The 118997-nt window shown below is 47.4% G+C and overlaps 2 protein-coding genes and 1 non-coding gene across 5 annotated transcripts; all 3 read left to right on the top strand.

Moving 5' to 3' along the window:
- The first annotated feature begins 7002 nt into the window (after positions 1–7002).
- Atox1 (antioxidant 1 copper chaperone) lies at positions 7003–20253 on the top strand. Of its 2 annotated transcripts, none has more exons than XM_027427452.2 (4): positions 7003–7160; positions 13513–13588; positions 16729–16863; positions 20125–20253. In XM_027427452.2, exons 1-3 carry the CDS (start codon positions 7155–7157, stop codon positions 16851–16853), a joined length of 207 nt encoding a protein of 68 aa, XP_027283253.1. In that variant the 5' UTR covers positions 7003–7154; the 3' UTR covers positions 16854–16863; positions 20125–20253. The 2 variants fall into 2 exon arrangements, with proteins under 2 accessions (XP_027283253.1, XP_027283251.1); XM_027427450.2 differs by lacking the exon at positions 7003–7160 and adding an exon at positions 7207–7478.
- Positions 20254–45644: 25391 nt separating this feature from the next.
- On the top strand, positions 45645–68284 carry Sparc (secreted protein acidic and cysteine rich). 2 transcript variants are annotated; one of them, XM_027427454.2, is made up of 10 exons: positions 45645–45794; positions 54833–54902; positions 57004–57075; positions 57703–57790; positions 58981–59102; positions 61284–61404; positions 63524–63657; positions 64158–64306; positions 66483–66631; positions 67194–68284. In XM_027427454.2, the coding sequence occupies exons 2-10, from the start codon at positions 54846–54848 to the stop codon at positions 67220–67222; spliced, it is 921 nt and encodes a 306-aa protein (XP_027283255.1). In that variant the 5' UTR covers positions 45645–45794; positions 54833–54845; the 3' UTR covers positions 67223–68284. The 2 variants fall into 2 exon arrangements, with proteins under 2 accessions (XP_027283255.1, XP_027283254.1); XM_027427453.2 differs by having other exon boundaries at positions 57001–57075.
- Positions 56569–56671, top strand: LOC113836871. Its single transcript, XR_003487393.1, has one exon. It is a non-coding gene; the product is annotated as a U6 spliceosomal RNA (small nuclear RNA).
- Positions 68285–118997: the final 50713 nt, after the last annotated feature.

Here is a 118997-nt window from a genome sequence, read left to right as displayed (position 1 = left end):
TTTTTCCGTATGCGTTTCGGTAGAGCCCTCATTGCTGACTCTTAACCATTAGTCAGCACGAATGCAGTGGCCACAGAGGAGAGCGAAACTGGCTCGGCCAGGGGACCCCAAAGCATCCCGTGCGGCAGCCTCGCTGGGAACGCACGTGTTCCCTGGTGGCTTCCCAGCAGGTGGTGCACAAGTGGCCCGTGGACGTTTTCAGGAGGTTTTTCCTTCTCATGATTGCAGAGACAAGATCCCTACCCCGGTCACCCTCAGGCCTGTGTGCGCCATGGGGTGCATCACCACCAGCCATTGTCACATGCTTTTCTAATTGAAATGGGAACTTATCCTACTCTTAGGCAGACACGCCTAAAGTTCCCGCACAAACGCTCCAGGGACTAAGCAGCGCCTTCTGCTGTCCGTAACTCGAGGGTTTTGCGAGTCCTCTGTTTGGCCACCAAGAGCAGTTTGTTTGTTTGTTTGTTTGTTTGTTTGTTTTTCGTAACTCGAGGGTTTTGCGAGTCCTCTGTTTGGCCACCAAGAGCAGTTTGTTTGTTTGTTTGTTTGTTTGTTTGTTTGTTTGTTTTTCGAGACAGGGTTTCTCTGTGTAACAGTCCTGGCTCTCCTGGAACTTCCTTTATAGACCAAGCTGGCCTTGAACTCAGAGATCCGCCTGCCTGTGCCTTCCAAGTGATGGGATTAAAAGCCTGCACCACCACTGCCAGGCTGAGCATTTTAAAGACCTGTGGTCCGAATTCTAGGTACAGATAGAACCCTGGTTTGCGTTCCCTGGGATCCCTGGAGGTGGAGGCAAGGAGAGAATTTCAGGTCATCCTGGGCTACGTCCGAGGCCAGCATGGGTGACATGAAACCCTGAAAACAAGTTAACTTGGGTTCATTTGAGTTTTGTTGTTGTTGTTATTGTTGTTTGATTGGTTTTGTTTTTTGTTAGTTTGATTTTAGGATTTTTTGAGACAGGGTCTTCTCTTGTAGCCAATGCTGATCTGGATTTACCTTGTAGCCTAGGCTGACCTTGAACTCACCTACTCCTGCCCTAACCGCCTTAATACTGGAACACAGATGTTAAAGTGTTACCGGTGTATTTCAGAAAAGAAAACACGTGTACAGTCCTCTAGCACAAAGGAAAGACTCAGAGACAGCCCAGTCCAGGCTGGAAGGAAAAGGGAACCATGCAGAGCCTGGAGCGGTGGAAGCCAAAAGTCTCTAGCGCTCCGCCAGGACCAGGTAGCCGGCCATCTTCTGCCGTGACTCAGCGGGAGGTTTCAGGGTGCCTGTCTACTGGCAGCGGCTTGAGCCTCCAGTGAGAACCAGCTTAAGGGCTGCAAGCACCCAGCCCTAAAGAGGTGTGGGCATTTCTGAATTGAGAATTCTCTAGGATCACTTATCCCATTAGCCCACCCAAGAAATCAGAGGAAAAAAAAATTATATATATATAATATATATATATAATTTTTTTTTCTCCTCACTTCGTAGCCCTTGCTGGCCTGGGACTCACAAAGAAGATCCTCCTGATTTCTGCCTCTGTGGTGGGATTAAAGCAGTATACCACCACAGCCAGGCAGAGACAGGCAGATCCATGAGTTCCAGGATAGCCAGGACTGTTTGTTACACTGAGAAATTCTGTCTTGAAAACCATGAGAGAGAGAGAGAGAGAGTGAGGGAGGGAGGGAGGAGAGGGAGAGGGAGGAAGGAAGGAAGGATATGTAAAGATACATATCTTTCTATTGTTTGAGAATTGGATACATGCATATGAAGTGTTTTGATCAAGGTCGCCCTATCCCCTCTCCTCCAATTTCATAGGATATTTTGGTTTTTAATTTTTTGCTGTTGTTTTTCCCACTAGGTACACTTAGTGCTGCCTGTATGTGAATGGGTGTAGGGCCATCTACCATTGTAGCCACTCTGGTGGGACCTACCTGAAGAAAACTGACTCTCCCTCTCCTATGGCCATCAGTTGACAATAGTTCCTCAGCTAAGGATAGGACTTTGTGCTGGGACTTTGACTTGAACTTTCCCAGGTCTTGTGCATGCTGTCCCTGTCTTTGTGGGTTCATATATGCAGATGGCCTGTTGTGTCCTGAGCCATCTACTCTCTCTCTCTGCCTCTTAGAATCTTTTTGCCTCCTATTCTGCAAAGAACCCTGAACCTCAAAGGTGTGTAGGCAATAATGACATCCATTTAGGGCTGAGAACGCCAGTCTCTTATTCTAGTGCATTGACCAAACTATTAATCTCTGTGTTAATCACTATCCAATGCAAAAAGAACTTCTCTGCAAGAATTAAAAGATTCACTAATCCAAGTATGGCGTACAGGGCTGACTGAGGTCTTCTCTGTAAACAAAGGCTTACTACAGTAACCTTTAGGGTAGCCGTTTGTAATGGAGATAGAAGATGAAGCCTAAGATATTGGTGAAGGCCTGGAATACCACTCCCAGAGGATGAGACAGGAATACCGTCTCAAGTTCAAAGCCAACCTGGGCTTTATAAGGAGAGTACCTCAAAAAAGATAGAAAGAACAGGCCATGGTGGCACATGCCTTTAATCCCAGCACTCAGGAGGCAGAGGCAGGTAGATATCTGTGAGTTCAAGGCCAGCCTGGTCTGTTCCAGGACAGACTCCAAAACCCTGTCTCCAAAAACAAGAGAGAGAGAGAACAACTCTACCCAAACATCTGGCTACATAAAGAATCAGACATAATAACACAGTAACCGACACAATAGCACAATCTCCACTTCCAAGAGACAGTCACCAAACCATCCAGAAGATGAGGGCAAGTCAACAGGTAATACCCATAGAGCTGTTCAAGAGAAAGTGAGCAAAGAGGAAGAATGGGAACCTTATGCTGGGCATGAGGCTCCCATAGAAACACTGGACACCCTGGGTGGTCCAGGTTCATCCATACTTGTGTCTTTTCACTGTGCTTGCACTGGTGAGATTGAATTTAAGCCACAAGAAACAGTTAATGATTACTGATAGTGGGATGAACTTTGTCCCAGTGGAGAAGGCAGGCTTAGTTTTCATTCTGCACCCTTTTTTTTTTGTTGTTGTTGTTTAATTTGTTATTGCTGTTGTTTTGTTTGAGTCAGAATCAAACAGACTGGCCTTTAACTTCTCTGGGCCTCCTGTCTCCACCTTCCAAATGCTAGGATGACAGGTATGTATTGAAGGAACCAGCTTCCCTTTTGGCAGCCATAACGGTCCAACATGTGCTTCTATGACCTTGTCCTAGAAACTAGAAAGTCAGATGCCTGTCTCGTGACAAGGAACCAACCGGAAGTTAGCTGGTGGCGCTATGCTTTACGACCCTGGGTGTGCTTTACGGACAAGCCCACAGCAATGACGTAGAGAGCATAGCAACCACTCTGGGAGGGCCTATGGGCCATAACAACCAGTTGACCAATCAACACAGGGCAAGCCCTCCAAGCCTGGAAGCACATCAATCGTGAGCCTGTGCGTACCCCTAGACACTCCCCTTACGCTGCCCTATAAGATCTTTTGGGAGACCCTAGGAGCGGTCTTTGCTAGCCATCCGCCATGGTGGGTGGTTGAAAGACCTGAGCTAACATGGGGTTAGCTCGTTAAATTACAATAAAGCCTCGTGCAGTTTGCAGCAAGCTCTCGAATCCGCCTGGTGATTGGGGTGACCGCGAACGTGGCCTGGGACCCTGAATTCTTGAGTTTTCGGGGGTCTAACAGTGTCACCATTCTCAATTTGTGGGTGTGCACATGTCCTGGCCTGACTGAGGAGGTCAGAGGACAGTGGGACAGTAACTAGTTGTTCTGTCCTTCCACTATTTGGGGCCTGGAGAACAAACTCAGATTGTTACCATTACCTGGACCTTTTGGGCCCAGGGCAACTTAGTACACACCTGCTGCTTGGCTACACTGCTGCCAAGCCAAGGCTCAGTGGAGACCAACCAGAAAGTAGGCCTGAAATTTCAATTTACCCTGGGGTAACACCTGACTCCAAGGGAGATCACAAGCTGGGACTACCTGGGCACTACCCAGGATCGGACCATACAATGGATAGGATCACCTGAAGTCCCTTAGCCTAAGCACACACCTTTAGATAAATGTAACCAATCAGGGTCATGAACCCTGAAAATCTTCTCACCCCCAATCTCTACTATGATGAAAAACCTACCACACCTGGGCTGGGAACTCTCTGTTCTCAACTGCTGTGTAGAACAGATGGAGAGTCCAAACTTGAACTTAAATAAAGGCTCTTTGCTTTTACATACTGGGTTTGGTCTGCTCTTTAGCTCTTGGAGGACTTCGTGATCTGGGCATAACAGGGCCCATGATATAAAGGTCTTTTTGTTGTTTTCAGACAAGATCTCACCATGTAGCCTTGGCTGACTAGAACTTGATATGTAGAGCAGACTGGTGTTGAATTCAGAGCTCCACCTGCCTCTGCCTCCTGAGTGCTGGGGTTAAAGTGTGTATATTCACTTTGGGCCTGGGATTAGGCATTTGAAACCATCTTGAGCTACAGAGTAAGACCTCCTCTCAATAAAAAAGAAAGAAAAGGAAGGAAGGAAGGAAGGAAGGAAGGAAGGAAGGAAGGAAAAGAAAAATTAGTAAAATAAACCAGGCCAGCAAGAGTTTTTGTTTTTTGTTTTTTGTTTTTTTTTTTTTTTCCAGCAAGAGTTTTTTCACAGTCTAATGACCAGAGTTGGATTCCAGGAAACAACCTCCTGAGAGATCCATTCATGAAAGCTGCCTTCAGGTCTCCAAACACATGATATGACATACAAATGTGGAAACTCACACCTACAAAATAAACAAGTGTAATCTTTAAATAAAGTAAAGCAGTGGTGGTGTGTGCCTTTAATCTCAGGTCAGCAGATCTCTGGAGTTCGAGGCCAGCCTAGTCTACTGAGTGAGTTCCAGGACAGTCATAGCTACATAGTGAAACCCTGTCTTGAAAAAAAAAATCGGATCAATAAACATAAACCCTCTCCCTTTTTTTGAGAGACAGCCTGGATGCAATGTATGTGGTGTTATTGCAACACTAACTAGAAACACCTGCATGCTTATCAGGCAGAGGGGCAAGTAACAGGAAGTCTCACGGCAGTAGGTGAAATAAAGATGGCATCACTTCTCCCAGAATAAATCTGGGGCCACCTGTGCTTGACACTGGCTCTGTGGCTTTTGCGTCAGCCTCTGTGACATTTCTGTCCTGGACAGACAGATGGAGGTTCTTGTTCTCTAGAAGTCAAGAGTCCAGTTGGGGAGAAGAGCAGAGAGTGGTATTAGTTCCCTTGTAAGGGATGCAGGTGTTTTTCCAGTAGCCTCCCAGCCAGACTTCTAAGCCAGGACCCAGGCACTCTGCATTCAGCGGGTCACGGCTGTGCCCTTCCTAATAAGGCTTTGAGCTCAGTTTGGGACTGGCGTGCAGGGGACAGGACCTACTTCTTGGACACCATGTCTCAGCTTTCTGGATGGTGGAATCTTACATCCACCACACTTTTGTATCTGGGGTGGAGGGGGCGGTGCTTCGGATGTGGTATTAGGTAGGCTGACCTTGAAGTTCCTGCACTCCCCCTGCTTCCAATTCCCAAGTGATGAGATTACAGGTGCTCACCCTGCCCAGTCTGCTATATTCTTAGTTATTTTAGTTCATTTGATTTAAGACAGGTTCTTGGGTAGCTCAGACTGGTCTCCAATTCATGATTCCCTTGACTCTCAGCCACCACCCCCCCAATCCACCTATTCTTTGATTCTTAGGCTTTTTCCTGTTAGCCAACTTCTCATAACTTCTGTGTACAATAAATTGCCTGGTTTTCTGACTGAACCCATCTTGATACACAGAATGACAAGTTGCCTACTTAGTTTAGGGATCTTCTCTTAACCTTCTGCTCAAGGAACATAAATGGCTGGTGGTGGAGATCAATCTAGGCCATCAGTAGTCATCTAGTGGCTCCTGCTGGCACTGCTGAGAAAACCCATCTTCAAGGGTATTGGATTACCCATGTAGTAACTCAACTAACCATGGCAGCCATAATTGCATGGGAATAACACTTGCATTCTCACAGGTTTTTTTGTTTTTCTTTAGGATAGGAGTGCTGGTTAGATTTTTGTAAACTTAACACAAGCTAGAGTCATCTTGAAAAAGGGACTGTAATTGAAAAATTGGTTTCATCCAATTGGCCTATAGGAAGGGGGAGGGGAGGAAGTTTCTCCCTCCAGAGTGCTGAGAATAAAGGCCCCAGCTACCTTGAACTCCGGATCCTCCCGCCTCAGCTTTTTCTGTTGTTTTAATTTTTCCTTGGCTTTTGGCTTTGTTTTTAAGATGGTTTCTCTGTACAGCCCTGGCTATCCTGGAACTCACTCTGTAGACCAGGTTGGACTTGAACTCAAGAGACCCTCATGTCTTTGACTCTGGAATGCTGGGATTGAAGGTGTGTGCCACCACAACCAACTCTGCCTCAGTTTTTCAAGTGCTGGGATTACAGGCGTGTACCTATATGCCTAGTGTCTTAAAAGAAATGGATTTCTTTTATTTTTCCTAATGTTTTTCAGGATAAGGTCTCATGAATTCCATGAAGGCCTTGAACTCTGCAGCCCAGGGTCCTGAACCAGGAACCCTTCTTTTCTGAGCCTCTCTCTAGTAGCTGGAACAACAGGCCTGCAGCCCTAGGCTAGCCCACTCTAGTGTAGCAAGGAATGCCGGGATCCATCCTTTCTAGGAGTCTTGATCTTGCATTCCCAGTGAAGAGCGCAGTTTCACGTCCTAAGATCTCATGTGACAACTTCGGGCAAGTCTCAAAACAGTCCAGTCCCTCCGGCCCCTCCGGAGGGCCAGTGACTAAGCTTCAAAGAGGCGGGGCCTAATAATATATTGAGACTAGAAAGAGGCGGGAACTAAGTGGAGGCCAGCCCAGGGGGCGGGGCCAGGCTGTAATTCAGCCGAAAGGGACGGGAACTAAGCAGAGCCTCCCTCAGGGGCGGAGCCTTGCCATAGCTGAACCCGGAAGGGGCGGGGAGTAGGCGGAGCCCAGTCCTAGGGCGGGGCCTAACAGTAGGCTGGGTCGGCTTGAAAGTGGGGCTTCCAGGAACGCTCTCCGGAAGCGCCGCATTGCTGCCCCGGGAGAGGCGTTCCAGTCGTAGTCGCTGCCGCCGCCTTCCCAGCCTGTGCCGCGTCAGTCATGCCGGTAAGTGGCCTTGCCGCTCCACCCGTGCGAACCGTTTTCTCCGGCCCGATGCACCGCTGCCCGACCAGACGCTGCTATTAGGGCGCGTGCCATGGCCGGAGCTGCAGTCATGCTTTAGTTTACTCTCCCTCCGCACTCGCCCTCCAGCTTCGCGACCCTCGGGAAACCTGTAGAGAGAACTGTATTGCAGAATATAGGCCTCAAGATCGCTCTAGAGAGTCAAGGAGCAGCCCCAATCTTCCCTGCACGATGGAGAAACTGAAACCGGGAGGTAGGGCAGAGAACCCGCATCGGGACGCCGGTACCTGCCCTTTCCAGGTGCATGCCCCTGCCGCCGAGCTAGTAGGTTTTCAAAGAAGTAGGTCTCTCCACCTCCCCTGCCCACACTGGCCTGCTTCCACTTCAGCCCTGGGCAACCCTGAACCGAAAGGATACTTTCCTCCTTTCCAGCCAGGAGTTCCCAAAGCTCGGAGCAGAGTTTCCAGAGCCAAGAGCAGCGCTTACCTTGCCTTTGAAATCACCCACTCCTGTGCATGGTGGTTTCTAGCCTCATAGCCTCATTGCTTATTAATAAAGGCCTTTGGAACATTACACAAGATAAGAAAAAGCCCAGTGTTTGTTGGAGAGTATTTATTGGGCGCTAGTTGGGCGCTAGGTAGATAGGATCCAGGATGAAGCCAGATCACCTGGGAAGTGCTGGGCAAAACCAGTTGTACTGCTTGCCTTTGAGCTCTGATCTGTGTTGAGTTCCTGAGATAATGGTTAGGGCCTTGGAGTCGGGAGCATTTTTCTCCTGGTGCCTCTGAACCCAGTGGGCATATTTTAGCGGGCTTATCGTCTGTGAGTGAACCAGAGGCTCCCACCTGATGCAGACTTAAACATCTCAGGTGGCACTTGTGGTTCTTACCCTTTGTCTTGAGAGACTTTTCCTCAGATCGCACAAAGCACAAACAAAAGACTTGATAAAGTCCATCCTACCAGTCAAGCCAGTCTGTCCTGCAGTGTGAGGCTCATTCATAACCCTGGGATCCCAGAGTCAAGGCTGCCAGGCTCTCCTGGGGAGAGCAGTGAAGAAAATAACTTGCAGACCCCTCTATTCTGTGTCTGCCTCTGGGGACTTTCATTGGAGTGAGGCATATAGTAGACACCTTAGCTCAAGACCAACAACTAAAGGTATCTTTCAAGTGCCGCCTCCAGTCTAGCCAGGGGAATGAGTTTTACCAAAGGTGGTTTGCATGCCAAAGCTTAACCCAGTCTATGCCCTATGGCTTGCCAGCTGGGCAACTTCAGGCAAGATGTTCTGTCTCTCTGTGTGTGCCTTCCATCTCCTCATCCATAAAATAGGGATTGGAAACTGACCTTGCAGGGCTGTGTTTGGTATTAACTAGAATGATGTCATCAAAATATCTAACACAACTAGTGACCCATCCGGTCCCCAAGGAGTGGTGTACCTCCTGTGTAGATGTAGGACAGGCTTCCACCCCATTTTAACGTGGACCTCAGTGGTTAAAAGTTAGAGTTTTGTGTACTCTGTCCAACCCAGGCCCTGTTACTCATGAGCTGCATCTCCCTGAGTCAGTACCCAACCTCCAAGCTTCAGCTTTCTCATCTCTTGGGAATAGGAAGAGTTTCCTGGCTTATGGAAGCATTGTAGCTATCAAACAAGACAGTGTACAAGGTGTTTAGAAGAAGGCCTGGCACATCAGAGATAATTAGATATTAGTAATCAGGAATCCAGACACCAGTGTCCAAAGACACAATGTTCTCTAGAAGAACTTCTCCTCTTCCATTCCCACTGTTCCAGTTCTAGAGGGTCTGTTAAAGAATTGTACCACTTACCGGCTCTCTGAAGTAATACTGTATGTAATAATACATAATACATAATACAGCGTGTTGCCGTAGAACATTAATATATACGTCAGAGGATCCATTTTGCTTGTTTTCTGTTACAGCATCTCACACTGTAACTCAGGTTGGCCTATAAGTGAATATGTAGCCCAACTGATCCTTGTAGCAATCCTCCTACGTAGGCCTCCCAAGTGTTAATTTGGGGCCTGTGTATGCTCTGCCATTCTTCCATGACCCTTTTGTAAGAGGCACTGGGGAGACATCCAGGGATGGAGCAGGTCTTGAGATAGTCCTGTGAAGACTGGATCACCCTATCCATTAGGCAGAACTTTCTGTCATCCTCAGGTGTAAACTGCAGAGTTTGTAGGCAGAGGTGTAGGGAGTTCTGAGTTGGAGTGGAGTGTTGGCCTCCTGTGAGCTGCCCACCCCCCCACCTCTGTACTGTGAAAGACTTCCTTGTTAGGGTCTTCAGTTTGGAGCTCAGATAACTGTTGACTTTAGATCCCTGAGCAGCAATTACTTATCTTCTGAAACCCCCTTCAGAGATTCTTCTCAGAGTCAGTTTGTGGAGGATGGGCTGTTATAAAACCAACAAGATTTCCCTGGAGCAAAGAAAGCCTCTCTAGGGCTCCTGCCTTTGCACCCATGGCCTCATCACCTTAGTGACCTCCCAGCAAGAGGAAATGAATAGTTCTGTTTTCAAGCTAGGAAAATACTGCAGAAAGGAGTTTGAGGGTGGTAGGATGGGTCAGCTGATAAGGATATTTGTAGCAAGCCTGATAGCCTCTGACATCCACACTTACTCAATGGCACACACTCACACATGCAAATAAGTGGATAAGTATAGTATACTTATTATCTTTTAGGTTTATTTGTGTGAGCGAGAGTGCATGCGCACCATTTATGTGCAGAGATAGAAGAGCTTCAGATTCCCTGGAGTTGGAGATACAGGTGGTTGTAGTTCAGGGAACCAAACTCAGAACTTCTGGGAAAGTACAAGTAGTCTTAACTACTGAGCTGTCTCTCTAGCCCTATTTATTATTTGAAATGAAATATTTTTTATTATTTATTTAAAAATTAGTTGTTTTGTTATTGGGGGGGTGGGGAGATTGAGACAGGGTTTCTCTGTGTAGCCCTGGTTGTCCTGGAACTCACTCTGTAGACCTCTGGCCTCGAACTCAGAGGTCCGCCTGCCTCTGCCTCCTGAGTACTGGGATTGAAGGCATGCACCTGGCTTTTATTTGCTTGCTTGTTTAGGTTTTTCCGGGCAGGGTTTTTCTGTAGCTTTGGAGACTGTTATGGAGCTCGCTCAGTAGACCAGGCTGGCCTCGAACTCACAAAGATCTAACTGTCTCTGCCTCCCGAGTGCTAGGACTAAAGGCATGCACTGCCTAGTTCCTGCTTTTTTTTTTTTAATTATATGTATATGTGTTTGTCTGTGTGGGTATGTGTACATAAGTGTAGGTGCCTGTGGAGTCCAGAAAAAAGCATCAGATCCCCTGGAGTTAAGAGTTACAGGCTGTTGTGAACCTGATAATGTAGATGCTGGGATTCAAACTTAGGTCCTTTGGAAAAGCAGTATGTGTTCTTAACTGCTGAGCCATCTCTCCAGCCCCCAAATGTAATTTTCAATATCATGTGCTTGTAGCAAGTGTAGCCTAGTTTATTTGGTAGTGCTGGAGATTGAGCCTAGGGCCTTAGGTCATGGCAGGCAAGCTTTATACCACTGAGCTACAATCCTTCAGAAGGTAATAGTGCTAGCTGCTCTTGCAGAGGAGCCAAGTCCAATTCCTGTCACCACAGAGCAGCTCACAGCTACCTCTAATCCAGTTCCAGGGGATGCTACATATCTGAGTTCAGGGAAGTCCTGGTGTGCACAAACTCATGAAGGTACACACATATACACATAAAAAGAATGAGTAAATTTTTTTTTTTTTTTTAAGAAGTATGCTGGATACAGCGGTGCATGACTTTAATCCCATCACTCAAGAGGCAGAGGCTGGCAGATCTGTGTAAGTTTGTGGCCAGCCTGGTCTACATATAGGGAGTTTCAGACCAGCCAGAACCTGATGCCACAAGTGGTGTGTGCCCAAACATGGTGCATTAAAAACATTGCATGAAATTACCTTCAGTCTGTATGTATAAATATGATTTGTGTTTAGACTCTTCCCATTCCCAAGATATCTCATTATGTGTATGCAAATATCCTCTAATTAGGGACATTTCTGCTCCCAAGCACTCAGGTAAGGGATGCTCAGCCTGTCTTAGAGCAATTTTGATGAGCTTCATGGAGAAAGGTGGGCACTGAATTTGAGTATGTTGTTGGGCACTTGTTTATACAGTACTTGGGATTCTGAGGCAGGAAAATCGTTTAAGGCCCAGGGTGGACTGCATAGTGAGTTCCAGGCTAGCCTGGTCTACATTAATGAGATCTTGTTCTCAAAGCAGCACCTACCAAAAAAACAAAACAAAACACCACCAAAAGAAGGGAGAGATAGTCGTTGTTTTGTTATTGTTTGCAGTGCTATTACTGGTGGTTGGGGTCTGGGCTGGGTGTTTATATTTTTTAGCATCTCATTCAAAGAATTAAAATGAATTAAAGGTGTGTTCCACCACCACCCAGCTAGTGCAAGTGATTTTAATCATATGCATACCCAATTATGCATAGGCATAGGTGGCAAATAAGGAATTCTCTCTAAAATTTCACTTTGAGGACAACTTGCTTCATTTTCCATGCACTCCAAAACAGTCTAAGCCTGATCAGTCCCTTGCTAGTAGATTCCGGATGGTGGTTTAGGATGTTTGAATGGAAATGGGAAAATTGGGGATTGCTGAGGGGAGTAACTTATTTCCAATGCTTAAAGCAAGTGTGGGGGTCAGTCTTGGGTTGCTAACAGGTTGCTAGGTTCATGGTCAAGAGACAGGTGTGTATAGTCCAAGCCATTCCTTATGCTTGGCTGTCTCAGTACTGGGAAGTAAATCCCAGGGCCTTGCACATGCCAGGCAAGCAATATACCACTGAATTACATTCCCATGGCCTGAGGAAAAAATTACATTGTTTTTCAAAAGGAAGAGAGAAATGGAAGAAAGTAATTACTTTCACCTAGAGGCACCTAGTCCCATGATCTTATTGACTATCTATTGTCCTTTAGTTATCCATTGTCCTTTAATACTTATCCCCAAACCTAGAGTCAGGACCTGGGAGTGGCTAAGCAGAGTGACTAGGCTTGGCTTAGGGTCTCAGGGAACAACAGTGTAGTCCAGAAGCTTGCCCAGGCTGTTGTACTCCTTGACTTTGACCTTGGAGACTTTGTTCCTCACCAGATGGACCAAGGGTTGAATAGTAAAGTGTCTTTAGTATGGCAGCTAGCTTGTTCCAGAGTGGCCCAAGAAGGGAGCAGGGCAGAAGCTGATATTGTGACCAGCTTAGTCACATAACGGTACTCCAGCCTTATGTTGAATACACACAGGCTTACACTTCGATGTTATAGAATGAACTCTCAAGGGCATAAATACAAGGAGGCAGAGAAGATGGAGTGGAGGTCACGGTGGAGCTGGCTGCCATGTCAAACCCTGTGTTTGTCCCATTCTCCAGCATGGAGAAGGGACTGGTACCTCATGAGTTAAGCTACTGAGGTCATACAACTTGCAAGTGTTGGAGCCCAGATGTTGTCATTTCCAGTTATTGTGAAGGAAGGGATTATTGGCACAGTTCTTCTCTGAAAAAACCAAAGGCCCAGAAGTTGTCCGGTGATCATGTTGGTCATCCACTCACTCCCCTGTGCCTGGTGCTGTTCCCAGTATTTGGGGTGCAACAGTGAATATTTGTACTTGAACAGAAGCATAGTCTTGTGTACCCTTGCCTGCCTTGACTTGTTAGATATCATGGTGATCCAGGACCTCAGGAACCTGGGATTCCCTTATGTCTGCCTCCAGTGTGCTGGGGACCCTGGGAAATCCTTCTGCTACCTTTGAGCATGAGGTACTTGAATCAGAGCAGTGGTGGCCACATACCTGAGTAACCTGCCTGCTGGCATAATCGATGTCCCCATCCAGGCTGCTGAGCAGACCTACAGCCTGTGTAGAGTCCCTGGTGACTCCAATGTAGAAAATAATGTTCTGATATGGAAACAGGTCCCAGATTAGTTCTGCTGGGAGTGGGGTAACCTGTGGCTGAGTCCCCTGGTCCTGAGGCGAAGCCCACAGCTCACTCATGAAGCAGTAACATTGTGGGAGGATGGGAAAAGAGCTTCTCCCACAGACCTGGATCTGTTCATCCTATACCAGACCTTGCAAAAGGTATCGTAGAGATTGTCTCTGTTGGTACAGCCTGTGACATACAGAAACCCTGCATCCCCCCCTCTTATCTGTTGACTAGACTGGGATCACAGACAGACTTCCAGTGAGACTGTGCCCATTCTCTGCTCCCTGCCAGCCCCTGACTAGCCCTCAGACAATGTATGGGTCACTGCAGCGCCTGGCTCATAATCTCCCTTTCTTGCAGAAGCACGAGTTTTCCGTGGATATGAGCTGTGAAGGATGTGCTGAAGCCGTCTCCCGAGTCCTCAACAAGCTGGGAGGTGAGCATCTGTCCGTTGGAGAGAGGATGGGGAGATGGTTACATGGGAGTTATGTTCAGATACATGAGGCCTACAAGGATTGACTGCTGGTCAGCTGGTACTGAAGTGTGTGGAGGGCCTAGTGCTCACGTTGGCCTCTGCTCAGTGGCTTATGTGGAGATGTCTTGTACCTCACTGCAGCCACTTCAAGTTTCTTTCGTTCACTACACTCCTCCCCTCCTAGTTTATTCTTTCTTTCTTTCTTTATTTTTTAAGACAAAGCCTTGCTAAGTAGGCCTGGCTGTCCTGGAATACACACCATATAGATTAGGCTGCTTCTAAATTTGTGATAACCTGCCTCTGCCTTCTAAATGCTGGAATTACAGACATGTGCCACTGTGCCACCATATGTTTACAACTCCATTTTGTTCATTTTTTCACTCCTCCCCCTCCATCTCCGCTCCTCCCTCTCCCCTCCCTCTTCAGGGTCTCTGTAGAGCCCAGGCTGGTCATGAACTCCACCATCCAACCTCTGCTTGAGATGCAGGCACATACCACCAATGAGCAGTGGCTGTCTTCCTTTTATGAAGGCAGGAACTATTCAGAGAGTTCAATGACTTGACTGGATTCACAGAGCCAGCAGGGCAGAACTGGGATCTGGCTTTACAGCATCCAGCTCCAGAGTCCTTGAGGTGGTGGTTAGTACGTTGGTGATCTCTAGTGTGATATTTGGATTAACAACAGCCAGGCAGGGAGATGCTTTCCAGTAAACCAGAAGTCCAGGAGGATCAAAAGTTTAAGGCCAGCCTGAACAATTTAGGGAGAACTTATCTCAAAGTAAAAATGACCACAGGAGGGAGGGGGTATAGCTCAGAAGTCAAGTGCTTGCATAGCAAGTGTGACATTCTAGATCTAATCCACAGTACTACAATAAAATAAAAATAATAAGTTTAAGCCAGGCATTGCATTGGTGGTACATGCCTTTAATCCCAGCACTCAGGAGGCAGAGGCAGGCAGATCTCTGAGTTTGAGGCCAGCCTGGTCTACAGAGTGAGTTCTAGGACAGGCTCCAAAACAATACAGAGAAACCCTGTCTCGAAAAACCAAACCAAACAAAATAATAATACTAACAAGTTTATAAAAGCAAAGCAAAGTTGGGTGTGGCAGCTCACATCTGTAATCCCAGCAATTGGGAGACAAACTAGGCATTGCCTGGACTACAGAGTGGTACCCTATCTCTACAGATCATAAATAAAACCTAGGTAACAATACCACTGCATGTTGAGACTGCCCACATATCGTCAGTCCACAGAGTGGGACTTTACGAGGTGGAGAGGGGTTGATGACATCAGTGCCCAAGGGGAAGGGCCTTGCCCAAGTCCCACATTGAGAGTGAGTCAGTGACACAGTGAGTCGTCTGAGCTTTGTAAGCTAGAATATCTCCTTTTATGTTTTGTTTTTGTTTTTAAGACAGGGTCTCCCATTGTAGTCCTGGCTAGCCTAGAACTCACTATGAATACCCCAGAGTAGGCTTCAAACTGTTTCATAGGTGTGTCCAGGCAGGCTTGGGTGCACTGACTATAGAATGGTAACAGCATTGGGCAGGCAGAACTGATCCCCTGTCCTTGGAAAGATTAAGTCCATGAGCAGATGCAGAGACCCACACACTGGGAAGACTGGGGAGCTGTTAAAAAACAAGGGACAAAACCGGGCCTGTCATCACAGGAAACCGAGACAGGAAAATCATAAGCTCGGGCCTCCCTGATGTGTAGATCAAGTTCAAGGCTACGCTGGGTAACTTAGACTGCCTTAAAATAAAAAGTATAAAAAAGGCCTGGGGCTGAAACTCAGAGTGTTTGCTTGGCATGTTTGATTCCCTGGGTACCAGTAGTACAAAAACAGGGGGGAAACGGTTGTAGGGGAGGACGGGTCTTCAGTGGTAGGATACACATGTGAGACCCGAAGGGAGAGGGGGCAGGGTGTACAAGCACTTGATGACTCAGTGGGTAAGGGTGTTTGCTGCCAAACTTGTTTTAACTCCCAGGACCCATATGGAAGGAGAGTGCTGTCTCCAAGTTGTCCTCTGACCTTAACACATGCGTTTTTGTTTTGTTTTCTTTTTTTTTTCTCACACTCACACACATGCATACACTCAACACATGCTCTCATTTATGCTCACACTCACACACACTCACCCTCTCACATGCTCACACATGCTCATATACAGATTCTTTCACATACTTGCTAACAGATTCACACATGCTCTCACTAAAATAAATGTAACAAGAATTTGAAAGAAAGGGGCTGGAGAAAGAGTTGAGCACTTGTTGCCCTTGCAAAAGATCCTGGTTCAATTCTCAGCACCATATGGAGGCTCACAACCATCTGTAACTCTAGTTCCAGGGGATCCAAGGGATCCAATGCTCTCTTCTGACCTCCATGAGTACCACACATATGTGGTACACAGATACACATGCAAGGAAAACACACACACACACACACACACACACACACACACACACACACACACACATATGTAAATCTGGGGCTGGAGAAATGGCTCCATGGTTAAGAGCATGTTCTTCTCTTGCAGAGGACCTAGCACCTACATCTCATGGCTCACAACCACTCACAACTCCAGATCCCATAACCTCTGCCCTTTAGGGCACCAGCACTCTTGAACATGCCCACACAGAGAGCCATACACATATACATAGTTAAAAAATCATTTCAAATAAAATTATAAAGAAAGGGAGGGAGGTGGGCTCTGTATTTCTGAATTGGAAGGATAGCTTGAGCACAGGAAAGTGAGGTAGCGATGGCAGGTTTTGGGGTGGGAGAGCTGGATGGGAGGAGGGAAGGAAAGGGAGAAAAGAGAAAAGAACTCAGGGCTGAGAAATAGCTTAGTAGTGGAGTGCTTGCTTGATGCTTGGGGTCTTGAGTTCAATCCCTTACACACAGAGAAGAGCCTGTAGCAGAGCCTGCCTGCCTGCCTGCCTGCCTGCCATGCTCACAGTGCCTGAAACAGAAAGAGCTTGCTGCTGCCTGGCTCCAGAAGGGCCTGGTGTTACAGGGATAATTAAGGAGGATGACCTCTTTCTTCCAGTGAGTGGAAGGGTCCTGCTTCCCCCTCCCACATCCCAGTTTCCTTCTTCCTGTAGGAGTGCAGTTCAACATTGACTTGCCCAACAAGAAGGTCTGCATTGAGTCTGAGCACAACCCGGACACCCTGCTGGCAACCCTCAACAAAACAGGGAAAACCGTCTCCTACCTTGGCCCCAAGTAGCCAGGACCTGGTGAGTCCCTCTGGATGTGCTGAAGGGGTAGGTGGGTGAGGCTCCAGCCTTTCTTGCACAAGCCTGTTGCTTCTCCAGGGGTTCCGTGGGTTGCAAATCCCTCATCTGAAATGCTTGGGCCCAGAAGCATTTCAGATTGCAATTTCTCTGGGTTTGGAATCTTCACCTAAACTCACCCATAGGGCATCCATAATAGGAAAACTCTAAATATTTTTGCCATCCAGTTGTCACTCAGGAAGTTCTCATTTTGGAACACACTGAAATTTGGGTTTCTGGATTCGAGGTGTTCAGCCCACTACCCCCCTATGGAAGGGTCACAAGTACATCATTATTGTCCAGTACAAACCAGAAGCTCAGGCGTCTTGGTGGCCACCAGTGAATAGACAGAGCTCCCATGTTATATCCCCAGGGTCCCTTTTGGGACTTGAGGGGCACCTTGCCTGGTCAGCAGGGTCTAAGTTTAGAGTATCTGACCTTCTTGGAATGGTGAGCCTCTTGCTTTGGTGAAGTGACTTCCCCTTCACAGTTGATGCCTGTGTTCTGAGTCTTGTACTCCTGTACAAGAGTTCATACTCAGGTGGGGTATTGATGGAGCAAACCTTTAAACCCAGCACTTGGGAGGTAGAGGCAGGCAGATCTCTGTGAGTTCAAGGCCAGCCTGGTCTAAAGAGCTAGTTCCAGGACAGCTTCCAAAGCTACACAGAAATCCTGTCTCAAAAACCAAAAAAAAAAAAAAAAAGTTCATGCTTACCCTGCCCTTTCCTTCGGCTTGGAGCTGGCTGCCCCTCTAGCCCAGCCTAGTGCAGAGTCAGTGACCCATCTAAGCTGACTTCCTTCCGCTTTACGGGTCCCAGGGAGGCAGGAAATGGCCCTGTGCCAGTGCCCTTCCCTCAAGAAGCATGACAGACCTCACCTGGCCACCCAACAGTCCTTCCCACTGTACCCAGCAGTCCTCCTTCCCTCTGCATTGCATCTGACCCATGAATTATGATGGCCACCTCTTTGGTGGTTTGTATCCTCTCTGGAACTGAGAAAAATGAGACCTGGTGAAGGGACATGACCTGACCAGAGCCCAGGCAGAGGCTGGTATGAGCTAGGCCTCCTGTGTGAGCATTCTCAAGTGATGGATAGAATATCACTGACCCTACAAGTGACTCATGAGAGCCCTTGGCAGGGGCCAGCTGTAATCACCTGGGGGTAGGAGGGTCCCCTTTGAGTATTGCCTCCCTCTTCCTCAAATGTGAGCATTTGAAACCCAAGCCATGTGTTCTGTGTTACATGGTGACATCCAGCAAATCAAAAGACATGGATGAGCAAGTTAACAGGAGGCTAAAGCAGGAGAGGAGGAACAAGAAGCCAAGGCTAATGTGGGTTACACAGAGACACCCTGTCTAAAAAAAAAAAAAAAAATTAAATAATAATAATAATAATAATAATAATGCCAGAAAGAGGGTTTAGCAGGTGAAGGTACCTGCTGCCAAGCCTGACAGCCTGAATTCCATCTCCAGGACCCACATGGTAGAGAGAACTGAATCTCTCAGGTTGTCTTCTGATTGCCACACATTCAACGCATGTGCGCAGATACACTAAGCTTAGACAGACAGACAGGAGCCATTGTTCCCCATGCCTCTTTAGTTCCTGGATTTGCTTCATGACCCAGGAACAACCAATGTGAACAGCAAGCAGTCTAGGGTTCAGGTGCCAACTCTATTCTCAGTCCAGGCATTTTTTATTTGCCTGAGACTTGATCTGTGAAGTGAGTGAACCCCTCCACTCTGTCCCACTGCCTTTTTGGGTCCCAGTGCAGCCTCTTTAAGGTTTGTCTTCTCTGGGATGATGACACCAGCAGTTTCTTCCATGCTTCAGACCTGCACATCCAGCATGGTCCCTGCATCCCTGGGTTTTGTGGACCAGGTGAGGGTGGACCACTGACTTCTGTCTCTTTCAAACAACCCTATTGTGTGTCGGACCTCCATGTATAGTTTTTCTTTGTTTGGGTTTAGTTTGTTTTATTTTTGAAAAATCATTTTTTGAAGCAGGGCCTCATTGTGTAGCACAGGCCATCTGGAATTTGCAACAATTCTGCCCTGGCCCCTCAAATGCTGTGATTCCTGGCGTGAGCCCCCATACCCAGCTTCTCCATATAAGATTGTATTTGAGGGCCAAGAAGATGGCCCATCAGGTAAAGACACCTGTGTGCAAACCTGGTGACCAGAGTTTGATCTCTAGAACCCACGTAAAGGTGGAAGGCGAGAGCAAACTCGTCCTCTGACCTCTACACCCACACAACACCCACACACACCACACTAATGAAAATGTTCTGTTTAATTTTGAAAAAAAAAAAAAAAACAAAGATTCTATTTGATAAGCATGATCTCTGTGGGGAAGGACTGGAAGGAAGAGTGGTCGTGTCAGCCTGCAGTTTGGACACATAGTCTAGACACAGAAACTCTTGCACATACAGTAGCCCCTGCTGACAGCAGTGTGACACTTCCAGCTTCACTTTGTGGCTTTTGTTATCAAGGTGAAAATGGAGTTGACATGATATAGTTAGCTGTGATTGTGGGTGCCATTCATTAACACTGTGTGCATTCACAGCGGAGCAGTCACACTGTGGTACCTCCTTCAGAACATTTTCATTATCTGAGGAAAACACCTCATGTCTGTCAAGCAGTGGTTGTCCATCACCCTCACTGCTTCCTCTGATGCCAGTCTGCTGCTTGCCACTCTGGGCTAGCCTGGAGACTTTCTACAAAAGGAATCCTACAGTGTATTTGTTTGCCTGCTTATTTGAAATAGAGTAGCCTAGGCTATCCCTGAACCAAAGATTTACTGAAAATGATCTTGAATTTCTGACCATCCTGTCTTCACCTCCCCAGGCTGGAATTACAGGCATGTATCACCATCATTATGCTTATTTTTGTTGTGCTATCGTTCTTGTTTTAAGGTTTCATGTAGCTCAGGCTAGCCTTGAGCTTCTACCTCCCCAGTGTTGGTATTACAGAAATCTGCCATCAAGCTCAGTTCTGACTTTTTATGGTGGGAGGTGTCAAACATGTTTAAGCACTATATATAGGGGTCAGCTCCTGCTCCTCACCCAGACCCAGAGTTAGCAGATCTAGTTACTTTGTAGCCTACAAAGTTTCACCTGGGCATACACTGATCACCATGGGCAGTACAGAGAGGAATCCTGAGATTGAGGTGCTATGTTTCCTATTCACAGTAGGTGGTGCCATTGATCTAATTTTCCCTCTCTCCTAGGCTGTTGATCTGGTCTCCTGGCAGATTTGGAACACCAACTTCTGTCCAGCTCAGCCATGCCCAGACAGACTCTCCCTTGCGGGCTCCCTGCCAGCTTCCTTGCAATAAAGTCAAGCTGCATTTGTTGAAGAAGTGTCTATTGCGTGTTCTTGGTACTGCTGGCTCACCTACAAGCTGCTGTTGTGTTTGCCTATGTTTCTAGAACCTCCCACTGGCAGTCAGGTGCCCATCTCTTGTCCACTCTCTGCTGTGTGATCTTGAGCAGCCCACTGCCCTCTTTGGGCCTTTCTGTAATGGGAATATCATTAGACCAGATCAATGATTTTCTTTCTTCTCACTACATAGACTCCATATTTGAAAAGCTATTAAGTGACTTGCATTTAAGAAATGAAACTCTGAAACAGTTAGATGGGAAGCTGCTGAAAAAAGGCTGCCCCAGCAGGGTTCAGCTCTAGTAACTCCTAGCTGGTCTACTTAACCTCTCAGCACTCAAAGCCTGAGAGAAAACCACACTTTTGGCAAATGATTGTGATGGTTGTGACAAAATGAACAAATTAGTGTGAACTATTTGGAGTAGAGAAATCCTCCGGCAAGCATCCACTACTTACTTTTATGTATTTCATGGATGGAGGCATGGCAACCCCTTAAAGGGCAGTGCCTTTACAGAGCTGCTTGGTGAAGCAAAGGACTGTTCTGGTTTGTGTAGCTTTAAGAAAAACAGGGAGGTATTACTGTTCCCTGCTGTGAGGCAGGGAACCAGAGAGATGCCAAGATGGACCCCAAGACCATGCAGGACACACTTGGTGTCTGATATGTCCTTGAATATTCTAGACAAATTTCAGAACATGGGGAGAATTGATCTGAACAAAGTCATTGCCTCATGACCTAGACCTGGGTGGGGGAGCTGGAAAAAGGAAACCACACCTCACAAAAGACGTGGCATCTTTTTGCCAAGCTACACTGACCAGAATTCCAGTAACTTAAGCCAGAAGAAAACCAAGTGGCTTTCTTCAAGTGACCATTGTGCATAGGCAGGTTTGTAACATGTTTGTTTCACTTGCTTTTATAAGACAGGGCATCACTGTGGCCTGGAACTCAGAAGCACCTCTGCCTCCCAAGTGCTTGGATTAATGACATGTACCACCATGCCCAAACCTTAAGATTTATTTATGAGTATGTATGTATCTTTGAGTGTGTGTAGGTACCTGAGGACACCAGAAGAGGACATTAGATCTCTTGGAGATAAAGGCAGTTGTGAGATCCCTAAGGTGGGTAAAGGAAGCTAAATGTGAATACCCTGGCATTTACTGGGCACTCAATTCTGCTGGACCTGGAACAAGATTAGCTCAGTCCTTAGCCAGCCATGACCTTGGACTAGTCAGTTAATCTCTCCTGTGGAAAGTTTTTTCATCTGGACAATCACAATGCTTTCACTCTAGGGAGCTTGGTAGCCAGAACCAAGACATCCTTTCACTCCTTAGCAGAGGCACTAGCCTAATGTGCTGAAACACAACCATGATACAGCACTCCCACAGTGAAGACAAAGGATCTGAGTGCAGGGCAGGCCTCAGATACAGAGTTTAAGGCTGCCTACCAAGTGTCAGGCCTTTGTGGTCCCTTAGGGCCCAAGGGCCTCTTCTTCCCAAGCCTCCTGTAGGTGTTTTTTAACCACTAGATGGCAGTATGCCTTGGATTTGGTCATCCTGAAGGACAAAATTAAGGAAGCACTGATCCCAACTAGAACAGAAGAGGCAAAGATCCCTCCAAGGAGTCCCTAGCCCTAAGATGCACCCCTATCTCAAGCCTGGTGTGTTTCCAATGAACTAGGCAGCCTGGACCAGCTCACCTCAAAACGGAACCCAAGTTTAATATCTTGTGTCTTCCTCAATTGTCATTTGAGACAGGGTCTCTACTGAACCTGGAGCTTGACAACTCCAGCTAGAGTGTCTAGCCAGTGATCGTCCACCTTGCTACCTTTCGTTTGGTTTGGATTTTTTTTTTTTTTTTTGAGACATGATGTTGCTGTGCAGATGGTCTCAACATATCCCCAGTTGCTGTTTTTTAAGATTTATTTTTTTAAGTGGGTGTATATGTGTTTCGGTCTGTTTGTCTGTGGATATGTGCCTTGAGTGCAGGTCACCTTAGAAGCCAGAGGCATTGGATCCCCTGGAGTTGGAGTTACAGGCAGTTGTGAGCCACCTGATGTGGGTACTGGGGATTGAACTCAAGTCCTTTGAAAGAGCAATGTGATCCCTTTAACCACTGAGCCATCTCTAGCCCCTGTTTATTGTGTTTTTGAGACATAGTCAAGGAGCACACTAAGTGGTCAAAGATGGCCTTAAATTTATGGACCTCCTGTCCCACGTGCTGGAATTGCAAGCATGCCCCACCATGCCTGGCTTATGCAATGCTGGGGATCAAACCTAGAACTTTGTGCATTCCAACCTAACCCCAGCCTTAGTGCAGGTTCCAATTTTTCAAAACTGCTCACTGTTGCCACCAAGTTTTCCCAAGGGCATAGGGAGACTCCTGTAGAATAGACCTCTGAGTCTGGAGAGAGAGTTCAGGGGTTAAGAGCACTGCTCTTCCAGAGGTCCTGAGTTCAATTCCCAGCACCCAACCACATGGTGGCTCACAACTATCTCTAGTAGTATCTGATGCCCTCTTCTGCCATAAAGGTGTACATGCAGATGGAGCACTATATGTGTGTGTGTGTGTGTGTGTGTATATAATGAAAAAAATCTTTTAAAAATATAGACTAGACCCTTCCAATCTGATGCACACACAACATGCAAGGCAAAGCAAACCACCAAACCAGGGCCTTGCACATGCAAGACAAGCACTACCACTAAACTGCTTCCCTAGCCCTGTTTGTGCATATGTATGTATTGCTTATATGTGTAGTTAAGCATGCCTGTGAGAGCATGAGGTCAGAGGAGGGGGGTCAAGTATCCTGCTGTATCACTCTATGCTTTTTCTCTTGTGACAGAGCTAAAATCTCACTGATTTTAGAGCTAGGCCGGCAGCCAGCAAGCCTAAACTACCCTGTCTGCACCTCCCATAGCACTAAGGATACAGCTGCATGCAACCATACCTGGCTTTTTATATGAGTGCTGGGATTCTAACTCAGGTTCTCCTGCTTGTGCAGCAAGCACCCTTACCCATGGAACCATCTCTCCAGCCCCGAATGTTTGCTTTTTAAGGAAGAATCTCACTGTAGCTCAGGTTGGCCTCCCAATTCAAGATTCTTTTGTCTCATCCTCCTGTGCTGGGATTATAGATGTGTGCCACTGCACCCAGCTTCGATTCAGTTTTATGGATTGGCTTTCCACCTGCAGCCAGTGTGTTTTGGACTTCAGCATTCACATTCTTCTCCTGCTACTGGGAGGTTGTGGCCCGTGGAAGGTGATGGTTTCTCCTGTGAAATTGTTTCCTCATCTGTATTGCTCATCATGGCTCCTGGGACAGTGAGGATTACCCATGATTCTTCATAATGTCAGTTCTACAAGGAGAGCATTGTCTTTCAGTTGGAAAACTAAAGGTTGATAATGAGGGGAGGGAGAGAGAGAGAGAATGAAGAGAATGAAAAAAAAAAAAAAAACAGTGGAGACTGGAGGGTTGTGCCTGTGCCATGTGGGAGGGGATCAGTCATTTGGGCCACCACCCTCTTCATGACATCTTTAATTAGTGCCCATCTCTTACACAGCCCAAGTCTGTTATTTCTTGGGAGTGTCCATCAGGGCTGCTTTTAGAATTTTGTGTTTTTGGTAGCTATGTCCACTTAGTTTATATAAATGAATCAAGATTACTTAATCTGTTGGCTTAAACTTTATCTGCGTGTGTGTGTGTATGTGTGTGTGTGTGTGTGTGTGTGTGTGTGTGTGTGTGTGTGTGTGTGTCCTGCTCTGGACAGCTTGGGAGAGGCTCCTGTGTAAAGTCCACCCTTTCCTTCAGCCTTCCTCATGCCTAGGGCTAGTGAATTGCAGCACATGGGGCATTAACCTAGCTCTTCCCAGTGGTGGTGCCACAGGGGGAGTCCTTCCTTTCTCCTCTCTGCCACCCTCTCTAGCTTCTGTCCCCATAAATACCATTCCCCATAAACATCCCAGATCAAACAACCTTGTATTAATGGAGCCTCTGGCCAATATTTTCTTTCTCGGTGCCATTACTTGTTTGTGACAGGATCTCAAGTACTCCAAGCTGGCTTTGAATTTGCTTTATAGCTAAAGATAACCTTGAACTCCTGATCTCTGCATCTTCACCTCCTGATTGCTGGAATTACATGTTTGTGCCACCATGCCCAGTCTCCTGGATGCCTGTTTAATAAAGGAAGCTGAGAAAAGGTGGGAGAGGCCAAGGGGGACTGGACCACACCTATCCTACCCCAGTTTGCAGGATCTGGATGTGGCTGGGTGAGAACACACAGAACCCAGGGAATTGGAGGACACTCAAGAAGGGGTCATAGTGGGGGTTCCCTGTCTATCTCATCTGGCACTGTGGTTACAGGTGGAGCAGATAACCCCCAAAAGTCCCCAGCTTTGTAGGTATTCTACCAAACCAGCTTCTGGGTTCCATACTTGAGAGCACATTCGCACATCTTTCTACTGCAAGATCATTGACATCCCACTCTGGGCCTGCCTCCTCCTCTGCCCTTAGTCCAGGCTCAATCTGGAAATAGCCCTCCCAGAGGCAGCTGTTTGTGGTCACATGACTACCATTTTACCTAAACAGAAGCTGTGGTCCTCATGCATGCCCAGTAATTAGAGGGCCACAAAGCCGGAGATGGCAAGGGACAGCAGGAAGGAGAGGTTGGAAGACTAGGAGATGAGCAGCCTGAAGCCCGTAGAGTGCCACACCCCTCTGTGGGACCAAGACCCTCCCAATGCCACCTCAGCTTCTGCCTCTGCTGCAGGCCCAACCTCCTGTGGTGGCAAGTGCTTCAGGCCTTCTGGACCTGGACAGAGCTGCACTGAACCAGTAGCTTCCCCAGTCTGCCTTCTTGCTCTCCCAGTTCCTACTGGGGTACATGCTACCTCTTCTCATTGATGTTCTGGCAGTTTGACACTGGATCTCATGTAGCTCAGGCTGGCCTAGAATTTCTGATCCTTCTGCCTCCATGTCCTGAGTATTTGGGATCGAAGGCATGCATCATCATGCCCAGTTTATACAGTACTGGAGGTGAAACCCAGAAATTCATGCATGCTGGCACTTCAAGCACTCTGACAGCTGAGCCGCACCCCCAGCCCTCACTCCCCACACTTCATGTTTCTTCTTTTTCCTTAAAGCAGTGTCTCATTACACAGCCCACCCTGGGCTTCAACTCCAGATCCCCCTGCTCTCAACACCCTAGTCCCAGATTACCACATCATCAGCTCAGCTCATTTGTCACTTTCTCATTTTCCAGTTTTGAAGACTAGTAAGCTATCTCACTAGCGGGGCTGGCTAACATTTTTCCTGGATTACACTGGAGCTGGGGGAGGGCAAACACCCTCTTTACTTTACTGTCTGGGAGGAGCCTCTTGCGTCCTGCTTCCTGGCACTGGCCATGTTACCTGAGGACACGGAGATTGACTGTACCGCTTTCCTCCCATGTAAAATGATTGTTTTTCTCGTTCTGTGTTCAGCTCTCAGGAAGGAAAGTCGCCTGTCCAGCATCACTTAAGGGGGTGGGGACTGAGAAATAAGTTCCTTTTCCCCAGGGTGGGGGCAGGAAAAGGCATTATTTGAAAAGCTCCAGTTAGGCCTTTCATGTTTGAGTGGCTAGATGGCGTTGCATTGTGATTTGTCTTACCAGCCAGCCAGTCTAGCACAGTCAGTGAGATCCAGTGTCAATGAGTGACCAGGTCTCAAAAACTATGTGGGATGCTGGCCATGGTGGTGCATACCTTCATCCCAGAACTTAAGAGGGTGAAGATAAGAGAGTGAGGCCAGCCTGGACTGTGAGTAGGAAACACAAATGAACATGGAGCTGGAGAGATGGCTCAGTGGCTACGAATATACTGCTCTTGTAGAAGATCTGAGTCAGTTCCCAGCACCCCTTCGGGAGGCTCACAATGGCCTGTAACTCCAGCTCCAAAGGATTTGACACCTCTGGCCACCTCAGGCACCTACACATATGTGCACGTACATACTCACATAGTTAAAACTAAAAATAAATCTGAAAAACAAGCAAACACCCCTAAAGCACACAACTGGTTCACTTACACTTGTGGCTATTACACTGGCTTATTAACATGGTCTAAAATTAACAACCCTCTACCGATTCTTTCCTGAGTAAAGTACCAGGCTGTGGGTGGTGGCACACACCTTTAATCCCAGCACTGGGAGGTGGGGGAGGCTGGGGATCTCTGTGAATTCAAGGCCAGCCTGATCTACAGAGTGAGTTCTAGGCCCACTGGGAATACATAGTGAGACCCTATTAGAAAAAAAAATTAAAATATAAAGTTGGGATTGCTATTAAAGGTGACAGGGTGGCACTCATCTCTTTGCTTGAGATTTTCTCAAATTTAGCATTTAATGTCCCAAGACTTTATATCTCAAGAAACCTTTGAGTTTGGAATAAAACAAGATGTTCTGTCGCCACATTTAACTATGGAATAAACATTTGAGGAGCGTAATAAAAAGTGGTCAGATCTAACAACCCAAGCAGTGATCTTTGCCTTTGCTCCAAAATGGAACTAGGAAGCAAATATTATCCATAGAAAATGGAGAATTTTTCCCCCAGAACATTTGCTGTTATTGTTGGGATATGACTCAGGCCTTGAGGTAACTGAACAGTAATATTCAGTCGTGTAACTTCACCATCATTTTATTTAACCTGGTCCCCACAGATGGAAATTTACTTTCTTTCCAATATTTGGCCATAATTACCAAATCTGACATAAACTTCCGTATTTATCTGTTCTGTAAACTGGCAAACTCAGGGTAATAATTTGTTTTGAAAACAAAGTTTTCCTACTAAAAACTTCAGGTGGACCAAGGATGAGTTAACATAGGTTCCCAGCCAAGGCCCTGGGAAAGCAGCCCAGATGAGGGGAGAGGCATCCTGGGGTGCAGGAGGGAGAAAAGGCCTCCTGCTGTGGCTCCCAGACTGGAGAGGGTTGTTTATCAAGGCGGTTGGGAGAGGAGCAGGCAAGACAGAGGGGTCCAGTGCTGGCTGGGCACAACACAGAGACTGGGCCCATTCAGTCAGGCTCTAAAAGGAGCAAGGAAAGGCAGGAAAAACAAGTCCAGACACACACTGGGTGGCTGCTGGCTGGCCCAGCCTCTTGGTACACTAAGTCCATCCGATGCCAGGCAATGGGACCCAGCCAGCTCTTCCCCGGGAATCCACCCCAGACTGGGTAGGTCTCAGTCAGCTCCACAGCTTCACAGTTACTTCCTAAGGCTATAAGGAGAGTTTGGGGTAGTTTAGTACTTTTCCAGAAAGATGGTCATTCTGGGCCAGGAAGGTGATTTTCCAACCATTTCTGCACTGTGCATGTGTGGATACATCCTTACCTACTTCAGGAGTGGCAGGACCCTGTCCATCTGTTCTGGGTAGAGTGGTGTTGGTGTGAAACAAGGCCTCAGTGTCAAATAGAAAAAAAAAAAAATTGAGAAATGTCAGGCCTGCCAAAATCAAGCAGAACTGTAATGCTGGGCCTGGTGGCCCATGCCTATAATCCCAGCACTTGGGAGACAGAGACAGGAGGATCAAAAGCTCAAAATCATCCTAGTTCCAGGCAAGTTCAAGGCCAGCTTGGGCCACATAAGATCCTGTCCCCCTCCCCCTACCAAAAATCTAGAATTGTGGGAGATTCTTATAAGGTTTCTAAATGGAAGTTCAAGGAAGAAACTAAGGCAGATTAAGACTAATATAAACCAGACAGTGGTGGCAACACCTTTAAACCCCTCACTCAGGAGGTAGAGGCAGATGGATCTCTGAGTTTGAGGGCAGCCTGGTCAACTAAGCAAGTTCCAGGACAGCCAAGGCTACACAAAGAAACACTGTGTCGAAACAATAACAACAAAATTAGAAAAGTTATTAATACCATAGACAATGTGGATGAGGTTTGGAAGCAAGTTCAAGCCCACAAAGCTAACTAGGGGCAGGGGAGGGGATGGTGTCTCTTCATAAACGTTTCAGAGCATCTCATACCATTCAATTAATTAGTAGTCCATAGTATTCGTTTGTTTTTAGATTGTCTCCAACTCCTAGGCACCAAGAGACAATAGATGGGTTGGGCCCTTTAGTTAATGTGTGTCTGTTTTACAGGACAGATGGGTGTCTCACCTTGTAGCCCCTGAGTGGTTAGTGTAAACTTCCTTTGGAAACCTGAGGATTACAGACTCAGGGCCATAGCAGGGTGCCTGTGATGAGGCCAGCAAGAGAAAGAGGCCTCAGTAGCTCCTAATGCAAACCCAACAACTAAACACACCAAAGGCCCAACTTCATCAAGTATGGTGGTGCATGCCTGTATTCCCAGCATGCAGAGCAGCATTCAGGGCAGTACACAGGACAGAAACATAGGGGCAAAAGCAAGTTCAAAACCAGAAAGCCAGCCTGAGCTGCATGAGACCCTGATTAAAAGGACAACAGCAACACACACACACAAACACACACACACACACACACACACACACACACACACACACACTCACACACATGCATGCCCATGAAGGAAAGAAGGAAGAAGGGAGGGAGGAAGAGAGGAAGAAAGGAAGAAAGCATTAAACAAAATTGTTTACTGGCAGAACTCTCAGAACCTTCAGTCAGCTGCTTATATGAACAAATATGTATTTGAGACTTTTCAAAAAAGGAAACAAAGTGGGTACCACTTGCCCAATGTCTAGTCCTTGGATCCTTCACAGAACACATAGTAATAAGGTCTGGCCTTGAACATCCAAGGATCTGACACAGGGAACCTCATGGAACCTGGCCAATGAGAGGTCTGAAGGCTGCAGCAACTGCACTGGCACATCTGCCTGGTCTTTGACAAGCTGAAGTAACTAACTGGCTTTCATGGGCATGAAGCACTCTCCTGAACAGAGCCAGGGCAGCCAGTGGAGCAGCTGTGGCAGGAGAACCCAAGTTCTCTCCCACCTTCCCTGCAGTATCACTCCTTACCACAGTGATCTCTGAGTGTCCATGTGTGGCAGGCTTGGTGCATGTGATGTGAGAGGTATCCCCAATCCCATGCTGGCTTTGTAGAGACCTGAAAGAAAGACTCTCTATCAGTCTGCACCCCACTAGCTACAGTGACTGGCCTCTGCCAAAGCTGATGGCCAGAGCTTGACAGCCAGCCATTTCCCTCTGAGATCAGTGTGGAAAAAGGCAGGGTTGATGGTGGCTAAGGTCGTAGGGCCCTATGTTGGAGCTAGGTTTGCAAGGCTTTCCTGGGGTCAATGGACAAGGCAAGTACTTCCTATCTTCACCCCTTCTCTTGAGGTCCATTGAAAATTGAAACATGAAGGTCTCAGAGGAAACTTTGGCCCCAGATTGTTGGTTGCTCTTCAGAACACATTGTCCTGTGAACATTTATACAAGGTCTCATAGAACATGCATACATTTAATTAGTCAATTAAAAAAAAGGCCTGGTCAAGAGTATAGGTCATTTATAGAGCAGTTGCCTAGCATATATGAGAGACTGGGTTTGATCCCTAGCAAGACACACACACACACACACACACACACACACACACAGAGAGAGAGAGAGAGAGAGAGAGACAGAGACAGAGACAGAGACAGAGACAGAGACAGAGAGAGAGAGAGAGCTGGCTCCACTCTGTGTAATCTTTGTTTGCTATCTGGGTAAGGCAGCACAGGCCTGTATACAGCACTCAGGAGACTGTAGCAAGAAAATCCCAAGTCCAAAGCCAGATTGAGCTACACAGTGAAAAGGGTCAGGGAGGGGGTCAGAGCAGAAAGGGGAATAAATCCTTTTCTTTCTGTGAGCTTCATTTTCTTTGTGAAATGGGAGAGTCAGACTATTTACTTCTTTGTCAGCTCTATGATCTGAGGAAGCTATCTATAGTCAAAGTCTTAACCAGCATTACACATACAGCAGATAAAAGTGGCTTTGGCCAAAGTTCTGTCTTTCACTTTTGTGTGTAGTGTATATATGTGTGCACATGTGTACAGTGCATGTAGAGGCCGGAGGTTAACATTTGATGAGGTGTCTTCCTCAGTCTCTCTCAATCTTGTCTATTTTTATTTTTTTGAGACAGTATCTCATTATGTAGTCTTGGATGGTGTGGAACTTGCTAGGTAGACCAGGCTGGCCTTGACTGTATGCCGGGATTAAAGGCATACACCACCAAGGCCAAGTCTACCTTCATTTTTGAGACAGATCTCTCTCTGAACCTAGAGCTCCCTTGTCCATCTAAACTGTCTGGTCATCAAGCCCCAGGGGTTTTCCTATCTCTACCTACCCAGAGCTGTGATTATAGCTGCACATTGCCACGTGTGGCTTTCTACACTGGTGCTGGGGATCTGCACTCACTCAGTCTTCACCTTATGTGGCAAACTCTTGACCCAATGAACCGTCTCCCAGGCCAAGCACAGTGCTCTTATGGGAAAGTTATTTCATGGTAATAAGGCAGTGTTTGCTATCCAGCCTGATTGGAGAAGTGTGTCTGCAGAATTTTTGTTTGTTTGTTTGTTTGTGTTTGTTTTTGTTTTTTCGAGACAGGGTTTCTCTGTGGCTTTGGAGGCTATCCTGGAATTCGCTCTGTAGACCAGGTTGGCCTCGGAACTCACAGAGATCCTCTTGCCTCTGCCTCCCAAGTGCTGGGATTAAAGGTGTGCACCACCAACACCAGTCTATTTTTCTTTTTTTTAATGTTTCATTAAGGACTGGAGGGATGGCTCAGTGGTTAAGAGCACTTACTGCTCTTCCAAAGAACCTGGGTTGGATTACTCAGCCCCCACAATGGTGACTCACACCAGCAGGCTTTCCTCTAATCTCTACTCCTGTGTAAACGACATGTGCATTCTCCTCACCAGTATTAAATCAATGTACTAAAAGCATTAAAGGAGATCTAAGTAATAATTCACAGAAACCAGCTGGCTCTCCCCAGGAAAAAGAGAAGACTGGAGAGATTGGGAATCCTAACAGAAAGCTGTCTTCCCATGCCTGGGAGGCGGTAGAGCCGACCAGAGCTACTATGAAACAGGAGAGCCCCCCCCCCAACTCCCCCTGAACAGTTATTATTTTTGTGACCCAGAGAGCAACCCCAGGCATGGCTTCAGTTGTTTCAGGATCCAGAACAAGTTTTCTGGCTCCTCTTCAAGACTGTCTCCTCTTTCCACTTTATAGCCTGGTGGTGCTCCTCTTCATCCCCAGGGTGACTCTTCCCTCCACACACAAGGCTCATCCTCTTGTCGCTGACTCACTTGTCCTCACAGAGCCAAAAAATAAGTATGTAGTTGACTGTGCTAGAACATGCATTTGGGAGCAGGAGGCAGGAAGATCAGGAGTTCAAAGTCAGCCTTGGCTGCATGAGTGAGGCCATCTTGGGCTACATAAGTCCCCGGGCAGGGGCAGAAATGGGGAAAGGGAGAGAAGAGAGATAGAAACAAAGAGGGAGGTTGACTGGATTTCTTCTATTGAAAATACAAAACCCAAGCTTGTGGAGTGATCGATCCGAAGTCAGCAAGGCCAAGGCAGCCAGACCAGAGCGAGGAGAAGGGATCAGGGAGAAGAGAGGGCCTCCACATGTTCCTGGTCACTTTAGACTTCCCCTCACCACGCCTCCACGGGCGTATCCCGGGACAGGTGGCTACTAGGAGGCGGGGCTACAGTGTCTCCCTACACAAGCTCCTGCCAAAGTAAGTAAAAAAGATACTAATGGGTCCATCCTTAAGAAAATACAGCAGTCTTTTGTCAAGATCAAATTAAAAGCCAGGTCTAATTCCTAATCTTTTCTAGGGTGATATTCTTTTCAAAAAATTGTAAAATATTGCCGGGTGGTGGTGGTGCTCGTCTTTAATCCCAGCACTCGGGAGGTAGAGGCAGACGGATCTCTGTGAGTTCAAGACCAGCCTGGTCTACAAGAGCTAGTTCCAGGACAGTCTCCAAAGCCACAGAGAAACACTATCTCAACCACCACCACCACCACCCCCGCCCCGCCGCAAAAAAAAATTGTAAAATATATATTTTTGTTCTATGTGTATGAGTGTTAAGCCTGCATGTATGTGGACCTCATGCATGCAATGCCTGGGGAGGTCAGAAGAGAGCATCAGATCCCCTGGACCTGGAGCTATAAACAGTTGTGAGCCTAATGTGGGTGCTGAGAACCCAACCCCAGTCTTCAGCAAGAGCAGCCAGTCTCTTAACTGCTGAGCCATCTTCTCAGCCACACCAGTTATTTTTAAAGAATATACCATAAGGGGCAAAAGAGATGTCTTAGAAGTTAAGAGCACCAGCTGCTTTTCCGGAGGACCTGGGTTTGATTCCCAGCACCCAAATGGCAGCTCACAACCATCTGTAACTACCGTTCTAGGAGAGTCAGTGCCCTCTTCTGTCCACTTCAAGCACTGTACACATGGGATGCACTTACATATGTGTATGTTAACCGCTCATACACATAAAATGAAAATAAATATTTAAAAAATAATTGTGATACCATTTCTTTCTTTTTTGGGAAGGGTTGGGGTTTTTGTTGTTGGTTTTTGTTTTTGTTTTTGTTTTTGTTTGAGACAGGGTTTCTGTGTATAGCTCTGGCTGTCCTGAAACTCACTCTGTAGACCAACCTGGCCTCTAACTCAGACATCCACCTGCTTCTGTCTCCCAAGTGCTAGGATTAAAGGCATGCGCCATCACTGCCCCACAGTTAGTATTTCTTAAACTTTCAAATCTTGTTACCTATAGGACTTTATTAAATTATTGTAACAAAGCAAATGTAGTAAGAATTTCTTTCTGTCTTACTCTTGCCCTGTTTTTAGGATACTGCTATGTAGCTCAGGCTGGCCTGGAACTAGCGATTCACCTGTACTCCACACCACTGCTCTTCCCTGCCCTGCTAAGCCATCGATTCACAAGCATGGCCCCTGTGCTGCTTAGTTTTTGTCAACTAGACATGAGCTAGTCACCTGGGAAGAGAGAACATCAGCTGAGGAATTGCCTCCACCAGTTCGGCCCGTGGGCAGTTTCTTGCTTAATGACTGGTGTGAGAGGGCCTAGTTTACTGCCAGCAGTGTCACTTCTGGGCAGATGGTCCTGGCCTGTATAAGAAGACAGGCTGAGCAAGCCATGAAGAACAAATCAGTAAGCAGGATCCTCCATGGCCTCTTCTTCAGGTCCTGCCTCCAGATTCTTGCCTTGCCTTCCCTCAATGATGGACTATTACTTGGAAGTGTAAGGTAAACACTTTTTTCCCAGGTTGCATTTGGCCAGTTGTTTTATCACAGCAACAGAAAGGCAAACTAGAACAACTGCCATGCCCAGCCCCATAATGTAAAGTCTTGATTGGAGACCAATCCCAATCAAATAAGGCTAACAATGGTGCAGATTCTGGAAGAGGGTAGCAGAGAAAAGTCAGTAGATAAAAGATAATTGTGTCTTTGTGATGGGTGCTATGCAGATAGTGGCTCCAGGTAGGAGAATAGAGGAGATATGTGGGGAAGGGCTGGATACTGGTGACTCTTTCCAAGATTAGGAGGAGTAAAGGTTAGAGGGTACGGGGCCTACGTGTCGAGATCCTTTCTCAACAATACAACATGTTAGCTGAGCAGGATGAGAAGAGGAAGGGGTAGATTGTCTGTGAAGACCTAGTTAGAGTGGCAGGTGGAATCAAGGTGATGCTGATGGGCCAGGTTGCTATGGGCTTTGAGGACCAAGAGACAGAACCATGTTTCATTCTACTGAGGAGAAACAGTAGCCTGCCTCTCTGATGAGCCCTGGATTATTCAGAGGCTCTCTATCCTTACTCTCTTTGACTTTCTGTCTGCCTAGCACCAGTCCCAGAAGGTCAGAGGATCTGTCCCTACTGTGTGTCTGTCTGACCATCTCTGTGTTTGCCTCTTCTCTGCCCCCTCCAACTTCCTTTCTGCCTTCTACATAAATACGCAGCACCTCTGGGTGTCAGGGTCAGATGTAGAGAGTTCCACAGGCTCGGATGTAACCTGCCCTCAGGAACCTTCTCTCTCTGCATCAGGAGAGCAATTTCTCAGCTAAATTTGCACTGTTATCACAGAGCAACATTCTCTGCCCTTGTCTGCCACTATTTTTAATTGTTATTATATTTTAATTAAGTGTGTGTACTTGTGTGCATACATGCATGATTCCTGAGTGTGCACAGGTCAGTGGACCACTTACAAGAGTTGGTTCTCTCCAACTACAGGGTCCTGGGCATTGAACTCAGGACTTTAGACTTAGCAGCAAGTACCTTTACCCACTGAGCCCATTTCTCCTGCCCCAAGTTTTGCTTTTTCTGATGTAATATTGTCTTTCTCTGGTGGTCTTTGTTTCCCTCACAATCTTGCTTGCCTTTTCTCTCTGATTTCTTATTCTTGTATAAATTTAAAAAAATTGTTCTATTATTTTAAAAATCATATGCATAGCTGGGCGGTGGTGGCACATGCCTTTAATCCCAGCACTCGGGAGGTAGAGGCAGACGGATCTCTGTGAGTTCGAGACCAGCCTGGTCTACAAGAGCTAGTTCCAGGACAGCTTCCAAAGCCACAGTGTAGGGAGTCACCCTAGCCCCGCCCAATAGTCCTGGGGCATGTACCAGGTGGACCCGGGGACTCGCCCAGAAGGGCATGGTGAAGGAAAGCCGGGGTGACGTAAGGGAGCTTCTTAAGGGGCTGCACGTGGGGACTCGGGCCCCCTTTTGTTCTGGCCGCGCTGGCTGGGTTCTATAACCTAGCTCTAGCCTATGTTTTACCTTGGTGTCTTCTGAAATAAAGAGACCTTAATCCTACACCACAGAGAAACCCTGTCTCAGAGAAAAAAAATCAGATGCATATATGTGTTTCTGTGCAGGTATATGCACCTGAGTACAGGTATTCCTGGAGCCCAGAAGAGGGCGTCCCTGAGCTAGAGTTCACAGGTGGCTGTGAGCTGCCTGTAGTATTTGAATTTAGCTTGAATACTTGACAAGAGCAGTACACACCCCTAAACCCTGAGCCAAGGGTTTAAGAAAAGGTCTCACTATGGAGCCCTGGCTGGCCCAGAACTTGCTATATAGACCAGCCTGGCCTCCAACACACAGAGATCCATCTGCTTCTGCCTCTGGAGTGCTAGGGTTACAGGGTCTCACTGTGTAACCCAGGCTAGCCTTCACTTGTGGTCTTCCTGTCTCAGCCTCCTGAGTGCTGAGAATGTACCACCATGCCAGGCCTTGATCCCAGTTTTAAAAGGCTGAAATAAGACAAGATTATATGGTGGTAAGAAATCCCATATGGAGGTATAAAGAAGGAAATGAAATTGTGCTCATCTCCACCTCTCTCCAATCTCTTCCCTCCTCTGGGCGCTCATAACTTTCTGTGTGTGTGCATGGAAGTCTCAGGTCTCCGCTAGTCTCTTTTTGGTTGTACACAGTGTGGGGAGTGAGTAGGGGGAGGAGTTCATGTCACTGTGGATTGTACCCAGGACCTAATGAGTGCTAAACAAGCTCTCTTCCACTGAGATACTCCAGCCTACTGCTAACCTTTTAATTGCCCTTATTTATTTATGTGTGTGCATATGCATAAGTGTGTGGGTATGTGTGTGTCACAGTATGCTTGGGGAAGTCAGAGGACAACTTTTGGGAGTCAGTTCCCTCCTTCTACCCTGTAGGTCTGGGGATGGAATTCAGACCATTGGGCTGGATGGCAAGTGACTTTATCCATCAGCCCTACTAACCTTTTTTTGATAGTTCTCCTCTTTCTCCCTCCCTCCCTCCCTCTCTCCCTCCCTCTCCCACACCCTATCTCTCCCATCTAGCTTTTCCCTTCTCACCCCCTTTCATTCTCATCTCACGTTAGTTCTGCCTCTCATTAAAATATAGGGTGTGTGTGTCCGTGTGTGTGTGTGTGTCAGTCTGAACCATATTGTCCAGACTAGCCTTGAGCTTCCAGTCTCTTGCCTTAGGCTCTCAAGTGATAGGAGTATAGATATGGGGCACCGAAGATGCACGCTTGGCTTAATAGGGATGATCAGGTCAAGATCATCCTTGGCTACATACAGAACCCAAGATCGGCCTAGGCTACATTAGATCCTGTCTCAAAAACAACAAAGAAAATTATTATTGTTACTTCTACTTTACAAATAAGAAAAGAGGAAGAAGAAAAGAAGAAGAAGAAGAAGAAGAAGAAGAAGAAGAAGAAGAAGAAGAAGAAGAAGAAGAAGAAGCTGACAGATAATACAGATAATACAAAGGGAATTCACTGAGATTACGTGCAGATAGACCTGAATGAATGAGCAAAGGCTGGGAAAGGCTGCTAGGTCATATGAGATACTGATTAGTGTCCTCCGAGGAATCAGATTGTGTCACTGGCCAGAAATCCATGGGTTAACATGTAACTTTAGAATCGAGGTCCAAATCAATAGTAAACAGTAAATCCATCAAAGATAACCCTTAGTAAAGATAGTGCCTGGATGGGCTCAGGCACCATGCTCCCATCCAGTTTAGAGGTCACTGATGGACCTTTGGCCACTATCACATTCTGTCTCTTTCTCTGTGACATAGGTTATGTTTCTCTGTCTCTCAACCTCAATATATCTCTGTTTGTCTCTTCACTGTCACCTTGTGGGACTCTTGTTTCTTTTCACTCTTTCTCTGCCTTGATTTAACAAATCCGACTGATGGCCTCCTCAGTGGGTGGACTATGCCCAGGGTCTGTAGCAGGAGCTACAGAGAAATAATAGGGTTCCACCCCACTTGCCCTGGTCTGTGTTTCTCTGTAATGTTGGGAGAAATCACAAGGAAATTCTGAGGTCCTAGAGGAGAGGAGGGTGTGGGGACGTGGCAGTGGAGAGGAGGGCCTAGAGCTACTGCAGTGAGCAGAGGCATGCTCCCAGCTTCAGTTGGCCCCAGCCGGAGGTGATTTCACACTGAAAAAATGTCTGAATCAGGAAAATAACTCAACTGGGGGATGGAACTGGGGAGGCGGCTGTTCAGAGGGGGAGAGGAGGGGCTGGAGACTACAGCCTGGGACCAGATGGGATATCTGGCTGGGATCTGGCCCAGCTCTCTGCTTTCACTCATTGTTCTGGAATCTTAGGCTGTGCTGCAAGTAAAAGGCTTCACAGGAGACCAGGATCTAGATCAGTGACAGCTTTGGGTCCTGAGATAGAGAATCCCAGAAGAGCTTTGGGGCGTGAGGTAAAAACAACCATTGAGCATTGAGTGAGAAATTCAGAAAGAGAGAGGGTGGGGTGGGGGGGAGCCATATGAGGAAGAAAGGCCAATTCTCAAGTCTAAAAGATTGCTGAGGGTGTGGTGTGGTAGTCAATGTCTTTGTTAGCATGTACAAAGCTCTGAGTTCAATCCTCAATCCTTTTATAGAAAAGCATTTCTGGGATGGGCAGTGGTATGCACTTTTTGGTTTTTGTAGCTTTGGAGCCTGTCCTGGAACTTGCTCAGTAAACCAGGCTAGCCTTGAACTCACAGAGATCTGCCTGTCTCTGCCTCCCGAGTGCTGGGATTAAAGGCGTGTGCCACCACCACCTGAATAGTGGCACACACCTTTGATTCCAGCATTTGGGTGGCAGAGAGATTCAGAGGGTGTCAGATCTCTGAGTTTGAAGCCAGCCTTGTCTATGTAGCAAGTTCCAGTCAGACAAGGCTACATACATAGTGAGACCTTGTCTTTAAGAAAGTAATTCCTAAGAGGTAAAGGTATTATTTCTAAAGGGTTTGATTATTTTTTTCAGACAGCTTATTAGCTGGAGAACCCTTGTTTACAATTAAAAAGCAAAATGACTGGGGACACAAAAAGACAGAGCTGGGGAGCTGGACGTTGGTGGCGCATGCCTTTAATCCCAGCACTCGGGAGGCAGAGGCAGGCGGATCTCTGTGAGTTCGAGGCCAGCCTGGTCTCCAGAGCCAGTGCCAGGATAGGCTCCAAAGCTACACAGAGAAACCCTGTCTCAAAAAAAAGAAAAAAAGAAAAAAGAAAATACAGAGCTGGGGCCACCACCTTGCCCCTTGTTATCTACTGTTAAGAGGCTGACACGCTCAATTGTCTCCAGTATGAGTAAACTAAGGCCTGGAGGTTGGAGTTGACTTGCCCATGTCCTTGTCTGACTAGTGAGGAGTTTGGGTCTCTCAGTTTCTCATCTAGTGCTCTTTTTAAAAGGTTGAAAAGACAGTCACATGACTGAGCAGGAAAAGGCTGATGACCTGGGTTCTATTCCTGGAACCCACACGGTGGAAGGAGAGAACTGACTCTCACTAGTTATCCTTCTTTCTCAATTTTCAAATTTTTGATTTTCAAAAGTTAAAAGCAAACAGAAGTCCAAGGTTGAGAAGGACAGAAGGAGGAAAATGAGGAGGAGGGCCAAACCTGGAGTGAGAAGAAAGCAGGCAGCTGTTTTCAAACCCAAGCCAGGGGGCCTGGCAGTATACAACCGTGATCCCTGCACTCTGGAGGCTGAGCAGGCAAGATAGCAAATTCCAGGCCAGCCCGATTAGAGCCTGTGTCCAAACCAAAAAAACAAACTCCAGATGCCCAGGTTAGATGCTATCCCTTCTCTCTGAAGACAATGGAAGAGGAGTGGAGGTGCTGGGAGACACTGGGTTCCCTTAGTGAAGGTAGACTCCAGTTTCTTGCTGGTGGCCCCAGGAGAGTTTGGGGTTTTGTTTGAAGAGAAAACCTTTTGAGAGGGAAGAAAGGACCAATCTCTGGGTGAGGACAGGGAACTTCAGGACTGAAAGCACACACTACTGTTTACTGTTTCAGCCTATGCTGAGGGTGCTGTGGCACCCAGAGGCTTGCAAGAAGTGGGTCTTGTCTTGAGTGGTCCCTGTTCTTCTCTCAGACTGTCATATACATGGAGAGCCAGTGGGTTCAATGCCTCCATTAGCACATTCGAAATGTTTTTGGTTTTGTTGGTTATTTCTTTGTCAGGAAAGGATCTCACCCCACAGAAGACAGGTTGGAATTCATTACATAGACTAGGCTATTCTCAAACTTGCAATCCTTCTGCCTCAGCCTCCCAAGTTCTGGGATTTATAGGCAGAGGACACCAGACCCAGCCTCAAATCTTTATAACAGTAAGATTTGTGTTCGTGTGTGTGTGTGTGTGTGTGTGTGTGTGTGTGTGTGTGTGTGTGTGTGTGTGTGCCACACATGCAGGGGGTTTCTGGAAGCTAGAGTTACAGGTGGTTGTGAGCCTCCTGATATAGGATACTGGGAACCAAACTCTGCAAGAGCCGCAAGTACACTTAACCGTAGAGCCATCTCTCTAGCCCCTTCAAATTTTGTTTTCAAGTAGTAAAATCACTTTCAGATGTGAGATCTGAGGCAAAACAAAAACAACAACAACAACAAAAACCTGATTTGTTAGCCAGGACACAGCAGTTCTCAGGTAGAAGCAGGGGGCAGGTAGGGTAGAAACCTGGAAACTTGCCCCCTTCCCCAGCCCCTGGAGGCTTCCATGTGGGATTCCTAGAACTTCTTAGACCCCGAGCAAGCCACTAATAAGGAATCTTAGAGCCTTTGAAGGAGTCCAAGAGCCAGGAATGGGAAGTGTGGCACAACAGGACACTGTCAGCTGACAGTACCTTACACTGGGGGCCAGCCTTCTCTAGGGATGCAGAGTAGAGACTGAGTCAGATCCTTCTTCTGGGGCATCTGAGATCCCCAGGAGAGTCATGGAATCTCCAGGCTGCCTCTGGGCCAGGTGGCTGAGTCATGGGCTGGGTTGCCACGTCTCAGCCTGACTAGTCCTCATCATTCCTGACTTCCCACACAGCCACTGAAACAGAGGTTTGGTTTACAGGCCACGTCAGGGCCGTTTAAAGCTGCCACGTGTCAGGGCTGGGTTACCCAGCTTTCCTCTTCCCTTCAGAAAGGAGTTCTAGGGGGTTCAGAAAATTGGTGACTGCCTGTGAATGTTCCTGGCCTTTGACCAGCAGCTAGACTATTACAGACCAGGATTGGGAAAGGCAGAACCAATCTACCACCTACCTCCTTCATTCAGGCCCAGAGCAGCAGGAGATAGTTAGTACAGGTCAGAGCAGACCCTGTACCCTAAAGGCATGGGTACAGACCCAGAGAGGAAAATGGAAGTGTCACAGAACTGTAACATGAACCTCTAGCATTCACACCTTGAGCTCCTGTCCTTCTTCATCTTCCTAAGTGACGGAGTGACAGGGTTTGCGTTATGCAAACCATGCAAACCCTACTATGCCCAGCGTTACGCAGTGCTGGAGACTGCACTCAGGGCCTTATGACTGCTAGGCAACTACTCTACCAAATGATCAACAGCTTTGCCCCAAGGAATCTCTAGCATTCCTGGGGTGCTTGTCCAAATCTACAGCAGGACCCAGATTTGGTTCCCAATACTTATATCATCTTAAAACTCCAGCTTTAAGGGAATACAATACTCTCTTTTGGCCTCCAAGGGTATCTATATGCAAGTGCACATAATTCAAAATTAAATCTAAAGAAAGTCTATTAACATGTATGGAGCACTATGGCATTTGACAGTGAGCCAAATACATTTTGTAACACCTTATTTAATATTCACAAGAATTTCATAACAAGTGAAATAGTTTACATTTGGGGAAACTGAGGCTGGAGGTTAAGTAACCTGCCTAAACTTATACAGAATTAAATAGCATGTCCCAGGTTCAAGCCCAGAGCTCTGATTGCAAAGCCAGTCCTAATACCACTATGCTCTTGTCCTCTGTCTGCCTGGGCCAAGAGAGTCTTAGAGAACACCAGCTTCTTACCTACAGATCAAATCAATGCACCACTCAATGAGACCAGGAGATAAAAGTTCTTTGTGGATTGCACAGCATTGAGGGAGCGTTCCCAGATGCCTGGGGGAGTACAGCTAGAAGAACGAAAGGCTGAAGTCAAATTTCATCCTCCGCTGTGTTTGGCCTTGCCCTGATCAGTAAGTAGCCTCCGTGCCCAGGGGACTGAGGCCTGGATGACAATGAGATCTTTGTGTCTTCCAGCCAATGGGAAGCTCTAACTGGAGAAAGATGCAGTAAAAAGGCAACGGGCTGAATCAGCCTCTGGTGTGCCTGGCCTTGTGAGCCCAGCAGCCTTGGCTCCGAGCCAGATACACAGAGGGCACAGCCATGAAGACTGTTACATGATCCTGCCCCTGCGACTAGAGCAGGCCAAGCTGGCACCAGTTCAGTCTGGACCAGGATATCGAGGCCCCAGGCTTTGTCGTCCACACTGTCCCATTGGTCTTATCAAGCCTCTCTTTCCTAGCCATTCAAGGAGAATAGGACTAGGTTGAAGTTTGTAGATTAAGAAGTTTGAGGTAAAGTAACATCATCGTGGGGCCTTACGAGATGGAGGCTGGAAGATCAAAGGGAAACAAAGAAATGGAAGCAGAAGCAGAGATGGGAGTGAGGCACTTAGAAGGCAGAGGAAAGCGGATTTGGGGTGTAGCTCACTAGGTAGGATGCTTGCTTAGCTTGCAGGAATCTTCAGCATCACATAAAATAGGCATGGGACTGGAAGTCATGTCACAGGGGCATGCCTAAGGCAGTGGGTTAGAGGGACATAACTGGAGCAGGCCAGAGGGACCTGGAGGGGGTGTTGGCCAGGAGCAAGAACCTCAAGGTCCCAACTTGTTATTTTGCTAGATAAAAAACAGGTCCAGCGGTTGGAGAAGTGGCCCAGTAATTAAGAGTGCTTGCTGATCTTGCAAAGGACCCAAGTTTGATTCCTGGCACCCATGTTGGAAAGCTCACAAGCACTGGTAACTCCAGGTCCAGAGGAGGCTGACACCTTTTCCTGGCCTCTGCAACACACATACATCCTGTTTTATAAGGGTCATCAAATCTATGCAAAAAACTTGGTTCATTACTTAATCCAAAGTATGTGTTTAAGAAATGCTATTCAACATCCAGGCGATGGTGGTGGCGCCTACCTTTAATTCCCAGCACTCGGGAGGCAGAGGCAGGCGGATCTCTGTGAGTTCGAGACCAGCCTGGTCTACAAGAGCTAGTTCCAGGACAGCCTCCAAAACCACAGAGAAACCCTGTCTGGAAAAACCACACACACACACACACACACACACACACACACACAATGTTACTCAACCATCTATTCCATTTCACAAATGGAAAAAAAAATATAATTCAGACAGGACTGGGAATGAGTACAAATTTACTTTGTAGATTAAGGGTTTTGAGGTGTTGTAACATTAATGGAGACTTAGTGGCAGAGGGGGAGCTCGACCAGGCCTCCTAAGCTTCCTTCCCTTCCCATGAAGCCCTGGGTAAGGCAGGAGACCCAGCCCTATCCTCCATAATCCTGTCTTGATCAGGGTAATCCTTGCTGCAGTACTCCTGTGCCCCAGCATTATTTAATGCCAAAATCAAATCCTCCCTGGAATTCTACCACTTTCTCTCTCTCTCTCTCTCTCTCTCTCTCTCTCTCTCTCTCTCTCTCTTTGGTTTTTCGGACTGGGTTTCTCTGTGTAGCTTTGGAGCCTATCCTGGCACTAGCTCTGGAGACCAGGCTGGCCTCAAACTCACAGAGATCCGCCTGCCTCTGCCTCCCGAGTGCTGGGATTAAAGGTGTGCGCCACTACCGCCCGGCCACTTTCTCTTTTGATTGCTTATTTGTTTATTTGAGTGGTGGTGGGTGAGGTGGGATGGGGTGAACACATCACATTGGGTGAGTGAGTGGTGGATAGACGACAACTTACATGAGTAGATTCCTTCCTTCCATTATGTGGGTTATGGGGATGGGACTCAGGTTGTTGGCAAGTGCCTTTACCTGCTGAGTCACCTGGCTGGTCCATGAGATTCTAGTTCTCTGTCCTCCGAGGGGCCTTGCGTAGCATTCCCACATACTCTACACCAACCCCTGGTCCCAAACAGGTTTCCAACACTTACATCCAAGGCTAAGTGGAAACCCAAAGTCAATACCAGGCTTAGTTCCTTTTGCTTAGGTTTGCCAAACTGAGACACAAGGCTGCGGTTAATTTTAGATGCCATGATGCCTAGAGCTATAGCAACCAATCCCAAGAAAGTAGACATCTGTCCTAAGGGCAACTCAGATGTCTGGGGAGTCTACTGGCACCCTAAATTTGGTGGCCTGAAGCACCTGCCTGTTGGGTCAGGGAGAGGACTTGGGGCCCTATGCATCAAAAGGTCTTCTTAAGATTCTTCACAGGCCCTTTGGAGAACCTGAAGGAAGCCATGGCTCTTCTCTGCAAAAAAAAAAAAAAAAAAAAAATGCCCAGAGGATCTCTTTCCCAGGCTAGAACCCCAAGAAAAGACTGTGGAAGGCTATTCATTTATTAAAAACAAAACAAGCCGGGCGTTGGTGGCACACGCCTTTAATCCCAGCACTCGGGAAGCAGAGGCAGGTGGATCTCTGTGAGTTCGAGGCCAGCCTGGTCTCCAGAGTGAGTGCCAGGATAGGCTCCAAAGCTACACAGAGAAACCCTGTCTCGAAAAACAAAAACAAACCCCCCCCAAAAAAAACAAAAACAAAACAAAACAACAACAACAACAAAACAAAACTAGTGGGCTGGAGAGATGGCTCAGAGATTAAGAGCACTTAACTGCTCTTCCAGAGGTTCCAATAGATGGTGGCTCACAATCATCTATAATGAGATTTGGTGGCCTCTTCTGGCGTTCAAGAATACATGCAAGCTGAACACTATACTAAATAAATAAATAAATAAATCTTTAAAAAAAAAAAAAAAAAAACCTGGCTAACTAAGGCCCTTCAGACTGACAGAAGCATGAGGCCCCTGTTTTCCTGGACTGCTGTCAAGAGAAAGGGAAGTACATGATGACAGATAGTGACAGATATAAAAAGGAAGGGAAATTATGTTAAGGGTATCTACCCTCCTGTAAGAGAGGCAAGGAAACAGTTGAGTGGCCAAGAAGGGCCTCTTTAAGGAGGTGACATTAGAATAGAGTTCTGAAGGACAAGAAAGGTCCGGGCTCAGGAAAATCACGTGGACAGATGTCTCGCAGAGAAAAGAGTGAGGACCAAAGAACAGGGAATAGGGATGGCTTTGGAGTACCAGATGAACTGAGTGCAAGCTGCTTTGGCTGGGCCAAGTGGGCTAGGAGGAGTGTGGTGAGGACAATGCAAGAAAGGCAGGAGCTCTGGGGTGTAGAAGTTTATCCTTAGACTGTTCCCTGCCACCTCCAATTCCACATTATCCAGATCCAATATCTACACTTTCAGGAAGACTCTGCCAGTCTGACGCTCTGGGAGAAGCCTTAGGATCTGCATCACAGAGGACGTGGTTCTGCACATGAGCTACATCCTTTTAGTCACATCCAAAGCTCCTGCAGCATCCATGCTGGTACCTCCAGAAGTAGGCAGTCACACGTACTCAGTCAAGAGCTGCTGCATGGATGGTGCAGTTCATGTTCCTAGAAAAAGAATCGGGCTGAAATGATAGACTCAGCTTTCTTGGACCACTTCTGGTCAGGTATTGTGTAGAAGCTGTTTGCCCTGCATGAGTCCGTGCCCTTGTTATTAAAATAGTCTCTTAGCAGCATCTAAGTCAAGCTGGAAATGTAGCTTAATTGGTAGCATGCTTTAATCCCTGGATTCAATCTCCAACACCATATAAACTAGTCATGATGGTACACATCTGTAATCCAGGAAGTAGAGGTAGGGAGATCAGAAGTTCACAATTATCCTCAGCTACATGGTGAGTAAATGGTCAGCCTAGTCTACTTGAGACCTTGTTCAAAACAACACCTGAATGGAAGGCCTACTATGTCAACAATGGGTTCCCCACCAACCCTGGCTATTGTTTCTGATCTATCAATATTATTGCTCTCTATGTTTATCAGGTACCGATGATGACAGCTCCCCAGCTAAGTTCCAATCCCTTATTTATCTGTGGTTGGTGCCATGAGAGCTAGAGGGGACTTTTTAGACCAAGACCTCACCTCATCATCAAGGATGATGCCGCCAATGTCACCAGTGGCAGATTGTGTTATTGGAACTGAGAAAATTCTCTGCTTGTTTTTGTCACAACTCCCCCACTCCTCCAAATGGTCTGCCCTTCTCCACATCGCCTAAGTCCACAGGAGGGTTCAGTCAAGTTCACTAGCTGGCTATAAAGCTGGTTTTAGCTGTTCCTCTGAGACTCTTGGGTAATGCCTTGGACACTTTAGGCCTAGGACCTCAGCTGGCCTCGCTCTGAACAACACTATGGCTGTTCTTAGGTGACTCTTGAGGCTGTTCCAGCCCTGACCCTCATGTCTGTTTAGGCAGCAGCCCCAGAACAGATGAGGCAGGTTGGGCCAGGGTGTCTGGGTAGCACAGCCTGCCACAAGGCAAGGAAGGGAGAAAGAAAAGACAGTTGTTAGCTTTGGTTCTGGGGAGAAGGGGGAGGCAGGCCAGGGGAAGGAGGAGACAGAAGAGGAGGAGGGCCTCTGGGTGGAGGCGGAGGGTGAGACAGACCCTGCCCAGAGCTCCAAGTGGCTTCCTGCTGCTTGCCTCTAAACCCCTCCACATTCCTGCAGCACTTCAGACTGCCAGAACTGTTCTGCCGCCTGCCTGCCTGCCTGCCTGCGCCGAGGTATGCACCACCCTGCCAGCCCCTGTCCTTCTGTAAGCTGCATTAGTCCCTCTGCCCTTTCACCCACAACTAGCCTGTAGTGGGGGTAGCGGTGGGCTAGGAGGTAAGCTGAAAGGAGGCTTCCCTTCAGGACACAGGCGGGAAGCCTGTTGCTCACTCACGGGAGAATTTGCTGTCTCTGTAGCAATAGCACTTTCTCTCTGTGTGTTCTCCCGTGGCAGAGGCTGCTGCTCTGTCTTCTGTCACCCTCGGTGGCAGCTGTCTCCTTTTCTGGGAATCTGATCCTCATTTGCCCATCATAATTGCCAACCCGGAAAGATTCTGGCTGGCATCCTGCTGGTACTGGCTTTCTATTCCAGGAGAACAGACAGCTAGTTCTGGGTCAGAGCACGGTTGTCCAAATGGGACTTTGCAAGAAGGATAATCCCATCCGTGAATAGCAAAGGAGAGCCATTCCCTTCAATCAGTTCCTCTGGGGAAGCTCAGGTCCCTCGAGTCTCTGTCCACCCCCACATCACCCAGTGGCGTCAGTCAGCCTGCAATGCTATTGTCTCTATCAGCCTGGGATTGCCATTGTTCCCATCCTAATTCTGAGAGCTGGTTATCACAGGAACCCACCAACAGTTGCTCTTACTGTATCTAGACATCTGAGAAAATCAACAATTGATACAACCCAGACACAGGGAGTGAGGTGATTGGAGGAGGGACATGCGGGGATTTGGGCTCCAGGACACCTTTTAGACCTCACTGCAGAACCATCCCAAGACTTGGACCAGCAGTCTGTGGGATGCTTGTCTGCTCCGAGATGTTCTGTGAACTACTTTCTGTGTGCGACACCCAAGGTGACTGAGATAAGTCTCACCTAAAGGGAACAAGCATCAGGCATCTTCCCTAGGGAAGCATACCTGCAGGGGAGAAAGTGTCTCCACTGGCGGTTCTCTTGGTTAAGTTTCTTGAACGATCCGTGCAGCTAGTGAAGTGAGATGCAGACCCTACATGGAGTGGCAAACTTTAGGCAGTTTGTGGACGATCTCCCAAAGGCATCTCCCTTGGATTTAGCCTTCCTGTCATAAGGGAGAGGGTTAGTCCTTGGAGTACCTGAATTTCTGTAAGAATTTCCAAGCCAGATCACCAATTGAGCCTGTCAACTGGACTTTGAATAGCTTCAGGGAGTCTCTGGAAGTTCCTGAAAAATGTGTGTATACTGTAGTGATGTGTGCGAATGTGCAAGTGTGTGTGTGTGTGTGTGTGTAAGAGATGATGGGTGTCCACAGCTTTCAGGCTTAAGATTTACTCAAACAGATACCAGACCCCCAGAATAGCGAAAGGGTGTGATGCGGAGAATTGAAACAAATTTGAATTTGCTTAGGAGTAAGCCAGAAAGGAGTGGTTGGGAGAGGAGAGAGTTAACTCAGCCATCAGCTGCCACATCGACAGGGCGGCACTGGGGGGATGGGGAAGGGTGGGAGGGAAGGGAGGAGGGGACAGCTCTGAGAAGGAGTCAGCTTTTGAAACTTTCTCCAAGCCCCACCCACCAAGAGGCTCTTCTCCCCGGTGACTCATTGGGAGAGGAATGCGAGTTGCCACGGTAACCTTTTTTTCCCCCTAGGGTCTATGCCTACTGGATGGGAGGGGACTCTGGGAACGTTCAGGGGCCGTCATGTTCCAGTCCCCCACGCCACAACCACCCCACCCTATCCCCGCCCCAAATCAAGGACGACAGCAGATTCCTGGCCCTGTCCCCATCTCCCACGTTCCAGGGCCCCCAGAACCATGATACGCCTCTAGAGCGGCCCTTTGCAGGACACGGGGTTCGGGTCTGTGCTTAGAGGTGTTGTTTGACCTTGAGCTAATCTGTCTTCTTCCTGAGCTCTGACTTCCTCCCTGCAGTAACCGCAGTCCCTAGGAGAGGGTGCTAGATGGAAGGGGATAATGCACGCGCTGGGAAGCGCTCCACACATCTCACTAGCTCCTAGCCGACAGATTTTTTTTAACCACAGATAGGCTTATTCAAAGCGTGGTTTCTTCTGTTAGTTCCAACATTTGGGGTCCAGAGACATCTTAGTAATAGCGCTGACAGGAATATTTAATACATTGTTTAAATTAATTTCAATTTGGGGGTCGTCTTGTCAATTTCCCAAGAGCAGTGAGCCCTCCACTACCGAAAGTCTGGCGATCTGGGCTGGGACCAGGACTCAGTCTGAAGTGCTTGCTGGGTAAGCCTGAGGACCTGAGTGTTGATCCTCAGCCCCCACATGGGGAGCCAGGTGTGGTGGATGCCTGTCTGTAATCCCAACACTGGGGAGGCAGAGACAAGCAGATTCCTAGGGCTCACTGGCCAGCCAGCCTGCGCAGCTGGCTCATTAGCTTCGGGATAGTGAGAGACCCTGACTCAATAAATAAATAAATAAATAAATAAATAAATAAATAAATAAATAAATAGGTGGGCATGGTGGCACAAGTCTTTAATCTCAGCACTAAGGAGGTAGAGGCAGGATCTCTGTGTAGTGGCCAGCCTAGTCTATATAAGTGAGTTCCATGCTAGTCAGGGTTTCGTAGAGAGAGCCTGTCTCAACAAAACAAAAGGAGAAGAACAATTGAAGAAGACACTGACCTCTGACCTACACACACACACACACCATACATGTACACATTGCATACAGGAAAGAAAGGAAGGAAGAAAGAAAGAGAAGAAAAGAAAGGGCAGGTATTGATCAGAGGCATGGGTTATATTCAATGGTAACATTGGGAAAGATGCTACCTGTCTTAGCCTCAGTTTTCCAATCTGTCAGGCAGGGATGATCTGAGCTCCATATCCCCTGAACCTAGTCCCAGGTCCTGATTGCCTTGGAAGGAGCAGCACCCTGCATGTTTAATAGCAGCCTTCTTTCTTGTCTTAGAAGAGGAACAGGAAAGAAGGCTTTGGTGGCACCCTCTCTGTGTAGATCCTCATCCAGCTGTGGGCTCTGCAGCCCAGTGCACAGCTGGGCTTTTCATTTCCAACTGCAACTTCCCATGTTGAAAATAAGCTTTACCCAGGTGGTGGTGGCACCTGCCTCTGAAGGCAGAGGCAAGTGGATCTCTGAGTTTGAGGCCAGCTTGGTCTACAGAGCGAGTTCCAGGACAGCTAGGACTACACAGAGAACTCTGTCTTGAAGAATAAAAAAAAAAAAAAAAGAAAGAAAGAAAGAAAAAAGAAGAAGAAGCTTTAAATAGCAGAGGCTGTGAAGCAAAGAATGTTTGCCTATTGAGGCCTTCTGGGCTGGTGGATGAGTCTGGGGAGATAAACAGGTAAACATATGGGGCACAGAGTTTAAATATGTAGATACTGACTTTAATGGCTAAAAATAAGTGCAGAATGCAGCCATACCCTCACATTCTTCTCCCTGAGTGATAGACACACACACACACACACACACACACACACACACACACACACACAGAGGCACACGAGTGCCCCCTTTATTTCTAAGATACAAAAGTTGAAACTCAGAAAGGAAAAGTAATTCACTTGAGATTATACAACAGGTTGGTGGCTGAGTCCAGCCTCCAGATCTTTGGAACCTTGTCAGATTCTGGCCAGTTTGGAACTGACTGTACTTGGTAGACCCTAAATCATGCATAATACATAATTAACAGCAATTCTTCCCTCCTTTTGTTGGCCAACAGTGGCCTGCCCCAGCCCACCTGACTTGGTCATTAGGCCCAAGGCCCAGCAAACGTGGCTTATAAGTGGTTTCTTAGTTGCTTTCCACTGGTCTCTCCTTGGCCTTTAACTTAGACAGAAGGGGAGGCTGGCACCAGCTTCCAGCCATCCCTGGGGATCGAGGAAGCTACCTTTCCCCTATAGTGTAGTGTGTGGATCCCTGCTCCCTCCACCTCTCCTGTGACTCCAGGGACATCTGTATTGCATAGGATCAGGGCCAGGGCCAGCAAATGATGACTTAACAGAAGCATTTTTAAAGAACAGCCACTGCCTTGGACAGAGATGTGTTGGGCAAAACTCTGCTTTTGCCTGCCAGTCCAGAGATATCTACTAGGGAAGCCATGAGCAGAGATAGTGACTTGGTCCTTCCAGGAACTGGACATAAAATCCTGGGTTAAAGGATCTCTTTGGATCATTTGTACTAATTGTGGCACTAGGATCTCAGACTTCAGTGGAACAAAACAATCACAAAAAAGTTTAGATAGTTCTGAATTTTTGCCTCAGAAACCACCTTGCCCTAGGAATTTGAGTGAATTATTTTCTCTCTGTAAGCCATGAGTTTTTTGTCTAAAAGTAGAGGCATGATAAAGAACTATCATGTGGCCCACAGTGGCAAGCTACTAGTAGTGGCTATCAAAACTCTCAAGCCACTCCAGACTTGAAGGGGAAAAGATTATATGATTGATTAGTAATGTCTGCCACATACACAGGAAGAGTATGGGGAGATTGGTATGCTACTTATCTACTGCCTTTGGAATCCCTTAGTCCTTTCCAGATGTTACATCTTGGATACTTTGATGTTTCTTATCCCCTCCATTTGTGGTCACCCCTGATGCAACAGGGATGGCTGTACATTGAGTCCCTTCCTTTTGCCTTTATTTGTTCTGGAGAGAATTGAAAACTTGGCCTGGGCTGCCAGCAGGATCCAGTCACATGGTCTGGAGGGTGCAGAGGCAGCAGGAACTCCTCCAGCCTGGTCTAGACAAAGTGAAACGTGGCATTTTAGGAGACTGTGGAATTTCAGCAGGGCTGTGTCCAGCCACAAACTCTGGAGCCTCCTCTGAGCTGCCAGAACCAATTCTAGGTTTTAACATCTGTAATGCCCTAACTGCTTCCCATAGCTTCATCCCTTCTAACAAGAAATAGAAATAAAAACAAGGAATCTGGTGCAAGTGAGAGGGAGCACTCCAAAATCTTCTGAGCTAACTCAGGAATGCAGAACAGACAAAGACCTTAGGGGCTTCCTTGCCCAAGGGTGCCTGGATGTTTCTAGGGGAACCTACAGTTATTTCAAGGTGGCTTAGGGTGTTGGAGTATGCAGTGCCCTCAGACCCCAATATTTCACGCCTATCTCTCTCTTTCTCTCTCCCCCCCAACCCCCGTCTCTCCCTCTCTCTCTGTGTCCCCTCTCTGTGTGGATGTGTGGATGTGTGGATGTGTGGATGTGTGGATGTGTGGATGTGTGGATGTGTGGATGGGTGTACCTGCACTTGTCTATATGTGCTTGTGCAAGCCAGAGGTCAGCCTCAGCTGTTGTTCCTCAGCTCTGTCCACTTTGTTTTTGAGACAGGGTCTCACACGGGCCTTTATCTTGCTGATTCAGCCGGCCTGGCTGATCAGCAAGCCCCAGATTCCTCCTGTTTCTGCCTCTCCCTAGTGCTGGGGTTACAGGCATGTGCTGCCATGCCCGGCGTTTACATGAAAACTGGGGATCTGAACTCAGGTCCCCATGCTTGCCATAGCAAGCACTTTATCAACTGAACTCCCCCTCCCCAAATCCCTGTTTTTGTTTGTTTTTAATTTCATGCATGGACATAGTCACATGGTCCAGCAAAGGCCCTGGGTTCTTCTGGAGCATGCTTTCTCAACAAGACCTTCACACTGGCAGCATTTCAAGGTTCAGGAACCCCTGGAGCCTGGCCTGGTGGTGCCCAACACTCAGGAAGCAGAGGCAGGAAGATCACAAATTTGAGGCCAGCTTTGGCTACATAGTGCGACCTTGTCTCAAAAAACAAAACAGCCCCTCACACCAAAAACCCCAAAGCAACCAAACTGGGTGTGGTGATTCAGGGTGGTAATCCCAGCATTTGGGAGGTGGAGGTGGGAGGATCTGGCATTTGAGACCATCTTTGGCTACAGACCAAGTTCAAGGCCTGCCTAGCCCTTAGGAAGTTTTCTGAGTCTGTGGTTCTGAGCCACACTGTCTAAAGGCCCACAGTTTTAAGATTGCCTCTGGGCATTTATACTCGGTGACATCTCCATGTCCACAGGGAGCTCCCAGGATCCCCCGTCAGGTTTGAAGGAAAGTGAGCTGGGGGCTGGCTGTACTTTTCCATCTCAACTCTTCCATCCACAGAGCTAGACAAGTGACCTCTGCTTCAGGTCCTGCTGGCAGCCCAGACTGAGTGGTCGGCTCTCTCCAGAACAAATAAAGGCAGAAGAAAGGGACTCAATGTACGGAAGAGGGGGAGGGGGTGCCAGGGTGCCATCCAGGGGTGTCTGCATTTGGTGGTCACCAAGCCAAGGGTAATACACCTCCACTTCCTCCCCTGCCCAGGGCATTTTTCCTGCCTACATCTCAGGCCAGTTTGGCTCAAGTGGGCACCATCCTGATGACCATCCCAGGAGCAGGTGGCTGCCAAGGGAAACATCACACAGTTGAGAGACCATGCTGATACTTGTCACTCATGTGCTAGGCCTTGGATCTAGACCTCATTCTTCTCCTCTGTACTATTAGGCAGAAAGACCTGCCTCAGGCCATCCTCGGAAAGCTGGCTTGTGAAGACTCTGAAGCTATTTGTATGTTCCCAGCATGCTTGGACCTAGGTTTGAGTGTGGAAGGTCATGGCTGCCTCGTACCGACTACAGTGTCTTAACCCTGTGCTCTGACCTGGCTGGGTGACTATTGTGCCTCCAGCTATCTTTGAAGGGTGTACCCCAGCCTCTTGGGTCAGAGCTATATTATAGAACCTCAGAGATGTGTCTCATGGGCAAGCAGGGAATGCAGCTCTTCATCCAGGATAGGCAATGGGTGCCCCATCTGCTTACCCTAACATCTACAGGAAAAGGAATCAGGTTGGGGAAGCAGCACCAGGCAGAACTAAGATGTAAGAGTTTTTATGTCAGTTTTCTCCCCACCCTCACACAGCCTCCGGGCTTAAGGCCATGAACCACTCCAGGACTTAGGTCCTGAAACAGGGCAGAACAAGGGTGCAGGATGATGGAGGCAGGGCAGTCTTGGGGTTCCAAGATCCACTCCTTCTCCTGCGCAGACAAGGCACCCAGACTCAGGAATGGCTCTCTAACTCTCTAACCCGAAAGTTTTCATGTGTCTGGTCTTAGCCTGGCTACCTCTTCAGTGATTTGACTTCTCTGCTATTGAAGCTTGGACTGGGTGACGTGTGGGCTCTAGCTGCCAGCCCCACTTTGATCTTTCCATTTCAAACAACCTCAGACAAGTCCTTCATTGATGCCCTCTCTCCTGTTCCATCTGCCCAAAGCCACACGCAGGGGATGCTGAACCCATGTTTTCCAAATGGAGACTCAAGAAGGAAAACAAGTGAACAACTGTGAGAGGGGAAAGAATGTTCCAGAAGCTGACTAGAAAAGGAAGGCTAGACCCTTCTGTCAGGCAGAGCTGTCCTGAAGCAATAACAAGCTTCCAAATCAATTCATTGACTTCTTTATAGTTTTACTTCATGCCCATACCATGAAGTAGGGGGTGAGGCCTTTTCCAGCTTTAGCTAGCACTGGACTATTATGATCTATTCCTCCTCTGACTGTTCTGCTACTCTGAATAGTACTGTGGTGCTGTAGATTGAGTTCAGGGTCTTGTGCATGCTAGCCAAGCACTATACTATAGTGCTACACCCTCAATTCAAAGGTATTTGGGAATCTGGACTTTTTTTCCCCCCAAATACTATTACCCAAGGGAAGAAGGTGGAAACCGGAGGAGGGGCTATGCCAAGACCAGCTTTCCTTGTGTTTGTTTGGTGTCAAGGACTGAAAGCTAAGCATATGTTCTGCTCCTCTGCTATACTCCCAACCTTCCATTACTATAAGCATTTTAAAGACTGCATCCATCATCTCGAAGTTTACCTCCTCTAACCCTGTTGACAAACAGGGAGCCAAGGTTTAGAAAGAACAAAGAATTTAACCCATACATAGAGACAATATCGAGGTTGAGAACCCTGGGCATTGACTCCAAGCTTAGTAGCTCTGCCCATGTTGCCAAGGCATCTCCCAGCACCTAGCTTTATCAATTGAAAATGTCTTAGAAGAAGCTAGGATTGATGAGGCTGATGGGAACTCTTGGGTAATCAGATAAGGAAGATATTGCTATTGTTCCCTTGGAAGCCCTTAAGGGGCAGAGGGAGCACGCTTTGCTTTGTGTATCTGTAGAAAGAGACAGAATAAACCACAAGCTTGAGGGAGTAGATTTAGGAAGAACTTTCTAGAACCATTTGGTAACAGAAGTCCATCTGGTTAGCTCAAGGAGTCAAGTGTCCCCATCACAGGTCCCTGAGTCATCAGCTGAAGTCTGCTCCAAGGTCCCTTCTAGGCTTGAGTGTGAGAGTTCAGAGTTTAGCATCTAGAAAACTGTGTCACAGCAGTGACCAGGGGGACTTTCCAGATCTTAGCTTAACACAGGGACACAGCTGGGTGATTTCCCTGGAGGATTCAAAGAACGCTGTTCCTCTGGACAGAGAGGACAAAATGCGACCTCAGGTTTCTACCACCCCAGAGCATTGGGCTTTGTTTTCAAGTGTATCTCATTGTCTCTGATTCCCGTTGACTTCTCCCATTGCAGAGGAGGGAGTGTGGAGGGGAAGAGGAGTAAAGGGAGGGGGAGAGGAGGGAGGAGTGAAGGAGGAAGAGCTTGAGGAATAAGGGGAAGAGTCTTAAAACAAGAGGGATCAAAGAGCCCAAACTTGACCTTTTAGCCTGTCATCTTTGTTCAAAACCTGAAATCAGTGTACTTAAAATGGAGACTTCATCTCATGACCATAAATAGAAAACTCTCTGCCTTTGTCCTCAACCGAAGGAAACTGGGGGTGGGAAGAGCCAGGGTGCAAACAAACCAATTCCATTCACTCACAGCTGCAGAGTTAGTTTCACTTGGAAGCCCCAGGCCACGTCTGCTTTTTGCATTAACAAGTTGGACAATGGTTGTTGGAGGGCTAAAGGCATCTTAGCCATAAATGAGGTTTCCTTTTCACTGCCAAGACATTAACACAGTCTTGGTTAACATTCCAATCTAAAGTCACCTTTCACCTCTCAGGACCTCAGGAGGAAGTCTCTCTTGCTGACCCATATTCTCTCTTCCCTGCAGGGCTCCCAACACCATGAGGGCCTGGATCTTCTTTCTCCTTTGCCTGGCCGGGAGGGCCTTGGCAGCCCCTGTAAGTACCCAAAGATGCCGTCTGAGTCCTAACTCATTCCACTTTCTCCAATTTCTGAACCTGCTCTGGTTGCTCGAAGAGACAGCAGGACTGGGATGTGACTCAGTTGGCAGAGTGCTTGCTTAGCATTCATGCACAAAGCCCTGGGTTCAGTCCCCAGTATCGCATAAAGCCAGCCTTATGGAACAAACCTATAATTCTAGCATTTGGGAGCTAAAGGTAGGAGGATCCGGAGTTTAAGGTCATCTTCAGCTATATAGTGAGTTTGAGGGCAGCCTGGGCTACATGAGATCCTGTCTTTAAAAAAAAAAAGGGGGGGGGGCTAGAGAGATGGTGCTGTGGTTAACAGCACTTGCAGACGACCTAGGTTCAATCCCCAGCTCTCTTGTGGCGGCTTACAACCAGGGGCTCTGATGGCCTCTTCTGACCTCTTGTGGGTACCAGGCATGCATATGGTATACAGACATACATGCAGGCAACACACTCATACACATAAAATAAAATAAATAAATCTAAAAGAATTTTTTAAAATATGTAAGTCTTTTTCTTAAGTCAACAAGGTTAGGAGAAATAATGGGAGGGAACTCTTGGGTAAAGGTTCCAAAAAAGAGAGCTTTCTGTAACCCACAGGTCAGAGCTTGCACAGTAGTCCAGGTTCCCTTTAGCAGGAACTGGTCTCTGAGGCCATCAACAGCAGGGATGAAGGCCTGTGGGTGGGAAGGAAGCTGGGGAAGGACCTAGGCCCTGGGAAAGGAACAGGTTGGCTTCTGAGTCCACGAAGCTATTTGATTATAAGTAACTGACTCCAATTGAATTGTGGGGAGTAGAGAAGACGAAGGCAGAGATCATGACATGGGAGGCTTTTGGAGGCCTGGGAAGCGGCAGCCCAATCAGATCTTACAGTAAGACAGGCACTGGGCAGGCTTACTGGGACAGCGAGAGGTTGTCATGGAGTGAACCAGAAATGACCATGACTCTAACTTCAAGGAATGTGCTGGATTAAAAGTAAGACGAAACAAAAAAGAAACATTCCAAGAGAGCCAGTCTGGCCAAGTGAGGTCCTAGCCCCCACTGCTTCCAGGGTCTTACTATATATGGTTCACCTCCAATTCCCAATAGTAGGTTATATGTGCCACTGTGTCTGGCCAGGAACAGCTTCTTTCAATCCAGCATTCTCTGCTCGTTTCACTAGGGGGCAGATGGCAGCCTCTGGCCTAACTCATCAGACAGGCAGATTTTGACTGAAGATTTGGTGAGGTTGCCTTTAATTGTGGAAGTGATTGCAGCCAATCAGGGCCTCAAAGTTTTGTGTCACCCCCAATGGTTCCTCTTGGAGTCTGAAATGTCAGGAGGGAATTTTCTAGTAACAATAAAATGAAGTCACAGAGGGTGTTCATTTTGTCCAGGTCTCAGTTTCCCCATCTGTGAATTAAAGGAGTCGATCTGTCCCTTGTTTTCAGGTTGTATTGAGACTTGACTATCAGAAATACTCCTGCAGTAAAATAATGGATGGGCTAGATGGTTTGGTGGGAAGTATATAGAAGCCAAGTGTGGTGGCTCAAGCCCATGATCCCAACCGATGGAAGGCTAAAACATAATTGGCAAGTTCAAGGCCAGCCTGGACACTGTAGTAATATCCTGTCCAAATGAAACAATGAAATGAAGGCTTGTTTCAGCAGTAGACTGACTAAAATTGGAATGATACAGAGAAGATTGGCACAGCCTTAGTGCAAGGGGACACCCAAATACATGAAGTATACCATACTTTTTAAAAAAGAAATGAAGAGGAGGCTAAAGAGATGACAAACTGAGTTTGATCCCCAGGACCTACATGGTGGAAAGAGAGAACCAACTCCCACAAGTTATCTTACTGTGGCGTGGGTGCTCACTCCATCCTGCACATAACAACTCACACATACAAATGAAATAAATGTAATGACATTTTTTTTAAAGGAAGGAATGAGGGCGAATGGAGTTGCATTGTGTTCTCCAGCCTGAGACCTCAATGTCCCCAGCCTTGTGTTCCCAGCAGTGACACTTCAGAGAGGAAGCTGGCATTGGCCTTGACCAACTCTCTGAATCCTGTTTTCCTTTGCAGCAGCAGACTGAAGCCCCTGAGGAAATAGTGGCAGAGGAAACTGTGGCAGAGGAAACTGTGGCAGAGGAGACAGGGGTGCGTATGTGGTGTGGTGGTGGTGGTGACCCCACCTCTGACCCCCTTCTGCTGGGTGCCTTCCTTGGCCCATCCAGACAAGTGCAGTGGGTCTCTTCACTGGAACGGGACATACATCCTCTCCTTGTGTGCACACAGAACACAGATATTAACCTGAGTATCTCCAGACAGCCCTGACTGTTCCCCAAACCTTCAGTTGAGCCCCGAGGTTGGGAGGATTCAGAAATGTTTGGGTTTCATATTTTTTCTCTTATTCCCCACAGTCTCCCCTGGTGTGAAACAAGGGGACCACAGTTGGGACTGGCAGGCAAAGAGGGCTTGGTATGCCTTTTGTCCTAACATCTTGGAGGCCTCTGCTTTATCTTAATGGAATTTCAGGATTCTAGACATATTTAATACAGAATAGTCAATTGAACAAACTAATAATAAATATATGGCTCCACCTAAATTCTCCACCCTCTTGTTTACACTGTGATCTGGGCCCAGCCCACTTTTCTCCAGGATGTCCCTCACACTCTCTTGTGGGTTTCTGAAGCTTCATGCAGGCCCCTCTTTCTTCTCTGCAACTCTCTCCCAGGTCTGGGGTGGTGTGAGGACCTCAACCTCATTCTTTCTCTTCCATGCCAGGTACCGGTGGGTGCCAACCCAGTCCAGGTGGAAATGGGAGAGTTTGAAGATGGTGCTGAGGAAACTGTGGAGGAGGTGATAGCTGAGAGTAAGTCTCTTCCCTGTCACTTGGCACATCTGGGTTGCCTTTGCCTACTTGGAGGCCCAAGGACAGCGTACAGGAAGCTTTCTGACTAAGGGGATGCATTGTGGGGCCCTGGTAGCTGTGGAGGGACAGCTGGGAATCCTCATGGCCAGGGGAGTCTGGGATATATCTATTTATAGCCAGGGCATCCAAGCTGTGAAGGGCAGAGGAAACTCCACAGTTGGGTGTCATATTCCCACAAAGGTTATGGTCACATCTGGTCACCAAGATTCCCCCAGGGCCTCAGCCGGACTCAAGCTCCTCCCAGGAGCCCATCTGAAAAAGCTGACTGGCTCATTCAATTTCCATTTGGCCCAAGGAAGCAGGGCCTGTAGGATGCAAATTCTAATGCCTCAAGTAGAGAGGGAGTGACTCAGGGCCCAGGCTTCAGCCCACTGACTGAGGCATCTGTATATAATGGATCAAGGACATGGACTTTGGAAGTAGAGATTCAAACAAGGTTTGAATCCTTTGAACCAGGGCCTCCATATCTTAACAAAGCTGGAAGCCCCAGGGAAATGGCTCAGTGGGTAAGATCACTTGCTGCACAAGCAGGAAGACCCAAGTTCAAATCCCCAGCACCCACTTTAGCTTTCTTGAGGGGACAGTAAAGGATGTTTGGAGAGAGCTGGGGAAGCAGGGGCTTAGGCATGGGGTCTTGAGTCATTTCCTTTTCCTCTTCCATGCCCAGCCACTGTTTCCTGTCCTAGCTGGGCCCATTGTCTACTGTGGGTCTGGATTGTTCCTTTTCCTTTGTGGACACCTGATTCTGTTCCACTGAACTTTACAGCTCATGGAATCCATGACAACAGCTCAATCTTCCAAGTCATTCTAAAAAATGCTTTGGATCCAGAAATGCTGCAATGTGGTTGCTCATCAGAGAGCTGAGAATCTAGTTTGGTTATTGGGGGATCCATATGCACCCAGGCTTCTGAATCCTAGACTGAGATCCAGACCTTGAACTGAGTCTCTAATCCCCAGACTGAGCCAGCTGCTCCCCTCAACTCTATGGCTGAGCATAGAGGTTTGGGGATGTCCAAAACTCTGCTGTTGGGAGTCCAGTACAGCCAAAAGATGTCAACCCCAAACCCCCACCTGTGTGTTGTCGGGGGATGTGCCATGCTGGTGAGCTAACACTATGTTCTGTCCTCCAGACCCCTGCCAGAATCACCACTGCAAACATGGCAAGGTGTGTGAGCTGGACGAGAGCAACACCCCCATGTGTGTGTGCCAGGACCCCACCAGCTGCCCTGCTCCCATTGGCGAGTTTGAGAAGGTAAGAGTGGGGACCTGGTTCCTACAAAGCACTGTGTGCTAAACAATCTGGGGCCATGGGGGAACCTAGCAGCTCCATTCTCAGAAGTCCTCTCCCTAGGACCAGTCACAACAGGAAAGTGGAGCTGAGTCATAGTTGAGAACCTCCTTGGCCCCACCCTTCTAGCCGCTGATGAGAATTCAAAAGAATTTACTCGTACCACCAGGCTCCAGGCTCTGTGTTGATCATGATCCCTAAGTGCTACATAATCTCAGATGGAATGCACTCTTGTTCATAATTTTGTTATTTTTTTTTACATTTTATTTATAATGTGTGTATGAGTGTGTGTATCATGCATATAGAAGTCAGAAGACTTGCTAGGGTCTGTTTTCTCCTTCTACCATGTGGGGTCCAGGATCCCAACTCAGGTCATCAGACTTGGTGACAGATACCTTTACTTGTTAAGCCATCTCACTGGCCCTGTAATGTAGTTAGCAAAGCATTGTGCCCATAGATGGGGGTCCAGGATCTGCTTGAAGGTTGACTGCTAACCTCATCTCCATCACTTGATGGCTGTGAGATCTTAGCTAAGGTGCTGAGCATCTCTAAGTCTTAGTCCTCTCATGACTGAAAAGGGAGAGAGAATCCTGAATGAGAGCTGCTGTGCATTTGTTAAAGGATGCCAGGTAGCTGGGCGATGTTGGTGCATGCCTTTAGTCTCAGCATTTGGGAGGTAGAAGCAGGTGGTGGTTCTCTGTGAGTTCAAGGCCTGCCTGGTTTACAGAGTGAGTTCCAGGACAGCCACGACTGTTAAACAGAGTGTGACTGTCTCAAAAAACAAAAACAAAAACAAAAAAACAAAACAAAAAATGAATTTAAAAATAAAAATAAATAAAAGAATGAAGGAATAAGGCTTTAAATCAGTGATAGACACTTACCTAACATGTGCAACCTATTCAGGTCCAGCACTGCAAAAATGTTCTCTCCAGAGACTGGTCTAATAGCTGAGTGTGGACCAATCCTAGATTCCCACTGGGAGCATGGGCACTCTGCCTAAAGCATCCGCTGCCAGTAGCCCATGTCCAGTGACTATCCTTGTCAACTAGGGAATGGTCATCAGCTGAGCTCCAGACCCAAGGCCATGGCCAGCCTTATGTTGCCATCTTTCTTTCCTTCCTTCCTTCATTTATTTGTTTGTGTTTGTCTGTTTGCCCACATCTGTGTATGTCAGGGTGTGTGTTAGGAGTCAGTTCTTTTCTTCTACCAAGTGGATCCCAGGATCAAACTCAATTCAGTAAGCTTGGTGGCAAGTTTTTGTTTTTGTTTTTTTGACACAGGGTTTCTCTATGTAGCCCTGGCTGTCCTGGAACTTGCTTTGTAGACTAGGCTGGGCTTAACCTCACAGAGATCCACCTGCCTCCACCTCCGGAGTACTGGAATTAAAGGTGTGTGCCACCATGCCTGGCTTGACTGTCTTTACCCTCTGAGTCATTTCACCTATCCCATTGTGTCTTTCACAAGGATAATGGTTCCTGGCTTGCTGTGTACTTTTGTCCATGTATGCATGTCTTTTCCACAGCCCTATCTCTTTGCTGTCCTTGAAGAACCTTTCATGTCTTGGCCCTGACTCAGTTGTGCTTCTGCTCCAGAATCACCCATAGCTCTCATATGGTGGGACAGTGGGATCTAGAGTGACTGTATTAGTCAGTGTTCTATTGCTGTGAAGAGACACCATGACCACAGTAACTCTTATAAAGGAAAACATTTAATTGGGTCTGGCTTACAGTTTCAGAGGGTTAGTCCATTATCACAGTGGGAAGCATGGTGGCGTGCAGGCAGACATGGTGCTGAAGAAGGAGCTGAGAGTTCTACATGTTGATCCACAGACAGAGGGAAGAAACTGTTACACAGGGCATGGCTTGAGCATCTGGGACCTCAAAACCTGCCCCCAAGGACCACTTCCTCCAACAAGGCTATACCTCCTAACAGTGCTACTCCCTATGGGCCTGCGTGGGTTATTTTCTTTCAAACCACCACAGTGGGCTACTGTTCCCTGATCTCTAATTCACTGTGTGTGTGAGAACTTGGCTGTTACAATTTGTTGTTTGGGTTCCATTGTCCTTATCTCTGAAATGGGAAGGGACAGGGATACTAGGTCGGGCTTTGGGATTGAAGGAGAGTTGCCCTGTGCTTGACCAACAGGTGTGCAGCAATGACAACAAGACCTTCGACTCCTCCTGCCACTTCTTTGCTACCAAGTGCACCCTGGAGGGCACCAAGAAGGGTCACAAGCTCCACCTGGACTACATTGGACCATGCAAATGTGAGTGTCCTCACACCTTCCAGCCTCCTTCTCAGGGAGACAGCTCTGTGTTCTCACTCTTGCCAGCTCTGTGATCTTGGTTAAATTTCATCCCCTCTTTGAGCTACAGTGTACCCATTCACAAAATGAATTCAGGCCATCTTATCTCCTGGGAAGAGACAGCCATCATAGGAGTATGTTTTAGAGAAGATTGAGGATGTGCTTTCTTTTTACTTCTTTTCGTTTTGATTTGTCAAGGCAGGGTTTCTGTGTGTAGCCTTGGCTGTCCTGGAACTTCCTTTGTAGAGTAGGCTGGCCTCGTACTCACAGAGAGCCACCTGCCTCTGCTTCTCAAGTACTGAGATTAAAGGTGTGTGCCACCACTGCCAGGCAAAGATGTTCCTTCATAAGGCTAACTTAAATCCTTCCTACTTCAACTCAGTAATACCAAAACAATGTTTGCCCTGGGCCCGCAGAATATTTTAAATGTCTTTCAATGTGAATGCTCTTCAAATAGGGAGTGCCTGGATCTGGGGAAATGGCTCAGTGGATAGAGTGCTCACTGTATAAGCATAAGGACCAAGTTCTACCCTTAGAACCTATGTAAAAAGGCTAGGTTTGGTAGTACACACTTGGACTCCCAGGACTGGGGAGATGGAACCTGGAGGATCCCTCCAGGCCACCAAGAGAGCATGTTTCAAAAAATAAGTCAGATGGTTCATGAGGTGTGATATCTGAGATTGACCTCTGGCTTCCACACATGTACACAAGCATATATGACTGTGAACACACATCTATTCCATCATACTCCTTAGCTCCCTTTTCTAGAAGCCTAGGGATTTTGAAGAGGGATGTCAGGAGCTCTTACTGGCCCATTGTTAGTGACCCAAGCTACAAATTCCTTTTTTTTTTTTTTTTTTAAGATGTATTTGTTTACATATTCCGTCAGATCCCATTACAGATGGTTGTGATTACCATGTGGTGGCTGGGAATTGAATTCAGGATCCCTGGAAGAGCAGCTAGTGCTCTTAACCACTGAGCCATCTCTCCAGCCCCCAAGATCCAAATTCTGCTGCCTCTATGGTTGCCTTGTCATCTGAGTTCCCCCAAGACACACTCACTGCCTGTGAGACAGCATAAGCTGTGTATCTACAGCATGTTCTACAAAGGGATTCTACATAGGGAACATCCTACCCCATGGGCCAGAACTATAGCTAGGTGGTAGAGTGATTGTCGAGTGTGCACAGCGGCCTAGATCCCATTCCCAGCTCTGCAAGCCAAACTGAACCAAACCCAAACAAAGGAAGGCCCCTCCCCTGCCTGAGGTTTTCAGCTGAAGGAAGTGAGGGCAGGAAACAAATGTTCCAACAGTTATCCCTGAGCTCTTAATGATGGGGCTGGGGTGTGGAAGGGAAGGTATAGATTAGAGAGCCTTAGAGAAGACAGGGTGGAGAAAGTTGGGGAGGCTTGAGCATGTTCTAAGGAGCCCTTAGTAACTGGATGCTGCTGCCTCTAAGGCCACCCTCCTCCCCAGTCCAGCTCCATATGGAGCTTTCCACTCTGAATGGCAGTGGTCCTAGTCTCAAAAGGGTGTTTCTTTGGATTCAAAGCTATGGAAGAACATGCACCAGATTCCCTCAGGTATCCATGCTAACCGGATGCAGGCTGATGTTCTGATAATCTGGCTGCAAGCAAGAGCCTTCTCTTGCCCACTGCTAAGTCCAGTGACAGGAGAGCTTGAATGAAATCTCCAGATGTAACATTCTGGGGTTAAGATCTCTAAAGAGTTTCTGGGTGGTGTGCATTCTTGAGCCTTCTCCCCACTGCTGGACCTATGGGTAGAGGTTGTTACCTTCTAGGGTTTGGCTTCCAATTGTTGAGATCACACCCTGCCTATCACCTAGAAAGATGCAAGAGCATCTGGGTGGTAGTGTGCCTTATCAGGTCAGGGGCAAGTGGACACATGCAGTCTTCTTTGCTTACCATGTTGTGAAGGGTCTGGCTCAGAGGGACAGAGATACCATGGCCAAGGTTGCCCAGTGAAGTGCCTGTGCGGTAGGACAAGAAGGAGAGAGTAGCCAGGTAGTATGTCTGCCCTCTGGCAGGTCCAGGTTGACTAATCTTGTCTTCTGTGCCCTAGACATCCCCCCCTGCCTGGATTCTGAGCTGACTGAGTTCCCTCTGCGCATGCGTGACTGGCTCAAAAATGTTCTGGTCACCTTGTATGAGAGAGATGAGGGCAACAACCTCCTCACTGAGAAGCAGAAGCTGCGGGTAAGTGGCTTCCTCCCAGCTTGGACCAGTGTGCCTGCTATTGATTTCTCTGGACCCTGATGATAGAGATCTAGGGCCAGTTCCTAAAACCAGGCCCCAAGGTGGCCTACGTCCTACTTTGCAGGGTGCTTTCACCCTGGATTCCAGGACATAAACTTCCAGCTGCCTTTGGAGGCTCTGAGACTGTCCGTAGCAGACAGATCCAAAGCATAGCCCTATTTATTCCTTCTCCATCTGAGTCAACAAGCCTTCTTTGGTGGGCATATTTAGCCCCATAGAAGAGACCTCATCTTGATTTCCCAGCCCCAATTTATTAAGCCTCCTTAGGCAGTGGTGGCATGAGGCACGTGGTACTATGGCCTCCCCATCTATGGACAAGCTACTGGCTTCCACCAGCACCTCTCTCTTCTTCTCACTGTGGGATATGGCCTTGGGTGGCCTCTTGTCACAGATAGGAGGGAGCCTCGACCCTTGGTCACCTGATGATTCCACACCTATAGGTGAAGAAGATCCATGAGAATGAGAAGCGCCTGGAGGCTGGAGACCACCCTGTGGAGCTGCTGGCCCGAGACTTTGAGAAGAATTACAACATGTACATCTTCCCTGTCCATTGGCAGTTTGGCCAGCTGGATCAGCACCCCAGTGATGGGTAAGATTCGGGGTTCTCAGGACCATCGGCTCAGCTCTGGCCTGGACTGAGTTCGGTTGGGGTACTAGATGAGTCTATAAGGCCCCTCAGCAACCTTTGTTGCTCCTCAGCCCAAAACTCCAAGGTCTACTTAGGGTTAGAGCAGATGGAACAAGCATCCCGAGGAAAGATGAAGGCTCAGGCGGAAGAAAGCCCTGAGACCTTCTAACATCAGAAGTAGGATTCATCAGTACAAGGAATGGTTCCTATACCTGTGAAGGCAGGGGCAGTGGACCCATGTGTGCAGACAGAGAGTGTTCAGGAACAGACTTCAATGCCACCCAGGGCCAAGGCATAGCAGCCTTGCTCATGCCTCCTATGTGCTTGCTCATAGTCCTTCAGCAGACTAGGAAAGCCATCCCAATGTCCCTGTCCCAGATCCAGCCTGAAGTTTAGCTCCATGGAGCCTACCTGTCCCAGAAGTTTCTAAAAATTTCAGTCAATGGCTTCCCCATTGCAACTTCCTGACTTGGGTGGTGACCTGAGCATTAAGGAGACTGCAGGGAGTTCAAAGAGCAGTACCTGAGCTAACACTGTGTAACACACACACACACACACACACACACACACACACACACACACACACTGCTGTCACTGCTGGCCTCCTTTTGCAGCTAATAGAGTAAGAGGCCCTGTTTAGCTCCCAAAGAGGCAACTCATTTGATCCTTCCTGCTCTTTGCTTTGAATGTCAGAAACAGGTGGTCACTCAGGGGGCACAGGCAGGGCCACCCTGCTGGCATGTCTGGGAAAGATACCAGGCCAGGAAGGCTCCTCTGTGAAATACTCAATGCTAGCTCTGTGTCCGGCTGTGCTCCAGGACACTGCCCACCATGCTGGTTGACCGTGTCTTTCCTCCCCCCTGCCTCACCCCCCTCCATCCCCTCCACCCCCCACCCCCACTCAGTGCCTGGCTCTCCTAGGCTCTGGGAAGCTCTCAGCTGCTCCTCTCCCAAGCTCTTGCTGTGGCTGAGATCCAATTGAATGATACAGGGGTATGAAGGGGAGAGTCCTAGGGGACATCCAGATCCCATGAGCCAAGTGGCCTAGAGAAAGTTCTAGATGGATTGCTGGGGCTGGATGGCTGGGAAAATGCTCCAATCTCCTCTTGGTCAGAGTTGTAGGTGGCCTTGCAGCTGCCTGAGCCTGTTTTCTTGCAGGAGAGTGGAGGAGGGTCCAGGCCAGGTCAGATTCTCTGTGATGCTTCTTGTAAACAGGAGGCTGTGAAGAACATTGGAGTCATGGTGTCCCCTGAGGTCCTTTGTGGGTATTAGTGTTATAGAAACAATTAATTGGGATTCTGAAGAAAGAAAAGAAAAGGTCATGCTCTGGAGTCTAGTGGGAGGGACCTCAGAGGGCAATACTGCGGTCGTTCATTGCATGACACATAGAGGATGGAAGAAGATCTTGTGCCCTTCCCATCTCACTGCCCAGCCAGCCCTGGCTCAGCCACCCCCCACCCCCCAAGTCAGAGCCATCACAAGTTTTTGTTGTTCACGTATTTCTTATTTTTAGCATTGGGGATAGAACCCAGGGCCTGGAATGTACTAGGCAAGCCTCTGACTAAGGAATTCTAGGAAGGAACTCTTGTCATTGAATCACCTCACACCATAGCCCCTTATCAGAGAATTTAGTCCAATACTCTACCACTGAGCTGTGTCCCCAACCTTTTACTGGTAGAGTCTCAATGGGGGAATCCTAGGCAGGTGCTCTACTGCTGAGCTACAATCCGCCTATTACAAGATTGATGGGCCTCCCTTTAGAGCCTTTTCTGGGCACCTGCATCTATATACCATTATCTGAACATTGAAAATCTACAGTGTGGTCTCATTAGATTTTTGACTTACCATAACTGAGGTGCTGAATATATTGTTTCTATGTCCCCACCCCTCAGCCAATGACCCTTACAATGAGGCCATTGAGACTCAGGACTGGGATAGCCTATTCCTAACCTTGTCAGATGGAGGAGGAAATTGAAGCTTAGAGTGGGGTAATGTGGCACTGTAGGTCCCATTATAGTTCCATGGTAGAGAACTGTGGGTAAAGCCAGGATCCCAGCCCTGGACTCCTACCACTGGCCTCCCATATTAGGCTTTGGAGTCTCCCATGCTCACACCCTTCCCCACTCTTCCCTACCAGGTACCTGTCCCACACTGAGCTGGCCCCACTGCGTGCTCCTCTCATCCCCATGGAACACTGCACCACACGCTTCTTTGAGACCTGTGACTTAGACAACGACAAGTACATTGCCCTGGATGAGTGGGCCGGCTGCTTTGGCATCAAGGAGCGTAAGTGTTGGGGCTCAGGGCAAAGAAGTACCTGACGGATGGGATGTTGTGACTTCCCCTCTGGTGGCTCTGTCTGGTGTTTGTCTATTCTGTCTATTTCCTTTGCCTGTTTAACTCAGCTCTACTGTCTTTGTCTTTGTGCCCTGAAGATCTTTCCTGAAGGCCAAACATTAGTTCTCACTCCATATAAGTGCTATTTTGGGAACTGGCTGCCTGGGGAGAGGAAGCAGGAAGTACAACTTGGCAGTTAGTTCAAGAGATGGAAACAGGCTAGAGTCAGGGAGATCAAGGTCACTGGCCCCTGGTCCTGGGATGGGAGGGAATCCAACAGATCCTAGGATGGACACCAGGCCTCTCTGTTTTATTAGCTATAGTGATTATACACACTGATGGATTTCACTATGATATTTTCATACATCTACAATGTATATTTTGATCATCTTCATGGCTCATTACCCTCTCCTGCTCCCACTCCTATTGTCCCCCTCCTCTTCCCAACCAGCCCCCTTCTGCTTTCATGTCACAGAGCCTTATTTTAACTCTGCCCCTTCTTCCTTTGCAGAGGACATCAACAAGGACCTGGTGATCTAAGTTCACACTTCCTTCTGCAGTCCTGAATTCTCTCCCTCCAATGTCTCCCCTTCCACTCCCCCCTCATTTAAAATGTTTGGATGGTTGGCCGTTCTGCCTGGGGATAAGGTGCTAACATAGATCTAACTGAATACATTAACGGTGCTAAAAGGAAAAAAAAAGATACTATAACCTAAGTCATGGCAGTTTCCCACATAACTCGACTCTGGGGCATGGCCCATCCACAGCTCCCTTGTCCCCTGCACTGCCCAGTGTCTCACTGGCTGTGTTGGAAATGGAGTTGCACGAGCTTGCCGCACACAAGCATGAGGTATCTTTAGCTTTCATTCCTATTTTCCACTTGACTCTAACACTCTCTCATTCAGACTCTGTGCTGATTTCATTTTGGGGTGTGGGCTCCTTGGGGTCTTCCCCTGGTGGTTCGGAGATAGGCAAAGGGAAGTGGCAGACACAGGGTACAAAATCTGGACAAGGATGCTCTGAGACCTGAGGGTCCACCAGTCAGAACCCAGATAGTCATGGTAGCCTAGGCCAACGACTGAGAGAATATTCCAGAGCTGTGATACGCATGTACAGAGTCCCAGCAGCCCAAGACCTCACTATCTCCTCCACTCTTCAGGCAGTTTCTTTCTGTGTTTGGCTGTTGGTTCAAATTTTGGCAAGCCATGGGACTATGGGTGGACCAGAACATCTCACAGGATTCTCCTAATCTACTGATTATGGGCACTGGGAGGCTGTTTTAGGAAAGTGAGACTCAAGAGGAAGACAAAGAAAGCTGTACCATAGAGAAAGTGAAGCTGGGCAATTGGTTTGATTGTCATGTCAAGATGGCTGTCATACAGTTTCTAGCATGCCCCCACCCCCACCCTGCTGGCAACCATCTACTAACCAAGAGAAACTTGCAAGTCAATGGAATGGTCGGATCTCACAGGCTAAGAATTTGTTCACCACCTCCAAGCATTTCATGAAAAAGCTGCTTCTCATTAATCATGCAAACTCTCACAAAGACGTGAAGAGCTTGACAAATCTTTCAAAATAAAAATTAATGACTTAGAAACTGCCGTCCTGGGTGATGGTGTGTGTGTCTTGGTCTCAGGCGCTTCATTTCCCCAGTCCACAGACACAAGGGTATATGTGTTTGCATAGATGCAAACACACTATTATGCTTTTATACACACTTACACACACACTCATACACAGGGAAGCCATGGCTCCTGTGCTCCTGTGAGCACTAATTTAACAGATGAAGAATTCAGTTCCTGGGCTGGGATGTAGCTCAGTTGGTAGAGTGTTTGCCCAGCATGCACAAAGCCCTGGATTTGATTGATTCCCAGTACTGCATAAACTGGGTGTGGTGGTGAATGCCTGCAATACCAGCACTGAAGAGATGGAGGCAGGATAGTCAAAAGTTCAAAGTCATCCTCAGCTTCAGAGTGAGCTGGAGGCCAGCCTGGGCTACATGAGACTTTGCAGGGGGTAGGTTAGTTCCTTAATCATTTCAGCCACATTTCAAGTGCCCTAGAACCATGTGGTAGCTTTGTTCACCCCATGGAATAGGATATAGTTTCTTCATGGAAAGTTCTAGGTAGCTGAGCGTGGTGGCTGGCACACACCTTTAATCCCAGCACTTGGGAGGCAGACACAGGCAGATCTCTGTGAGTTTGTGGCCAACCTGATCTATTTAGTTATAGGTCAGCCAAGATGCATAATGAGACCCTGTTGCAAAAAAAAAAAAAAAATTCTAGGTCCTCAAAAGTCACAGAACACTTTATGAAGCTTGTGCCCATCAGATGTGCTATTGTGATATTTCAGGTTCCTTTTCCCAAAATTCCCTTGGAGAGATTTGTACCATTATAATGGGCCATGCAGCAGGTTCTTCTGACAATTTAAAGATGAGTAACACGAGTTTCTAGAGCACAAACTAGCTGGACTTTGGAGTTCTTGTCTGTGTAACAGAAGAGGGGAAGGGAGGCGGGGACCAGGGCAGTTTTGTCTTCATCATATGATATATACAAGCCTAGCACCACTGATGATCTCAGGGAATCTGGGCAGTCAGAGGGCTTAGGAAATTCCTATAGTGTTGCCTTCATTAGCTGGTGTTTATCAGGGAACTCTGGTGGACGAGATGTCCCATGAGTAAGGCTGGAACACAATTGAACAACTCCTGCCAGACAGAATGCTGCATGAAAGAAATGAAGACCAGGTGCTTGTCTGGAGAGTGAGAACTTGACCCCATGGGTAACTGATACAGTCTTGCCCCTTGGCCAGTCTGGGCTGGATCATCTGTGGAACACACAGCATTGACTCTGAAGCCCAGATCTCAACTAACCTGGGTTCTGGGAATTGGGTCATTTGGTTGCATCTTGAGGCAGTGAAAAACACAGGGAGGGGCTTGAGCTTAGCATGTGTCCCATCCCTATAAGTGAGTATCTGCTATACTGAGTCTTCAGAATTTCCAAAAGAAAAAAAAAAAAAAAGCCAGCATTGAGGAATTAGGATTCAAGACAGAGTTGAGGGTGCTGGGAGGGCAGGAAGATGGGTGCACATGCTGCAGCTCACCTTAAAGCCAGTCTTCTGCCAATGGAGTTGACAGTAGCATCAATCTTAGAGATGTTGCTTCCCTATCCTCCTGGTTCTGTTCTCCCTTTCCTTTAAAGCAAATTACTTAAAGCACACTTGTAATCCCAGAACTTGGGGTGGTGGTGGTGGTGGCGGGGTGGTAGTGGGGACAGGAGCAGGCAGATCTCAAAATTGAGGTCAGCTTGGGTTACATAGTGAGTTCTAGGCCATCCATTTTTTTGTACATAACAAGACCCTGTCTCAAAAACTAAACCAAAACAAATAAATACCCTCCCCCAAAGCCCTTTAATATCCAAAGGAAATTATATCCTTACCCTAGATGGAAGACCAGCTTCATGTAGCCTAGAGCATGCCTGGGTCTGTGACTCAGTGGATAGAGTATTTGCCCTGAGTTTGAATCCAGAACAAAAGAAACTGGGAATGGTGGCACAAAACTATAACTCACTCTTTGGGGGGTAGAAGCAGGAGGATCAGAAGTTCAAGGCTATCCTTGTCTACAGGTGAGTTGGAAACTAGCCTGGTGTGCTGGCTAGTCTTATGTCAACTTGACACACAAACTAAGAGTTACCTGAAAGGAGGGAGCCTCAATTGAGAAGATGCCTCCATAAGATCCAGCTATAGGGCACTTTCTTAAATTAGCAATTGATGAGGGTGGGGGGAGCCCATCGTGAGTGATGCTATCTCTGGGATGGTGGTTCTGGGTTCTATAAGAAAGCAGGCTGAGTAAATCATGGGTAGCAAGTCAGTAAGCAGCACCTCTCCATGGCCTCTACATCAGCTCCTGCTTCCAGGTTCCTGCCATGTTCAAGTTCTGTCTTGACTTCCTTCTGTGATGAACAGCAATATGAAAGTATAAGCCAAATAAATCCTTTCCTCCTCAACTTGCTTTTTGGTCATGGTGTTTTGTTACAGTAATAGAAACCCTAACTAAGACACCTGGGCTACATGAGACCGACCCTATTCTAAAAATAATACAACACACACAACAAAGCCATCTATATACTAGAAATAGGTCTTAAAGGTAAAATACAATAAAAATACAAATAATGAGAAACAATGCCATGAATGAGTGGATGTGTCCCATGCTTCTTACTAATGAAATCAGACCTTGCCCTTGACAATCACACAGTTCAAAGGGAAACCAAGTTACAAATAATTATACATAAATTAAGACCAACCACAGAACTTTCCTAAAATCATCTTGGCGCTAAAATGGTGATTGCCCCTCCCCTATGGGAGGTGTGGGTCTCCAGGGGAACATTGAAGACTCACCATTTCCAGGAGAGTAAGTAACCAAACCCCTGAGATGGAAGGTACCTGGATCAAAGGAACCAGAAAAGGATGTTCCCATCCTTCCTCCCTCTCATCCTTCCTCCCTCCCTCCCTCCTTCCCTTTCCCTCTTTCTCTCCTCCTCCCAGGCACCTTGTAACAGAGTCTACCAACACTCCAATCTCATGGTCCATCTGTAAGAATCCTGGCAGTAATGTTTCTGCCTCTCAGGCTATGGTGCAGGGTGCAGAAAAGGAAGGAACTCAGGAACATCTCAGTCCTGCTAAGCTGTACCAGGCTACCTAGTGTCTGCTATGTAGTAGTTCTTTCTGCAGGACTCCAAGGGTCAACTATGTCCAAATTGAAACAGAAAAATAGGAGTACTCAAGGGAGACAGACGGGCCCTGGACAGGATGGGGAATGTAACATCCTGCCAGTTGTGGGTGGGGGCCTCTTTTCTTCTACATAATGGTCAACAGACAGCTTGGCAACTGAGTGATGTCTTAAGGAACACTGGTCTGCCTTTCTCTGTTTGGATAAGTGACTTCAGGCATATCCAGACTCCGGTGGCTTTTACAACCTGATTTCCAGCTATTCTTCCAGGTCCAGTGGGACCCAGAATCCAGCTAGTCACCAAGCTAGGAGGCATCAAGAAGTGTTCAGTGCCCCCTGGTGGTGCTAGAGAGAAAGGGTCCCAGAGATACAGGATATGATCTTTAAAGCCATAGGGTGGTCCAGTCTGACCCCTCATTTTTCTCATTTGGAATGAGTTTCGGAGAAGCAGAGCCCCCAGGTGGGATCACCAGATAAAACACAAGATCCCTGGCTTGATTCAATTTTTGGACAAACAATACTTTTTTAAAACAAGTTTAACTACAGCTTATATGCTAGGATGTCTTTAAAAAAAAAAAAAAAAGAAAGAAAGAAAGAAAAAAAAAGGCTCATTGGGTCCCAAGGTTCACATTTAACTGTGTGTTTCTGTGGTAAGTCTAGCAATACTCCAAGCTCAGCTATTGAATTTATGTCTGAGCTGGGATTGCAATCCAGACTTCACCAGCTCTTTCCCCCATCACCCTGGCCCAGTTGCCCAGTGTCTTAAGACAGTGTCTCATACAACTCAGGCTGGCTGCTAACTTCCCCATGTAGCCTAGGATGACTTTGATCTGATCCTCTAGCTCCTACCTCCCAATGCTGTGATCACAGGTGCACCATCACTGTGTCTAGTGTCTCCTGCTTGCATCTCTGCCCAGTCCTCAGCAGGGGCACAGAGAATGATTGGAGGACCTGATTCCCAGCTGTGACAATAACCAGGAGTGGTTCAGGTACGAGGGAGGTGAGTCTTCTCTTGAACTCTTGTCACCACTGAGAAGCCCTGCAAGGTCCTATATAGACCCATGCCCAGTGTCCCTGATCCAAGCTGGGAATGAGAGCAGCTTGGGCATCTGCATTTCTGAGGATTCCCCAGGTGATTCTGAATGCATCTCAACAACAAGGACCCCCACCCATCACCATAGAAAAGAACAAGGGGCTTATGACAACTTTAACTTGTCTAAGTCTGTCATTGTCAGTCTTGCATGGTGGGATGGGTACAGTGTTCTTGGTGAAACTTTGCACAAAGTGAAGTTCAAGCATCCTTCCATTACAAGGTTGCTGTAGCCCAATGCATCTTCAGTGCAAAGTAAAAATCCACAGCAAACTAAGCCTGAGGAACTTGGTTAAAATTTTTGAAAGAGAGTTGGCTACAAAACTTAGACCACTTGTTTGTAGAGAGCTCATTTAGAGAAAGGCCCTGGGATTGCTAAGCAGTACCATCAAAATGAAACACAATGCTATCTTGGTGTATTTGAGGGGCACAGCACTGCACACTGTAGTCTCAGTACTCAGGAAACTGAAATAGGAGGATTGTGAGTTCAAAGCTAGCCAGGGCTACATAGGAGACCCAGTGGCTAACTCAGTTGTCAACTTATGAGGCCTAACATCACCTGAGAGGCAGGTCTCTAGGCACACATATGGGATTCTCTTGACCAGGTTAATCAGATGGGAAGACTCACTATGAGGGCTAGTTTTATGTTAACTTGATACAAGCTAGAGTCATCTGAGAGAAGGGAACCTCAGTTAAGAAAATCCATAGGGCAAATTTTTAAATTAGTGATTGATGGGGAAGGACCCAATCCATGGTGGGTGATGTCATCCCTGGGCTTGTGGTCTTGAGTTCTATAAAAAAGCAGGCTGAACAAGCATGATGAGTAAGCCAGTAAGCAGCACTCCTCCATGACCTCAGTATCAGCTCCTGCCTTCAGGCTCTGGCCTGTTTGAGTTCCTGTCCTGACTTCCTTCCTTGATGAAGAGTGATATGGAAGTGTAAGCTATTTGCCCATTGTGGGTGGCACCATTCCCTGGGCTAGGATCCTGGCCTGTATGAAAAGGAGAATGCTGAGATGAGCAGCAAGTATTCATAGTTCTCTTCTTCCTGATTGGGGATGAAATGTGACCAGGCACTTCAGGCCCCCGCTGCCTTGACTTTCCTGCCACAATGAACTGTCATTGTGAGCCAAGGCAATCAAGTTGTTTTTATCAGTGTATTTTTTTTTTTTTTTTATCACAGAGGCAGGAGAAGAGACCTAGATATTCAGTCTGAAAAAAGCAAGCACTGGGTACCTTGTAGCTATTTCCTCTGAACTGCAACATTCTTTTTGGGAAGCTAATGAAAATAATAACATCAAGGAAACTGAAAATTACAAGACTCAGAGGCCCTTCTGCAGGGCTATATCTGGAACTCGATTTGTAGACCAGGCTGGCCTTGAACTCACATAGATCCATCTGCCTCTGCCTCCTGAATGCTGGGATTAAAGGTGTGCACCAGGCATGAACAGATTCTAAAGAAGAGGAGACTTGTGGGAAAGTTGCCCACAAGTTAGACTTGAAGCTCCAGATGCAGCTGTTGTGAGTTGTTACTCACAGTGGAGTGGACTATTAAGTGACACAGCTGTTTCTAACTCACCCATGCTCCTGTAAGTGACCCCAGTAAACTTGTTTACTAAGCTGGACTTGGGTGGAGCCCTTTCTTTTGTCTATTGTTGGTGCCCTATCTAGAGTGAATAGACTTTTTTTGTGCCTTCGCAGGAAAAGTCACACAGCAACTGAGCATAGAGTCCTATGGGTAGAGGTGCTTGCCTTACAAGTGCAAGGACTTGGGTTCCATCTCTAGCACAGCAAAGAACAAAAGAAAAACAAAACAAAACAAAAAAAACCCAAGCTGTGCAGGAGGTTCTCACAGTGCCTCACTGACTAGCTCAATGAAGACCTTCTAGCTTTTCCAGCCTCTCACACTCAGTGCCAGTGGCATTTACCTCGGAACACCACCACAGTGTCCCAAAGAATCCCAGGGACAGGGCAGCCACTGTTGGGAGTCTTTATTGCAAGTTTACTGAGCACTACCACCAGAGACCAGAAGGCGGCAGCCTGCCCTCAGGAACTGACTCTGCCCAGCCAGCCACGTGGCTCAGACAGTAACAGCCTCAACTGTGGGGTTTTAAGACTTGGGGGGAATCATTTGCTCTGTAGCACCACTCAGCACACTGCTACACAGGTGGAGAAACTGAGTCTCAGAAAGAAGACGGGTGACACAGCTCAGAACCTGCTCTTTGCGACACTGTCAGGATCCCCGGGACAGAATCCCGGAGATCCCAGGTCCACACCTCCAGCCCCGTCAGAGTCCTCCGGAGCTGGAGCCTGGCTGCCGACTTCAGAAGAGACCATAACTTGCTGAGTGCAAGGGGAGAAGCTGGGATTTGCATCTCTGACGCAAATGCAGGCATGAAAGAAGATCACAGGATGGCCGCCAAGCTACCTCCTACTTCCAGCCTCAAGTTCTCTTTCAGTATTGAAAATACTTACTTGCATTGTACGTTTGTGTTACACTGTAGAAGGGGCCACCTTCAAGAAAGGGAACAAACAGAAGCCACTGTGAGGGAAAAGCTCTGATATTTGAATGTGCACCAATGAGTAGCCACAGTATGTGGTTATCAGAGAGAAACTGGAGGAAGTCACTTTTCTCCTTGTGCCATGTAGGTCTTGGGAATCAAATTCAGGACTTGGTGGCAAGTGCCTTAATCTGTGACCTTCCCTCCTTTTTGAGACGGAATCTCTTGTAGCCCAAGCTGGCCTTGGATTCTGTGTTGGTGACCCTGAACTTCTGATCCTCCTGCCTCTACCTCCTAAGCAATGGGATTACTATTACATACATCATGCTTGGTGTATGTGGTTCTGGGGATTGAACCCAAAGCTTTGTTACATGTTACATTTTACAAGCATTCTACCAACTGAGCCAACCCAAACCTTCTGTTTGTTTTATTTTTGGTTTTGAGCCACATCTTATTCTATAGCCTGGGCTGGCCTAGAATTCTACTATGTAGCTAAGGCTAGCCTTAAACTTGTTAAAACCTTCCTGTTTCAGCCTCTTGAGTTCTGAGATTACAGCTGTGAAACATCACACCTGGGGCATGTGTTTATTTTAAATCTTGAACTACCAATCATAATCTCTTTCAGGCAGTGGCTTCTGAGTGGGGACCCTACTGTGTGACACAAATGTACCTGTTTAAAAGCTGCCCCTACTGGTTGCCATAGATGCCTTGTGCTGTGGAGCAGGCTGCAGAGAGCAGCACATACCCACATCTCCGTACCTAGAGCAGGCTTTCTTGAGGATGGATCCCTGCAAATGGACTTGCTGGTCAAAGGACATATGTGTACCCACCCTCAGCAGACAATGCCAAGTTGACTTCCAAAAGCACCAGTCTCTACTTCTTCAGGTGTCTTGGAAGTCATCTTCCTCCCAGGGGAAGTAATCACCCATTCGCCTATGCGAATGTCACCTTGTCTTCATTTCTTTCTTCATGTGTATTGTGTGTGATATGCATGCATGTTCACATGCATACAGGCACACGAGCATGTACATGGTGCATGTGCAGAGACCTGAGATTGACACCAAGGATCTTCTTTAGTCCTTCTTCCACCTTAGTCTTCCTGGCAGAGTCTTCAAGTCAAATCCACAGTTGGAGGATATGGTGAGTCTCACTAGCCAGCTTGCTCTGGGGTGTCCTGTTTCAGACAGGTGGGCCTCCATGTCTGCCTGGCATCTGTGTGGATTCTAGGGATCTGAACTCCCGGTGGGTTTTTGCTTGAGCAGCAGACACTTTAACCACTGATTGACCTTGTTGTTTTTAATCTACAGACTCATATAGCCAGGCTGGCTGCTGCCCAAATGTCTTTGTAGCCCTAACTCTGCATATTTGTATCTGCCCTGGGAAGTGGGAGGGGCTTTCCTTTCTCTTACCCCTTCCCTTTTTGCCCCTCTCATTCCAAGGAGTGGGAAGTCAGGAGGCTGCTGCAGAACAGCCCTCCACCTGAACCTGCCCCAGTCCCTCCTACAAGGCCCCCAGCCATCTTCCCACACGCTGAACAAGTCCTGGCCTCCCTCCCAGGGTGCCCATGTGGTGTCTGAGATAACATCTTATCAAGCCCTTTGCCAAAAAGCCTGCCTTTTTCTGCCCCTGGAAGGAATTATTTTCACTTGTTCTGAAGGAGTCTCTGCATGCTCTCTCCTTTTGCCAAGAAACCCGAGAGGCCCTGAATTCTTCTGCACCTGGATGCAGGCTCTCTTGGTTTAACCTGCTCAGCGCCTTCCCAAGGGCTTGAGAGGATGGGGCTACAAGCTGCTTAAAGGCTTAGAGAGTGGAGTGAGGGAGCGTCTGCCTGCACTTGGCGAGGCCTCTTGGATGAAAGACCCGTGGAGAAGGGAGTGTTTACTTGGCTCAGCGTTTACTGGAGGGGCCAGAGATCCCCTGGGGCTGCTTAGAGGTATCCTGCCAGCTAGATCAAACTGCTGAGCAAGGCCATTTCCACCCCAAAGTTCTCAGAGCTGGAAGGTACAGAGTGTTTAGGGAAAAGATCAGAGTCACTGCACCTCATACAACTCCAGAGGACACTGAACTGAGTGGTGACCCACCCAATCTCTTAGTAGCTATCATGACCACAACATAGAACCAGAAGGAGGAGTCTAAACATGTTTTTTGGTTTTTTTAGATTTATTAATTTATTTGAATTTTTGTTTCATGTGTATGAGTGTTTTGCCTGCATGTGAGTATGTCTGTACACCATGTGAGTGCCCGGTGCCTGCAGAGGCCAGAAGAGGGCACTGGATTGCTGGAGAAGGGGTATAGTCACCCAGTCTGGGCACTGAGAACCGATCTCACTTTCTCCAGAAGAGCAGCAAGCACTCTTAACCACTGAGACATCTCTCTGGCCTCTTAAATATCTCTTTGATATTGAATTAATTAATTAATGAATCAATCAATCTCTCTCTCTATGTGTGTACGCACACATATGTGTGTGGGTGTGCACATCTCTGCACAAGGAGGCAAGAAGAGAGTATCTGATTCCTAGGAGCTAGAGTTACAGAAGATTTTGGATCAAGATCCTCCAGAAGAAGAAATCCACAGCAGACCAGTGAGAACCAAGGGGAGAGACTCCCCTCAGCCACACAAACCTGGTGATGTTCTGAATTTCTGCCCATCGCTCTTAGTGTCAGAGGACCCTACCTAGTAAGACGAAGAACTTGAGAACTTAGTGGCAAATGGCTGACATCTCTGCTCTTGGGAGGTGGAGGCAGAAGGATCAGGAGTTCCAGATCCAGGCTGGGGATAGCTCAGGTGATAGACCGCCCACCTGTCTAGCATGCAGGAAGCCCTGGGCTTACATGCTGTCACCACATAAACCAGGCCTGGTGGTGCATACTTGCAATCCCAGCACTTGGGAGATGGAGGTAGGAGGATCAAAAGTTCCAGGTCATCCTCTGTTACAAAGTGAGTTCAAGGCCAGCGTGGGATACATGAGCCTGTTGAAAACAAGCAAAGACCAAAGACCCTCCCCCCTCCCCCCTCCCCGGAGAGACTGGTTCTTATAGAGGTAGCTGAAGGGGCAGGGAATTCTTGGAGGGGAAGGCTGGTGGTGTTGGAATTGGGATCTTGGGGGTCTCTGCCTGGATAATGGAGTGGAAGGGAAGCATAGCATTGCTGCCCACCTCTTTGCCTTGGGCTAATCTCCAACCTCAACTACAAGACCTGTTTGCACACTAGCAAACAAACATGAAAGCTAACAAAGAGCTGTGTGTGCCACTGTATCCAGTCCCGCAGGTGGCTGGGGTGTAACGGAAAGCAGCACTGGGCTCTGGTGCAGATGGCATTTGGGAAGCAGAGGGGTGAGGGCTACTTTCCTGGCTATCTGGACCACCCTGCCCTCCACCCCTGCGGTGGTCACAGTTTGCATCAGAGGTAGGCTGGTATGAATCACATAGGCTGGGCACCTGTCCACTCCCCTTGGTCTCCCTGAAGACCTGTCTGGCTACCTAAAGTGTGTGGCCAGCTGGAATGGGCTGGAAACTGGTGAGTGCGGCTGGACTGTGAGATTCAAATGCAAGCCTGGAGTTGGTCACACCCTGCTCCCTGGAGTCAGGGCTGGAAACCCCTTCAAGGAACTCAGTAGGTCACTAGCATGGCAGAAGCAGACAGCCGGGCTTGTTCTGCTCTTCTTCTGCAGACACAGAGAAGGAGAGGAGGCCAGGAGCTGCCTGCAGAGCCCAGCAGCTGGCCTCCTGTAGGTAACCTCCATGGTGCACAGTTTTCTTTCCCTTCCTGTCTCCCTGTTTAGAGCCTAGAAGCTTCTCAAAGCTCAGAACAGGTATTTTCTAGCTCTTAGTGGTCTCTCTCAACTCCCAGCCATTTCTGCATCTGCTGCTTTTACATAGTCTGCCTGTGTCACCACTGCTATGGGGTGCCTGACCAATTCATCCTCACATTCCATGAAGGCCAAGATCACTGTTTCTCTCTGTCTCTCTGTCTCTGTCTCTGTCTCTCTCTCCCTCCCCCATCCCTCCCTCCCCCCTCCCCATCCATCCGTCTGTCTGTCTGTCTGTCTCTCTCCTTCTCTCTCTCTTGGTTCTTTGTGTATCCCTGATTGTCCTGGATTCTCTCTGTAGACCAAGCATGGCCTTGAACTTGGAGATCCACCTGCCTCTGTCTTTTGAGTGCTGGGATTAAAGGCATGTGCCACTACCACCTGGCTTTTTCAGTGTCTCTTGTACTTGACTAAGTTAGGAACATGAAGTCAGAAAGGTCCTTGACTGAAGCTAGATGGAAACTGTCATTACCCTCTCCTTGTGCAATCAGTGGAAACACTGAGCCTTAGAGAGAACAAGGGGCCCCTATGTAACACGAAAAATAAATGACCCAGAGACTGATATTGGGGTTCAAAGTTCAAGTTGAACTTCAGAAAAGCAAAGCAGCAGGCACTTAGCTCTTACCACTACCTCAGGTTGAATGGGCTGATCTTGCTGCCTCCTCAGCACAGCTGGAGAATACTCACTATGGCTGGAGAATGAATGCTAAGTACTGAGACCTTGCTTCTGTCTTATATACCTCCCTAATGATGGGTAAAGGCATGTGATCCCAGGTGCTGAGATCATCTTTGTGTAAGCTGTTTCTCTTTAGGACTGGATCAATCTTGTATAGATCTGGGTGGGCTTGGACTCACAGAGATCCATCTACCTCTTAATCCTAAATCCTAGGATTAAAGGTGCATACCACTGCCTCCTAATTTCTGGCTGCTGGGATTAAAGGTGTGTGCCTGGCTTCTATGGCTTGTGGCTGACTTTGCTTTCTGAATCCTCAGGTAAGCTTTAATAAATCATAAATAATATATATCACCACACTCCTAGGTGGGCAGGTCTGGGGTAAGAGTTGACCTAAGACATAAGGATCATCCCCGTGGCATGCCCAAAGGGGCAGAGAGAACTCCTGTCTCTGAGTCTTTGATAGTCTGTGTGGTGGTTTGAATGAGAATGCCTCCCATCAGATCAGGTGTTTGAATGGTTGGGTCCCAGTTGGTGCTGTTTGGGAAGGCTTAGGAGGTGTGGCCGTGCTGGAGGAAGTGGGTCACTGGGGCAGACTTGGAGAGCTTAAAGACTGGCATTATTTTGAGTTTGTACTCTCTGCTTTCTGCTTGTGATTTAAGATGTGAACTCTCAGCCTGCTCCTTCAGTCACTGTGACTGCCTGCTGCCATACTTCCCTGTCGTGGTGACGATGGACTCTTATCCCTCCCTTGGTCACAGTGGTAGAAAACCTAACTAAGACAGTCTGCAAATATCTGGATCAGCTGCATTTGCAGACATCAAAGCTGTGAATTGTTGAAGGTTAAAGTGGCGTTCCAGTATAGCATATCTTTCCTTAGGTCAATGATCCAGGAGCTGGAATGTAGCTCAGATGGTAGAGTGTTTGCCAAGCATCCATGAGGCCCTGGGTTTGATCCCTATCACCTAAAATCCCATTTATTTGGTCAAGGTCTCTCTCTCTCTCTCTCTCTCTCTCTCTCTCTCTCTCTCTCTCTCTCTCTTCAGACTACCCTTGAACTCAAAATCCTCCTGCCTCTCAGTTTCTTTATTTTTTTTAAAAAATAATTTATTTATCTTTATTTTATGTGCATTGGTGTTTTGCCTGCATGCATGTCTGTATGAAGGTGTTGGATCCCCTGGAACTGGAGTTACAGACAGTTGTGAGCTACCATGTGGGTCCTGGGATTTGAACCTAGGTCCTCTGTAACAACAGCCAGTGCTTTTAATCAAAGAGCCATCTCAGACTATGAGGAGAGCAGAAATGAGAGATGCCCATCAAATTAATGTTTTTTTTCATGTCCTTGAGGACAGAGACAATGGCAGAATTTTCTTGTCATATGGCTATCATATATCTATAGAAGTTCATATATCTTAAAACAACAAACAAGTCTTGGAGACAGTTCAGTGGCAGAATATTTGCCTAGCATGGAGAGGGGCCTGGGTTTTAGCCCTAGTACTGCCTACCTCTTCCGGGGAAAAAAAAAGGATATGTGGTCTAGCATGTTTGTGTTATACATAATAAAATGGGAACCCTTAGCCTTCCTTATCCCCAACCAATGGCAGAGGTCTGGAAGAACACACTTTCAGGAGCTGAAGTGATGGTTGGGTTGGTAAAGTGTTTGCTGTACAAGCAAAAGGACTTGAGTTCAGAGCCTTAGCACCCAAGTGAAAACCAGGAGCTATTCTACAATCCCAGTGCCAGGGAGGAGAAGACAGATGGATCCCTACAGATCACTGGACAAATAGCCTAGCTGGACCCATGAATTCCAGGTCCAATGAGACGCCATGTCTCAAATAATAAAGTGGAGGGTGAATGAGGAAGACACCTGACATTCGACACACACACACACACACACACACACACACACACACACACACACCTAAATGAACATGAACATATGCCACACACATGTATAAACTAAAATAAAAAACAGACATTTACATTTAGGTCACCTGCAAAAAAATCAATGAGCAATCTCTTTATTCCTATGCCTCAGTTTCTAAGTGCTGGGATTACACATGTATGGATGCATCACCCACACATGGCTCCTGGCATTCAGTGCATACTTAAGTCTCAAAGCACACTGAATAAAACTTGCTCCATCAGACAAGACTATATCAACCAATACTAAAATTAGGATCAAACCACAAATACCTGTTACTGTGGAATATTATTTTAAGGATGGAAAGATGTGTTACATTTGTTTGCTGCAGACTATTACTTTAACTGTGTAAAGGTGTGTTATACTTGTTTGTGCTGCATTTGTTTAATTATGTAAAGGTGTTGCATTTGTTTCACCTTGCCTGCCCAAGGCACCTAATTGGTCTAATAAAAAGCTGAGAGATAGGCAGGGCTGGCAGACAAAGAGAATAAATAGAAAGAAGAAAGAAGGAGAGAACAAGGGAGAAAGAGACAGACATGCCCCAGGCCAGAAGCCAGGCAACTACCAGCCAGCCAGACACTGGAGGAAGAGGAAAATAAGACACATAGAAAGAAAGGTTAAAAGCCCCAAGGCAAAACATAGATAAAGAGAAACAGGTTAATTTAAGTTAAAAGAGCTAGCTAGAAATGAGCCTAAATTAGGCTGAGCATTCAAAATAAACTAATAAGTCTCCGTGTCACAATTTAGTAGCTGGCTGGTGGCCCCCCAAAAAAGATAGCCTGCTACAACCCATGTCTAAGAACCATAGTTTTTTTTCCTTAAATTTTATTTATTTGTGTGTGTTGGCTAATGTGTGCTTATGTGTATGTGTGTGTATCTGTGTCTTGGCATGCATATGGTCAGAGGACAGCTCTGTGGAGTCTGCTTTCTCCTTTCACCATTGTATGAGTCCCCGGTATCAAACTCAGGTCTTCAGGCTTAGCCAGAAAGTGTCAAGTGTCTTTACCTACTGAGACATCTCACTCACTAGTCCAAGTGCAGGTTTTACCTCTCTCTCTCTCTCTCTCTCTCTCTCTCTCTCTCTCTCTCTCTGTGTGTGTGTGTGTGTGTGTGTGTGTTTGTGTGTGTGTGTGTGTGTGTTTGTTTTCAAGACAGGGTTTCTTTGTGGCTTTGGAGGCTGTCCTGGAACTCACTCTTGTAGCCCGGGGCGGGGTGGTGGTGTCTCGAACTCACAGAGATCCGCCTGCCTCTGCCTCCCAAGTGCTGGGATTAAAGGCGTGCGCCACCAACACCTGGCTTACATTGTCTCTTCTAGTAGTTCTGCATGAACCTTGCTGGGGTCTTCCTTGTCTACAAGATAATTGAGCCTGGAAAGAGAGGAGTGGTGACATCCCCATGTCCTTTCCCCCCATCTTAGGTCTAGAGGATCTCTCTCTCTGTATCTCTCTCCCTCTCTCCTTCCTTCCCCCCTTCCTTCCCTCCCCACTTTCCTCTCTGATTCTCAATGCATTTCTTTCACTTTCATGCTCACCTGTTGTCTGTAGGCATTATTCATGGGACTTGTGAGATGAGAACTTTGAATTGGCTCTGGTGTTGGGAGTTCTGCTGGGCTCTTTGTCCAGCACCTTTGTAATAATGCCAAGCCCTTGTGAGTCTGCTGGTCAGTTTTCTACTTCTTGATCTGCTGAAAAAGTGAGAAAGGGTTCACTACCATAGAGGCAAGCAGCTGCCATTGCCACACCTTCTCCTCCATGATGGGTGGCATCCCCATGAACCATGTGCCAAATATATCTTTCCTTCCTTAAGTGGAGGAGGTTGCTTATCTCCTAGTGTCTAGGAGGGAAAGAGAGGAAGAGGAGGGGCCGGGGCCCAAATATCCCCTTTAAGTGTATCCTCCAAGTTCCTGGAAGACTTTCAATTAGGCCCCACCTCCTCTTACATGTTTCCTGACCTCTCGAGAGGACTTGCAGTCTGGGGACCAAAGCACACAGACCTTTAAGGGACATTTTATTGTAATTGTTATGTCCATAGAGTGCCTTGAGTTTAGAATATCTGACCTTGGGAAATGCAGAATAGTAAGTTTATGTGGCCCCCCTTTTGGCTGTATGTGTGTGGTGTACATAGGTGTTGGTATGCATGTGTGTGAAAGTGCATGTGTGTGTGTAGGACACAAGAAGACACTTCTAGTGTCTTCCTTGTTCTCACCATATATGCTGAATCAGGGCCTTTCACTTGAACCTATAGCTTGCTGATTTGGCTAGCTGAGCTAGCCAGCTTGCTCTGGGTTTCCTGTCTCTACCCCATGCACACTCAGATTATAGATGAGCTACCATAACCACCTGGCATTTGTGTGGGTTCTGGGAACCCCTGGTCTTGGACTGTTGTGAGGATTAAATTAAATCAGGCAAGCAGAATGCCTCCATCTAGTCACTGGCACTTCAGGGGTTACCATTATTATGACTACTGTAGGGAAGGATGAAGACCTACTCATGAGAGGTTTCAGGGGAGTGTCCACCAGCTTTCCACCACTGACGACATAGCAGAAGGGAACAGTTTATTTGGGTTGAGGTTTTTATCCTGAGGTTACCAGGGGTGAGACAGCACATTACTGTGGAAGCATGTGGTGGAAGAAAGCTGCCAGGAAGGGGGCAGTGAGGACAAGCCCCCAAGAGCATGAACCCACTGTATCAACCAGGCCCTTCTTTGAAGTTTCCAGCACTTTCCTATCGTCCATCAGATGATGAAGTAGCCTATAAGTGGGTGGATTATGAGGACTTGCAGAGCTCAAAGCCCTTGTGATCCCTCAAAGCACAAGAGCTGGTATCCAGCCCTTGGCACATTGTCTTTGGGAGGTGGGAGATTTAGTTCTAAACAGTAACGGGGGTGGCTTTCCTTTACTTTGAGTTTTTGCTTTTGAGACAGGATCTTAAGTAGCCCAGACTGGCTTCAAATCTGTTATGTAGCCAGACTTCCAATCTTCCTGCTTCTACCTCAAGAATGCTGGGATTATAGCCATTTACATCACTATGCCTGGTCTAAGGAGTGACTTTCTCTGTGCTGTCCCTAGAGGGCAGATCAGGATCTGTGGAGAGAAGATGCAGTTAGACATAAGGAAGAGCTCATCTAGAGGCCTTAGAAGAGAAATGGTCTTTGGGGACATTTAGGGGAAGACTGGAGAGCCACATGGAGGGGTGTCACGGAAGGGACTATGTTTTCAGATGCAGATCTGAAAACAGAGAGAGGTTGTCTGAGCCTGGGGTTTCACTGCTGGCGGGAGCCTTGGGGATGGGATGGTTCGAGCAGCTGCAGTTCCAGTAGCTCACAGGGAGCCATCAAGTCTTGAAGCATTTGAGTTCTGACACGCCTAGCCTGGGATCTCTTCCAGACACTCAGCCTCCAGCCCCAGAGCCTAGCTGGCTGTCAGTCACTCAGCTGGAGCTGTGAAAGCAGAGGAATTGATCTGGGCTCAGGATGGCTCTGTGGGGGAAGCCCTTGGAAGTGACTTCTCTGGGCCTGAGATCCCAGCATACACCAAATAACAGTCTTTGCATCCGAGGGATGCAAAACTGCTGCACAGGGACACACAGCTTCCTTCGTGCTGGTATCTGCAGCACTTCATCTCTTAGGAAACTTGACTCAGTGAGCCAGATGCTTAGCTTCGACACGGAAATGAATGTCAGGTCAAGCCAGTGTGGAGCAGGGTTGGAGGGGGTTAAATATATTTTAATGCAGATTTATAAACACAAGAGTTTAAACAAAAGTTAAGAGAAAGAGATGCTTAGAGAATAAAACACATCCAGTAGGGCCAATTCAATGAAGTGTCTTAATCATTTGGAAAGAGGAAACCTCAATTGAGAAAATGTTCCCACAGATTAGCCTATAGGCAAGTCCATGGAGGCATTTCTTCATAAATGATAGAGTTCAGCTCACTGTGGGTGGTGCCACTCCTGAGCAAATGGTCCTGAGTGGTATAAGAAAGCAGGGTGAACAGGCCATGGAGAGCAAGCCAGGAAGTGGCTCCACTCCATAGCCTTTGTTTCAGTTCCTGCCTCCAGGTTCTTGCCCTGCTTGAGCTCCAGCCCTGGTTTCACTCAGCAATGGATTGTGATTAGAGTCTGTAAAACAAACAAACCCTTCCCTCCCCATGTTGCCTCTGGTCATAGTGTTTTATCACAGCAATAGAAAGAAAACTAAGACCCCTTTGGTCCTGAAGACTACTCTGCAGGGAGGTGACCAGGCACCAGGGAGTTTTTGTGAGGCCTGCTCAGCTCCATTTTGAGACTCCTAAAGCTTATGGAATCACAGGATTACAGTGTGACCCACTGGGTGACAGCTTACAGGTAGGGTCCTTCTGTCCTGTCTTCTCATTTGAACCACCTGAATTAAGTAGTTTTCCTTCCTCCAGTGGAGCCAACATGGTCACTCCAAATGACTGCTTTTCTCCCAAGGAGAAAAATCTTATTAGTAAGATTGTGGCTGCTGAGCTGGGCAGTGGTGGCACATGCTTTTAATCCCAGCACTCAGGAGGCAGAGGCAGGCAGATCTCTGTGAGTCTGAGGCCAGCCTGGTCTACTGAGCATATTTCAGGACAGCTTTCAAAGCTACAGACAAATCCTGTCTTGAAAAACCAAAACTAAAACAAAAAACATTGTGGCTGCTGGATGGTGGTGGCACACATCTTTGATCCTAGCACTTGGAGACAGAGGCAGGTAGATCTCCATGAGGATAAGCCAATGTACAGAGTGAGTTCCAGGATAGCCAGGGCTATACAGAGAAACCCTGTCTTGAAAAAAGAAAAAAGAAAAAAGAAAAAAGAAAAAGATGGTGGCCAAATCACTGTGGTAGCTGCATTATCTGCTTTTGTTATTGTTGCCCCCAAATACCTGACAAGAAACAACTTAAGGAGGAAATGGCTTATTTTGGCTCAAAGCTTGAATGTATAACTCATCGTGGCAGGAAAGTCATCATAGTAGTAGTGTGAGGCAGCCAGGAGGGACAGAGGATGTTGGTCCTCAGCTTACCTTTTCCTTTTGATTCAGTGCAGGACCCAGCCCAAGAGATGGTGATACTCACATTTAAAAACTCTTCCTTCCTCAGTTAAATCTTTATAAAAATACCCTCTCCGATGCGCCTGGAGATTGTTTCCATGGCAATTCTTTTTTTTTTTTTTAAGATTTTATTTACTTATTATGTATACAACATTCTGCTTCCATGTATATCTGCATACCAGAAGAGGGCACCAGATTTCATAACGGATGGTTGTGAGCCACCATGTGGTTGCTGGGAATTGAACTCAGGACCTCTGGAAGAGTAGTCAGTGCTCTTAACCTCTGGGCCATCTCTCCAGCCCCTGGCCAGCAATTCTTAATCCAGCAAAGTGGCGATCAGGATGAACTATCTTAGCACCCAAAATTTAGAAAGTTCTAGAAAAATTCCATGAAGTATGGAAAATAGAGAAAAGACAAACAGCAAATGTGCCTACAATCCAACTCCCTAATCATGGCATCATTTGACAGATGCGGACTTCAGAATGGGAAGAAGCCCTGCCTTCGGCACAGCTTCAGAGACTGAGACCCATGGAGGCAGAGTGGCTTACTCAGTATCAGTGGGTTGGATTTAAGGACTATGTATTTTGAGTTTCAGACCAATATGGGTTTGTAATATGGAATGCTGGTGTTTTTAATGATGTAAAAAGAGATGATTATGGACAAGCTGGAAGCGATGTTTGTTGGTGTTGCTTGCTGATTTTTGTATTTCCCTCTAAGAGCAGAGAGAACATTCCCCACTGCCTTTGGGTACCCACCTCGCCCTCCTTCCATCCCACACTCTGGGCAGGGCAGGATGAGGCAGAACTAAGCTCTGTTCCTCAGGGAGGTGTGATTGGCTTCCACCGATCCAGTCCTGAAGCTTTCCTTGCCGACTCCTCCTCAGCCTCCCATAGGAAAGTGGGCTGGCGCTAGCCCAGGAACCAGATGCCATAGAGCCACCCACAGGGCCTCATTTGTGCAGCTAGGAAAACAACCCACCTGTGTATTTTACCATTTCAAATTCCAGGATCCCAGCTTGTTCCTTTAACCCAAGTGTTGGCCCAGACCCATGGCTTATCACACCTACCTTTAGAGAGATGAGTTAGTTCATCTGGAGACTGGCACCATGCTGCTAAGGGGGTGTGCTTCTTTCCTTTCTTTCCTCACACCCCACTTCCTTTCACTTGTCAAGTAGACAGTTGAAGTCGGCCCTTGGTCCAGAGCTGGGAATCAAATCCAGGGCCTTGCACACCCTAGGCAAGTGCTCTGCCACTGAACCACACTCCAAGCCCCTCACTAACATCTTGAGGGAGCTTGTAGTCACTGAAGATGTCTTACCCAGTGATATGAGGAGATCGATGAGTCCAGTTTCACGAGTGGCCCTTGTGGAGCAGGCACTGGGTTAGACATGAGATACTTTACATTTTTTATTTTTTATTTTTTATCTTACTTTTTTATTAATTTATTTTTACATTCCAATCCCAATTCCCCCTCCCTTCTCTCCTCCTGCTCCTCCCACTCCCCTCACTCCCTCCCATCTGCTCCTCAGAGAGGGTAAGGCCTCTCCTAGGAAATCTATTAAATCTGTCCCATCATCTCATTGAGACAAGATCAAGGCACCTCTCCACCCCCTACACCCTGTGTCTAGGCTGGGCAAGGTATCTCTCCATATAGAATGGGCTCCACTAAGTCAGTTTGTGCATTAGTGTTAGGTCTTGGACCCACTGCCAGTGGCCTCATATATTGTCCCAGCCACACCATTGTCACCTATATTAAGGGAGTCTAGGTTGGTCTTATGCAGCTTCCCCATTTGTCAGACATGAGTCAGTGATCTCTTACTAGCTCAGTACACAATAGAGTACTTACTCAGCAGTAAGAAAAAATGACATCCTAAAATACACAGGCAAATGGACAGAACTAGAAAAAAACATCCTGAGTGAGGTAGCCCCAAACCAGAAAGACAAATGTAGTTCTTACAAAAGCCTGCAAGGCTCAGATATCTTTCCTTCTACCTTGTTCACGTGGGAAACCTTGCTGCTCAGGTTAGGTTGAGCACGGTGGGGAAAGGCAGAAGTGGTGGGTTGGAGATTCTGAGAGCAGCAAGTCCCGTGGCTTTGAGGTGTGTATGCAGGCATCTTCCAGTCTCAGACTTTTCCCCAGAGCCATCTCTGCTGTCTGCCACCTTCTTCCTCCATAGCTAGGTGAGCCTTGGAATGGGCCTCAGTGATGATACACACCACACCAACCTTGTTTTCCTTTTGAGGCACTTGAGGGCATAGTCTAGGGCTGGACATTTCAAGTATGCCTCAGGATGGTGACTTCCTGGAGGGATATGATGTAAGGTCTATGAGAAAGGCAGGGACTAGCCTGAGCCTCATGGTGTCTGGAAGAGCCTGGACTTGAACTCTGAGCTACTGAGTGAGCTTTGGAGCCCTGTAGAAGAGGGTTGCTAGATGAGATGCAGGCCTGGGCCATGTTGTCCAACTTGACCTCTCCACAGCCAGAAGCCTCCCCTGCCAGTGCCACTCTGCCATCTGACCAGCCTCTGAGCAGCTTTGAGAAAGCCCAGCAGCATGTGGGGTGGCCTCCAATTGGAAAGAGCTCAGGCACAATTGCCCACATCATAATTCTAGTATTTGGGAGGCTGAGCAGGGGGATGATGGTCACAAGTTCTAGATTTTTCTGGGCTACAAAGTAAGCCCCTGTCTCAAAACAGAAGAAAAAAACAGTAAAACAAAGGAATGACTCCCACCCCCAAACAAAACAAAACGAAAAACAAACAGATAAACAAAGAGACAAGGAGAAGCCCAAGGGACTGCATTTTTCATTTCTAGCCATAACCCTAACCCCACTGGTTTGTTTGTTTATTTGTGGGGAGGCATATATATATATATATATATATATGTATATATATATATATATATATATATGTTACAGCTTAAATATGCAGTTGGAAGACAACCTGCAGGAGTTAGTTCTCTCCTTCCTAGGGTCCTAGGGTTAGAACTCAGGCCAGAGTTGGTAGCAAGTGCCTTTACCCAATAAGCCCCCTCCCCCTTTCTTTCTTTCTCCCCGCTCTTTCTCCTCTTTCTCCTCCCTCTTTCTTTTCTTCTCCCCTCCCCTCTTCCTTTTATTCCTTCCTCCCTCTCTTCTTCCTCCCCTCCCTCTGTTCCTCCCTTCTTCTTTCTTCTCTCCTTTCTTTTTTTCTCTATTTGAGACAGGGACTCGCTTAGCTCAGGCTAGCCCCAAACACATTATGTAGCTGAGGCTGACCTTACACTGATTCCCCTGCCTCCACCTCCATGAGTGCTAAATTACCACTATGTACTACCACTCCCTGTCGTAGAACCCCACTCTTTTTGTTTTGTTTTGAGACAGGGTTTCTCTGTGTAGCCCTGGGTGTCCTGGAACTCACTCTGTAGACCAGTCTGGCCTTTAACTCACAGAGACCCACCTGCTTGGACCCCACTTTTTCTATAAGTCCTCCTCTGCAACCAACTCCTTACCAATGCAGTTAGGCTGTTTCCACCATCTCCAGTCATCATGGCAGTGACTGTGCCACCTTTCTGGATCCCTTTCTGTCCCTATCAGCCTGTGGTCACTTGCTGGATCATACGTTGAAGGGTCCCGGGGACAGTCAACACAACTGTATATGTCTTAGAGCAACCTGGGCTTTGACTGGGAACTTGTGTTTCTCACTCATAGCTGGGTACTGCCCCACGATTGCATTTTAGACACTGCACTAAGCCACTAAAAGAAGAGCCTAGCCCCAGGACATGAGGACCAAGGTCTGCTGCCCTACTTCACACCAGAACTAGACCGAGTGTTAACCCAGCTCTGTGATTCTCGCTCTATCTGTCCATCACTCTCTGCTGAGAGGATGAAGCAAGGATGTCAGACAGAGAGGAAGAGGTTAGGGGTGTGCTGGAGCCCCAAAGATCCTTCAAGTCCCAAGTCTTAGGATGGCTGGGGAGAGCCACTGAGCAGGTGGGGGAGGGGAGCTCGGCTAGAGCCCCATTGGGGATCATATAATGATGGATGCTTCTCTCAGCTTCATCCTGTGCCAGCTTGTTCCCCATGAGTGGGTTGCACAAGAGGACAGAGAGTAGGGCAATACCAAGTCCCATCCAACCCTCACCCTGCGGCCATCCAAGAGCCTTTCCATGCTGAGAGCCCTTGTAATTTGCTCTCATTTACCCTGCTTTGTTCTGGGACGGGGTGCCATGGGGAACCCCCAGGCAGAGGCTGCAGGCCTGATCATGTCACCTCATCTCCTTTCTTCCAGCGCTGGGAGGGCCTTTTTATACTACTCTGGGGTCTGCTCTGTGGAATTGGTGAGTCTGTTAGTTCCAGAGGGAACTTCTATGTGGCTGGCTTGGCAACAAGGTTGGGAAGGCCCTAAATGCTGTGTGACTCTGGGCCAGGCCTTCATATACCTGAGCCAGCAGGCTCCCTCTGTCAAGTGAGGTCGGCAGCTGGCTCACCCAGTTAGTGTCAGGTATCAGAAGGGAGAAATCCTCAGTGTCCCCATTGCCAACACTGAACAGTCTCTGCACATAGGCCTCCTGTTCCACCTGCTGCCTCAACCTGCTGCTGTTTCCTTGCAGCTTCCATTTGCCTTCCCCAGTGTGCAATTTTTTCAAAGGCCTTTCAAGATGAAGGCACACTATGGTGACCATGAGGTGGCCCCTGTGGGCTCAGGTTGTTGGATGATTTCATTAGGTCACACAGCAGACTACCAGGCTACTTAAGCTCCCAGACGTTCAGTTTCATTGTTATTACTGTAAAAGCTAAGCAGAACCAGGGCTCTGGGTAGACAAGCACCCCTAACTCTTCAGATTGTGTTGATTTTAACATTTGCTATTCTGTCCTCCACTACCCGATGTCCACATCTCCTCCTATCCATTTTCCTTTTCTTCCCTTTAACATTTTTTTTACTGTGTGTGTGTGTGTGTGTGTGTGTGTGTGTGTGTGTGTGTGTGTGTGTGTCTGTGTGTGTGTGTGTGGGGGGTACATGTGGAGGTCAGAGGACAACTGTCTGTCTGTCTGTCTTGGCAAAGTCTTCTACATCCTAGGCTGGCTTTGAATTTGCCACGTAGCTAAGGATGACATTGAACCCCTGCCTCTCCTGCCTCTACATCCCCAATGCAGAGATTATAAGTGTGTGCCACCATGCCTTTATGTGGTGCTAGGGATCAAACCCAGGGCTTTGTGCATTCTGGGCAACTGAGCTATGTCCCAGCCCTTGTTTGTTTTTGTTTGGTTTATTCACTTTGAGATAAGGCCTCTCTCTGTAGCCCGGCCTACCTTACACTCTAAGTCTCCATCCTCAGACTCCCAAGTGCTGGGGTTGCACTCACCAGTCTGTCCTCTTCCTATTAGCTTAATTAAAAAAAAAAGATTTATTTTGTTTTGTGTGTATGAGTATTTTGTCTGCAAAAATAAAAATCAAAAAGGAGAAAAGGCTTATTTTGACTCAATTTCAGAGGAAATGGTCCAAAATTCCTGGGCCCTGCTACATGTGACCTGTGGTTAAGACAGAGACTCATGGTGGAAGCATGGTGGAAAGTTCAATTCCTTCTTACCAGAAAGTGAGGAGAGCAGATGAGAGGAGAGGAGAGGGGAGGAGGGGTGGCAAAGGAAGGGGAGGGGAGAGGAGGGGAGGAGAGGAGAGGAGGGGTGGCAAAGGAAGGGGAGGGGAGAGGAGGGGAGGAGAGGGAAGAGAAATACACAGAGAGAGACAGACAGACAGACAGATAGAGAACAAAACATCCCCTTTAAGCCCACATCTCCAATGACCTACTTCCTCCAAGTAGGCTCCCCATCCCCCCACCCTCACCTCAAGTTTTCCCTACCACCTAATAGTCCTTTAAACTATGAATCTTTAGGTGGACTAGTAAATTCTTAAGGTCAGAGCCCTTGTAATCCAACCAACTCCAGCCTCCTGAGGCCCCATGCCCTAAGGCCCCGCCCAAGGCCACACCCAAGGTCCTCACCCCAATGCCTCGCCCCCACTGTTATATTGGGGCCAAGCCTTAAAACATAAGTACTTTTGAAGACACTTAAGATACAAGCTGTAGCTGGGCCGTTGGTGGCACATGCCTTTAATCCCAGCACTTGGGAGGCAGAGGCAGGCGAATCTCTGTGAGTTCGAGGCCAGCCTGCTCTACAGAGCGAGTTCCAGCACATGCTCCAAAACAATACAGAGAAACTCTGTCTCGAAAAAGCCAAAAAAAAAAAAAAAAAAAAAAAAGTATCCAGGATCCAAGCTGTAACAGGTCCTGTGACCAAGAAAGCTTGGGAAGTGCTGCATGAGCCCACGATGGTTCTAGTCTTGTATCACACTGGCTACGCACCAAGAGAGGCCTGTGTGAGCCGTGGCCCTGGCTTTAACATTAAGTTACAGACCCTGGCTTGTGCTTCACTGATGGGTCCACAGGAGAAGCTCCGTCCCACACAGTGGCCTGTGACTCAGCACATCTGCACTTGTGATTGACACATGGGACTAAATCCTAAATCCTTCTCCAGGTTCTTTCTAAGTCTTCCTGAAAGTGAAGGAGTGTCTCTTTTGATCTGTGATTCTGAGAGAACCTACAATATCTTCCTCAGAGTCTGAGAGTCCATCTGCTGGGGATGCCCTAGGTATACATTATTGCCTATATAGCCTTTGTGTGTGTGTGTGTGTGTGTGTGTGTGTGTGTGTGTGTGTGTGTGTGTGTACACGCATGCGTGCATGTTCAACTGTGTACATGGAGGTCAGAGTTTGACACTAAGTATTTCCTTTTATAGAACAAGCTCGGGGCTGGAGTGCTTGTCTAGCAGGCTCCAGCTTCAGTGCTGGTATAAAAAGAGTATGGTGTTTCCTGCCTGTACTCTTTGAGGGTGGAGGTAGAAGAATGAGAAATTTAAGGTTATCTTCAGCTGCATAGGGACCAGCCTGGGCTACTCAAGAGCAGTTTTAAAAAACAATGTAAGTTTACAAACATTCCTCCCAACTTGGTGACAATCCATCTGGTGACTTTGGCTTGCTGAGGTGGTGATTAGAAGTTAAAGAGTGAAGGCCACAGGTGACCGTGACAGAAGGGATTCTGTAAGCATTCGGGACATGGAGTCCATGCCACACCTTGACAGGTCTGAAGAAAACTATGGGATGTTTTACAGAATGTTCTAGAAGTACAGGGGAATGTGGCCTTCTGATGGCAATCCCGATTTAATCTTTCACATGAGCTTTTCACTGGTTCTCCTTGTTTTGGAGCCCTCTGGGAAGGAATCCCAAAGACGTGTATTTTAGAAGGATTTTATCCTAAACTATTAAGTTACAATGTGACTCTGCCTTTCAATGTTTCTTGCTTGTTTGTTTGGCTAAGACAGGGTCTCATGTTGCCCAGACTGGCTTTAAACTTACTACATAGCTGAGCATGGTCTTGAATATCTGATCCTCCTGCTTTCATCTCTGAAGCTCTGGGATGTACCACACCGTGCCTGGATGTTTTGTTTTGCTGTGCTTGATTTTGAGGCAGGGTCTTACTATGTAGCCCTGGCTGGCCTAGAACTTACCATGTAGACCAGGCTGGCCTTGAACTCACATAGGTATTCCTGCCTTTGCTGGGTTTAAAAACTGCACTGTCATGCTCAGCTAGCTGTTTGTTTTTGAGGCAGGGTCTCACTATGTAGCTAAGCTGACCTGAAACTCACAAGCCCCTGACTTGGCCTCTCATGTACTGGGTTTACAGGTGTCTACCATACGCCTGCCTCCTTTTAATGTTCTGATAAATGTTCCCTGCCGAGTCGGTTAAATGACTACAGCCCTCAGGGGCTGTGTTAATTCAATTTAAGGACTCACCAAGAGCATTCCAGATCCCACTTGGCAGCTTGACTGCACTTGGCTTGGCTTTGAACTATGTCACCCATCCAGAGACTTGCCTGAGAGTGGATCTTGTTCTGGAAGCTGGCAGAGGCATAGTGTCAGAGGGAACGGGCCTCTCATCTGACGTGAAAGGAGACTGCAGGCTACGGACTTCTGCCCCCAATCAGGACATTCCTTCGTGATCCTGGCTGAGCTGTGGGACATTCTAGAACTTTAAATCCTCAGCTGACAAGTGGAAAAAGAAATCTAACCTCTTGCCCTTTCAGCACCAGCTCGGAGGATCAAATAAGGTAAAAGACATCGAAAAACAGAGAGCACTTGTCTCTCTCCCAAAGCCACTGATGGCCTCTCCTCCCTGCTCTCTCCTGTGGCCGTGTAGCCCCCAATAGTCCTAAAGCATAGATGGCTCTCCTCTCCACAGTGGCTACCCCCATCCTCCTTCCCCCTCCCCCCACTTCCACCCCTTACTCCCACTGACACCCCCAAAGCCTGCCTCAAGGATTTACTATGGATGCCCTTTGCTTGGCAAGCGGATCCCCAGGTTTCCACCTGGTTTCTGCAGCCTTCAGAGAGTGGACCAACAGATCAACCAACAGACTGACCAACTTACCCCTTGTCTGAAATGCCTTCTCTATTCCCCTGAACCTGGTCAGTGTCACCAGCACTTACATGATTGCTGGTGCATTGAGGAATTATGGGTCTACCTGTTGACTCTTTAAAATGTCAGTACCATGAAGGAGATGAGACATTTTCTGCTTCAATCCTGGTGCTTAGAACCTGGCAAGCATAAACTTTTCTATGCCCCCTCACAAAAAAAAAAAAAAAAACCCCACCACCAACAACAGTTTAAGAGACTGAGCAGAGGAGGGAGTGAAGAAAGCATGAAGCCCAGCAGAAAGTGATCTAAGAGTATGGGACAGGGTGGGCTGGGCATATGGCACTCAGTAGGGCCAACCACTGGAGCAATGGCCAGGAGACCCCACATTTGTTCTTGCCCCAACCTCACCTCCCGGCTTAGGTGTATAAGCACAGAGCCTCGGAGTAATTACCAGAGGCCTTTGGATTGTTTACTACTCGTTAATCACCCTCTTTGCTCATTTAATTGGTTCAAAGCCCGTGGCATGGGTAACTAGCTGTGCAGCAATTTGGCTCCCAGTCAGTAGCAGGGGCAGCTGTACCATGCTGCTCTTGTGTGCTGGGTGCAGTTCATACTGGATGGTAGAGCTCAGGCAGCCTGTAGCTGCAGACTGAAGCACCTTTGATGTCCTGGCAGTGTGGAACTTGCTCAACCTCAGGATCCTCCCCCCTGGGATGAACATGCATGCCCAGTGGGCCTCTCCAAATCCCTGCTCTCTTGAGAACCCCACACAAATGGGAAGAATAAATCTCAGTCCTGGTTCAGGGCAATCAGGTCTAATGTATATGTCTGGTCACCCCGCCGAATACCCTCTCAGTTTTCATTTGCTGTCTGGTCGATCTTGCCTCCTGCCTGCTGCCTTCCTGGTGAGAGGCTGCCTCAGACCCTTGGCAAAGGCTCCTCTGTTGAGTCTCTCCCAATGTGTCTGCTGCTGTCATGCACAGACTGTATTACTTCCAGAAGTTTCTAATCCCTCCTTAGTTCTCCATTTGGTTATAAATAAATGAATAGATTAATCCAAACTCATCTTCTTCTCCCAGTGGACATGACATCACCTGAGTATTGTGGACAGTCACAACAAAGCTGCAGAGGTTTCTAGAGACGTCTCTGAGTTCATTGTTCCAGGTGCTATGCAGAGAGTAAGAAAGGGGGTTTGGAGGTGTGCTTGCCTAGTGTGCACAAGGCCCCTGGTTCACTCCCCAGCACCCACACAAACCAGACATGATGGTTCATGCCTGTAATGCCAGCACTGAGGTGGCGGAGGCAGGAAGATGAGAGAGCCAAGGTCATCCTCTGTTCCTTAGTGAGTTCAAAGCCAGCAAAACCTCTGAGATTGACAGCAAATCCACACCCCCCCCTTGCAAATTTCCACCATTGAGAAGTGCCATAAAATTACACTTGAGGGATTGTGAGGAACATGGGGGGCTGTGGTGGGGAGGTCAAATGAATGTTGACACTTGAGGGAGGGAAGCTAAGAACAAGTTGTTCAGTAGGGAGCTGCAACTCAGAGGCTGAGAGAACAGCCAGCCAGGGTTGGACAGAGGGCCCGGGAATACTTGTGGAGGTGTGAGACAGAAGTGGGGTGATGTTGGTAGACAGCCTGTTGCTGGAGGCAGGGGGAGATGATGGAAGTGTGTGTGTGTGTGTGGGGCAGAGCTCTATAGAGAGTGTGCAGTTCTCATGCAGAGTCATAGGAATAAAGGGAGAGCTTTAGGCAACCCTTGATTTATTGAAGCCCTTCTGCAGTCTCCCAGGAGAGCAGATAGCAGGGATGATCACCCAAGGGCAACTAGGCAGCTGCTTGCAGGAAGAGGGGCTAGAAGTGCAGTTTGGAGGAAAAGTCCAGAGAATGCAGGAAAAGTCTGCAGACTGATGAACACCAGTGCTGATCTTACACGGAGAGATGGGGTGTGGAAGCCCATGGCACATATCTGATGGACAGCAGACTTGGCTTCGTGATGTGATCCCTGACCCCTGCATTAGGAAGGGCTCATTTGTCAGAGCTCAGCTCTGGGATCTAGGCAGCTCCTGAAACAGAACAAGACTCTCTCTGTTTCCTGCCTGCTGGCTTCTCAGGGAAGGAAACAGGTGACTTTCTCCTTCTCTAGACTCCCTGGGCCAAGAACAATGTCAGACAAAGTGGCCCTGTTTGACACAGAGCAGCCCATCCCTGGAGCTCCTGTCCTCCTCAGGGACCTCACAGGCAGGCTCAGGGCTGTGGCAAGAGGCATCTGTAAGTTCATGTGCTCAATAGGGAACTACCAGTTCTACAAGTCAGCAACCCAGGAGGGAGACAGCCTTCCTGCCTCACCCACTGCTACCTTCAGGTTATGGGCCTCTGACAACACCTCTGCACCCTTCCCGGCTGCAGGAGCCCAGCCTCCCAACTGCAGTGCTGTGCAGCTGCTTTTCCAAATCGGTGATGTGCATGCTGTTTGTGTTGTTTGAAATTCAATAACAGTGTCAAGCAGGGGCTGGGTAAAGTACATGCTGTGAACACATGAGGATTTGAGTTCAGATTCCCTAACACCTAACAAAAAGCTAGGTATGGTGGCACACACCTGTAGTCCTGGAGCTGGGGAGGGAGAGACAGGAGGCTCCTTGGGGTTACTGTCCAGCCAGTCCAACCAAATTGGTAAGCTAGATTTAGTGGGAGACCCTGTCTCAAAAAATAACATGCAAAGCACACACACACACACACACACACACACACACACACACACACACACACACACACACACACACACACAGTGCTTCGGGAAATGTCAGGGAAGAGGTACAGAGGTACTTCGTGGAAGAGACTTAATTCCATAATTCAGGCTCCCCTTGGTTGGGGACCCCCTCCCTTTTTTTTTCTGTGATTCAGATTGATTCAAGAAAGAGATATTCCTGCTTCATTGGGTCCCCCAAACCTCCCCAGAAGAGAAGTACCATAGCAGAAACTTCTCAGGGAAAGGACTTAATTCTCGTGCTCTTTGGCCCAGCCTGGCTCATGGCACAAGCTGCTCCCAGTGCCAGGGTTACTAAGAAAGTCAGCCCCGGGGGCACTAGGGCCTCGTAGTAAAGTTTTAGTAGCCATGGTGGGTTTGATCCCATACTTCTGAGAAAATGAGTCACTCCAGGTTCAAGTGAGGAATCCGTGGGCAAGCCTCAACAGCCTGAATCTAATTTGGGGATGGAAAGGTGTTTACAACCCCCCAGAGGCAATAAAATAGAGGAAGGAGCACTAGGCAAGGGGCCTGTCTCCCACCATCCCAAAAAAAACTGTGCCTGGCGTCATATTAGTCAAGGCTTCTTCAACAGACCTAAAGATGTGACCCCTCCCACCTCTTGGCCTCGGCTTCCTAACCAGCAAATGCTGCAGTGGGGGCTCCTTCTGCTTCTGACGCTTTGAGCCTGGGCCTATGAAAGACAAATGGAGTATTTAGCTAATGCTGCTCCCTGGAGCTCCCATGTGAGAAGGCCTCTATGGAGTGAGGACAGTTCAAGAGGGTCGTGATGGCTGGTGCAGCTGGGTCATCTTCTGTCCGGTCCCCTGCTGTTTAAGGCTAGTGTAGAATGGGTTAAAGTCACCGAATGAGGAAGGACTAGTCACCCAGTCCCTCCTTCTGGAGTCCTTTCCTCCTTTTGTTCTCAGGGATCTGCTCGGTTTACTGGGGTTAGGCAAGCCTGGCACTGGGCTTGGAGCCATGCCTCTCTGGCACAGAGATTCAGTACTGTAGTAACTTGCCCTCGATCTGCCCCAGGCAGAAATCTGAAGTGAATGTAGTGGAGAAGGCCTGGACTCTGAGACCACAGGCTTGCTGGAGCTAGAGGTGACCTTGGAGAACAGAGTCCAAGACACTCATTTGAAGGACGGGGAAACTGAGGCTCAGCCATGGAAACATTTCCCAGGTTCTCCCAAGTTAGGTACAGACTCAAATGCAGTGTTCGCAATGCCAACAGAGCCTTTCTTTTCTCCTGGGCTGAGCTGCAGGGTTTGGGGATAGTTCTTGGGTTGAAGTTGTCATGAGCAAGTCATACTTAAACAAGGGGCCATGGTGCCAGGTGCCAGCAAAGCAGGAAAAGGGGTCTGGCTCCATAGCGGTGCCATCCTGGTGCCCATCCTGACCTTTGTCTAATTAGCCCAGGCACTCCAGGTGAGTGATTCCTTGGATAGTGGTCTGCAAATCTATTCTCACTGAGAGACCAGGCCTGATAGAGATCCCTTCAGTTCAGAGCTCAGCCTTTGAAGCAGGCTTGGCTTCAAGTCCAGTTCTTCTCCTTCATAGCTGTGTGGCCCTGGACAAGTCCCTTAAGCTTTCTGAAGCTGAGCCACAATCTGCAACATGGTAGCATGACAAGCCCTATCCCCCATGGTGTGTCCTGGGAGGGCAGAGCACAGAGAAAGTATGGGAGAAATCACAGTTAATATTGTTCTGCTGCTCAGCTGCCATTGATCAGTCACTCCTAAGCTTCCTCCCTCTTCCTTCTCTATGCAGTAGCTGTTTCTGGGGCTCCCTTCCTGTGGGATATAGGTTCTCAAAGACAGTAGAGGTAAAGCTGCTTCCTCCATAAAGCACAACAGGGAGCCATGATTCTTTGGAAGTCTTGCAAACTAGGTAATTTTGTGGTTCCTGGACTATCTCTGGGTAGACCAGTTGTCTGTGGGCTTGGGTGTAGTTTAGGGGAAACAAACAAGATGCCAGAGTTTAGGCGCCTGTGAGCAGTACAGCTCTGGGGTCACCCTTCACCTCTCTGTAAAAGGTTATCTATTGCACTGCAGGACCAGAATCCCTGCATTCCCTACCTCATATGTGTCTGTATGCAATAAAGTTCCCAGAAATGCAGAGCTTGGTGCTGGGAGAATACTTGCTGTACAAGTGGAGGGACCTAAGTTCAGAACCCACGTGAAAAGGAAGTCATGGCAGCATGCATCTGTACAGAATCCCAGTGCTGAGGAGACAGAGACAGGGAGTTCCCAGAGCTTGCTGACCAGTCTGTTTAGCTGAATCAGTGAACTCCAGGTTCAGTGAGAGACCTTGTCTCAACTAACTAAGGTGGAAAGAAATAGAGAAAGGCACTAAGCATTGTCCTCTAGCCTCTACATGTATACACAGAGTTGTGTACACACACACAGGAAAATTCAAAACTTTTTACATGGCTCTGCCTCCACCTCCTGCTGTCTACACTAGCCTTCAAGGGAAATCAGTGGCTTGGGGAATAGTTGACCCCATCGCTGTCCCAGAGTTGGGTTTGAGATCTGGGTTAATCAACCGGAGCACTGGATTCCATGGAGTCACTGGGGATTGACTGGAAATGGCCTGGGATTCAGTCATAGCCAACTAGTGTCTATCCTGGGAACTTTTGTTCCCAGGAGGTCTCCCAAAGTGGGAAAAACCAGATGTTCTCATTTCTACAGACAAAAGGTTGGGAGAAGGGACACACAGGGCTGCCAGGGATCATCAGGAGAGCTGTCCCAGATGTACACAGAAGAGCAAGAGTACAGAGGGCAGTCTCCTGTGGCACTGTCTGCCCATCTGGTCCCACACCAAGACCAAAGTGCTTCTGGGCTTTTCAGGGAATATTCATTCCTTTCTTGCTTTGCTTCCCCCTGCCCCCTCTGTGTAATAGCCTTGGCTGTCCTGGAACTCACTTTGTAGACCAGGCTGGCCTCAAATTCACAGAGATCTGCCTGACTCCACCTCACATTGTTTTCTTTCTACTCATTGTTTAGTTTATGTATAAGTCACTCTAATTTGGGTTTATGTCACTTGCAATCAAAATTTAACTAGGACAAAAGAGAGACAGAAAAGGGGATATGGTGCACAACCTTAATCCCAGCACTCATGAGACAAAGGCAAGTGGATTGCTGTAAGTTCAAGGCCAGCCTGGTCTATAGAGCAAGTTCCAGGCTAGTCAGGGCTACATGGAAAGACCCTGTTTTAAAAAACAAAACAAAAACAACTGACTTCAGATAAACAACTTTTAGGAATTCAGGTTTGTTTTGGCTTGTGGTCTCAGAGGCTTCTGGTTTGTTAGACCACTGCCTCTGTGCCTGTGGTAGACAGCATGGTGGGAACAGGTCAGGGAATAGAGCAGAGATGGAGAAAGGGGTGGGACCCAACATCCCCTTCAAGAGCTTGTATCCAGTGACCTAACCTCTTCTTACTAGGCCCCATCTCCAAAGTATCCCCCCCCATAGTTCCAGTTGTGACCAAGCCTTTAGCACACAGGCCTCAGGGGTACCTTCAGACCCCAAATACAACCCTGGATCATCAATGGTAGCTCCTGGACCAACTAACAGAACTGAAAATGGAGATTGGGTCCACTATCACAAGAGGCATGTGATAGTGGGCCAAGACAATCAACACATCTTTGTTGATTCATTATATTTTTTAGGCATCTTGCATCCTGTGATGGCCCTGTGACTTGGTTCTATACCATGACACCTAGGGGGAATCAACTGGGAACATACATACAACCAGCATCACCCTGCCTCCTGCTTCTTGCCTTGAAAGTTAGTAAAAGTATCTGGAGCTCCAGTAGTCATATTGTGACCACAAGGCAGAAGCCAAAGGAATTACAGGGACCCAGTCCTGACATTATGGAGCTGTTGACAAAATTCCTATAGTTGTCTGCCTGTGTGCTTCTTATAGTTTGATAAAAAACAAATTCCTACTGGAGGCAATGGAGCTGGATGATCTGTTATTTACAATTCAAAAAAAAAAAAAAAACTAGCTGAGCGGCCGGGCGGTGGTGGCGCACACCTTTAATCCCAGCATTTGGGAGGCAGAGGCAGGTGGATCTCTGTGAGTTCGAGACCAGCCTGGTCTACAAGAGCTAGTTCCAAGACAGCCTCCAAAGCCACAGAGAAACCCTGTCTCGGAAAAACAAAAACAAAAACAAAACTAGCTGGGTGTGGTGGCCCATGACTTTTGTTCCAGTGCTAGGGAGGCAGAGGCAAGAGATCACTGAGTTCCTAGGTATCCTGGGCCTACAGAGTGAGTTCCAAGATAGCCAGGGTGACATTGAGAAACCCTGTCTCAGATAGATAGATAGATAGATAGATAGATAGATAGATAGAGAGAGAGAGAGAGAGAGATAGATAGATAGATAGATAGATAGATAGATAGATAGATAGATAGACAAGCCAACCAACAAATACTTAAATACATAAACCCAAGAACTTCCTGGTGTAGAGGGGGGCTGGAGAGATGTCTCAGTGGTTGAATGTGCACTGCTCTTGTAGAGGAGTTCATTTCGTTTATGTGTAATGCAGTGAGTGATATCACTGACCCAAGAATCAGGTGGGAACAATAGCAAAGAAGACACTAAATAATGTCTTGCCAGGGGTGTGCTTAGTTACTATATGATAACAGCAAGGAGCAGAGGCCAGAAAACTGAGCCACAGGTGGCCTTTTGTCAAGACCACACAGCTGATAATGCTGCAGACACAACTGTTTTTGAGTGGCCACAATGTGTTCCACTGTGTATTTTAATCATGGGAGGGCATCTTGCTGGAGTGACCTGTTCATTTCATGCACCATGTAGTCTCAGTTATTCAGTGGTCACTGTCATAAAAGAGAGAGACAGAAGGGCCCTTAAAAATGTAAGACACCTAACATTATCAACAAGGGAAGATAAAACATACAAAAAGAAAAGACATGGTTTTTCAGTGGCCTAACATCTTTGACAGCCTATCATAGGCCAGCTTCTGTTGTTACAGGAAAATACCCAAGGCCGGGCAATATATACAGAATAAAAGGTTCCAGGGACTAAGGAAGTCTGAGAGTGTGTCACTGGTGTCTGGAGGGTCTGCTGTGGAATAACAAGACAGAAAGCATCAGGCCAGCCTGGAACTTGAGTAGCTGGGAGTATCTGTATGCTCTTTTCATTCTAGTACATGAACCTGGGGCGTCACCTCAAACCGTAGCAGGGCGGAGGCCTCTGTTGTCCTAAAGCTGAGTCCAGTCCTGGCAGTTTTATCATGGCCAGTATGATCATTACTGATGGACTCATAGACTAGGGATGTGGCTCAGTGTATAGAGACCCACCAAGCATGTAAAAGGCCCTGGGTTCCATCCTGAGCATCATGTAAACAGGGTATGATGACACATCTGTAGTCCCAACCCTCAGGAAGTGGAGGCAGGGGAATCAGTTCAGCCTCAGCTAATAGGGAGGTCAAGGCCAGCCTGGGCTACATGAGCCTCTGTCTCAAAAAAAAAAATTAAGAGAAGGAAACACACACACACACACACAGAGGCAGAGAGAGAGAGAGAGAGAGAGAGAGAGAGAGAGAGAGAGAGAGAGAGAGAGAGAGAGAGAGAGAGAGAGGAAGAGACAGAGAAACAGGGACAGAGAGGGAAAAAAGTAAGAGACAAACACAGGAATGGGCTTTTGTTAGAGAAAACAGAAAAGGTAGAGACACAGGGCAGAGCTTGAGAAAGTCGAGCCTGTCAGTCAGCATCTCCCGACTGCCAAGACCAGTTTACAGAATGCTCCAGAAGCTCAAGGCAGATGAGGAGTGCATTTTTTTTATTCTAGGAACCCCCTTCCTGTGTGTGTGTGTGTGTGTGTGTGTGTGCACATGTGTGTGTACAGGAGTGTACAAGTGTGTACATGAGTAAACAAGTGTGTGTACACGAATATACAAGTGTGTGTATGTGTACAGGAGTGTACAAGTGTGGGTACACGAGTGTGCAAGTGTTTGTACATGAGTGTACAAGTGTGTATGTGTATATTTGTAGCCCCTACCCCTGCAGAGGCAAGAAGCATCCTGAGCCACCCTGTCTGAATCATCCCTTTGTGCCCCCAGCTCCCTCTTCCTGGTTTCCCCAAAGCCCAGTGCCCTGAGTACCATCCCTGACTCATTCACCCTGTCTCAGCCCAGAATTGTGGTTTGCACAAGTTGGGGCACAGCCTGATGTAGGTATTGGGGGGGGGTACTGGTGGTGGGAAGGAGGAGGTCACTCTCAGGTAAGGATCAGCAAGTAATTCAGGTGTGGGCTGTGTGTCTGGACTAAAGTGCCAGGACCATGTACTGGTCAGGAGCCACTCCAGGCTGTCTGTAACCAGGAGCCTTGACACTGAAGCTAGTGAGTCCTATTTCTCCATTATGTTGTCCCTGGGGTGGAGAGTCTCTGGCATTCAAGCCAAATTACCTTCATTTCTGTGTCATAGTCTGAGCCTCTTAAATCTCAGTTTCTACTTTAATGCTCCTGCCACTGTCAGCTTCCTAGGCCCTTGCCCAGGGTCTTTCTTCCACCTTGGCAAACTCACCTGAGGGTGGCCTTCAGGGGCCAAAACTATGTTTCTCAAGGAAGCCTAAAGGTATTGCAGGTTGGAGTAGTAAGATGTGCTCCGGGGTGGGGGTGGTGGAGAGGGGAGAGGAAGCAGGGAAGAAGAGAGGAGAGGGGGTGGAGAGGAGGATGAGGCAGGTGGCTGGAGCCATAGGCATCAAATGCACTTTCTCTTTGTGCCCTGTGGCATTTGGGTGCACTTGCCTGGCATCAGCACCTGGTCAAGTGCGTAGGAGTCTCCAAAAGGCCAGCACTAGGCCAGGTAATGACAATATCTAAAGCATGAGACTGGACTGTGCAGCAGAGAGCCTGGGTTCAGGCCAACCCCTCCCTAGTTAGGAATGCCAACTTTGGGACCAGCCACCTGGATTCCAAAACTCAGGGACTTTCTATCTGTGTCACTTAGGTAAGATCACTCAATGAGCTTCAGCTCCCTCAGCTGACCCATGAGGCTACCTACCTATCCCCCACCCCTACCTCCCCTGTGGAACCGCAAAGGGCTGCATACATCAGCAAATTCAGACCACAGTGAGTCTGAGAGAAGAGGGTCTCAAGATCTAGAGTCCTCTGTAGCAAAGGGGAGCAGATACACCTGACACCCACCCAGCATCAGCCTTTAGTCACGAGATGCACACAGAGCCTTTACATCACCTACCGTCAACAGCCCCTTGGACTATACAGCCAATCAAATACCACTTCCTCAGGAAGCTCAACACTTATTCCCTGCACCTTGCACAACTATGCTGACATCAGGAGGCAGCTTCATCCTTTCAGTTCTATTGTCATGCACTTCTGGAACTCTCCCATAACAGCCCCACATACATTTCTCACAGTCAGAAATCCCATCAACTCTAGTTCAACGTCCAGGAACAGGACAGATGGATTGTTGCCTCCTCAAGACAAGTGTCCCTACTGTGTGTTGCCACCATGCTCATGCTGACCTGGTCCACAGCTGTACCCCTATAGAATGCTATGGGGTAAACAGTAACTGTGTGTTTGTCTTCCCATTCTCCGTTCTCCTCTGTAATCTCTATCTCTTTCTGTGTCTCTGTCTCTCTGTGTGTGTGTCTCTCTCACACACATACAGACGTACATTCCTGCTTTCACCCCTAGTGCCTGTGACTATGGTTGGCAGGAAGAATAGGTGAATGAGGAACTCCACTAGAGCTGAGGCTCTGGGAAACTAAGATCATGTTTTCAATGAACAAATGAGTGAATGAACGTGTGAATGAATGTCTCTGGGGGCCCTGTGGTCAAGTCGTCTAGGAATGTTGGGGTACAGAGGATTGCAAAAGGCTGTATAAAAACTTTGACCTGGAACTATTTCATTTGTTTACTTATTTTTAATTTATATTACATTTATGTATTTATTTAGTTACAGGAGGGTACTCAACCGACAGTATACATGTGGCATTCAGAGGACAACTTGGGAGAGCTGGTTCTTTCCCGTCACTGTCAGGATCCCAGGAATCAAACTCAGGTTGTCAGGTTGGTGACATGTACCTTTACCCACTGAACCACTTGCTGGCCCCTGGTGCCATTTTAGAGAAAGGAAGTCTTGATGTCATCAGCAAGGGAAAACTTGACACATGGCCTCTCCTGGGTAGCTTGCAAGGACCTGGCCTTTGCTGAGCCTTACCCTCCTATCTTCAAGGCCAGTGTTGAGGACGAGGCCACACCCCTCCAATAATCACCAGTTCTGACTTTCTGTGGCTGGAGATAAAGCTTCATATTGTCTTCTTGTTCCCAGTACTTGTGACCAGATACAAGGTCAGCCCTGAAGATTTCAAGACAAATGAGGACTCTGTCTGTGAGGCCCAAGCCTGATTTCCATGTTTCTGGCTTTGTTCTTTGCTTAACATGGCTGGCTGTCACTGTGTCCATGGAGTCACCTGTCTCACCAGCCTTCTGTCCACTGGGCTTCTGGCACACCCTGGAGTTGGGCCAGGGGGAAGCTGGTAGGGGGCCTGGCATGTCACTGTGGGAACCCTGGAGAGTCTGGCTCTGCAGCCCAGGCTTCAGCCTTTCTCTCTTAAACCCACATGCATTTATTACAGCCAATAGATTTTGGAATGAGTCAGACCTGCCTTGGCATTCCATCCTTGCCCAGCTTCACTGTGGGTATTTGGCCTACTTATCTCATTTCCCTGAACCTGAGTCTCTCTATTCACTAAACTGAGGTGGTAATAACTATCATCCCACTTATTTATTGGTTTTATTTGTTCAGCAATTCACAGCTATTAGCTATGAAACAAACATTCAGTGCTACCCCATGACCATACATGCCAAGGATTCAGCTGTCAACAAGCCAATATAGTCCCTGCCCTCATGACACCAAGTAACATAGAGTGTTGGCATGGCCCACACCATGGCCACTCTGTACTCACAGCTGTCAAGTGTTAGAAATGTGACAAGAACAACCAAGGAACTAAAATTTAAAGTTAATTTGTTTTATATTGTTTACATTACTGTTGTTGTTTTAAGATTTATTTTATGCGCATTGGTGTTTTGCTTGCATGTCTGTGTCTGAGGGAGTCGGATTCCCTGGAACCAGAGTTACAGACAGTTGTGAACTGCCATGTGATTGCTGGGAATTGATTCTGGGTCCTCTGGAAGAGTACCCAGTGCTCTTAACTGCTGAGCCATTTCTCCAGCTCCTATTGTTGTTTTCAAGATAGGGTCTCATGCCCAGGCTGGCCTCAACTTATTATGGGGCTCAGGATGACCTTGAACTTCTGATCCTCTTGTCTCTACCTACCTAGTACTGGAATTACCTGGTTTATTCGATTTTGGGGATCAAACTTAGGGCTTGCATACTAAGCAAGCACTCTACTGACTGAGCAATGTCCTCAGCCCTAATTTTAAGTTTTTGTTTTGTTTTGTTTTGGTTTTTCTAGACAAGGTTTCTTTATGTAGTCCTGGCTGTCCTGGAACTCACTCTGTAGAGCAGGCTGCCCTCATACTCAGAGATCTGCCTGCTTCTGCCTCCTGAGTGCTGGGATTAAAGGCATGCACCACCATGCCCTTAATTTTAAATTTTCAAATGGATACTGGCTCACTTTTAAGTCTGATTAAAATGAACTGAAGTGAAAGTATCTGTTCATCTATGAATTTTATGAAATCTAAATATAAATCAAGTATGGCTGACAGAAATTTAGTATTAGAAGTCAGATATACTTGATATACTTGAAGGATATTGAAACACACTAGATTTTAAAGATATTAAAGGAAAAGAAATGGAAAAATCTCTCACCAATAAATATTTAAATACCAATGATATTTTGAAATAATAAAAGTAGGTGTCTTAAGCAAAAATAATTTCATCTTTGCTTTTCTGTTGTTTACTTACTTATCTATAGACCAACTCTCACTGTGTAACCCTGGCTGGCCTAGAATAATACATTTTAAGCTCAGGCTGGCCTTGAACTTTAGCTGATCTTCCTGTCTATGGCTCCTTAGTGTTGGGATTACAGGAGTGTACCACAAGGTTTGGCTCTTTTTTTTTTTAAAGATTTTATTTATTATGTATTCAACATTCTGCTTCCATGTATATCTGCACACCAAAAGAGGGCACCAGATCTCATAATGGATGGTTGTGAGCCACCATGTGGTTGCTGGGAATTGAACTCAGGACCTCTGGAAGAGCAAGCAGTCAGTGCTCTTAACCTCTGAGACATCTCTCCAGCCCAGTTTGGCTCTTTTTATTGATTTTTTCTTTAATGAATTATATATGTAAATGAATTATTACATATGTAAACATACAATTAATTAATTAATAGTTTTAAAATTTTGGCTTAGAATGTACAATATTAAGCAAGATCACACAATCCCAGAAAGAAATAAACTGCATGTTCTCTCTTATAAGTGGAATCTAGCCAATAATATATGCATATATGTAAACAAATGCACAACTCCACCAAATGTAAACCCACTGTCTAAGTTAGGGTTTCTATTGCTGTGAAGACACTGTGACCTCAGCAACTCTTATAAAGGAAAAACATTTAATTGAAGTGGCTTGCTTAAGTTTCAGAGGTTCAGTCCATTATCATCAGGACAGGGAGCAGATATGGTGCTGGTGTAGTAGCTGAGAGTCCTTTATCTTGCAGGCAACAGGAAGCTGACTGAGACACTAGGTGGTATCTTGAGAATGGGACACTTCAAATCATGCCCCCACAGTGATACACTTCCTCCAACAAAGCCACACCTTCTAATAGTGCCACTCCCCATGAGATCATGGGGGCTATTATATCCAAACTGTCATACCCACCAAATGTGGGTGTAGTATAGCGTGAAGAAAATGGAACAAGAAAGGCTAAATGTAGGGAGACGAGAAAAGACTGAATGCAAAAAATGAGCATGAGTTAAAAAGGAATAATTGCTGACTGCTTTTCTGGTTCTAATTCTGTCATGGTTTTGGTAGTAGGTAAGTGTATAAAAAATATCGAACACTGAAAGTGTAAAATTCAATGTGAAGTTCCACAGCTTCATTGCTGAATGCATACTCTAACTGTATAGAAGTTCATCAAGTTGTATCGACTGCTACAGTCTGGTTATTTTTGGTATGCGGTGCTTTTATTTATTTGCAACATTTTTATAATAAAGTTTGTTAAAATTACAATTGTTTTTAAAGTTTTATTTATTTATTTATTTGTGTGTGTGTGTGTGTGGGGGGGGTTATGTACACATGAGTGCAGGGGCCTATAGAGAGAGGTCAGAGCTGTTGGAGCTCCAAGAGCTGAGGCTACAGGTAGCTGTGAGGCATCTGACATGGGTGCTAGAAACTGAACTTTGGTCCACTGGAAGAGTAGCACATGCCCTTAACTGCTGAGCCATGTCTCCAGCCCCAAATTATTACTATCATCATCATCATCATCATCATCATCATCATCATCATCATCAATATTGAGACAAGGTGTCATGTAGCCCAGGCTGACCTCAAACCCCTTATGTAGCTGAGGCTGATCTTGAACTCCTTATCTCCCTTCTTCTCCCTTCCCAGTGTTGGGATTACAGGCATGCCCTGCCATGCCCAGATACCTTTTTATCTTTTACATGTGGCTCCTGGAATTATAAAACCACACATATGGCTCTCAGACAATGTTGTGTTAGGTAATTAAGCAGGCAGTTATGATGTGAGCTCGAGAGACCGTGGTGAGCCTTAGTTAAGTGAGATGCTACAGACCAAATGCTTCCTTCAGTTAATATTAGTCTCAGCCATATATCAGACATGGGGCTGTCTGCCGTATCACTCAGTTTTCTGGCTTTGACAAGTGGTTCCTGTGTGCCGCTGGCTGAGCCTGGCTGCTATCACTGGGAGGGGGTAAGGGATGGTGAGTTCTCCAAACAGAGCAAGTTGTTTGTATAACCAAGAGGTTATGCAATCCCAACCAACCCTCCGCCACCAGTTGTTTAGATGTTCTGTGTGTGGTGTATCTACTATAGCTCAGACCCAAGGGCACTCCCTGGCCCCCTATTCTAAGCAGTGCACACTGCTTCATCCTGAAATCTAGTTATTTTCCAGGGACTTCTAAAACACTTTCAGATTTTACAAATAGATGAAAATTCCCTGTAATTTTAGAGATGGAGCACCTGCAACCCCCTCCCCCAATACCATTAAGGGCAGAGAAGAAGGGAGTGGGAAGGAGGAGGAAGAGAGAAAAGTAATGAAGAGGAGTGCCCTAGCCAGCTTTAACTGCCACCTTTTTACAGCCTAGAAATCACTTGAGTGCCTCAGTTGGGGAACTGTCTAGATCAGATGAGCTTGTGGACATGTCTAGGAGAGTTATCTTGATTGTTAGTGGATGCAGGAGGGCCATCAGGTAGCATCTTCCACAGTGCCTGATACACTTCATTGGCTGGGTTGGAGTTCCCTGGTCAGAGGTCATGTGTGGCGTAGCAAGCAGACCTGTCTCTGCCCCTGCCTGCTTGAGTTCCTGCCCTGACTCTCCTTGGTGATGGATTATGATCTGGGAATATCAGCCAAATACATCTTTTGCCCCCTGAATTGCTTTTGGTTAGAGTGTTTTATTGCAGCAACAGAAAGTTAACTAGAACAAAGAGGGAGGCAGAGAGGAAGGGAGGTATAGAGGATGGAGGGAGGTTGTCATTACCACCCTCTAATACCTTACTTTATAAGAACACTTGGAGAGGGGGCCCAATTTGGCAGAATTTGGTAAGCTAATTTTTATAATTCACATGGAAATGCAAAGAGCTCAAGAAAGTTAAAGCAATCTATTTTTTCCTTTGTTTTTGTTTGTTTAAGATAGGATTTCACTATGTAGTCCTGGATGGACTAGAACTCTTTATTTAGACCAGGCTGGCTTCAAATTCATAGAAATCCTTCATAGAAATCCACATACCTCCACCTTCCAAGTGCTGAGGTTTAAGGTGTATGCCACCATGCCTCACTTAATCTCTCTCTCTCTCTCTCTCTCTCTCTCTCTCTCTCTCTCTCTCTCTCTCTCTGTGTGTGTGTGTGTGTGTGTGTGTGTGTGTGTGAATAAGACAAATTTCTTATAATCAGATCAGTCTCCAATTTGTTATATAGCCATTGATGACCTTGAACTTCTGATCCTTCAGCCTCCACCTCCCAAGTTCTGGGGGCACAGGTGTGTAATCCTGGAAGAACAAAGTGGAGGACATGTCGTTCCTGATTCCAAAGCTCACTACAGAGGTACCATGCTGACTTAAGAACAGCAGAGAGTCCATCGGACGAAACCAGGAGCCCAGGAGTAAACACTTAAATCTATGGTCTGATTTTGACAAGGGTGTCCGGGACAACTCAATGGGAGACACTGGTCTTTTTCAACAAGTGCCCCTAGGACAACTGCATCCACAAATGGAAAAAGGTCAATAGGACCCTGTTAAGCTCAATAAGGAGCCGAGCACAAAGGAACACGAGGTGCATCCATTTATCTGAAAAGTCCTGAACAGCAAAGCTATAGAGGAAGTGGATTAGTGGCCACCTAGGGCTAGCGTGAGGGATAGAGGTTGTGTGGTGACTTCCAATGGACTTGAGGTTTCCTCTCAAGGAGATGGGAATGTTCTAAAATTAGTTGTTTTAAATGGTTGCATGGCTCTGAGTATCAGACAAGCCATTGAGTCATTCCCCTTAATGAGCATATTTACAGTATGTAAATTATACCCCAACACAGCTGTTGAACATCCAGGGGCATCACACAGAAGAGCGTGGGGCTCTGGTGTCCCAGGGTTTCAGTGAGTTTTGGTTCTCTAGCACTTTAGCTGAAGTCCCTTGGACAAATTCATTGACCTTGAAACTGGGGAGACAGCTCATATAATACAGCACTAGCTCTGAGATCTTGAAGAACTAGGTTTTTTTTTTTTTTAAGATTTTATTTATTATGTATACAACATTCTGCTTCAATGCATATCTGCACACCAGAAGAGGGCACCAGATCTCATAATGGATGGTTGTGAGCCACCATGTGGTTGCTGGGAATTGAACTCAGGACCTCTGGAAGAGCAGTCGGTACTCTTAACCTCTGAGCCATCTCTCCAGCACCTGAAGAACTAGGTTGGTTTAATGTTCAAGACCGACATAAAAAGTTCCAGGTGAGATGGTCCTTAGGGAAAGGCCTGCTGCCAAGCCTGATAACCTGAGTTTCCCCAGAACCCCATATGGTGGAAAGAGAGAACTGAGTCCTGCAAGCTGTCTTCTGAGCACATCGGTGCTGGGGCACAAGGGATCCTCAGGGTCTCTCTATGTAGCCCTGGCTGTCCTGGAACTTGATCTGTACACCAGACTGGCCTTGAACTAATGGGGATCTGCCTGCCTCTGACTCCCAAGGGCTAGGATTAAAGGCATAAGCCACCTCCGCCCAATATGTTTCTATTTTTTTTTTAATATTTAATTTTTTGGTTTTTCAAGACAGGGTTTTTCCTTGTAGTCCCAGCTATCTTGGAACTACATAATAAATTAAAACAAAACAAAATAACAAAACACTGCCAGGCATGGTGGTGAGAAATCCCAACACCAAAGAGGCAAAGACAGGCAGATAGATCCTTGAGACTCATTGGCCAGTGAGGCCCTGTCTCCAAAAAAAAAAAAAGTAGACTGGTATTTTGAGTAATGATACTCAAGGTCGGCCTCACACATGCCACACATGAAGACACACACACACACACACACACACACACACATTTAAAAAATTCCCTGACCTAGACAGACAGCAGTTTAAAGGATTGCCCCGAACAAGGTGAGACTATGCCTCCCCAGCTCTCTGTTTCTCATTTCCTACGAAAGAGCAAATGTGGCTTAGCTGGTCAACGGCATGCTGGGCTAACAGGGTGCTGCCCACCCCGAGTGTGCTCCCTCTGAGAGAGACAGAAAGAGAGAGAGAGAGAGAGAGAGAGAGAGAGAGAGAGAGAGAGAGAGAGAGAGGAGCAGGGCTGCAAGGTCATATGGGTCACCAGTCCAGCCAACAAACCTCTTAGTAGTAGATTCTTCATAAAATTAGAATCACCATTTTGACCGGAGGTGGTGGTGCACACTTTTGATCCCAGCACTTGGGAGGCAGAGGCAGGCAGATCTTTGTGAGTCTGAGGCCAGCCTGGTCTACAGAATGAGATTGTGTCTCAAACAACAACAACAACAACAACAACAACAACAACAAAATCACCATAATGGTAGGAATAGCTGAGCATGAACGAGTCATCCTGGCTGAGCATGTTCCTTGAATAACTGGGAACACCAAAGGTACTTAGCACCAGCACTGGGAAGCCATTCAGAGCTTATACAAGCATCTATCCAACCCCACCCCCAACCCCAGGAAAAAGAGCTCTCATGTATTCCAGGCCAGACTCCAACTCTCTACGTAGCTGAGGATGACCTTGAACTCCTGATCGTCTTGCTTCTACCTCCCCAGTGCTGGGATGGCAGATGTATACCACCACATCCAGTTTACATGATGCTAGAGATCGCACCCAGGGCCCCATTGCATATTGGGTAGGCACTCCACACACCGAGCTGCATCCCCAGCATACCCCTGCAAGGGATGGTTTGGAGATCAGCGGCAAGCACTGGTGCCTCCACTGTCACTTTGGAAGCCTTGTAAGTGCCCTCCTCTGTGATGTGGAGAGTCTGGGAAAGAGAGCACCCTAAGGTCCTTTAGAGTGCTTTCTTATCTCCTGTGATCCCTACAATGTGGGAGGGCTCTGGCTTCATTGTCACTAACACCATACATCCTCCTTGCTTGTCAGAGGGCCAGATGGTGAGCTGTAAGTGAGGGCCTTGTAGAGCTAGAGCCTTGCCTCTGGTGGCTCTGTCCCCAGTGCTGCCACAAGAGATCTGGGGCAGAATTCTAGGTCCCTGTGCAACAGTCTCACCCCGCTACCTCAGCTCATTCTCTGTGGTCTATCACACAGAGATATGTGGTGCTGCTCAGAGTCACAGTCACTCAGAGGCAGGCACAGGACTGGGACTCAGGTTGTTTCTGTCATGTTTGGGGTCCCTCGGTGTCCCTTCAGCCTCAGGGGATTGTGCAGCTGCCAGGACTCCCAGGTGGTGCTCCCTCCCTCCTCCCCTAGTCTCAGAGATAATCCCATAATGAATTAAATGGAGCAATTATGAGGGTTGGGGAGCCTGCACTGCTTTTGGGGAACCAGTTGGCATCTCATTTACGTTCAGTGGTGTACTTAAACATAATCCCTTTTATGCTCTCCTCTCCAGTTCAAGTCTGCAGTCCCTGCCAGGTGCTGAGGCTGAAATGTGAGCAAGATTTACCTGCCTCTGTCTCCTCTCCAAGGACAGTGTTGCGAAGAATCTGTGTCTAGTGCAGGAGGGACATGAGCCTCTGTCTACTGTACCAGGAATGCCGTCTTCTGCAGCACACATCACAGGCAAAATCCACTTCGTAACTCTCTTTGTCCCAAGCGAAGGAGAAGGTGCAGGGTCTTGATAATAACTAAGTGCCAGCTGCATCCTTCCAACTAGAGCATCCCTCTCCGATCTGTCTGTCTGTTTCCTCATCCCTTAGGGTCATCTGCTAAGAAAAGCCCTTTGTGTGATAGTCTGGAGTTTTGTTTTGTTTGTTTTTGAAAGAACAAAATATCCAGGACTGGGGAGGGGTTTGTAAGGAAAGGAGTTTGTTTGGCTTAAAGCGGTGGAGGCTGTGAAGTCCAAGATAGCAGCTAGCATCTGCTGGGACTTGGTGAAAGATACTGTTAGGTAGTAGATCAGAGGCCCATCACAGCACCATCAGCATGTCTACATCTCCTGCAGCAAACAGAGGCAGGGGTCTGTCTACCTGAGCTGATTGTGTGCTTATTCTTAGCACCTCTTTGTCTGTGACCTGAACCCCACATGTACTTGAAAACATGTTGTCCAGAGTACCTAAGCCTCAATTTCCCCATCTGGAATGCTTTCGGTTTCTAAGCCTGTCTCTCCAGCTATGGAGAGCTAGCTCCTGGGTAAGGGGTGGATGCCTCTGAGCATCAACTTCCAACCTCACTCCATATGGACGTCACCTAGGGAGGCTTTGAATTGCAGCTGCCTAGGCCTTCGCTGCATAGCTGTTCATCCAGACTCTCAGGGGCTGAGCAGATAGCAAACCTTCTTAAAGCTTGCAGCCTGGGCTGAGAGCAGCTGCTCTGAGCACTGCAGGGTTACAGCTCTGTTCTGTTTGCACAACCCCACAGCCCCAGGCCGGGAACATCAGTGTGGACAACAGGGCAGCCTCCACCTGGACAGCAGCCAAGTAGGGGGAGCAGCAAGAATCATGTATCTCACCTCGGGTTCTAGAAGGATCCCTGCTGAAGCATGCTGGAAGCCAAGGGCTTAGCTCAAAATCCTCAGGCAATTTGAGCGACTTGTATCTGGGAGTTGCTGAGGAATTGGCAAGCTTAGGGTGTAGGGCCATGGAAGGGTCATTTGGACTATGTCCTTGCCCCTGGGTAGGAGGCATTGATAGGGGCCTCAAAATAGACAGTGGGAGAGCTGAGTCAAGTTTCAACCCTGCCAGGCACAAATCAATTGAACATGGATGAGGGACAACTGTTGCAGAGTGAACAGGTATGCATTGAGCAGCACTGGTGTGCAAAACATTGAGCCAGCAGGCCTCTGCCTGGATATGGTGAAGTGCTCCCCTGATTGTTTCTGAGACGGGTCTCACTATGTAGTCCTAGCTATCCCAGAACTCACTATGTACACCAGGTTGGCCTCAAATTCACAGAGATCTGTTGCTTCTGCCTCCTGAGTACTGGGATTAAAGTCACGACCACCATCTGTGGAGATGACTCATGAACTGTACTTTGAGGAAAGCTGCCCTAGCCCGACCCCTCATTGTACAAAAGAGTAACCTGAGGGTCAGAGGGAGTAAGCAATTGCCTAGGGTCACACAGCATGGTATTGTGAGAGTCAGGCCTGTATCTTAGGTATCTGGCTCTAAGATGGTGTCCTTTCTCCTATATTGAAAAGAGAAGGAAACTAACTAGGAAAATGGAGAGAGATGGAAATTGGGCTAGGTGGAGGCAAAGTGTGAGGGGCTAGGGTACCACTGGCTCCAGGTCCTGGAGAGGGAGTGCAGTAAGAAAGGAGAGAGGTATGGGAGGTGACTCTGCCTTAAGTTTCATTTGATCTGTCTGGTTCTCAGGTCTCAATTTCTGGAATTTCCCATGGTTGTGTGGTTTGCCTCATGAGCTCCACTTGGCTTTCCATCAGGGGAGTGTCTGGGAGAGAATCCTGCATCCTTGTGGCTTAGTGACCTTGGGCTATCCCCATCCCTCTCTTCACCACAGCATCCTCATTGGCGCTGTGGGAGGAATCAGCAGCTTTTGGACTTGGTTTTGAACCCTTTGTGAGAGCTAGAGGATCAAGAAGTTTGCCAAAATATTGTGTCTCCTAGTAACATCAGAAGCTACACCCATAAAGCCTCACCAACATGACTGCCTAAACATGAGCAGAAACAAAGGTGATATACCAATAGACATGCCAGTGGATGGGGCCTACCAGGATTCGTCCCTAGACGAGAACTACAGTCATGCTAAGATTGGGAGGAAAAATCTTCTCCAGGGAAGAACACACCAGTTGGTTATCCACTACCGAATGGGCAGCTCTGAAAACATGCATAGAAATAACATTATACAGACTGGGCAGGCTATATTTATATATTTAGGAATGTGTGTTCATACATATGTGTGTGTGAATATGTGTGTAGCAACAATTAATTTAAAAAGAGGCCATGGATTTGAAAGAGCATTGTCTTAGTCAGGGTTTCTATTGCTTTGATGAAACACCATGACCATAAAGCAAGTTGTGGAGGAAAGGCTTTATTGGCTTACACTTCAGCATTGCTATTCATCATCGAAGGGAGTCAGGACTGGACTCAACAGGGCAGGATCTTGGAGACAGGAGCTGATGTACAAGCCATGGAGGGGTGCTGACTACTAGCTTGCTTCCCCTTGCTTGCTTTCTTATAAAACCCAGGACCACCAGCCCAGAGATGGCACCACCCCCAATGGGTGGGGCCCTCCTGCCTTCCCCCACTGATCACTAATTGAGAAAATGCCTTACAGCTGGATCTCATGGAGACATTTTCTTAACTGGATCTCCTTCCTCTCTAATGACTTGAGCTTACATCAAGTTAACACAAAACCAGCCAATACAAGCATGGATGGATTTGGAGGGAGGAAATGAGAGGGGGAAATAATATAATTATATTATTATCTCAAAAAAGAGAAATAAACAATAACAACAAAAAGTTGGGCATCATGGTATGTGCTTGTAATGCCACATCTGGGAAGGCAGAGACACCCTGAGGGTCACTGACCAGTGAGACTAGCCAGATTGGCAAGTTCTAGGTATCAATGAGAGACCCTTGCAGCATCCGAGGAACGATAGTAGAGGTTGTCTTCTGGTCTCCACATGTATACACATGAACACTCACACACATGCACACTCATTAATACCACCACCACCAAAATATATACACTGTGGCTGTGAAGTCAGAAAGCCCTGGGCTACTGAATTTGCTCCCATTAGGCCGGAGGCTGCCCTGAACACAGGAGGCTTGTCTTCTGTCTCCTTGAAGTTTCTGTCCCTGAGGGAAGACTCTTCCCAGCCAGCCAGAATATGTGGATGTGACTCAAGGGAGACGGGGTAAGTAGGGTGGTGGCATTGCTTCTAGGACTCAGGGAACAGAGGACAGACTTCTGACCTTAGGGACTTTGCCCTGCTGAACTTCATGTAGCCAGCAGGACCTAAGCAGCCAAGCAATACAAAGAGGGCTATGGGGCTCCGAGGCCAGGTAATCTTCATATGTGTCAGTTTCCTAATCTGCAGGGCCATGTCCTACAAGGTAAAGATTTGAAACCAGCAGAGACATCTCAGATTTGTAACCCCTCACCTGTTGCAGTTTGTGAGTGCTGTGCAAAGAGCTGTGGAAACCATAGATGGATGGCACGCCAGACACAGACACAAGGCTTCAGAAAAAGGCCTTCTGCTTCATCTTGTTTTTTCCTCAGGCATGATGCTGAGAGTTCCACCTCCTTTATCTTCATGACAACTGTTGTAAGATAAAGACTGTAATTATGCTTGCATATGACAGGAGAAGAATTTGCTTTCAAGAGAGGAAGCCTTGTCCCACACATCGGTAAGATGGCACAGCCAAGTATGACTCTGGTCTGTCAAACTTTGGCAAGTCCAAGTTTCTCTCAGTCTGGACAAGCACATCAGAGGGTGAGGCAGGCATTCAAAATCAAATTCTCTCTGGGACCAGTTTATGCTACAGGTTAGTAAGAAACCCCTAGCTGCTCCTGGGGAGGGGTGCTGAAGATTGGAGGCGGTGCTGGGCAGGAGGCTTTGGGATGAAGCTGTTGAGGCTGGGGGATGATGGTTCAGGTAGACACACCCGGTGCAGACAATAGATCAATGAAGGATGTTAGACTGAGCCTGGGAACAGTGGGCCATCATGATCACAGAATGAGTGGGGTAGTGCATCAAGTGACAGGGTTTTCCTGGACAGAGTCAAGGGTAGGGTCATCTTAAAACTGTAGGTGTAGGGCTGGAAAGATGGCTCAGTCATTAAAGCACATGACGTGTAAGCATCAGTGTTGTGGGATATTTGTACACTGTGTGAAAATGTATTGCTGTGACTGGTGTAATGAAAAACTGTACAGCCAATAGCTAGGTAGGGGGTATAGGTGGAACTTCAGGGCAGAGAGAGAACTCTGGGAAGAAGACAGAGTCACCAGCCTGACTCAGAGAAAGCAAGACATGCGAGAGGAGAGGTAAAAGCCACAAGCCACAATGGCAGCACATAGATGAATAAAAATGGGTTAATTTAAGTTATAAGAGCTAGTTAGAAACAAACCTAAGCTAAAACCAAGATTTCCTAATTAATAAGTCTCCGAGTCATCACTGGAGAGCCGATGGTCCAGATGAAAAAGTCCAACTACACATCAGGACTTGAGTTTGGATCCCCAGAAATTACATGCAAAGCAGGGCAGGCATTCATCTGTTATCCCAGTGCTGTGAAGGCAGAGACAGATCCAGAGCTCAACAACTAGCCAGCCAACCTTATTAATAAGCCCTAGGTTCAGTGAGAGACTGTGACGACACCTGACAGTGACCTCAGGCCTTCATATATGTGTACACACATGCATGTTCATACACATGAACACATGCACAGACAGACACACAGAACATAGGTGATAGGGTCTAGGGATGCAGGTCATTAAGCAGATGCACTTAGCAATTGTAAGGCCCTGGGTTCAATCCCCAGTACTGCAATATGTTAATTAATTAATTGATTAATTAATACACAGGTGA

The sequence above is a fragment of the Cricetulus griseus genome, chromosome 7 (assembly GCF_003668045.3).
Source record: "Cricetulus griseus strain 17A/GY chromosome 7, alternate assembly CriGri-PICRH-1.0, whole genome shotgun sequence".
Lineage (NCBI taxonomy): Eukaryota > Metazoa > Chordata > Mammalia > Rodentia > Cricetidae > Cricetulus > Cricetulus griseus.
This window is presented reverse-complemented; position numbering and strand designations above follow the sequence as displayed.

What these genes read in the sequence shown, in the direction of transcription:
- Sparc (XM_027427453.2), top strand. Translation starts at nt 54,846, where the DNA reads ATGAGGGCCTGGATCTTCTTTCTCCTTTGCCTGGCCGGGAGGGCCTTG. An exon ending in GGAGGGCCTTGGCAGCCCCT is followed by an intron (nt 54,903 to 57,000) that starts GTAAGTACCCAA and finishes TTTCCTTTGCAG; the next exon opens with CAGCAGACTGAAGCCCCTGA. An exon ending in GATCAGCACCCCAGTGATGG is followed by an intron (nt 64,307 to 66,482) that starts GTAAGATTCGGG and finishes CTTCCCTACCAG; the next exon opens with GTACCTGTCCCACACTGAGC.
- Atox1 (XM_027427450.2), top strand. Translation starts at nt 7,410, where the DNA reads ATGGAGAAACTGAAACCGGGAGGTAGGGCAGAGAACCCGCATCGGGAC. An exon ending in CCGGTACCTGCCCTTTCCAG is followed by an intron (nt 7,479 to 13,512) that starts GTGCATGCCCCT and finishes CCTTTCTTGCAG; the next exon opens with AAGCACGAGTTTTCCGTGGA. An exon ending in AGTCCTCAACAAGCTGGGAG is followed by an intron (nt 13,589 to 16,728) that starts GTGAGCATCTGT and finishes TTCTTCCTGTAG; the next exon opens with GAGTGCAGTTCAACATTGAC.